General features: G+C 37.3%; 8 protein-coding genes and 1 long non-coding RNA gene across 13 annotated transcripts in view; 3 read left to right on the top strand and 6 right to left on the bottom strand.

The window, feature by feature from the left end:
• Window positions 1-15,400: 15,400 nt before the first annotated feature.
• Window positions 15,401-19,537, top strand: LOC143706235 (uncharacterized). The gene is made up of 5 exons (XM_077197923.1): window positions 15,401-15,476; window positions 15,886-16,690; window positions 16,804-16,932; window positions 17,835-17,914; window positions 18,103-19,537. Exons 2-5 carry the CDS (start codon window positions 15,895-15,897, stop codon window positions 18,436-18,438), a joined length of 1,341 nt encoding a protein of 446 aa, XP_077054038.1. The 5' UTR covers window positions 15,401-15,476; window positions 15,886-15,894; the 3' UTR covers window positions 18,439-19,537.
• A 713-nt stretch (window positions 19,538-20,250) lies between these two features.
• LOC143707180 (uncharacterized) lies at window positions 20,251-23,847 on the bottom strand. Of its 2 annotated transcripts, none has more exons than XM_077199928.1 (5): window positions 23,706-23,847; window positions 23,019-23,265; window positions 21,245-21,377; window positions 21,014-21,136; window positions 20,251-20,890 (listed from the first exon to the last, which is right to left on the bottom strand). In XM_077199928.1, the coding sequence occupies exons 2-5, from the start codon at window positions 23,218-23,220 to the stop codon at window positions 20,401-20,403; spliced, it is 948 nt and encodes a 315-aa protein (XP_077056043.1). In that variant the 5' UTR covers window positions 23,221-23,265; window positions 23,706-23,847; the 3' UTR covers window positions 20,251-20,400. The 2 variants fall into 2 exon arrangements, with proteins under 2 accessions (XP_077056043.1, XP_077056044.1); XM_077199929.1 differs by having other exon boundaries at window positions 21,245-21,356.
• A 744-nt stretch (window positions 23,848-24,591) lies between these two features.
• rplp2a (ribosomal protein, large P2a) lies at window positions 24,592-27,109 on the bottom strand. Its single transcript, XM_077197922.1, has 5 exons — window positions 27,001-27,109; window positions 26,032-26,155; window positions 25,650-25,698; window positions 25,437-25,538; window positions 24,592-24,723 (listed from the first exon to the last, which is right to left on the bottom strand). Exons 2-5 carry the CDS (start codon window positions 26,152-26,154, stop codon window positions 24,647-24,649), a joined length of 351 nt encoding a protein of 116 aa, XP_077054037.1. The 5' UTR covers window position 26,155; window positions 27,001-27,109; the 3' UTR covers window positions 24,592-24,646.
• Window positions 27,110-27,802: 693 nt separating this feature from the next.
• LOC143707179 (uncharacterized) lies at window positions 27,803-28,688 on the bottom strand. The gene is made up of 2 exons (XR_013193097.1): window positions 28,516-28,688; window positions 27,803-28,436 (listed from the first exon to the last, which is right to left on the bottom strand). It is a non-coding gene; the product is annotated as an uncharacterized LOC143707179 (long non-coding RNA).
• Window positions 28,689-30,209: 1,521 nt separating this feature from the next.
• rps26l (ribosomal protein S26, like) lies at window positions 30,210-34,657 on the bottom strand. Its single transcript, XM_077197921.1, has 4 exons — window positions 34,583-34,657; window positions 32,655-32,832; window positions 32,423-32,553; window positions 30,210-30,310 (listed from the first exon to the last, which is right to left on the bottom strand). Exons 1-4 carry the CDS (start codon window positions 34,637-34,639, stop codon window positions 30,275-30,277), a joined length of 402 nt encoding a protein of 133 aa, XP_077054036.1. The 5' UTR covers window positions 34,640-34,657; the 3' UTR covers window positions 30,210-30,274.
• A 1,221-nt stretch (window positions 34,658-35,878) lies between these two features.
• Window positions 35,879-52,972, bottom strand: ppp4r1l (protein phosphatase 4, regulatory subunit 1-like). The gene is made up of 20 exons (XM_077197920.1): window positions 52,729-52,972; window positions 51,887-51,931; window positions 50,755-50,884; window positions 49,909-50,015; window positions 49,681-49,823; window positions 49,135-49,281; window positions 48,780-48,887; window positions 47,475-47,540; window positions 47,112-47,270; window positions 46,614-46,738; window positions 44,971-45,419; window positions 44,665-44,882; window positions 43,653-43,739; window positions 43,275-43,460; window positions 41,664-41,825; window positions 41,074-41,174; window positions 40,866-40,986; window positions 40,029-40,163; window positions 39,568-39,709; window positions 35,879-38,433 (listed from the first exon to the last, which is right to left on the bottom strand). Exons 1-20 carry the CDS (start codon window positions 52,733-52,735, stop codon window positions 38,288-38,290), a joined length of 2,784 nt encoding a protein of 927 aa, XP_077054035.1. The 5' UTR covers window positions 52,736-52,972; the 3' UTR covers window positions 35,879-38,287.
• A 608-nt stretch (window positions 52,973-53,580) lies between these two features.
• Window positions 53,581-67,773, top strand: rab22a (RAB22A, member RAS oncogene family). Its single transcript, XM_077197919.1, has 7 exons — window positions 53,581-53,891; window positions 54,565-54,644; window positions 57,217-57,298; window positions 60,789-60,860; window positions 61,314-61,420; window positions 62,823-62,932; window positions 64,098-67,773. Exons 1-7 carry the CDS (start codon window positions 53,856-53,858, stop codon window positions 64,196-64,198), a joined length of 588 nt encoding a protein of 195 aa, XP_077054034.1. The 5' UTR covers window positions 53,581-53,855; the 3' UTR covers window positions 64,199-67,773.
• Window positions 67,774-68,871: 1,098 nt separating this feature from the next.
• vapb (VAMP (vesicle-associated membrane protein)-associated protein B and C) lies at window positions 68,872-95,955 on the top strand. Of its 2 annotated transcripts, none has more exons than XM_077197937.1 (6): window positions 68,872-69,189; window positions 79,284-79,436; window positions 87,185-87,288; window positions 88,397-88,477; window positions 88,674-88,850; window positions 92,773-95,955. In XM_077197937.1, exons 1-6 carry the CDS (start codon window positions 69,132-69,134, stop codon window positions 92,932-92,934), a joined length of 735 nt encoding a protein of 244 aa, XP_077054052.1. In that variant the 5' UTR covers window positions 68,872-69,131; the 3' UTR covers window positions 92,935-95,955. The 2 variants fall into 2 exon arrangements, with proteins under 2 accessions (XP_077054052.1, XP_077054053.1); XM_077197938.1 differs by having other exon boundaries at window positions 68,875-69,189; window positions 92,776-95,955.
• Window positions 95,956-112,241: 16,286 nt separating this feature from the next.
• The window catches only part of apcdd1l (adenomatosis polyposis coli down-regulated 1-like), a 13,322-nt gene continuing 8,095 nt past the window's right edge, over window positions 112,242-117,468 (bottom strand). For all 3 annotated transcript variants that reach the window (XM_077197916.1, XM_077197917.1, XM_077197918.1), the window contains 3 exons: window positions 116,993-117,176; window positions 115,585-116,113; window positions 112,242-114,738 (listed from right to left, as the gene is read on the bottom strand). In XM_077197916.1, the coding sequence (XP_077054031.1) occupies window positions 113,965-114,738; window positions 115,585-116,113; window positions 116,993-117,176 (1,487 nt within the window). In that variant the 3' untranslated portion in view covers window positions 112,242-113,964. The remainder of the gene's footprint in view (window positions 114,739-115,584; window positions 116,114-116,992; window positions 117,177-117,468) is intronic.

The following is a 117,468-nucleotide window of genomic DNA, read 5'->3' as shown; positions in this document are numbered from 1 at the left end:
AAGAGTATTTTAACCATAACCAGACAGTTGACGGTAGCTATTGACTTCCATATTAAGAAAATAATACTTTGGAAGTCAGTGGCTGCCCTCAACTCTCTGGTTACCAACATTCTTTAAACTATCTTCTTTTGTGTTCAACATAAGAAAGTAACATACAGGTTCAGAAAAACATGAGGGTGAGTAAATGATGAAAGAATTTTCATTTTTGGGTGAACTATCCCTTAAATTTCCACAAACAGTTTATGCAAATTGTCAAAATACAAAAACAAAATTAAATACTAAAGAAACGCATCCTCCTTGGTTTGCTCGTACTTTTTTTTCTTCTTTGGAATGATATGCATTGCCATTTAAATAATATATTTGAAATAATCAATAACAACACTTAAAATATATGAAAATCTCCTCAGCAGTCACACCAGTCACACCACAGGCCAGACTAGGTGCCTTAAACGATGTGTCCTTAATTTTATCTGCTTTTATCTCTAAAACCCGACACTAGACTGATAACCCCTGATAGGACCAATTAGGAGATTAAGGAAAGAAAAATCACACAAAGGCTGCAATCGCCTTAATTCCCTGGAGATACCCTCATTCTCATATATACTTAACTGGTCAGGTGCAAGGTAAGGTCAAGCAGTGTATGGAGAGAGACGTGGTTATAAACAATTAATGGCCAGCCATTTTGTTCTAGTCTTGCACTGTTAAGACCGTTCAGGTCTCTCTAGCTCTGCGGCTGGAACAAGTTACTATAGCAAGTTAAGGCTGGGTAAGACTGATTACATCTACAACAGGCAGAAAGTGAAAGAAACTGACCCCTATAACCCGAGCGTGGTTCAATTTGTACTTTCACGCAATCCTGATTACTGCGGTAACTTTAGTATACAGACCAGACGATATTTGTGGTTGTGCCCTGCAATGCCAAAAGTCATTGGTTAAATTCCCAGGGATAATATATCTATTTAGAACGCACTTTAAGTAGCTTTGGATAAAACTGCATTGCAAGTGCCTAAAATATAAAAGTCTGCAGTAACATTAACGTAATCTTAATCGTGAATTTGGCATTTCTATCCAAATGCCAACTTAAATTCCTCTAAAGGAATACATTTTAAATATGCATTTTCTGAGAATTAACCCACAAGCTTGGCATTGCAAGCATCATGCTTCACTGTTTGAACTGCAAAGAGTGCGTGAAAGGGAAGTTGTGATTGTCTTTTCTTCCCTATTGTGAAGTATATCTGAGTGAAATGGCTTTTTGAATGAGAAAGATTTAGGGCAGGACTTGATTTCGTCCTTCAGGAATTGATTGGGCTGTTGGAAGTTGGGCATTGCTAACTACATGAAGGCAGATCTGAATGGCAGTTTTCAGCCAGTTTGGCCCCACTTTCAATGAAAGTGCATCATACAAATGAGCAGTAAAAAAATGTGGCAACTAACAACGAAACTCCAAACAGTTACCCGCCGGATAGCACATTCAGCACACCAACTTGTATTATTGCCCAGTGATTTTATCACTGTTTGTGTGAATGGGGCATTAGTTACTAATGAGAATATGTGTACTTATAATTCTAGATGTCAGAGATAAGTCTACAGTGGTGTATCTGGCCAATGGTCATGTGTGTACATATGTTTAGAGGTGAGACAACCTTAAAGGGTTAGTTCACCCAAAAATGAAAATTAAGTCATTAATTACTCACCCCCATGCTGTACCAACCCCGTAAGACTTTCGTTCATCTTCGGAACACAAATGAAGATATTTTTGATTAAATCTGAGAGGTGGATCACTGCTACATAGGCTGCCTAAGGGAATAAAACTTGACGGCCCAGAAAGTCATTAAAGAACATGTTTAAATATTCCATGTGCCTACAGTGGCTCAACTATAAGTTTATCAAGCGACGAGAATACTTTTTTTCCGAAAAAAAAACACATAAATAACGACTTTATTCGACTATTCCTTTTCTTCCTTGTGGGCCTGAGACGAGAGTTCAAGAGATTTCCACGACCCATGCGCGAGAACTGAGAAGAGAACGTTCTTCTTCTAATACTTCTTGTTCAGTTCTCGCGCATGCGTCGTGGAAATCTCTTGAACTCTCGTCTCAGGCCCACATGGAAGAAAAGGAATAGTCGAATAAAGTCGTTATTTATGTTTTTTTTGGGAAAAAAGTAGTCTCGTCGCTTGATAAACTTATAGTTGAGCCACTGTAGGCACATGGAATATTTAAACATGTTCTTTAATGACTTTCTGGGCCGTCAAGTTTCATTCCCTCAGGCAGCCTATGTAGCAGTGATCCACCTCTCAGATTTAATCAAAAATATCTTCATTTGTGTTCCGAAGATGAACGAAGGTCTTACGGGGTTGGTACAGCATGGGGGTGAGTAATTAATGACTTAATTTTCATTTTTGGGTGAACTAACCCTTTCAGTGTCAAACTCTTTACAGCAGTGATCGTTACTGAGGTGATCTTTACTGCAGACAATATCCTGAATTCAGATTAATATAAAAAACGGAATTTCATTTTTAGTTTTATAAAGGTTGTATAATTGAGAAATCAAACTTCGTCTAGAGAATTTAATGTTCAATGACATGTGATATACTGTAATCAGTGTAATCAGTGAACATACAATACAAATATAAATGTTATACAGGTATATATATATATATATATATATATATATAGTGGTTGGACAATGACACTGAAACACTTGTCAATATAGTGTTGGAGGTTTCACGCCTATATATGTGTGGCCTGGTGGCCGATCTTCACTGATTTTACATACCATCAGTAAGAGCAGAGTGTGAAGGTTGAATTAGTAGAGCAATAGCACAGCTGTACATAAAATATTGCAATCCACATAACATAATGGGAGACAGGTCAGAGTTCAAAACAGGACAAGTTGTTGGTGCGCGTCTCCCTCCTCTTCAGCTACGTACCACAACGTAGGACTAACCACATACAACAGGAGGAACTGTCAATGCAAAAGGAAGCTGAAGGGAATCTCCGGATTGTATAAAAAAAAAAAACATGAAAACCACAGCTGCCCAACTCACTGCAGAATTAAATGTGCACCTCGACTCTCCTGTTTCCACCAAAACTGTTCGTCAGGAGCCTCACAGAGTCATGTTTCATTGTCCAACCCCTGTGTATATAATATTACTCATGCAAAGATGGTATTTAAGTAGAAGTCTTAAAAGCATGTGAGCAAACAGCCTGTGTAAGTGACAGTACAAAAAGTGTGTAAACCACTAATTCTTCTTAAGTAACACTATCTAACGATTTCAAAGGGGGACAAAAAATGTGATATCAGTAAGGAGGACAACAGTCTCAGCTCAATGGTAATATGCAGGCAAAAAAACTAATTCGGATGAGAGTAGGCATTGCCTCCACATTATATTGTCTGATCAGTGATCACCCAGAGTAGTTAATAGCCTATACTACCTGTCAAAATGACATATGTATGAGTGAATGTTCGCAAAAAGTTCCGTAAAAAGCGTTTAGAAAGTAAGGCTTTAAGTTAACTTTTACCAAATATGAAGACGTTAAAGTTCAGTTATAGACCTTTGGCGCATTGAGTTGAAATTAAAACGTGATATCAATATCGCATCATTACCGAATTGAGGGTTGTTTAATAGTTATCAAGCACCAGCTGATTAAAATGTTTCTTCAAGCAAAGCGACAAAAGTAATTTTCTGATCAATCATCGTACATGGATGCACTGTGTTTTGTTGTATGCCCAGATTTTGAGGGTCGCTGGTAGAAAGATGTCTTTGTATTTTTAAAAACATAGATAGATCTACATAGATGTTTTACACGAAAAAAATATTTCAGAGATCCTTGTGCGGTAGGCCTATTCTATATTCGCATAAAGGGTTAAAATATAAAATATACATTTAAGCGCTATTTAAAAATGGTATAATAAAATAATGTGGTTTAAACCATCATTTTATTAAATCAAGACAATTCATGTGAATACTGTCGTATATGAACAAAGAGAAGACCTAGAGTTCACTACAGCTAACTGTAGGAAACAGATATCCACGGGCTGAAAGTGTAAAGAAGACACCATACAAAACATTACAATCACACCTGGCAATATGATAAGTGTTGCGATAGTGTTGTTAAAAATGAAACCGTGGTAAACAATTTAAGAACACTAGCACTGTTAAACATGCGGTTCAATAACAATGTTCAATATAAACAAGAATCCAACTCTAATGCGACTGAGCGTGTTTCACACATAACTGCTGATAGTTGGATATAATTTATCTAACAATTGAAATTTACGATATGTTAAAACATTTCGTCTGCTGATGAGGCCAAAACTGCTAATCACATGTTTTCATAACTTACTGCTTACCGTCTGTTTTCTGGATCAGGCCTAAAACTCTTGTGTCAAAGTATCGGTGTAGACGGATTAAAAATGAATCATCCCAACATTCATGTAAAAATATAGCCGGTAATTCATTAGCTTAACCGTTGTTTAGCCACGTAGAAAAAAAAATAACCGACTGTGCTGTGAAATGAGCAATAGCTAGACGAGTTTGAAGTATAACTGTACGTTCAAACCGCCGCCGGCGAAAGCGGCAAAATTCGCTCTCGCCGCCCTGCCAGCGACGCCGTGGAAAGATTCGTGGACGCTCTGATGCTCTGACGTAGATCGAACGCGTGGTCTTTTTTACAACTGTATTTAAAGGGGCCACAAAGCAAACAAGCATGTCGATTGTTATTTTTGCAGAAAATTGATCGATGGATAAACTTAACAATTAAGGTGACATGTTTGCTAATGAAATAAACAAATTAAAAGCCATTTGTGTGGTGTGGCTTTTGTGTTCATGGTTAAGTGCTATTATAATTTGCATTCCCGCTGAAAAACAAGCGTTCTAGCGCGAAAATATTGCCTATAAATACTAGTGTTGCGCGCCTTATCAAATTCAAATGATCAACCTCCTCAATTTTGCTTGGGAACTAATGTGGTCGGAACCAAAGTTTACAGGACTGCGTTCTCTGGACTCCTCTCAAACGGAGCACTTCTATATTCCGATTGGTTGCCGCCGGTTGCCGCCGAACCGCGTCATTGCTTATTACCATAAAGTTGACCTGACTTCAACTCTTCTCGCCGCTCTCACCGTCCAAGACGCGCCGCGCCGCTCTCGCCGGAGCTCGCCGCCGGCTCTCATTGTCAATGAATGACTTCCGGCCACTTTGACGCTCTCGCCGGCGGCGGTGTGAACGCACAGTAATAGTTTTATAGGTAGCAGGAAAACAGCAATACTCATCTTTCATGTCGATGTTTCGTAGACATAGCAGAAAGATGTTCTAAAAGAAATATCTCATGTAGAAATATCTGTTCATGCTTTTCATAATTTCCTATATGTTTGACCACGCTCGGAGACTATAATTTTTGTACAAAACTGTACAAAAACAAAAAGAAGCAAGATGTAAACAGCCTAATTGACTAATATATAAAATGTCAATTACAAAACTGATCACAAGTGGCTTTTCTGTATGGCTCATGTTGTATTTACTTTTTAGCAAGTTGATCACTAGAATTTACTTTGTGCAATGTTATCTGCAGGTTTTACCGAACTTTGTTTAACAGCCTCGAGCTTTAATGAATATGCGTCTCTCAGTGCAATAGTCAGGTGTGATTCTGTTGTAATAGTTTAAGTGTAAAACAGCATGCGCTTACTTTTCGCGTTAATACTTAAGTAAGTAATACCATGTTAATACATTGTGTGATTCCACAACATAGATAGAGGGAAGGTTGCACTAAACAAACTATAAATTTAGTTCTCAAACAGACATAGTATCACTTAAATTATTAACGGTTATTTATTCCTATAAACACTGAATGTTGACGGCTCTCAAAGAAAAGTCTGTGCTGGATATTGAAGTGTTAGATAAAAATAAAGGTATTAATTAATAACAAATACTTTAAATCAACATGAAACCATAATATTAATAAAATATAAATGTAATATAATTACGGTTTGAAAATTACTTCCATAATATATTCCTTTAGTAAAGCTATGCCCGTATCACCCAACACAAAGTTTTGCGTTTGTGGGTGAGACCTCGCAAAGATTACACTTTCTCGAACATTGCATGTTTGTACTATGCCTGAAACTTAGTAATCGACATGCATTTCTGTAGGTTTGTCAAAAGAAAAATCATCTGGTTTAGTTGCATTTTAAAACACTACTTTTCTTAAAAAACATTGTGTCAGACGTAATTGGTAGCATGATTATCTTGTTTCATCGTGTATTAAGTACATATGTATCAGGCTGATATTTGTAGAAATAAGTAAAGTAAATTTATAAAACAAAAAGAATCAGCTAATGGCCTTGTGTCAGAACACAACACGTGTGTAGATATGCATGATTTTAACTTTTTTATTCTAACTTTAAAGCTAGATTATACTTTGAAAAGTGTAAAACAGTATTTGATTTTGGGGGGTACGCTGGAACCTTGTGTCATTTAGCTTAATCTTTGGTTTTTAATCTTTTGGTTTGAAGTTATGACTTCTGAAGATCTCTCATGCGTATATTCACTCGGTTGAAAAATTAAGTTTTCTAATTTACACATCTGAAATTAAACTTATGGTAGTTTTTTATAAAGTATTTTATTAGCTAAAATCAATGTCTTTATTCATAAATATTTTCTCATTGGTGTAAAATTACCTTTACCAACGAACTGACTTATCCTCGTAAGCAAAGAATTTCTTATCTTTATTTACATGGTACGGGTAAGTCCATGGAGGCCTCCATGTCGTTCCGCCATCTTGAAAAACTATAATAGCAGAGAGGGACAAAAAGAACTAGCCTAGCTCAACTAGCCAACCTTTTCGTTCAGAGCCGGCTGACTGAAACCATCTGAAGCGGTCAGTGAGAGGCGCTTGAAAGGTTGCACTACACAGTACTTCATAATGCAATCCTCGTAGCCGTGATAAAGCATACAAATTCATTTAAAGGGGGGACGTGTCCAGCAAATTCAAAACGAGGGTAAATATGGGGATAGCTTTTCCCAGGTGGATAGAGCTAATGAAGGAGAAGTTGTCTGCTTTCTTCTCGACAGGCAAGTCGATGTTACGGTCTAAATTACAAGCTTTTTCATTCCGTGGTTGTGTAATTCATTATATAGGCAGCATAACAGTAGAACATGTATAGTTAAACTCGATGAAGTGCTATTGGAAGACGTGTTGTCATAGCTTCTTGGCACATAACGGCTACCGTAGTTGCAACACGCATTTGAAAAAGCGAGATGCTAGAGAGCACTATGCGTTTGAATGCAAAAATACAATATCACCACTAGACGGGAGAAATTCCTACACAGCGTACCATTAAAGGACTAAGTTGTAGGGTACATGACAAAAAGCCTAGAAAATCGAGGAGGTCAAAGGGCATGCTTCCCGCTATAGTATCATCAGCTCTCTCCAAAGTCTGTTCATGTGGCCTGTCGCATCAACGAAGGCTAACATTTTAAAGTTCTACATATATATTTTGAGTAGATAACCGATATTATACTCTCAGTAAAGAGGTTCACTCTGTGCGTTTCCACAATGAATAAGGATAGTTTGGGAGATAAAACAGTGGAAAGCAGACTAACTTTGCGTATGCTGGGGCATTGTGACCCCAGAGGCTCATCTGGCCTGTCACTCCTCTCGTCTCTGTGAGGGTGTGAAGCTTCATCTTACCCTGTAGTTTATCCCTGAAGGATCTGGGAGGGTTTTCGTTTATGACATCTTAAACTATTTGTTTTTTTATTGTTATTTTCTACTACTTCTTCAATTCTAAGAAAATGTAAGGAGTTTTTATATTTTATATTTATATATATATAATTTTTATATATATTAATTTAGCTAAAACAAAGGTTAAATTGTTTGAATACATTTTGTCATTATACGTTGAGTTATATACTTTATTTGATTTTATGGAACCAACTTAGTGTGTGAGTGCAAAACAGTATGTAAAAAAAAACAATGTAAAAATGCAGTTTTCTGTGATGGTCGTGTTTAGGTGTACGGGGTAGAATATGCTGTTACAGTACAAAAATCATTATGGCTATTAACAATTATACTTTCGGTCACCGTTAAACAAAAATCATTACAGTAATCTTCTAAAAGATATGAATGTATTAAAACTGTAAAGATTTAATTTAAACAATCTTTTGATTTTTAAAAGATCATATTTAAACTTTTATGATTATGCTTTGAAATAAATTTAGTACGAACAAAACTTTGGCTCTGGAAAGGCGTGAGCAGACTAACATTACATGATTGTCAAACGCTGGTGTGAGAGAGAAATACTCTGGGGTTCTTTTCAACTTTAAATGGTCAATATGGACATCTATGTGATAGGAGCTACTTCAACCCTGGAGAAAATGTAAGATGATTTTATTTTTTATCTAAATCTAACATAATTGGTACAGTAAATTTGTAAAATATTTATTTTAAATGAACAGAATGCTTTTCAACTTCAGTAATTTAGTAAGATTTTTTAATGAACGGCATGATTTTCAACTTCAGTAATTTAGTAAGATTTTAAATGAACAACAATTAGTAAACTATTTATTTTATATATGATTATTATTTTAAATTATACACTTTTAAAGGAACACAATGCTTTTCAATGGGCTCAGGAACGTGCCACAAAAACAGATACCAGGCCAGCCACACGCTGGTGTGACAGAGAGAAAAGACTTCAGGGGAAACACTTGTGGGGTTTTTTGAACCATGGTGAAACAGTAAGATGATTTTATTTTTGTTTAATTTATATACTTTTAATTGAACAGCATGGTTTTTCAACTTTAGTCAGTGTCAAATATTTGTGAAGGACTAAATGTACATTTTATAATCATTTCATTTAAATGAACATAATGCTTTTTCAACTTCTGTGTGAGATAAACTTCCAAGGTCCTCAGCAATGCGGAGGGAGGGAAATTCCTGCTTTGACACACAAACACACACACACACGCCCGCTCTCTATGTTTTTGAGACAGTGTGATATCATTCATACATTGGATTGTTTGCAATATTTTTGTGACTTCATTTTATTTAAACTTTTTGTGTGAGGTTTTATTTTATATTCTTTTAAAGATCAGATAAACTTTCACCATTTTATTTAAACTGAAATGCTTGGTTCAGTGAATAGTTCTACATTTATTTTAAACTTTTTGTGTGAGGTTTTATTTTATATTCTTTTACAGAACAGATAAACTTCCACCATTTTTTCTTATCACTTTCACAGCTGCCCTTGATAAAGCTCAGGGATATTTAGGGGATGCGGTGACCAAAACACCAACTTCAAACAATCAAACTAACTGTCACCATCAAAGCCAATACATCTCAAACTAACTGTCACCATCAAGGCCAATACATCTCAAACTAACTGTCACATCACTTTGTAACTGTAACATCAAAGCTTATGTTGACATCAAAGCCCAATACCTCCCTTTTCTTGATCAAATGAACTTCAAACGATCAAACTAACTGTCACCATCCATCATTTTGACAGAAAGTTTAACCGGAAGGGGCGGAACTAGGTCAAAGGTAACAGGAAGGGGCGGAACTAGGTCAAAGGTAACCGGAAGGGGCGGGAGAGGAAGGGGAGGAATCGGAAGGGGCGGGGGAGATCAAATGATCGCCACGCCCACTTGTCAATCAATCCTTTTGACAGGTAGTATAGGCTATTAACTACTACCCAGTAATTTGCATAATGCCAGGCTTTCATGTTCAATGAGTAACCACAGTAAACAACTCACTCACTCTGATATCAATACTGTCACGTCTGATTCATAATCAAGCTCATAATCCAAATTACTCGACAAAAAGAGTCATCATGAAACCTAATTTTTTTTTTACAGAAGATCAATATAGCCTATTAATATATAAACTAAAAAAAGGTTACACAAAACGTTTGATATTATTGTTACTTTAATATTATATTATATTTATATTATATTATATTTTAAAAGAAAAGAAACACTAAGAGACATTGTATTCTAATATCAGATCTTAGTGAGGGAAAAAAATTTGAAATGATTTACAAGAAAGCATGTCTTTCTATTGAGCTATCCTTTCAGAGTGCACACATAAACACAACAGCAGTACGTGTTCAGAATGTGTGCAATTCATAAACAAATGATGAACCAGGGCTGTATTTTTCAAAAGCATTGTGATCTATGATTGTAGAGGCCAATAAAGAATTGATCAAAAAGAGTCATGTCTTGCGTCCGGAATCGCATACTCTCTTAAGGTACTAATTTTGAATAAGTAATTACTTAATAACCACTAAAAAAGTATGTTCTATATATAGTATGAATGTGCGTATTATGTAATCTGATCATAATACATTCGCCATGTTATCATTGTCATGTGACCAATTCACAAATTCTCTCCTGTGGCCTCATGGGATAGTAAAGTGTCCTTCCATTATGCTCACTTCAGAAGGCCTGTCCAAATACTTACACTTGCAATCTTGGCCACTTGAGAGCGTGTGCACTGCAAGCAATAGGAAGTAAGTGCGCAAGACTTTCCCATGTCTTAAAAATGCCAGAGCGCTGTACCCTGACGCACACTAAACCCACACTAAGCGTATCCCATCATCCCGAACCCTTATATTCGGGAACTCGTGTGCCCTGAAATCGCGAGATGTCGAGGAAAACATTCCACTGCAAGTTAAATTATATAGATATTACAATGTGGTAGTAATACATAAAGTGTTGCACATTTTATTGATGCAAAGATGAGTAGGCTATATATTTTGTACAACATTTGTAATTGCTCTTTATCACTTAATTAGAAGTTTTTACACAATTTTTTAACAGTGTCTATTGTTATATAGGGACTACTGAACAGACATTTAGAAGTTTATTTTAAAATGCAAAGTATTGAAAATCAAAATAAAGTTCTGTAAACACAATTTGCAACACTATAATCAAATGTGTTGATCAGGTCATGTAAGTCAAGTCTGGGTATGTTTGGGTATTTGGACATTCCCAGAATGGTAATTTTTGTCTACTTTTCGGAGTAGGCCTACAATGAATTCGGACATACTTTTTGTCACGTACTTTTTTGAACTACAGGGGAGTATGCTATTTTGGATGCAGCCATGTATTCCGTTAGCTCCGTTATACTCTGTTTAAATCTGTCTGGTGAATCCTTCACTGAATAAACTCACTGAATCAGTTAAGAGAGTTTACTGAATCAACATTTGATTCTCTTTTGGAACTGGTTCATCATTATTTCCAGTGATGTCAGTCTTAAAATTAGTGAGTTTTGTGTACAAAGGTTCGTGATGTGTGTCCAATAGAGTATAAAATGTTTCTTAACACCCCGCAAATGCGTCACTGTCAGAACATATACTGCAAAAAACTAACTTACCTCTTGCACCATTGACTGTAAAAGTCTTGCTCGCGTATAGCCTACATCTCATGTCCTCATGCGCTGCGCAACGCTTTCACACTTGAGAACCTCACTACCGCAAAGTAGCCTAAATAATTTTGAGCCACACCCACTTTTATTAGCCTACGAAATTATACATTTACAATAACTCATACACACTAGCCTAATAATTATCAAAAATAGAATGAATAATAATTTCAAAAAAAAAATTTTTAAAAATATTAGCCCACATTTCATAAGGCCAAGGCGCACCGGTTAAAATGCTTTTGACTTTAGGCCTATTCTCTTTTAAACCACTAGATGACACAAAAAACAGCTCAGCACTTTTCTTAACAACCGCTTTTTATGAAACACGTGGACATTTGGCTGCCCCTTTCTTAAAGGGTAACTAAACACTAAAACAACTTTTTTTAGATCTGTAAGAATGGAGCATCATAAATGCTGTTCATTTCATTTCATTTATTTATTTAAGGACAGTGCACATTAATTAACATCACTGTAAATGTGCCAGTGTTAGCCATCAGGCTAATTTTCAACTGTAGTCCTATGGCAAGATGTTATACTAGGCACATGATGGCTAAAATAAAAAAAAAACATTAAATCACACAGCAGTTGATACACGACAATAGAACATAATGCCATAGCACTGGCTCCATTAAAACATAACATCATAAAACATATAACATATAACCATACAACTGTTAGGGGAATTAAAAAGTTATCATCTATCAATCATACATATACCATAGGTTACAGGACAGCTAAAGTATAGAGGCAGACCTACATTAATTATTATGAGAGGTGTTCACATCTGTTGTTTGATTCGAGTACATTTCAACCGCGGACAGCAGCTCAGTTGATTCTGTGCTAATTTGATCTAATATTTGATGTTTTGTAATGCTGTAGATTTTTGAAGCAAATGAGAATCTGTCAAATTATTGTTTATATTTTGAGACAAGGGTCTTGTTAAGATTTTACAGTTTTGTTCAAGGTAATTAAAGGAACAGTTTTTCAATAATGGAATAGTGTGTAAAATGATGGTAGTATTTGGGGTAAAAGGCGCTCCTGCTGTTGGGGTGAAAGGCACAATAATTATCATGATAATAAACAGCTGGCTGACTTTTCCTTTTGTTGACATGACATAGATTCAGATGGGAAATATCATATATCAAATGGGTGTCGACCTTAGTGATAATCACCATAATGAAACCATCATATTAAAAAATATATTAGTCATAATAAAAAATATAGGCTAACTGTAAAGCTTTATCAAATTATTATGGGATTACGTTAAATGCTTTCAGAATCTTTACTTTTTTTAAATAATTTTATTTCTGTATTTTTAAAATTAACATAGACTATTTTAATGACAGTAGCCTATATCTCAAACAATATGGGTTCAAGCAGTTATGATCTGTAATGTTGTAAAAAAAAAAGGGTTAGGCTATATAACATTACTACCATGAATATCTGTTCACATGCTGAACATGCTGGTTCTCCCTTCCTCTCATCTCAATTAAGCTGTAAAATCAACTAATGAATGTTACTCATCCCATGAGGGATTTCCCCTGTTGGTTCACGTCTGTCCCTCTGACTCTATTACCCAGCTTTGTTACACCCAGTTCATTCATTATTTACGTTATGTTTTGGTCTCACTCAATAATTCAAAATAGTCACATGATGGTCTAATAACTGGAGTAGAGTTCAGTGTAATATAAAAAATTTTTTTTGATATAATATTATGAACACACTCTCATGGGTAATTAAACTGCATACATTAAAGAAATGGGAATCACAACATCTAAAATACATTTTCCCTTCATAACAATTTTAACCATGTACACTCATAATCTGCAAGCTACCCACATACACAAAGACCGCAAACAAATATGTTGAATACAGTGTTTTGTAATGTTTGCATCATTAAGGCATATCAAAGAAACAGATTCACTCCACACAGCAGTAGTAGTAGTTCTTTAGTTATGTAAATACTGAAAAACATTAGCATTTGTATTTTTAGAAGCCATATGCAGCAAACATTAATCTTATGTCTGAGAAATATGTGTGTTTGGACAGTGCACTGCCAGCTATGCATTGTTAACAAAGAAGGGAATACTTTATCTTTTGTATGTCCAAGTCCTTGCCTGGACCCTGGACACTGGAACCTCCATATCATACATTTACTCGGTTTAAAATAATGAGAATAAACGTGTATCTCTGTTGCACTCACACTCACTTGAATGCTAAATTGACAACAAAGGTCATGTTCAGCCTGGCATCAAAATCTCATCTGTCTAAATCATGAACAGATACTTCCTTAAAGTTGTCTGCATGCTTCATTTCCCACAAACCACATCATTTGACAGACAGGTCTGGCTGATTACAGACAGTGTCGCTCGCAATTACTCTTAATAAAACTGAATTATGTGTATGAGTAAGTATCATTTCCCAGACTGATAGGTTTTGCATTTGCATGCAGTAATGCAAAAGATATTGAGTGAAAACAAGGTGACAAGTCAAATGCCTTCCAGGAAACTGTCATGATTTCAGTAAATCAGCCACGGTCTGCTCACACATCCTTCAGACGACCTCTAGTGGCCTCTATTGAACTGTTCAGTGTAAGTCGACCACAAAGAAAACACACAAGAGATGCCTTCAGTTAATTCATCTTACACATATGGAAATAGATGTATGTGATATGGCGAATTATAAATCAAGACAGAATGGAACTGTATCTTTACAGGATATGGCATATAAGCCATACAGGAACTGGAAGTAGTGTATATAATGTGCTATAAAAAAGTGCATCTGTCATCATTTACTGGATACCACTGTAATGTACACCTACACTATTGGTACTGTATACAAAGTAAAAGAAATCACCTTGGTATACTTGCATTCTTGTTATCATCACTAACTCAATATAGACCTATGTTTTGAAAGCAAGGACATAAATGTAATATGCAAACTGATGTTATTGCCGTTGTGTAACCTATGCATTTATGTATTTTCCAATTCTTTAATCTGTTAATACAATAAATATTAACAATTAGTACCTGACTATATACATTTATTTATATATGGCTACATCTGTTTTAATTAAAGGATGAATTGTGAAAGTATGAAAAAGATCAAATGTCCTTTTTTGGTGAAAAGAATCCTGTAAACAAGCACACAGAAGGCAAACGGGTTTGACTCTGAATTTTCCCTCTCTTTCATTTTTTATGCAACAACAACATGTGACATAATGTATTAAGTTCAGTCAAATAAATGGTCAAATTAGCTAAGTCTTTTCCAAGGTGTGTTTCTGGTGTGTAGCCTATATCTTGTTTTAATGCTAATGGATGACTCTTAACTTTAAATTAAAATGGTAACATTAGTGCATTATTTGATATGTAGGCCTATTACTTTTCATAAAATCATAAATGCCATTCCCTGAAAAATGTCTTTATATTGCAACTCCTGAATGTTCTCATACCCACTTGTCTTTTCTTGGTTTCATTTTTATTATGTGCCAGAGTCAGATTTCCCATGTCTTATTTTAGGTCTCTAGAATAAATCATTTAGCAGACGCTTTTATCCGAAGCGACTCTACATAAGTAGGTTATGGTTCAGGAATTTCTTTACCTCATAAACAGTTTAGCTAGGATACATCTAACAAAACCTACAGTAAATGGTCTACTGACTACAGAATGATGCAATCTTTTTTGTGGTTTAGGCATTTCCATGTAAGCCAAACTTGGGGGAAAACGAATAGTTGTTTTATTGTATTAATCTGCTCTTTAAATCCACTTGGAATTATATTGGTTAGGTTTCATTTTAAACAATTTTCTAGAGGTATTTCCCGGTTGTGCGTCGTAATTAAAAAAAATAGAACGCGTCGAAACTGTAAACATCACCTGACCTGCCAGTAACACGCAGTCTACCTGAGTGATGTCACCCTGAGGCGCCTGCTGATTGGTGGTTCTTTAAAAAAAGGGCGTTTTTAAACGTTGCGTAGATGTCAAAGGTTCCTTTAAGACACAAACAACTGTCGCCACAGGAGATAGGACAGGACGAAAAAAGAGTGCGAGAAATTGTAAGTCAAAGGATCAATGGTTTATTCGAACATTTCAATGCATTCCACTAATGTTCGCATCGTAATTTGTTGTGTTTTCGTTGCTAGCTGAATATACGTGTGCCGTTACGCTATTTAAACGCATTTTTTATAGCGACAGTTCTTAAACGGGCAGTTCACTCAAAAATATACATTTTGTCTTCATTTACTCATCCTCATGTTGAGAAAATCATGTAAACCCTTAGAATTGCATGCTGTAAATCCGAGATCTAAGGAACGCTGAAAGGGGATTTAAAAAAAAGTGAAGCTGTTGTTCGGCCGATTTCATAATGCACTTTTTCTCTTTTAAGTTCTTTTCTTTATTTTGTGAATTTTGATTAGATATTTAATTAAAAAAAATGTTCATTTGTATTGTTGTTGTTTTTTATAGTATGACAGCATGGCATCCATTTCAACTGAATCCCATCACACCCCTCAACTGCTGTCAGTTGGAGAAAAGGATAAGAAACGGTTGCTAGAGGTGTATGTTAAGCGAAGTCTCAGCCTTAACGATGGATCTCAGTGTCCTCGGAGACAGGAGGACAGAGCACGCAAATGGGTCGCCATCACAGAGCAGAAGACAAGAGAACACAAACATACATCTCTTAACTTGACTTCACAAGCCTCCATCTCAGATGAGAACATTAGATATGAGTCTGTCCCTGAACCACAACTGGACAAAAAGGAGATGTCTTATGATAAGAAATCCAAAAAGTGGAGAGTCAAAGGCAGTCTGCGTCGCAACGATGGGTCTAATGTGTCTCAGAAGTCCAATGGCAAACCCAAGAAGTGGTTTCAAAATTTGGATAAGGGCAAGCAAGAAGGAGGGCAAAGCAATGATGCTCCTGCCCAAACAAGTACAGTTACTGTTGGAGAGATTCATTCAAAGACGCCAAAGTCTTCCACAGTGGAAAAGAAGGACAAAGAAGGCAAGAAGACAAAGAAACCCACTGTATGGAAGACTTTCTTGAACTGGTTCTCCAAAGGAAACATTGAAAAGGAGCAAGATCATCAGAGAACTGAAGAACAGCTCCACCTATCCCAACCCTCAACACCCCAAATGTCTTGTTTGCCTTTAGCTGATGGCAAATCAATTGGTGACATCAACCTGCGGAGCTCAAAGTCTTTGAAAAAGAAACCGTTTCACAGGAGATCGTCAAAATGGAGGAGAAGTGGAGATATGTCCACTGCAAAATGTATGCATCTCAGATTTTCTCAATGTATGTTCAGCTGTATTATACATGTTCTTTGCAGTAGTTTGAATTTCACATATTTATGGGGAGAAAATTCTAAATATTTTTTTTCACAGCTGTTAAGATGGTGGAACCCACAAGCTCGTACTATGAGAAAATGTCAGAAGAACTGGAGAAAATTGTGAATGAAGTGAAAGACAATCCAGCCGATGACAATGCCACTTTTCAGCCAACAGACCAGAGTGGTGAGTGTTATTATAATAGACTCTATTTGAATGATGCAAATGAGATGGGTTAAATATTAGGTAGAAAGGACGGCACAAACCATAATAGGGATCAGCAAGTTGTGTCAAAGTTTCCCAATTACTCAAGACAACTGAAGAAAGATGAGATTGAACAGATAGCTCACCATCATGTTGTTTCAAAATAATTTCTTTCTTTTGTGGAACACAAAAGAAGATATTTTGAGAAATGTCTCCATTACAGCACTGTTTGGTTACCAACATTCTTAAATTGTTCTTTTGGGTTCTACCAAAGTAAGAAAATCATACAGGTTTGGACAACTGAATTTAACAGAATTTTAATTTGTTAAATAAATGGCAAGTTATCACTTAAGCAATTTGAGAGTGTTTCAATAATCGTTTAAATAATTATTTGCTTATTCTTATGTTGTTCCAAAACCATTGGCTGTTATTTTTTTAGTGGAACACAAAAAAGAATTTGACATTTTCAACAATTCATAGTGACTATGAAGGACAAAAACTCTATAAAGTGCCATAAAAGGAGCCCATTAATTCTGAATCAATACTAATTATCATTTAATTAATAACTTCAAAAATATCAAATCTTATTCTCCATTCTGCAAGTTCTCACACAACGGCTCCATTTGAACTACTTCCATGGCGTTTTTGTCCTTTGGAGTTTGACCGATGTGCCACCGTAACCTGTTAATGTATGGAAAAGCTGGGTGAAAATTATTTTAAAAATTATTTTTGTGTTCAGCGAAAAAGAACCCCAGTATACAGGTTTTGAAAGACACGTGAAGAGTGAATAATGAGCGAATAGGCATTAGTCTCAGGTTGTTTTTTTCTTGACGAAGTGCACAGTATCTTTTATGAAATTTCTTACATTTTCTATCATATTTCAGCAACTATAGTATCACAAGAAGAGGTTGTCAGGAGAATCACAGAACTGTTAAAACATCATGGGGACATAATAGATAATAGGGTAAGTGTATCGCATTCATTCTGAAATTACTAAACATACTGAGATATATTTTTTTTTAGTTTCGCAGATGTTTATTTCAGTTTCAAACATATATGAAATGTTGACCTGTTCCATGCAGTGTAGTATTTAAAGAAGGTCCACATATTTCCTTTTCCCCACTAACGTTTTCTCATCTCCTGTCCCTCCAGCTGAAAGATAACGGCACCGTGAGCACTTTTCTGGACGGGATCACCTATAGATCCTTCCAGCAAATGGCTGATCAATATGTTCTGTCAGAAGTTCCAAATAAGAAAACCTGCCCGCCCGTCGTGGCACCAGAGCTGGTGAAGTTCGCCTTCTCTCTGGACTTCACGGCCCAAGTTGCTAATCTACATCGCCAGGCCACAGGCCACATCATGGGCTTTGGGAACCAGTATCTCCAAGATCGCTTCACTCACATGAGCGAGAGCCATCTGAATCTCCCTGACATTAAAGCAGAGGATCAGAACACGCACAACTCTGAGCAAGAATTCATAAGCTTGTAGAAGCTTATGGTATTAAGATACGATTTGGTCGATTCGATCATAAGTGGCCGACGCTAAATACAGGTGTAAACGGGGTCTAAAACGCTTTGAGCTCGTCCACTTTCTACCATTCAACCAGATTTCTTTTTTTACAGTCTACAGTCCGAACGAAAGCAAAGCTACAAAAGACCGCCATTATGGTAAACGCACTAGCCAGGCGGGATTTTGGTTCAGACACAAATTTGGTTTGAAGACGTAAACGTAAAAGATAAACGTACCAAACACAATGCTCTCTCACCATTCCTGATTTCTAACACTGTGTTCGGCATTGTCGGGCAGAAACTAAAGTTTTTCGCCAGGCGCATTCATATATAAATTGCATGAGCTTATTTCATCCATTAGATCGAAAAATCTGAAAAAAGCCCATACATTTACCCGCCTATAGATCCTCCCCTTTAAGAAATCAGGACAGAAGTGGTTGAAAGTGGACAAAAGAGATTTAAACACCAGGTGTAAATGGGAATGTGTCTCACTCGTCTACTGGAGATCCAAACGACCAAAGCACATCTTACTACCAGTTGTAAACAGGGCCTAGTTGTCAGAGTTTTACTGGATATAACTTTGAACTGTATCAACACAAAAAACGATGTAATGAAGGATTTAGTTTTTTGCACAATAACCCAAATAGTGTGCTAACACACCAGAAATAACTGGTTTTGTTACACCATAAAACATTATTAAATTAATGTGAAATTTAGGAGGAAACACTGTGAATATTTCTAAAGAAACCAAAACCACCAGCCTTTGAGATGAGCGGTTCGCTCTTAATATGAACATGCTAAACATTTGCATATAATGTTGCAAAGTGTACATTAAAAAACAAACCTGAAAGAGGTAAGCTAGAGAAATCTTAATTTGGATTTTTATGTATTCTGCAAATTTTTGCACAACTGCATTCATTATTTTTATAATGTATTTTTAATCTGTATTATACCTCAAATTTGTAAACTATACTCACTAAGCATGTATATATTTTAAATATGTTGTAAATGTGTATGCGGGCATATGCAGAAGGTTTACACCATTAAGATTAAATATATTAATAAATCTATTTTGTAAAGTGTTGTTCGTGGTTTCTTCTAAAATGGTATTAAAAACTAAATTTAAATTATTCAAGATAAAGAATGAGCATAATAATTTTAGTTAATGAATGACAAAAAAGTATATGTCAGTAATAGGATTACAGCCAACTACTGACTGCTGTAGTTTTATGCTTAATTTCATTTGATCCATCCGTAATTTGTGTATTTTTATATATATATATATATATATATATATATATATATATATTTTTTAAATGCAATAAGCAGTTTCAATAAATCAGGCTGTCCAAATCCAACTTGATAATGCATTTATTAGATTTGAACAATCTTGCATACATAAAACAGAATATGACTTTTGCATGTTTACTATACGTTTACTTTATTCTTACTACTAAATTGAAATGATCATTCAGTAATATTATGTATTTTTATTTCAGTTACATTAATTAACTACTTATTTTATTTCAGTTAGTTAAATCTTAAGTTTTTCACCTAATATTTATATTTTATTTCAGCTTTATATCAATTCCCGGAAGCAATATTTTAGCTCAAGTTAACAATAACAACACGAATATCTTTCCATATGCATATTTCAACTAAGTATTCTACACATACACTGAAAAAAAAAATTGTTTCAACTTAAAAAAGTAAGTGTTCAAGCTCCCTTCAAATTTTAAGTTTAGACAACTTGAAATGTAAAGTTGTATAATGACTAATAATAACTAAGTTGGATATTTGAGTTGACTAAACTTAAAATTTTAAGGTAGCATGAACATTGTTTTAAGTTGAAACAACAAATACATGTAGTGTCGTTGTTTTTAATCAGCCATTAGAGAGATTTTTCAGAGACTTTTGTCTGCAATAAATAACGCACTGTCCTTCAGTCTTCCTCTTGCACATCCATGTAGGAGATACAAGGAGAAGAGAGATTTACTCCTGCGTTCATGTGCTTGTCCAAGTCTAGTAATAAACTTCTTTCGTAATCTAGCGTGACCTTCTGAAGCTGTGGTGTTTCAGAATGGCTTACCATTTCTAACTCCAAGTTGAGCTGCAGGAGGAAGGTTGAAGATAGTAGCTTAGCATCTGTAATGATGTTATCTGTCTTTTTGCAGAAACCGCCGGATCCATTGAGCTGGAAACAGAGAAAGGATCGTTGTCTAAACCAAAAAGGCTGGGTCGGGCTCCTGCGCTCCGGGTGCTTCTTCCAGGTTGAAGTAGGAAGACGGCATGACAGAAAACGCAAAGCAATAGAAAGTAAAGGAAAAGAGGAACAGGGAAGGAAAGACAAAGAAAGAGGGGGGAGACAGGACCAGGGTGCAAGAAATAGAGCAGGCCTGGGGACCAAAGGTGGAATTTGCAAAAGCGGGAATCTGGAAAAATTCAAGAACATCTAATTATGTCCGTAATGCGACATGAAATAATGTCATATTACGGAAGTAAAATGTGTCGTTTTATGTTGATTATTAGTTCAATCATAGCGTTGCTAGTTTTACCTGTTAGGCAACAGTCCTCTCAAGTGTGCAAGGGGGAACCGCAGGTGTTCGATCACTTCCTTTTTGAATTCCCTGACTGCATTCAGAGCCTGGTGGGGAAGTTTCTTCGCCCAGCGCAAAAATCTATTCACACACATGCAAAACAACACTAGGAATGCGGTACTTAAATATTTTTCTACTGATAAGATACTGAAACAAGAATATGAACAACTGATTTAGACAAAAGATCACCTATAGATGAACGAGATGACAGTTGTAATTGGCAGAGTGTACGGCAGTAAGGCGTAGGATATGAGACGACACGGAAAGATGTTGTTGTGAAAGGTCCAGATGCCAAACTGTTCTGCTAGGTTACAAAGCAAAGCTGAACAGAGAGATTTCATTTTAGCATGTGCATATTTACATGTATAGTACAGTATACAGTACATTAGACTGGATATAGTGCATAGTTGCCTGAAAAAGGTTGTGGACACTTAAGTCACTTTAAGTTCTTGCATTAAAGAATATCAAACCAAGTGGCATCTGCAGAGAATTGCTGCTAGAGCTTTTCTCAGAAATAACTTTTCAGCTGGCACATCAAAAAGTGAAGTTCATGACATTAACTATGTCTTTTAAGTCATCATCACCAAACTTCTACTTGTGGTATGTTTTGCTTAAGGTTCTTTCAAATTCTGCCATATTTGAATATATTTTAAAATACAATTTATTCCTGTGAGGCAAAGCTGAATTTTCGACATCATTACTCCAGTCTTCAGTGTCACATGATCCTTCAGAAATCATTCTAATATGCTGATTTGCTGCTCCAGAAACATTGAATCAATGTAGAAAACTGTTGTGCTACTTAATATTGTGAAAACCATAACAGTTATTTTCAAGATTCTTTGATGAAAATAAAGTTCAAAAGAACAGCATTTATTTGAAATATCAGCCTAAATAAAATTTAGTTAAAATTATTATTTTTTTAAACTAAATAAAAAAACGTTTGAATGGTTGTGTAATGATACTGTATTCATGCATTTTAAACATGAATTAACTGTTAAGTACTTTTCGGGGCTTTATGTCACTTGAGATCCAGCTAAAAGGGAACGTTCTCAGAATGTTCTGGCAAGGTTCTCCGAAAGTTATGACATTCTTCCAGTAACATTAGTTCTGGTAGTAGTAATAGAACGTTCAAAGTTTTTTGTTCCAATATTTTATCTGGTTTTTAATAATGTTCTCAAAACGTTACCCCAAAATAATTTATATACATTCAAAGTATATACATTCAAAATAATTTATATACATTCAAAGTTGTCTCTGAAACGTTTTAGTTGGATGTTCATCTACCATTTTTAAATGTTACTTGTTTCAGAATGTTCAGACAACATTTAAAAGTAACATTCCCATAACGTTTCCAAAATGGAACGTTTGCATCTTAGAAAATATGTTTTTAAAACATTTTAAAAAACTGGACGTTTTGAACGTTTGGAGAAAACGTTTATATAACTTATTGGCAACGTTAGCATAATGTTCTTAGAGTATGTTTTTTTAGTTAGGTAGTCTCTGTCGTCTATTTTACTAAAGCCGGGAACACCCTTAACGACTGTAAGATCGATTATGAACGTAATTTGATACTTACGAATGATCCACGCTGAGTCAGAGAGAGTTGCGTTCAGTCTGTGTTTAAAATCTGCTCCAGTCGTTGGAAACAATCTGTAAGTGTGTTCAGTTCAGTCTTAGAATGTGTCAGCTAGTCGTTAAGTGTGTCCCCGACATTAGTCACAAACAACTTGTACCACAAAAGCATGTGCCTGACATTTGCCTATCGTTCTGTGGAGCAGGTGGGATGGGGCGTAATGAGGGTAAGAGTGATGGAGGGCTGCCCACTGTCCTTCATAAAGCTTTGCTCTTCAACTGCACAGCTAATGTTTTCCCAACTCCAGAATCACCAGTGACAGCAGAGAGTGTCAGTAACAAAGTTGAAAGTGCATTGAATCTAGAACTATCATGTATTGCGGCTCCTCACCTCTATGCACCCATGCTGGTAGGCTGATATAGAGTAACTGCTCCAGTGAGTTCAGGTTCCAGGGTAGATCTTCAAGACCATGATAGAACTCCTCCGGTAACTCAGTATCTGTTTTTATCTCTTCAGATTGCTCCCCTTTGCCCCACTTTTGCTCCTCTTCCTCATTTATCTCATTTTCTCTGACTTCTTTTGTTCTCTTCATGTTCACGTCCTCACATACAGATTGGCTTAGTTTATGTCACTGTTGCTAATGGATTGCAAGCATGTTGTCTTTTAAAAGATGTGGACAAACAAATTCTAATATTTAAAACCTAATGTAAAACATGTAGGCCTGGTTTCACAGACAGGGCTTAGATTAAGGCAGGATTAAGCCTTAGTTCAATTAGGACATTAAAGTAGCTTTTATACACATGCCTTAGAAAAAAACATTACGGATGTGCATCTTGAGACAAAACAGTGGCAATGACATATTTTAAGATACGCCAGTGCAAGTTGCTTTCTGTTAAAACAGCTCAAACTTGCATTTTAGTCTGGGATTATATGCTGTTTTCCCCGTAAACCCTAATTACAAATTTCATGTTTTCTAAAGAATAAATGTCTTGTAAATGCCACAGATTTCTCATATAACCCACCAGTTAATCACAGTTCACCTCTAATCTTACATGTGTCAAATGTTAGGCTACTTACATGATAGTTCATATCATCTTTAAAGTCCTGAATTGCAGAGAGCAGCAGACGCTTCTTCATTATACTGCAACCCTGATTTACTTTGAACAGAGAATTAAACTCAGGCTTATTTGAGAGAGGCAGTGGCCAGTCAGCATGACAGGGTTTTTGCCAGTTTATGCTATTCTGCCACCTGGTCCTATTTTTGTACACCAGAGACAAGTGATTGATGACTGAAATACTGCAATTGACATTTGACCAACACACGCTCAGAGCCTTTTGCCAGGCACTTGTTATTTTAGAAGTCACCTTCCTCCAAAGGGTGATTTTTATTGTTAGTATATTTCATCTGATCTCAGTTTAATGTGCAGAGACGACTGTAAATGATCATGTTTAGTTTTGAATGCTCTGACATGCCAACTATTGAGTCTGCCAATGAAATTGATTTGGAGCCAAAGAAGCCTGTTTGTTGAATAACGGAAGATGGAGAAGGTGCAGTATGAATGTTAAGGAAACAATTATTTTACAATATTACATTTATATCTAACAAATGTGGCTTATTTTAAACTTTAGCCGTGACACTTTAGAATAAGGTTCTATTAGTTAACATGAACTAACAATAAAAAAATACTTCTACGCATTTATTAATTAATATCAGTTATTTTCAGCATTTACTAGAAGACCATTATCAAAATCAGGTCATGTCTGTTATTATTTAATGGACCTGAGATAACATTAACAATGAACAGTTGTATTTTTCATTTACTGACACTTAACCAAGATTAATAAATACTGTGTATTGCTCACACAAAAAGTTGGATGCAACAAGTTTTGGCAAGTCCTATTCAACTTATATCAGTAACCACAAAAACGGTTCACCATTTCAAAGACAAATAATCAAAGCATCTTTAAACACAAATGTTTTCCTTTTTTATTGTATTTTTACAGGTACAAAAGAAAGATTAATCAAAGAGGCCAAAGCCCATGTCTTCATCAGACTCCTCAGATTCTTCTTTCTTCTCTTCCTTTTTCTCTTCCGCTGAAAGGCAAACATGCAAATGTCAAATCACACATATTGCACAAACTTTCCAGGTCATTTCTGACTTAAGACAAATTATTTTATCACTGGAGCAAATCAGCCGACTTCAGCAATTTAGTAAAAGGGAATGAGGAAGAAATGCTACAATATAATCAGATCCGTAACAAAACAATGCCTCACAGGCGACATTCAAACTGCTAATGAAAAACACCAGCAAAAGGGTTAGAAAATTGTGCAAGGGAATATTTTGCTAAAATTTAAAACATAATGCATCTGGAAAACTGTAAACAATGACGGTGAATAAAAATATCCTGAGCAGTTTTATTCAAGAGAACCTATAACATTATCTTCACTATTCAAAATACAAACTGGACTGAAATAAATTGTTGTGCCTATAGTGTCAGTATTACTGAGATAGTATTAAAGTCATTAATATTTTGCATTAGTTTTTATTTTTTTTTACATTTTCTGCTTTCATTTTAATTTGACCTATTTTTTGTTATAGTTAATTTATTTCTAATAATTTTGTTGTGCATTTATCATATTAGTTTCATTTTTTAGTACAATTTAAACTATGAAAATAGCTGAAATAAAATAAGTTTACGTTTTTTTATATTTTATTATAGTCAAGTTTAGTTTATTTCAAGTAAATTTTTTCTGTGTTTTTTTGTTTTAGTTAACTATAATATCAGCAGGTTTATTAAAGTACCCACCTGCAGGTGCTTCCCCAGCAGGAGCGGCTCCAGCGCCACTAGCGGCAGCAGCAGAAACCGCCACTGCACCACCCGCTGGAACGGAGGCTAACTTAGAGAGGCCTGTGGAAACATGCAAGTGAGACAACAAAAAAATGAGTGTTATGAGGAACTCAAATGCTTATATGATTTTAATATTGTGCAAGTCAAACGGTAAAATCAATGCAGCCTTACCGGCATTCATGACTTCATTGATGTCTTTGCCATTCAGTTCACTGATGACCTGTTGAGTAACAGCAAAAAAAAGGAAAGATTGACTCATTGGGGAATTTAGTTGCTGTACATGAGCATCCGTGTTATTGAGTAAGAACAAGGAAAGTGCACCAGAGTTTATTGTGCAAAAAACACAGAACTGTATGGAAATCCTTTTTTTTTTTTTTTTTTTACTAATAATAATAGAATATACCCAAGAGATTTATTTAAGGCAAGGAGTGGAGAATTAAAAGATAATGTTATGATGAATGTTAAGATGTTTAATTATAAAACACTTCAATTGTATTAGGATAATGATTCTGATATCCGATTTAAAAACAGGTTTATTAGATCCAGGATCCACCTTGTTAAGACGCTCATCATCGGCCTCGATTCCGACACTCCCCAGGATGTTCTTGATGTCTTTGGCGGATGGGTTGGTGTTGCCACCCAGTACAGCCAACAGGTAAGCGGCCACGTAACGCATTCTAGAAGAGAGGTTACACTTATTTACAACTGATTAATGGATTTGTGTTCATGTATCCTCTATTCATTTGATTTTAAGAAGCATTTGATCAAATATATGGATTAACAAAAAATATATTGAAATCACCATGAAATCAAAATACACAATTCCTTTTTTTGTATAATATGATTTTTATTATAAATGATGCATGGTTTATATGCATCTTTGATTCATTTGATCTTAAGAAGATTTGACCAACGATGAATATATTGACTAAAAAAAAAAAACTATATTAAATACAGCTCCTAATATATAGACAAAAATTTGAAATCTTAAAGAAATCTTTGGTCTCACGAATGGTGCTATAAGATTGGAAACATGGTTTAAATTAAATATTTCTTATATATATTTGATAAATTATGAAATTAATTACTATAATGATTAAGTATATAAGATATATAGTATAATATAGTTAAGTATATATAATATAATGCATACAGTGAAAGTCCGATGTTTATCCCTGAACTGCTAAGCAGCTGACTTGGTTTATCAAGCGTGTTAAACACGCTTGGTTTAGGGTTAATGACATATTTATATTTTACAACATAATTCAAATAACCAGAACATTTTTTCAAGCAATCACGTCTTATTAGTGTTATTAACTATAATTACATTCTGCTATATTTCAATTCTACTCTGACTAGAGCGTATTAAGAAACAAAATGGAGTATGCCTATATAACTTGATAAGCACGTGCTAACAGAATGGAAATACAGTTGAATTTTAATCATGAATACTAGCTTAAAACTTAACCTAAACACATTTTAATACTTTCAACATACAAGTGAAATGTCAATGAAAACATACTTTAAGTCTGCGAAAGACACGAAACGTCGGTCACGCTGCAATTTCCGGAATAGAGAGGACGAGTGGAGGAAAATAGCTGATGGATGTAGCAGTATGCAATGATCTGATTGGCTGCTCGATGCGCCCTGTCAAAACGGGAGACGATGATTGGATACTATTTTTTCCTCGTTCATGGCGTGCTAGCAATGATTCTAGAATGATTCTATCAAGACTTTTTAGGACCTCTATGAGGAGTTTTCCGTTAAAAATATTAATAGTTTACATTGATAGTCTTGAACTTGTTTATACTACAAATATAATACAAATAAAAATGAATTGTCTTAACAGTTGTGCTTTTTTTATGTTTTAGAATCAAAATCCCTTCCAGTTTAGCTAACAACAGCTACACATTCAACAACACCTCATATGGTGAATACAGAGGTTTTTAAATATTGTATTCCGCTAAGTCTTCTAAATCTAAAAAAGTTTCAATATGTAACTAAAAAGGTAGTAGAAGTTGTATCGGGCTTTTATCCTTTTGGTGGCATTTAAACCCGTCATCAAATGGATAGTCAAAGACTATAGGCTACTATAGTATAAAAAAATATATTATGGATTTTTTGGGTGAACTATCCCTAAAAGTTCAGACTTTGATACAAAGCTTTCTAATGTCTCATTAATTGCATCAGCTCTTCTCTACCTTAGTAGTAGAGGCCAGGATAAAAGTATCTAGACACAATATACCATTGCCAAAATATAGAATAGCACGTATTTAAAGTAAAACAAACAGCTCCAGACATAAACACATTAAAAGTGAACAAAATCGAATAGACAGAAGATTTTTATTGTCAGGAACAAAAACCTCACAATGCCAAACACATCAATCACAAACCATTTACATTATAAAACAAGTTTCACAGCTGTACTGGTAATTAACACAAGCTTTACTGAAAGAGCCCTAAAATTGGATTCAGTTCCAATTCGATCTTGATGTATAAAGCAGTGGAATTTCAGGAATGTCTACAGTTCTATAAGCTCTTCATCCTTCTCTTGTGTAAAGAGATATGACACAGTTTCCAGAATAAAGTCTAAGACATTCCTCCAGCTGGTCACATACCAGATCTTATACAGGAAATCTCCAAAGTGTACTATTAGGAAGAGTGCAAGAAAAATGAGAAAGATCCGATCAACGTGGTGGAGCACCTTCTCTTTGAATGTGCGTTGTTCCCATGGCACTGCGGCCCGAGCCTCACTATATTTGCCAAAATGGAAAAGGGCTTCCTCGTCACGGTTGACCTCTTGTGTCTCCATCTCCTGCTCCTCCACAGCTCCATCACTTTCTGCCATCGTGTTCAATGCCCTCCAAAATTCAGGCCTTTGAAAATGGCTTTTTTAATGAAATGTTCAACTTGTGGAGACAAGCCTCTTCTCAGCGCGTGCTCTTTTCTTGGTCTTCCCTGAGCACAGCCGAAGAATAAAGCCTGAAGTTATTGAATTAGTAGCAGCTTAATTAGTTTTTCAGTCTTTCTTTAATACCTGAAATTTGAGAAAATACAAAGGATGAACCAATGAACTGAATGAAACTAATTAGATGTAGCCATTTTCATTTTGTTGGTTAATTTCCAGTCCTCGTCAAGGCTGCTGTGTGTCTGACTGAACATGGCAGGCTGATTATGAACTCGCACCTCACTAAGGAGATCACTGGGACTTAGTGACACTCAGCACTTTTCAAAATCCTGCAGTAACAGATGGCAAGTGGAATAGATACAAACAAAAGCTCATCTAACATTATTTCTTTTAAGAACATTTATGTAGAAAGAAATAAAGTACATTGAGTCAAATTCTGTCATTCAGAAACTATGTGATTTATTGCAAATTACTTTTCTAAACCCATTTTAACTGTATTTAGGGACATATTAATTGATTAAACACATTACAGAAACTGGAATTTCATGACTTTCTTCTTTCTGCCTAAGAGTGGCATAACAGTTTGGATGCAACTAAGTATACTTACAAGTACACATTATAATTTTACAAATAATATAACCATTATACTATAAAGATGGGTGTTTTATTTGTAATGTGCAAAAAAAGCCAATTTTTAAGTCATTCTTCAGATCGAGACATGTTGCCTGACTGCGTCAAAGTTTGAGCAACACCGCAAAAACCTGAACTTTGTACATCTGTGTTTATAAGGTGCATAAGTATAGTTTAAATTCAAAGCATGTCTGTCCAGTACTTGTGTTAACATGACTCAAACTACCAACAATCTAGAAAGACATATGAATAGTAAAGATCATATTTTATTGAATTATCTTTAATCAACAATAGACATTTTAACAATTAAATAAGTTTTAATATTTCATTTTTACATTTTATTTAAATTGAAGGATTTATTTTTTTAAGAACTATAATGTAGGTATCACTAAATACGTTTTCTTTTATTATTCAGCTATAATAATTAGAATCACAGAGGAAATGCGAGTTATGCCTGTAAGTGCAATACTCCCACTGTTTAGTGCAATATCCTACAACTCAGGTGATACTTATATGTAGATTTATTTATTTATAATATTCAAAACACTGTAAATAGGTTCATAATCTGTAAATCTGAAAATGTCTATTCTGACTAAACCCAACTGTGATAGTTTTATTCTCATATATTTATATTTTTTATTCTTATAATTTGTAGTATTATGTTTCATGTTGTATTTGTATATGTCCACTGGAAGCCTCAGTACCAAAACAAATTCCTTGTGTGTGCAAGCACACTTGGCAATAAAGCTCTTTCTGATTCTGATTCTAAAACATTAACATTATTCCTTTGAGGTGTGCTATTCAAAAAACAATGGATTATTAATGTGTTTATAAAAATCTGTAAATTAAGGTTGTACCACTGACTGCGAATATTAATTAAATCAATATTATGACCAGATTTTCTTAGAGCAAGAGGCATCACAAATTTTGACCCTTATTATTGACATACATTTAAAACTATTTATGCTAGCCGTCTACGAACTAGTGGTTGATGTTTAAAAATTAGGTAACCAGCAATATCAATATGCTCCAATTTTTTAAATGTAAAATAATATTGGGGATATGTTAACCATGATACATAATTATATATATTAAAAGAGAATAAAAAATTAAGATTGAATATGAGAGAAAAATGACAGATTTAGAGCTCCAAACAAACTACGCAGCAACAATCAAAACAAAGAAACCCTAGGACCTGTCTCAGATATTTTTTTATTTTTCTGCAAAACAATGCACAGAATGTGACAGTTGATTTGCTTCACATGGGCTTCGGAGGAGCTCTAGGAGGAGCACCCTGCAGGAAAAAAGGACAAAAGAAGATGCTGAGATCCACATAAAAGTAACAACAATACAAGCATTGAAACTTTACTAACAAACTGCAGCTGTTACTTTAACTTAAAGCTAGGGTAGGCAATTTGTGTCTACACATCCTGATAGCAATCAACAATAAAAGTGGTCTAAATATCAAAAGATATATGTCTTCTGTGGGAGTCTCAGGACCAAAAATGTTCGTCCAATCATTGCATATGGTCCAGCGTCACCAGGTGCCACAAAGAAACAGCAGGCACCTTACATACTTAACTTAACAGTTCCTCTTGAACCAAAACAACAAACTTATGCTGCGTTCATGCCATGTCGTAATGACGTAATTTAACGCCGCCTCTCGTCTCGTGACACTTTGCAGATTCTGTTGTGTGTGTTCCAGGGTTCTACGCTAAGGTTTTTCCCAAGGAGCACATGTGCTCCTAAATGAAAAAATCTAGGAGCACACAAAGACATTTTGGAGCGCAGTGAAAAATGTTCAAGTAACAGAGTTTAACAAACTGTTTATTAAATATATAAAAACACAACGTTGGTGCTCCTTCTCTTTCTGTTTAACTATGGTGTGAAACCGTCGTTTTGATGCAGAAGTATAAATCACACTTTACAATCACTTTAGTAAAACAGAACAAGGGGAACGTGTTGCTCTCAGGAGGAGGAGCACATCGGCACACCTGTGAATCTGCATCTTTCACTGCAGAGGCTTTTTCCACAACATTGAGGAGAAACTAGTTTAAATGAGAGTATTAGTATTTACTAGTATTAGTCAACTAAAACTGGACTAAAAATAAAACAATTTAGATGACTAAAATATAATGGGTTTAGTTCAATTGTAATGCATTCATTTAGAATTTCTCTAAAATGTCCAAACCCACATACTCCCGGAGAAAACATCTATTAACCTGTTAATATGAATGATTTTAAAGTTTGAACATGCAATACATATACAGATTAAATAAAACCACTTTTCCTAAAGTAGAATAGTCTTCTTTCAATGAATGATATATGCTTTCTTTATAACTACTTGCATACATCATTCTTTATTATTTCAAGCAGCAGACATATTTATTTGTATGAATGAAATATAATTAATCCTTATTAAAGCTATTAACGAGCAGTGAATGCTTTTCTCTTTTTCTTTTGTTGCTTGATAAATATTAAGGACACAGACTGCATTAGGTTTATTACTCACTGTCACTTTAAGACATCGTATCATGTCCAATGACATGCGGATCCAATTGCACTGATGCACATCCGATACACTCAAAACTGTTTAAGACTTAACCGACACAGTTTACTGCTGCGTCCCAATTCGCATACTATCCATCCTAAATAGTATTCGAAAATAGAATACTCTCCAAAACGGACATTTCGACATAATGTTGTGTATTTGTCCATTCAGAAACGAAAGAGAGCTAAATGCAGTCCTCGCGCGTTGTGTGTGTGGCTGCACGCTTCGAGTCGAGTGTGTGCGCACAGAAAACTATGTGTCGTCGTCACTCTCATTCAGATCTATATGGCTGCTCTACTCATTCTCCCAAACGTTTACATTTTTTAATATTTCATGAGACATGCAGCGCATGTGAACCCGTGTGCCGCTGGTAGATCAGCAGCACGTCCCTAATACTACAGGACAAATATGCGCATCTACAAACGCAGGACATCAGTCCTGACTGGATCGCTTCCCAAATCGTCACTATCTAACATTTTTGTCTAGTTTTTATTCGTTGACGAAAATGTCAATAGATTTTCGTCATAGTTTTTGTCATTCAAAACTATTTTTATTTAGTTATCTTCTCGTTTTCGATTATGGCAGGTTGTAGTTACTCGCACATTGTGCTCGTAAATCATTTTTAAGGGTTCGCACGGATCGATTTTTAGGGGCATATGCGAGCAAAATGGTCGCACTGTAGAGCCCTCCGTTCATGTGTTTTGAAGGAGGTGTGGCTTTGGAGACGCACTGAAGCGAGGATGGAGTCTCATGCTTTCAAAGCTAGCTTGCTATTGCTAGCCTCTCTGGAATTGCCTACCCTACCTTGAAAGGAGTAATTAAGATTGGTCAGCTACATAATTTCAAGGCACTTACGCCAGGCCTGAAGCGGGGAGGTGGTGTTCGGTCCTTGCGGGCCTCCCGGGATCTGTTTCTCACCACCTTGCTGTGGATGGCACAGCTAACACAGTAATGCAGCTTCACGTAGAGCTTGGGCAATACATATGCTACAAAAGGAAGAGCGGAAAACAGAAAACCGCTATTTTAATCTGAAAAGGCATACTAATGAGAATTGGTCAATGTTTTGGTTGTTAAAGCAGTCACTTACAGTCAAACACACTAGCTTCTGAGATGTCCCTCACAGCAGCAGCCTCCACAATGTTCCTGATGACAAACTTCTTGATGGCCTTGTCCTTGGGAACACAGCGGGCACAGTTGGTGCAGCGGATGGGCTGGACATGGCCACGGCCCTTCTTTGCACGTCCGTTGTTCCTTCTCTTCTTAGTCTAGCATTTGAAAATGGAAATAATTGATTATTAAAATAGTATAGAACATAATTCAATTAAACATTTTCTGACTAATGAATTACCATGTATTTTAGGCTCAAGCACTTTAAAATTTATTTGATCTTTGCCCTCACTCTCTCTACACACACACACACACATATATACACACACACATATATACACACACACACGAGTAGGGTTGGGACTTGAAAACCAATTCCAATTCTGGGATCTGATACTTGTTATAAAATTTTGATTCCACTTATCGATTCCTGTGTGCGCATTTTAATGGAGCTTTAAATAATTCAAGTGAAAGATTATGCGAAATTCAGCACTGTTTTCTGTGCTGGGCACATTCAGAGCGCGTACACAGAAGCCACCTCTCATATAGCGCTCAAATACTGAATTGAGTACTCTTTCGTGTCTTCTTGTGCTTTAATACACACAATATTGTTTCAAAATATCCTCGCAGAACACAGCCAGAAGTAAATGTCAACGGATGAAGAAAGAAAATGCATTCAGTCTTAAAGTGACAGCAGCCTAATAAACCTGCTGCTGTCTGTTAACATTAATAAAAAAAAAATTCTTGACTAAATAACTATTGTAAATTGAATAAGGATTGATCTATATTTTATTTATAAAAAGAAAACTATGCAGTGTTATTTTACATTTTATTTCAATTTCTGAACTTTGTTCTTCAGTTGCATTTAGCTGTGCTATTGCTTGCGAGTTATTCTATTACTGGCCGTGTACTTGTCTTCAATAAGACATTTTGAAATTTAAATTAGTCTAGTTTATTAGTTGTTCTTTAGGCTTCTGTTTTGTTCATGGTGTTCAGTTGCAAAATAATGTTTTGCAAAAATACAGAATAAACATGTTTTGACTTTTATTTTTTTTTACCAAATTGGAATTGAAACTGGGAATCGGTAAGAATCGTAATCGATAAGCAGAATCTCTAAAATTCCAATGATAACCAACTAAAAATTTGAGATCTGTATGTGGTTCTGATAGAATTGAAAATCTTTGAAATATCAGGAAATACCCAGTTACAAATTTCCCAAAAAATTATTCTCAGTATTTCCATTACTATAGTAACCACAAACAGACCTAAAAAAATTGTTTCATATTTTACTTTTAAAATCAAATTTTGTAAAAGTGAAATTCGTGATTCCCTGATGGTTTTCCATTATGGTATATGATCTGTATATTTCCAAAGAACAGTGGTGATCTTTTTACAACAATCAAAATGAATTCTTGGAAAAGATTACTAAATTATCCAAGTGTCAATCAACTCTTTATTTTATGTTAGCCTAGGAAGCCAGTCCTGAATTCATCAGTAGATGCTGCATTAATCTCCAGTTTACACCAAAGTATTGACAGGCTGCAGCGTCTTGGTATAACTTATATAACTTACGCAACGTATCGACAATAACAGAATTAGAATCGGTACATCGAAGTCTTAATAGCAATAATGCCGTTTAAATTAAATGGCAGTATTTTGCTTTATATACATACACACAATACCAGGCCTGTCCATGCCGCGTGCTACTGAAGAGGAAGGCACATGCTAAACATCATCAGAAACTTCTTACTTAAACCGTCTAATAATCCCGATATAGTGGCCAGTATTAAATAAAATCAGATATGTTACTAACTATACTCGGTGATCACGTAGTTTTCTTGACTATATAAAGGAGATTTCATATACTAAAACATATTCGCGAATCAATCACGAACACTAAAGTCTCACCATCTTGAACGGGAGGCAGGAAAGAGGACCGGATAAGGCTAACCGGAAGTAAAACATTTCTCTGCTACACAACAAAAGTCTCTGAACGAAAATTTGATGTGATGCAAGGCTAGAAATATAAACATTTAACTGAGATATACAATTTAAATATATAATTGAAATTGAAATATATATTATACATGAATGAAAGGGGGGAATAAAAAGATTATGCATGTTATGCAATGTCCACTGTAGTGGACACCACCTGCTTAAAAAAATAAAATGGCAAGAAATTACAAAAACAATGAGATTTGTTATATTCACCAATCAGTTTTTAAGTTTTAGGATTTTTTAAACCAAATTTTAATATGGTGATTCTCTATGTTATGAAAGATATAACAGAATGAATTGATATACCATTTTACACGGCCATAAATGTCATTCCCATTCAATACAATGTATCTATACACTTTATGTAATTTGCATATTAATGTGCTCTAGGGGCAACATGTAATTAAAAAAAAAGAAGACAGTGTAATAAAGCAGGTAATAATTTTTCAACATTTTTATAATTTCATCTAATATTTCATAGGAATATTGATATGTCATTTATTTCCATATTCACTTCTGTTCATGTATCTCCCAAAATGCCTGATAAACATGATTTAAGTACTGGTGCCCACTACATGTATGAAATTAATGCCCTGTTTTCTAACAGAAAGTCATATATTGATTAGTAAACCCATATAATTTTCCTGAGATGTTGACTTATGACAAACTATTTGAAAATGAGTCTGATTTAAATAATTACAAAATATTATCATTTTCCATAAGAGTGCTAAATTTGATCACTAAATTAATGTCAGCCATTTTCAAAGACAGAGGAGAAGCTGTTGTCATGGTGAAACCCCCAAACATTTGGTGTCTGAATGTGAACTTTACAGGACATCCAGACTTAAAACTGAGAGAAAAATAAATTAAAATATAATATCTTCTACAGTGGACAAAAGTTTTCTCCTGGGTCCAAGAAGGATAAACGAGACTGACTAATCAGCTAACTAAAATAAAATACTATTATTATAATATAATCATACTAATCGGTGTATTACACAAAAGTCCAGCAGTGGTAGAGTTGTGTTATGATATTTTGCTCTATTTATTCATTTTAATTGTAATTTAATTTAAGACTTTTGTAATTGCATTGGAAATATGTTGACTTGTGCACACAGACTTCTTATTGTGAAAAGTGCTTAAGAATCAATCAACTAGGTGAGTTTTAACTGAAACGTCTTCAAAATAAAGGGTACAACTGAGAAATGATTTCAAATTTATATTATTTTAATTAACGAATACTAAAAATAACATTACATAAACTGTTTTTAAAAGAGATGCACAGAAAAATTACAAATGTTGTAACCTGAAAGGTTAGGATATAAAATCTTTGAACATGATACATTGAGAAGTATACAATGGGGGGGGGAATCAAATCAAATCTTGTATCTTAATATTGTAACAATATGAGAAAACTAGTGGATCAGTACATACAGTATTCAGACATATGAAGTGGTTTCGTTGACATATCAGTGCCTCAGTAAATCAAACAGGAGAATTTATTGGGGAAAATATAACAATCTAACAAAATAGAAATCTATCAACATGGTGCATATGAAAAAAAGAAACAAACAAACAAAGAGGACACACAGATGCATGCACACAAACACATGGGAACACGAGGAAAACAACTTCGCCCATTATACAATTCCAAACCAAGTATCGCCACAGAAAAAAAAGAAGAAAAAAAAAAAGAAGAAAGACTGGCCTCGAATCCTGTAGAAATCGTCAATAAAATCATATCAATTTAATGACAGGCTGTTTTTCAGAACTAGACTAAACTTTTTTTTTATTAAAACAATTCCATATACACAGTCCATAAACATATTCCATATACACATCTGTGAGAATAAATGCACTGGATCCGAGCACCACTTGAGTTTGGTCAAGAAAGTTGCCTTACTAAAAAAATCAGAACCACTGATACGTCATGATTCATCCAGTCCAGCAGATTTATTATTATTTATATATTAAAAAAAGCAATTTACTTTCCATTGAATCCTTAATGATTAGTAAAGTGCTCTTGGCTAAGTTTGCCCTTACGTGCTGATGTGGGTCCGGTCCCCCAATTTAAATATATAAACCATTAAAACAGGCATAGCAATAACCGATCAGCAGCCAGAAGCAAGTACGCCCATCCCAAGAGCAGCACAACCATGAAGCGGATGGCCTGTCATATCGACTTTAAGCACGTAGTAGCTTGTTTATTTTAAAGCAAATTTGGGAATTGTGGAGTGCTTTGATTAACTCGTGCAAATGCGACTAAACAGTGTGCTTGCTTCATTGTTTTCCACAGACAATCAAGCAGCGCCCTCTTCAGGTCAGCTCATAATTAACCAATAACGATCATTGATGTCTTACTATAGTTCTAAAGACTGGGCATGTCGAACAATTTTGCTTTTACAGTGTCTAAATGTCATCTAGTGGCTGTAAAGGTTGTTTGGAAAGCATTGGTTTACTCCGGACACCCCTCTAAAATACTGGCCCCTTTCATTTATAAAACGGCGAGGTATAAAACCGCTCTTCACCAATCAGGGAAGACAAATAGGTTACATACAACTGGATCTCACTCAAAACACACAGAAAAACATGTACTTTAAAATATCAGTACTGAAAGACAAAAGCAAATTTTTCTAAGCTACAAAAGGTCTGAGCAAAAAGAGGGAGGTTTTCGTCTCCCGAGCTGCAATAACTCGAGAAGACGCTTGTTTGCTGTTTCCCACAACAATGCAGGTGCTTTCTGAGGGTCAGGTAAACAGGTGGTTGGTAAATGCAGCACTATTTCACTCAGCCTCAGCTCGATACCATTTTGAGGCATTGCAGCTTTAAAAAAATCTGAATATCAGGTCTCCCTGAGTTAGTAGCACTTCACTGTCAGTCTGCTTATGTCTTCTTAGTCCTTTTTGTATTAAGAAATCCACAAAAAAAGGAAATGGAGAAAAAAACACAGAAGTCTTACAAATGTACAGTTAGCTTTGGAGGGGCAGCTGGTAGCATCTGACCGGTTTTGAGAAGAAACGACACGATCCGCCTTTAAGATGCGTCTTGTGTCTCCAAATACTTTCTGCTGCCACAAAGGTGCAAAAGAAATCTCGCACCATTCAGAGAGGTGAGATGGTTGTTCGGTGTTTGAAGGTGTGTGTGTGTGGGTGCTGGAGGAAGGGGCTTAAAGTGAGGTTGTGTAAGTGAGAGATTGCGTGGGCCTCATGTATAAAAAGTTTTGCATTCATTTTTAATTACTTGACAAGGCAATCTCCCAATTTAACCATCTAAAATGGCAAAAAAACACAGTGGAAAATATTTTTGCACGGTTGTATTACCATAAATATGCATAAACTTGCATATTTTTAAGTATCCAATTTTAAATGTAGTTACACATAAGAAGATTTTTTTATGTATAAATGAGGCCCATTTTGTGTATAAATCAGAAAATGCATAATATATGCATGTACTGTAATATGTGGGGCATTTTAGGAGAGGATAAGTATACATTGTGTGTGTGTGTGTGTGTGAAGGTCTTGGTCAGTAGTTCCTATTTGTAAACACTTGTCTGCAAATCCGTTTAGTGTTGTTCCTGCTGGTGCTTGTTCACATGTGGGGATTGAGCTAAAGGTGCTAAATGAGCGCTGCTGTGTCCATGACGTTCCTGTTGGGATCCAGTGTGGCAAAGAACCGCACGTCCCTGTCCTTGTCCATCCTCAGCTCGGACAGAGCCTCTTCCAGCTCATCCGAATAAGCGCTGCCTGGGTCCTTGAAGTATGCTGAGATCAGAGCACACACATAAATGGATGTCAGAACTCATGCCTAAACTGTAGCCAGGTTTCCATTACAGATTTGCGCAATTTTGTGAAATTTTCTAAATGTCGATAAATAACTATTGCGAAATGACGGCGTTCCCATTAACCGATGTTATGTGACTAAAACATAATTTTTTCCTCTAGCGATAAGTTATTTCAAAAATCATGGCAACGGATGTTGGTAGGTTAACATATATAACAGCCACAGTAATAGCCATTATTTTTAATCGAAGGAGACGTAGGAATGTTAATCAAGCTTTGATGGCAAGGAAAGCCCCTTATACTTGGGAGCAGCCACGTATGAGGTGTTTCTGGGTGTTTCTCCCTCCTATCTGCTTCGAGGTCTTGATAAATTGTGGCATTTCTTTGTGGTTTAGAACCCAGTATTCCCGTGATTCTTTTGTCTTTTATGAGATTAATAAAGAACTCGGTTTCGTCTTCTGTCCAAACAAACTTTTCCATTGCAGTTTTGCTAAATATTCTTTTTGTCGAATTGCCTGAAAAACTGAAATGCGAGTGTAAAAACTATTTTACGACATGTGCAAGTGTTTGCGAATCTGACGTGTTTCCATTGGGCGAATTCGCAATTTGCTCAATTTGATGGGCAATGGAAACACAGCTTGTGACACTTACACTAAACAGTTACTTAGCAAAATATTTAATCTTTTGTGCTAATAATAGGTCACTATTTTATTTAGGTCACAGTTTATTAGTTAAATGGTCACTAGCCTATAAGGTTCAAATAAATTAAAAACAAAACCAAATAAAAACCAAACCAAACCAAATACAATACAATAAAACCAAAAACCAAAGTCAATGGATTTTACATCACTGCCTGGAAAAAGTACACTTAACATCTTTTACTTTGGACATTATAATTCTAGAAGGAATCTCATTGGACAAAAATAAATACACACTTCATATAGGATATTATTTGTTAATATTTTTGTTCCATTTTCCAGGCAGACAAAAGAGAGTAACTTTGAATTTAGTCGTAACCCTTGGAGGGCTTAATAAAGGAGACATAAGTCTATGTAAACATCCTGTGATGCACGCATCTTCTAACTTGTCAATAAATGTTGTGCGTTTGTGTCTTACGTTTTTCCAACACGCTCTGCCGTAACGCCTTGGCCACCAGCACGCGTACATTGGGCACAGGATCTGATGAGAGGCTGAGCAGACTGGGAAGAAGGTGCTGTGCAAACTGGTCCATGGGCATGCAGTCCTCCTCCACTATTGCCTGAATGGAAACAAAGGAAATGTCTCAATCATTCTCCCACATTATTAGAGTTTTGTTTTTGCCTGATGCATATTATACACACACACAAAAAAGAGCAGGTTATATATATATATATATATATATATAAATAAAACAAGTCATTAGCTTTGTTCGGATTGGTTGACTAACACTTAATTGCACACTAGTCTATTATTGTGGTATCTTGATTTCAAATGTATTCATCCAACAATGCCATGAAATAACTTATTCTATGCACTGTAGGGGACTGTAAATCCTTTGGATAATACTGCATGAAACTACAATTTGATGTAAAATTTACCTGGCAAATGAATGCAAATGCCTGACGTCCGACCCATTTGGGACAGTGGCAGAATCGCATAATGAGCTCATTAATGTAATTCAGACCCAGGTCATGAGCTTTACAGGAATACAACTTCTGCAGGATCACCACCACCTAAACACATTCACAAAACAAATCTTAAAGAATACTAAAATAGCCTTTCATGCTTGAAATGTAAAACAACAAAAAAACATTATTTTTTATATATTTGAGATTGTTGCAGCATCTCTCTTCCCAGTCTGTCAGTAATGCTCTGTTTAGTTCCAGTTTCTATGAAGCCCCTCCTTCTGAAAAGGACTGTGCTCTAATTGGTAGCTGGACCAGTGGATTGTGATTGGTCAACCACCTCGCACTTGTTTCGGAAATGTCACTGCCTTTACCACAAGTTTATACTACTATCGCAACTCAACTAGGACTCTCCCCTTTTTTTGCGCATGCCTTGGGTGGGAATTATTTAAATGAGGGATATTGTGATGTGTACATTCATAGAAGGAAACGCAAGACTGCAATCAAAGTGTTTTAGGGAGTTTAGAAACAGTGCGCACTAATATAGAGAATACTGTAATTTCCAAAATACAAAAGTTGAAAACGTAAAAAATCGTAATAGGTCTTCTTTAAAACATTTTAAGCACTAAATACATGTGCAGATCACCTGAGACAGATGTTAATACCAGGTCTAAAAAGCCAATAAGCTGAGGTTTAAAACAGTCCAGTGGAGTTGCTAAAAGCAGAACACAAATTGAAACAATACAGCTAGTATAAGGCATTGTAATGTTGCACTATTTTTGGAAACCAGCTGAAGGAAACTTGACTCACCAGTTTATAGGAGATCCACCGCACTTCAGACACTTTGTCAGAGCAAAGGTTAAGTGCAATTTGTCTGAGGTAGTCATAGATGTCGTTGTGACTGTACAACTCAATGATCAAGATGAGCTGCCTAAATACACAGACAGACAAATGCCACAAGAGTGAGGTCACAATTGAGAGCTTCAAAAAACCCTTTGTGTAACAAAGCAGTACGTACTCAGCTAGCTCATAGCGGAATCTCCAATTTCGGCTGTTGTCTGTCACCATGAACTCCTGAAGCTGATACAGATACTCCCGACGCTTCTCGGCATGAAGAAGCTACAAATGAGAAAACAGAACGATCTGTTGATGCCAGTGTTGTTAGGGGCATTGACTAAAACAAAAACTATTGAATGCTGCTGAAATATAAAGCTGAAATAAATTAAATATTAATATTGGATGACAAAATGTAAACAAACGAAGATGAGAAATATTGCCTCGGCAAAAAACTAAAATGAAATAAAAATTTATTGAATCCAGATAGAAATAGAAACAAATAAAAGCCAATTGAAAATATTAATAAAAACTAACTAAACAATACTAAAATAACACTGGTTGGGACAGACATTACATGCTTGTAAAATTTAAAATTCAACTTTTTGAAATGCATTTAACAAATCAGCAAACTCTAACAAAACTTATTACTTGAAAATAACAAATTCTCTCAATTTATAATTCTCAAACAAGCATTTTTTTTCGGTATGGACAATTCAAAGCTCTTTGCATAAACTACACGTTTTCTCAGTTAATGAAATTTCATATTCTCACCTTCAAGAAATCATACAGGTGTTTGAGGACTCCTATCCGCACCTCATCAAGATCTTTGAGGAAGCCATTAAATATGGGCACCAGGTCAGCTGCGGTCAGCTGATCCCCCAGAATCACTGCCAACTCGTGGATAGAGAACGCAAGTGTCCGTCGCACCTTCCACTGTAACACATATTAAGTTAATTCATTTGACAAACGCAAAACCTCATACATTACATATTTACAAAACAAAGACAATTATAATCCATCAGAGTATGGTACAGTGAAAATATTGTTTAATTAATAAGTAAATATATAGTATATAATATAACATTATTTATTTTTTAAATATATAAGGTAGGGCTGCAACTAACGATTATTTTGATAATCGATTAATCGGACGATTATTTTTTCGATTAATCGATTAATCGGATAGAAATTAAATTAGATTTTTTTTTATTATAACTAAATAAAACCGTAAATCAGGGTATTTATGTGTAAAAGTGTACTTTAAAAAGTGCAAAAGCCACACATTGAGTTTTACTAATATCAATATTTGCATTGTTTTTAATGATAATTGCTGATGGCAAGTTGACAAACATGATTATTGTTAAAAAAATGATATCCAACATATTATGTTTTAACACAATTTTTGTTAAAACAAATTTACACAGACATGTTGTTCAGATGTGAATATCTGAACTAAAAACAAACTAAAAACATCTAAAATATATAAAATTCCTTTAATTCTTATTTAAAATTAATTATATATAAGGAATATAAGGATAAAGAATATAATATATATTATATATAATATATAAAAGAATAATATAAGGATAAATTGATTAAATAAATATAGAAAGACTGAAAACAATTGTGTGAACGTAGAGCCGCAGTAGATCGCGTTTGAAAAACAATAAAAACTTAGTAGACAAATGCTATAAAAAGAGAACGGAATGGAGGTAACGTTACCCAGCAAGCTAACAGGCTTGAGTAAAGGACAGGAGAAATGATGCATTAGTGCACAAGCATTCGCTGAAAACCACTGAGTACAGTGACTAAAAAACAATATTTTACTGCTGCTGTTATTAACTGCCTTTGTATTTAATGCTTCACTTTGTAAACACTGTTTTAATTTAACCTATTTCTGCGGTAGCGCTATTTTAATCCATCACTTACGTTGCGAGCGAACTGATTGCACAACCTGATGCTCGAGACAAAATACAGACATCCCGGAAGTCCCGGGAGTCTCCCGCATATTGATTGCGGCCCTATGATTGCGGCTCCCTGATGCCCGCGAATTAGTTCAAACTCCCGCGCATGCGAGACAGAAGAGACTGCTCCAAACCGTGTAGCGCGCGCGCTCGGCAGAGCGCCTGAGGGAGAGAGACCTTGCGTGTGTGTGCGTACCAGTAAACGCTCCCCGTGACGTAAGCAGACCAACTAATCGATAATGACATTCGTTGACAACGATTTTCATAATCGATTATAATCGATTTTATCGATTAGTTGTTGCAGCCCTAATATAAGGTTATGCACTACAGTACTGCACTAACATTTTGACTGTTTTGTTAAACCTTGATTTTCCAACAAAACCCATGACGAGTAATGCATATAAAGAGGAAGTTGTACCTGTACGTCTGTAGCGAGGGTCTCGTACGTGTCTTTGAGGCAGTGCCAGTTCTGTCTGCCCAGCGTTAGGGCGACACCTGGCAAGCTGAACGCACAGTGTTTGGCGATCTCAGTGTCTACGGTCTGAGCTCGAGCGGGGTCTGTCATGGACAGATACTGATCCAACAACTGCTGTGGAATTACATTCTGTGACGACAGAAAGAATGAGTGTCAGGAAAATTCAGAGTTCGATCAGTCAGATTTTTATTGTTTATTTACAAAAAGAGTTTCTTTGTACATTTGATGCGCTTTTCATCAATGATTGCAATTTGTACAACTAGTTGAAAATTAAGATTTTTATATGGTAAACATGCAAGTATGTACTGAGCAGTACATTACCTGGACTTTAGACTTCTCCTCTTCGCATGTTTTAACTTGTGAGTTGGTGTCTTTTTCTTCCTCCACATTTTCTATTAGGTCTGATTCCTGTATGCATGCACACACACACACACACACACACACACAAATGCATGTATAATGAACTCTCTACTGTAGTTACTGTGCTAGCACTTCCTTCTAATGACATTTGCATAAACAGATTTATATAAAACTGCAGAAGGGGATTTGTCATGCCATGTCAAACAGTGGAAGCAGAATCAAAGCATTTAAAACAACATGATTCTCCTTCGATAATTGTTATGACCTCATATTAATTGGCAGATTACATGGAATATTGGTATTTTCCTGCCTAAATGTAGATTCTTCATTTGAAGGCTTTACTCAGGAAATATTTATATAAAATGAATTGAATTAAAAATTAATCTATGGACAGTTCTAACAAAATTAATAATAAAAATAATTTTTATTCTTATTATTAAAAAAATGATAATTGTAACATTTAAAAAAATCCATTAAATTTTTAAAGTATTTAATACTCATTTATTTATTCTTAATAATATGACTGTCGGAAGATAAAATATTTGGTAACTTTATTTTAAAGTGTCCTTGTTAAATGTACATGTAGTTACTATAGTAATAACTATAAATAATCCATAATTGCACGCAACTAACTCTAAACAAAACCCTAATCCTAGCCCTAAAGTACATGTAGTTAATTAATATTACCGGTACCAATACCTAAATGTATAATTTCACTGAAACAAGAACACCTTACAATAAAGTGTAACCGAGTATTTTAATGAAATTACATGAACATGCATTATTATTATTATTAATATTATTATTACAAAATATATAAATTATAATGGAAACATAAAAGAAAGTATTATAACATGAATTAAATGTAATACCACTTTAAATGTAATAGATTTAGACTTTTTAAAATGTTATAAATGGCTAAAATTAATTGTATTTTCTTTGACATTTATTAACTATGAAGTTGTCCTCTCACCTCACTGCTGTGTTCAGAGTCATCTACCAGCACAGGTGAAGTGGAGGGAGAGTCTGAGATCTGTGTGTCTGTCAGTGAGAGTTCACTCATGGCACTGAGCTCTTCAGACGTCGGGGAGCCTGTGGAACCATTACTCTCTGACACAGACTCATCAGCATCTTCTGTTTGACTCTCTAACTGAGCAGCTTTAAGCGCAGCGGACAACACCTTCACTTGAGCTGCGAGTGGAAAAAAAACGGGGGAATGAATAACTGCAATTCCATGCTCGGAAAAGAGCAAAAGAACATGAGCTCTTTTCAAAATCACCTTGAACATCAGGATCATCTAGGTGGGGCTGAAGACAGTCCAAAACTTTCTGGATCTGGGAGCTGGTGGCTGGGCCTTGTGCATCTAAACTTGGCAAGTTTTCTTTCCCCCCTCTCAAGGTCTCTTCTTTTTCTTTCACCACATCTCTTATCTCTCCTTGAAGTAGCCGCAGGTCTTGGGTAATGTCAGGTAGTGGGGGTCTCCAGAAGTTGAATGAGTTGAACATTGTGCAGTCGTCCATCTTCTGGTGGGATGAAGGGGTGGAGCATTCAGGCTGGTTCTGGCTGGTGGTATAAGAGTGGCCTTCAGGAGGACGTGATGGTGGAACCACTGTGTCTGAGGTGGATTGTAGCTGCTCTGAACGGGGCTGAATGAGACTGTCTGAACAACCATCAATGGAGGCATTGCGGATGTTACTCGAATTGCTGTTGGTCACTTCCTGTCTGTGGCTACAAAGACAAGAGGGGTTCATTTAGAATTTATTCAATCATTTTGTTTTGTAAACATTTCAATATACAAAAAATGACTAAGATCTATACACTACTGTTCAAATGTTTGGGGTCGGTGAAATATTACAATTTAAAATAACTGTTTTCTATTTGAATATATTTTAAAGTGTGATTTATTCCTGTGATGCAAAGCTGAAAGGTCACATGATCCTTCAGAAATTATTCTAATATGCTGATTTGCTGCTCAAGAAACATTTCTGATTTTTACCAATCTTTAAATTGTTGTGCTGATTAGTATTTTTGTGGAAACCATACTTGATGATTGGAATTTTGATTTTGTTTTGGAAGACTGGAGAAACTGGAAGAACTGGAAGTTAGCGCAACTCTCTGAGAGAACAAAGCAAATTAACATTTGAATTTCTCTCGTGCAACATTCGAGACGCAAGTCTCACCTAAGCAATGCTAATCTACATCTTTTCCCTTGACCCCCCATTCTGCCCCCACTCCTTCTCCCTCATGCTGAGATCATTTGAAATTCACCCAAGAATCTATATAGTTTAGTTTGTGAATAATTATCATACAGTATCACACATGTTGAATATCATTTGAAATGTCTGCTAAACGACTGGTACAAAGGTCTCATTCTCAAAGAAGTAAACCAGAAGGTAATAAGGTATTTAAGAGTTTAGAAATAATTCACATACATAGGACGTGTGTCTGTCCAGGCATATGGCCTTGTGTTCTCAGAAGGTGTTAACTCATTGCAAATTCCCACTGTTAGCAAATTGTTCCATGTAAATCAAATTACTTTGTCACACGGGAAGACGGGAATGCGCGGAGACCTTCACCCGTTGATCGGAAAACCTTCTTTGGGCCGATCCAGCAGGGGTTTACAGTTTGTAACAATGCAAATCTTTACTGTCACTTTTGATTAATTTAATGCAACCTTGCTAAATAAAAGTATGAATTTTTCTTCAAAAATAATCACACTGACCTTTACCTTTTGAACATTATGTAACTATTTAAAGAAGTAACTAGGAAACAGTCCAATAGGGGTCAGGTGAACCAAAAACAAGCCTAATTATACAGACCTTCCAGTTAAGTGGATTGATAAACTAAAACAACTAGTTGATAACAAACCTATGTAGTTTTCCCTACAAACACAACCATAGTGAAGAAACCATGTGCGCATACCTCTCTGCTGAGAACTTCGGTATCTCACAGAGGGTTCCATCCTCACAGAAATGCAATCCTGTGATAGAAGGGTTGGCAAACGTGGAGATGAAACGACCTAAAGACTGGAATGCAGCCTGGCGTACCTGAAAAGGAAAAAAAAGAGAGTTCCCTTCCCTTTAAAAAAAAGATCCATCCATTCTCCATACCTCTGTCCAGATCTAATTTCTAAAATGTAATAAAGATTGTCTAACATAAGTGGAAAACAGAAAGTCAGAAATCTCACAGGTCCAAAGTCCTTCTCTGCATAGCTGCATACTAAAGATCAAATAACTATGTTCACTTTCAGAGAGGACAGAAATTAGATGCTGAGTCACAGCATGTTAGAAAACAGTGTGTGTGTGTGTGTGTGTGTGTGTGTGTGTGTGTGTGTGTGTGTGTGTGTGTGTGTGTGTGTGTGTGCGTGCGTGTGTGAGAGTGTGAGAGTGTGAGTGAGTGTTTGTGTATCTTTGCTCTTACCCAGCGTGACTGATCACTAATGAGGTTGATGAACAAGGGGGACAATTTAGTACGTCGCACTTCTGGAGAAGTGCAATTTGAAACAACCATGAAGCACTCCGCACAGGCTTTCCGAATACCCCACAGACTGTCCGAGCACAGGTCGAAAAACTTGGGCATCTAAAGTCAGAACAAAGAGATAGTGCTGGTTAACACATTTGCCGCGTTAACAAAGTTCAACATAAAGACCAAACAAACTTTAAGGCTTTATAAGATTAAGGATATTTTTGGGTCTAGCACTCAAATGTGATTAACATTTTGGCCCACCGCGAGTGCAATATTGTCATAAATAAAAGCACAGACGGAAAGCTGCAGAGGTCTCACCAGTAGCTTCTCTGTGGCTTCCAGGCCAACAATAGAACAGAACTCGCCAAAGTTTGCTGCACAGACCTGGTGGTGAGAAAAAAAATAGAGGGTTTAGCGTAGACATTTGCAATGAGGTCAAATTCAGTCTTCTGTTATGTTGTAAGCAGAAGCCTGCTGCAACTCAAGCAGCATTGCTTTCTGACAACCCAGCAAGAGTTTCAAAAGAAGATTAACATTTTTCACAACCTTTTCTACACAATTTAGGCCCACACTTCATAACCGCAGTTATTTGAAAGACAGAAGTCACAAACACATTCAACATTAAGCAGCATTGTTTTGATCAGCTTGTTTTTGAGTAGAACTTTATTGAGTCAAGGCTCTTTGTTCATAGAAGCCATTTCTATCCATTATGTTCTCAGGATTGTTACTTATTTGTCTCATGATACTGATATAATCATGCATGGACTTGGAATTTCCACACTTTTGTAAAAGAGAAATATACTGAAATACACTACCGTTCAAAAGATTGGGTCGGTAAAACTTTTTTAAAAGAAATTAATACTTTCATTCAGCAATGATGCATTAAATTGATAATAGAAAAAGTGAAAGTAAAGACATTTATAATGTTAAAAAAAAGATACTTATGAACTTTCTAGCCAAAGAATCCTCAAAGTAAAATGTATCATGGTTTCCACAAAAATATTAAGCAGCACAACAGATTTTAACATTGATAATAATAATAAATGTTTCTTAAGCACCAAATCAGCATATTAGAATGATTTCTGAAGGATCATGTGACACTGAAGACTGGAGTAATGATGCTGAAAATTCAGCTTTGCATCAAAATTTTATTTGTAAAAATATTGAAATAGAAAACACTTATTTAAAATTGTAATATTCCACAATTTTACTGTACTTTAGATCAAATATATGCAGCCTTGGCGAGCATAAGAGACTTCTTTAAAAAATCCTTACTGAACACAAACTTTTCATTGATAGTGTATTTTAGGAACAAAGTGGCATCTCCAAACAAATGCTGCAAAAGTGTGATTTTTTAAATATAATTTTTTAATACATTTTTGCATTTACTTTTGATCCCAAGGTTATTATTAGTGTATGTGTGACATATGAAGTTCTCACACACACACACACTATAAACCTGTTCCTCTAACAAATCACAGAATGACAAATACTTACACAGACTTAATATTGAACTGCATATCTATTGTTTATGTTTTGTTCTGTTTAATTTAACTAAATTATTGCAAAGACATCTAATAAAAGAGTTCTTTAAAGAATTATGGAACATTTTGAGAGTAATACCTTGCGGACTTGAAATAGTCTGACGTCACAGCAGAGTTCACAAAAGCGCAGCAACAAAAGGTGTTCCACCGTGTCTTTAGTCAACATGGTCACCAACTTGCACATTATCTGCAAAAAAAAGCATTATCCACCATCAAAACATGAAAGTTCATCCCAACCCCACAAAACCAGAAGCACAGTTACAGTATCATGCAGACAGTATACAGATAAGCATTCCATCACAGAAGGAATGAAGTTACGACAGGAAATATAATCTCTTCAGTCCTGTGAAAGCTCATGGTTTTCATACTTTTACGATGAGTATTATCCGCTGCCAGTAATCAGTGTGGCATTCTCTTTAACACAAAGGACTCACCGCTACAGCCTCGATCTTATAATCGTCGTCACTACTGGGTTCAGTGAGCTCGAGAAGCACAGGGCAGACCTTTCCCTCCATATCTGCCTTACTCATCAGACCCTGTTCAAGTAGCACCAGCAAGGCGGCCTGGCTCGTCTTTCGCACCTAAGGAAAAAGCAGAGACAAAACCGACTCATTGGGTTGTCTGAATGACTAATCGTTTAGTTAGTGTTAAGGAAACCCTGAATAATAAGGCTTTAGGCTTTTTTCCAATACTAATCAGATGCATTCCTTAAGGATATATAGACGCCAAACACCACCCTTTAATATGAAAATAACAGATATTTAACAAATAAATACTACACACAATTATCAAAGTCTATATTAAAAAAACTGAACCCTACAAATTAAGCATAATAATGGGAACATTGCTTACTAGCCAGTTGTTGTCAGACTAGTCGACCACCTTGACCCACTCCTACTCAAAAGCGATGACGTTTGTCAACCTTACTTCTATTCAGAAGAACAACTCAAAAAACAGGCAGTTTTTCGAGTGAAACTAACCTGGTTATTAGGGTCTGTGAGATACCGGACCACAATGGGAACAAGGTACCGTGAGAAGGCTTCTGGGAAATTGGGACGATTTTCATGGAGGAACATGGCAATGTTTGGTACCTGCTCCATCAATTCTGCTCGCACTGTCGGTTCTGTAACATCACAATATATTTATGATATTACATAAGTATTATTACCACACTAGGCAAGTCAAATACAGGTAAAAGCCATACAAACCTCCATCCTCAGACATCCTGGCAACCGTTTCCATGACACTGATGAAGTCATTTTCATTATCACTGAACTCCCGGAGCACATCCAGCAATCCACGTGCCACAATTTGCCTGAAAATAAACATCATGCTATCAAGTACACCATAATAGGCCACATGACATTAAGCACAAAACTATTTGGAAAAAAAAAATGACGGCTCAATTTTTAAGCCTAGAATAATGATTATAGCATTTCCAAGTCTAAGCCAAGTTCTTTTACAATGACATGCCTGTCTCCTTACAAGTATTTCAGGCCCAATGTCATGTCAGGTTCGCTTCTGACACTTAAAGGGATAGTTCACCCGAAAATTTAAATTCTGTCATTATTTTTTATGCTATTTTCAATTCAATTCACATTTATTTGTATAGTCATTTTCACAATATATATTGTTTCAAAGCGGCTTTACAGAAAATGCATGTCTACGTTACAATTTAGAGTGATTTGTTATCAGAGGTGACTGTGTCAAAGAAATGCATTTCAGAAATGGACATTTACAAATCACACAGTAAGCTAATAATGTATTCATTTAAGGCAGAAACAATGAGCTCATTAAAGTAATGAATACATGTTTGTTAACAAATGATGAGGATATATAGAAACATTCTATTGTGTATTGAAAATGTTATTTTCCACCATTGTAACATAAAAAGTTGTATTTTTGATATCAAATCTCACTTAAGTTCAAGTGATAGGTACAAGAGGGACATTTTATACTACTCCTAAATGAACATTTAATATGGCATGAAAAGAGAGAAAAAACAAACTGAAATCCATCTCACATAACATGCCTCATAGTTGAAGACATCTCACCTGTTGAATACGTTTTCACTGAAAGCATATTTCTCCAGCCGATCCAGAGGGGTGAGATTATCCTGGCCTGAATCCAGGAATGCTGTTATCCGAATCCCATCACACTCTGAACCATAGTCATCGAATCCAACTGCAAGACAGATTCATACAGACAGTTAATGACCAAGTATAATTTAATGTCAAGTTTGTTGGTACAGCCTCATGGTAGCATCAAATGTGAGAAGGTTTACATTCAAACCAGGAAACCCTTTAAAATACAGAGAGAAATTCAGAGTGACAGCAGATCTAATTAAAAAGGGGAATTTGTTTAATGAGAAATTATTTATTTTACAGCAAGAACCGTTAAAGGGATTTTATTACATGCAGTCTGTTTCTGCCAGCAAAGATCACACTGACTACACTTCAACTATATAGTGTACAACAACTGGAAAATCTCAAAAGCATGACCAGGTCAATTAAAATTTTTACATAGAACATTTATATTTGGTTAATTAAGATTTTTGTTGTTGATTTTTGTTTTGCTGTTGACATTTTCATGATAATTAAGCTAGTTTTTTAAATTAAAATATGAAGGTTTTATTTGTTTAAATCCTATTACTTTTAATGACAATTATCTTACTGTGCACTAAATTTTCTATTCAAATCAGAATGAAGAAAGAAAAAACATTTGATATATTTCAGTGCTGTCAAATCGATTAATCACAATTAATCGCATCTAAAAGTTGTGTATATTTGTGTGTGTGTTTACATTATACATGATGAACACATTTACACACACACACATATATACGCACAACACATATATAATATATAAATATAATAATACACACATATATTATATAAGCAAGCTTTTGTTAGATGTGATTAATTGATTTGACAGCACTAATAGGCCTATGCCATTATAATTCGATTTTGAGGGGGGAAATAGTTTAATTTTAATTGAAAATAACATCACAATTGCAAAATTGTACCGATTCTAAAATGGACTTGATTAATGGGGAAAAAAACTTATTTTGGTTGCGGGGTGACACATGACCTAGATGTGTTTTTGAGAGGTTTTCTAAGATTCACCCAGCCACATTGTTAGAGAGATGTTGATCTGTAAAGTTGCTGGCAAGTTCTGTATACTCACAGTCATCCAAATCATCATGACCGTCTTCAAAATATAAAGACAGACCTGTGGAAACACAAACAACAATAAGTTTAAAGACTGTACAGTAGATAAACTGAGTTTCTAGCCAACTGTTACACATGAAGTTGGGCTGTGCCTCACAACCTAGTCAGCTGAGCTATCTAACTAGACTTGCATTTTTGGGCTTTTCAGTCCAGAAAAGCACCCATAATACTCAAAAACGCTGTTTAGGTAAGTTAGACAGCTCACTAGGTTTTGACACACAGCCTAAGCATTTATCGTAGTGTTAGCTTATCTCACTAAAATGTCAACTCAGGTGACAACAACAAATTACCCGTTTACCAGGCGACTATGTCTGTCAAACACTTTTTATACTGTAGTCTGCAATAAAATACAAACATGTCTTATGTTATGACACATTATTAATGCATTTCAAAAGGTGAACAGCTAACTAAACGTGTTATCCGGGAAACGACCCGGTCAGTTGTTGGCTAACAAACTGACAGTCAAGATCCTCTCAGCTCAGCTATGTTATCTTCACTATTTACTTAAAAGTACAGTATATGTTCCATAATCATGTATTTAATACAACATATATTGTCTTGTTGGCCAAAAGTTCTTAATCACAGTACTTTTATATTATCCCAGTATGTCCTGCTAGCTCCACAACTCGCAACTAGTGTTAATCCACTTAAAATGTCCTTAGGCTCATGGCCTTTGTTCTAAAATACAGCAGAAATGTTGAAAAGGCATTAGCGTCATTACAGTCAACAGCGATAACAGGGCCAATTCTCTTTAAACCGCACCATAAAGCTTCAAATAAATGCACCAAAGCACGTTACCTGCCATCTTGATTTACAGCGGGGCTGTCACTCCACTTCCTCAAAAGATTTCCTGCTCTTATTTCAATCCCGGCATTTATATGAAGATCAAATACTTAAAAAACAGTGATAAACTCATCGAAACAAAACTCTTTTACGCGCGAAAATATCGTAAATATTTGTATCGCTCAACCGAACGCTCGATGAGAAAAAAATAAGACAATGTCGATCACGTGACTAGTCTAGCGACGTCCGATTCGTCAATGAACTGTTCATATGAATCGGATCTTTTTAGTGATTTCGTTGCACCGGTTCACAAAATTGGACTGGTTCGTTTATAAAACGTTGAATCAGGATTACAACATCATTTTCAACAAAATTATTCTCAGTGACAATTCTCGTTTGGCATCTTGGTTTTTAATTCAAATGATCATGAAGGCAGGGCAAGTATATGACATATATAATTAATTTAAATGTATATATACATTTTATTTAATATTAAATATAAATTATTGAGATTCACCCACCCACATTGATTTAGGTATTAATCTGTAAAGTTGCTGAAGAGTAAACGCACAGTCATCCAAATAATCATGAATTTGAAATGACATGAAATTACGATAAATTAAAACTGATATTAAAACACAACAGAACGTGTATAAGCAGCCATATGTACCTTTATATGGCCAATAGGGCTTTATTTAAGCGTTTATTTTATTTTTATTTTTATTTATTTTTTATTGGCTTTATTTAAGCGTGTAATCTATGTTTTTCCACGCTATGACGTAATTACGTTCCAAAAACAGTTTTTGAACAGTTCAATGAAACGATTTGGTCGAAAGAACCGATTCGCGGGAATGACTTCCCATTACTAGACTCGTCAACCGGAGTTCAAGATGGCGATCAGCGAGCAGCTAATAACGCAACTAATCGATCATTAATATACCATTTCATATTATAAGAAGCTTTCAATAATAAACCCACGTCGCCTTCTTATACCGTCATAAAGCAATGGATATCCGACACTAGTGTGTAGGTAGAGACTGTGTGTGTGTTTTTTTTTCTTACGTCAAATCGAAATAGTTGTTGATCAGGTTTATGAAACTATTTGGAATGATTGGGAAGTTTTCATTATTTTGGAGGTCATCATGTCGCTAAGAGAGTTGAAAGTATGCCTTCTTGGGGTAAGATTTATATTCACTTTTTACGACTCGATGTTGCTATTATGGATTGCAGTTTTGGTGCAATATTTTATGTTTTTATTACTCTTTTGATGATCGATCATAACTGTGTTATTGTATGCTATAACTTGCAATAAAGTGTGTCAGTGGTTTCACCTGTTGTGCAAGCTTTAGGGATTTCTTAAGTATTACAGTAACATTTTGGGATGATGACGTATTTAACCACCCATTCAGAAGTGGATGATGAATGTCTTGAGAGTTAATTTTTTTTTGTTCAGTAGATGCATATATAGGGTGCATTTACTGCTTAAGGATTTCATTTGACACTTTTTGCACTATTACCTATATTTACTCATATATTGATAATAAATATGTCCTTTTAGTCATGTGATTTGTAAACGGGTAGGTAACATGACATGTCAAGCAGAATCTGGCAGTGTGACATTCTACACTTCATATAAAAAAAATTTTTTTCTAATTATGGAGATTTTTTAAATTATATTCAAACCATGTCATATTATCAGAGCATTTGACAAAAAACAAATATACATTTTAATTGTATTTTTTTATCATGGAAAACTGCATCAAACGTGAATTATGTATATATATATATATATATATGTGTGTGTATGTGTGTGTGTGTGTGTGTGTGTGTGATTTTTATCTTGTGTCTTAGGATACAGGAGTTGGAAAGTCAAGTATCGTGTGGAGGTTTGTGGAGGATAGTTTTGATCCCAACATTAATCCCACAATTGGGTAAGCTTACTGCAAAACATACTAACTGGGAGGTCAAGCTAACTGTGGTGCACTGTAAAATAAGAAAAAAACTGCAAGTTTTGAAGGATTTGCAAATAGCAAACACAGCAAGCTGTGACATGCACTGAAATGGAAGATGTTTCTGGCAAAACAAATTGATACTTAGTGTGTTGACATGTCCTCTGGATTAGAGTCAGAAAGCATTGTATAAAAATAAAAAAAACTTGATGGATTATTTGCTTTAACAATGTTACGATATTAATTCAATCTCTCAAATAAGAAAACAAGAACTGTTAACCAGCATTTGGGATTTCCCTGTTGGTGCTGAGAAGCCTGAATTTAATAGATTCTCTTTCCTTTAAGGGTGCTTTCACACCTGCCTCATTGGTTGAATCGCACTAGAGTTCGTTTTCCCCCTTGGTGCGGTTCTTTTGGGCAGGTGTGAAAGCAGCAATCGCACTCGGGTGCACACCAAAAGCGGACCAAATAAGCGTACCGAGACCTCCTCGAAGAAGTGGTCTCGGTACGCTTTCAAGTAAACTTTGGAGCGGTTCGTATGTGGTGAGAACGTGATCCGACCTCGAACAGACCCAACTGCCAAACTGCGCATTTTTGGACTAAACCAGCTGCCGTAGTCAAACAAAATTATTATTTAGATTGTCAGTAGCGCTCCCTTTAAGCCATGACTGACTTACTGCATTCTGCACTAAAATCTCATCATAAACACTGAAGTTGTCCGCACTACACAGTGAATTTCTTATTTATATCGCGTCTAGTCTTTGTTGTTTATGGGGGGATTTGCGAAAGGATAAAGCTCGTGCTGATTCTGAACATACATTGTGAGCGAATTCTCCGCATGTCTGCTGGATTTTCCTCGTTGTTTAGGAGTTCTGTTGGAATTTTCCCGCACGTTAATTCTGACCATTTTAAGTGCAGTTGTGGAAATATGTTCAAGATACATCTGGCCAACGAGTGATGTGGATGTTGTCACGTGACTGCATTTTGGTTCGTTTCATCAACCGATTCAAACCAGAGCAATCAGTGTGGCGTGGAAAGGATCCAAAACGCCTGGAAATGATACAAAGTATAATTTTTCACCCTTAGTCCGGACCAAATGAACCGAAATACAGGTGTGAAAGCACCCTAAGTGATTTAATATTCAGCGTTGATTGTATAAGGCAAGTTGCATCACAGTGTGTTAAAGATTTACATGTGACTCCTTTTAATTCAGTTACATAAATCTAAATTCAATTGACACACATTTCAGGGCTTAACAATAAAGATTTCTCTGCTGTCCCAGTCAGGCCAGTCAGTTCCCTGCTAGCCCACAAACTATGGTAATATTTCTAAAAGGGAAATCATGCTTTTCCAAAGTTCCTAAATTGTAGGGTTTTTTTTATTTCAATAATAGCTGGAAATTATGCAGCTATAATTTAACTACTGTGAATCTGGTAGTCGGGTTAACTGGGTTAAAAATACTGATTTCTCCATTTTAATGCATTATCATTTTGAAGAACTGATTTTTTTTAGTCTATGTTGTTTTCAAATGATGAATGAACAAAGTTTTGTAGTGCGCTTTCCATCCAATAAATTATAATAAGCTTTGTGCTTTGTTACTTCTAATAGGAAACAAAGTTGACTACTAGTTATAGCACGAAATAAAAATGAATAAACATCATAAGGTATGTTGAAAGCTACAGTACAACTTACCGAAATCTGTATCGTGTCACATGTAGTCGCTCAATCAATTAGTGTTTCAACCGCAGAAAGACGTCAATTAAACGGCATGTAAACAATATATCACGTAATATTACATTTACCTCAGAAAGCCATAGAAAAATCCAGCTAGAAAAATAACAGCATTTTGTTAAATATGCACCATATTGCATATTCATTGTATTTTTACTTAACTTGTTCTTTAATATTTAATGTATGTTATAATGTAATATTTAATGAATGTTTTTATGACAGCCACCTTTTAAATGTGTATATTTTACTTTAATATAGTGATGCACCAACTAGGGTTCCCTGTATACTAGTTTACTACATTAGTTGAGAGATATTTTATTCTTGAGGAAATTTGTACTTGTACCTGATAGGCCCTAATTAATCAATATTAAATCTTATTGAATTTCAAGCCTGTGAATCAAAATAGAATCAAATCGTGAAATTTGTCTCAATTCACAGCCCTAAAATATATGTTTACATATTGTTATTTTAACCAATTCTAATTGATGTTTCAATGCATAACAGAAAACCTGATTTTTAAGTTGACAGGGGCATAACAACACATATAAAGAACATAAAACAATTTATGTGTATCTGCACTTGGCAAGACACTTGTAAACGTTCTAAAGATGTCTATAAGTAGGTCCATATGACACCTACACCTTTTCTTATATTGTAAAAAATATATTAAACAAAGCTTAGAGTCGTATTGGCAGCTAAACGCATTGTAAAATTTGCCAAAATATTTAATACATGAGATCTGCAGATGTCTCAGATTCCATGCAGACCTATTTGTATAGTGTGTGCTTAAAAATATTATTGATCATCTGCATTTTATTTTCAGGGCATCATTTATGACAAAGACTGTGCAGTACCAAAATGAGCTTCACAAATTTCTGATATGGGACACTGCAGGACAAGAAAGGGTAAACACAGCAACAATCACTACACACACACACACACACACTTGGGTGACAAACAAGCTGTATTACTTTTTGTTTTTGCAGTGTCTTTATAGTTCAGACAGAGGGCAGTATTGCATGCACTTCTCTTACTATTATGCAGGCATACATTTGAGGGACAGAGAGTTTAATGTGATTCGAAAGGGGTTGGTTTTCTTGGTATAGCTAGATGCACTGTTTTCCTCCAAAACGTTCTACGTTAGGAGAGACAGCTGAAGTGTACAGATGCCATCTCATATTTTGAGATGTTTATCACCACTTTCAATTTGACGGCAGTCTTGAGGCTGTTTGGAATATGATCTCCTCTCACGTTTGTCTGTGATGTTATGTGAAGCTAAATGTAGAATGCCAAGTGGCCCACACAAGCTGTTAGAGAAAATAGTATCATACCAAGGGCCAGATTTATTAACAGCTTGTACCAGTGCAAACCTTCTTTTGCTGTTAAAAAACTACTGTCAGGATTTACTAAAAAATTTGAAAAGTGGTATACAAGGTTATTTTTGCAGCTGAACTTGTTGCATATTCATTTGTTTGAGTTTGCCTTTCAGATGGGAGAAGAGTTTTTAAATGAATCATGCAAGGTTATTTAATAAGGTTTGCGCAATATATTCTGCACTACTTTATTGGTTAAAACTTAAATGTAACAAATTTGTGGGGTTTGTCACGTTCAGGTCTTTGTTCAAAATATAGACAGGGCCACATACAGTTGTGGTCAGAATTAATGGCACCCCTGGTAAATATGATCAAAAATGGTTGTAAAAAATAAATCTGCATTGTTTATCCTTTTGATCTTTCATTCAAAAAACTTGCAAAAATCTATCCCTTGAAGTAAAATAATTGAAAGTGTGTGTGTGTTTGTTGGGGGGGGGGGGGGGGGGGGGTCACAGTATGAAATAAACATTTATTTTATAATGTGATTACCGACACACACACACACACTTTCAATTCTTTTACTTTAATGAAAGGCTAGATTTTTGCACTTTTTTTGAATGAAAGATCAAAAGTATAAACAATAAAGATTTATTTTTTACAACCATTTTTGATCATATTTACCAGGGGTGCCATTAATTCTGACCACAACTGTATTTCCAATCTTCACTCATTGTTTTGCTGATATTATAACTTATAACAAAAATCAAATCTGTCTTAGATATTTGGCTCCCATTGCATATGAAGGTCTGAGCACATGGGAAAGTCTGACTTATCGAGCCTCTTTACCCTCATCTGGACCTGTTTAGCTCTTTGATGTATTCCCGCCGGTAAAGATGGTGCAAGTTCATCATCGTGGCCTATGAGTGGTTAAAGAGGTCAAGTTTTCTTTGCTTTTCTTTGTTCGGGATGCTCCAGAGCCTGATGGGATGAAATGTTAGGCCTTGTCAGAGATAAGAGTTGAGAAAAACAGCTGAAGCCAGAATCTGTCTCACTTCCTTCCTCCCTCTGGAAGGGCTCTTTCTTCTTTCTTTTCTAACTTCAAGCTCTATTGTGATTTTGTGAAGAGAAGACCGTTCTGTCCACAGTTTTCTGTACTCTGCCGGGAGCTGTGATCGGGCTTTTCACTGGCTGTCAAGCTCTTGATTAGATAATTATCCGGCACATTGCTTTTTAGAACTGCATTGTAGAAACATGGCTTTTTTTGTACTTGTATTGATTTAGTGGCTTTGGAGGTGCATTAAATTGATCAAAAGTTATCGTAAAGACTTTTACATTTTTACAAAAAATGTATTTCAAATAAATAATTATAATAAATGTTCCTTGAGCACCAAATCAAGATATTAGAATGATTTCTGAAGGATCATGTGACTGAAGACCGGTGTAAAGATGCTGAAAATTCACCTTTGCCATCACTGGAATAAATTACATTTTAAAACACATTAAAAGTACTGTAGTTTTGATTAAATAAATGCAGCCTTGGTAAGCATAAGAAACTTATTTTAAGAACATTAAAGAATCTTATCGACCCCAAACTTTGAACAGTTGATTTTAAAATGGGTGAAATGAAATTCCATATTATAGCTAATAAAGTGATTTCACAAGGTCTTTAAAACTGAATAGTCGACTTAACGGCAAGATACATTTGAAGAGGTAGTGAGTGACTGGAGGAAGTTGGATGAGAGAAAATCCTGGAGGAGAGTTGGAGAGGGACCACACAGTCTGGAATCCTGGGATATGTCTAAGGAGACATCCTGCAATTTTAGTCAAAAGCTAAACTAAAGCGTTTCCTCTTCCTTGTGCAGCAAACTTAGCCAAAAACAGCTATAAATTTGAGAAACCGTGTCACTGTCAGTCAAACTTGATTTACTAATTTTATTGGCAAAAAAGATGGATTAAGCATTGGTCAGACCTGTTGTTTTAACTAAAATCCAATTTGTATTCTGCATTTTTATAAATTAAATAATAAACTTTGTATAAATTAATTTGTAGAGTATAGTTATAAATAATTGTTAAATAATTCATCTCACTTAGCACTGATTCATTGATCAGCAAAACCAGTTGAGCACCTCAAGCTTTAGGGTCCAAGGGGTTTTAGTTCCTCTGTTCCTATCTGTTATTTACAATTTATGTACCATTATGCATTTTGCTGTATTCACTTTTATTGATGGTAAACTGTTAGCAGCTCATGCTGTTAATGAGCACAAACATGTTAATGTGCACCAATTTGCAGCTCATAAACTTTAACCAAACCTAAATATACTTTAATTTCTAAACTGTATATTTGATTTTAAGATTATTTCACAAGCTAGCTCACGCCTAAACTTTAGAAAGTATGTAAAAAACAAACCTGCCAGGGTTTCTCATCATGTCTTCTCTCTCTACCCTCTCTCTTAATCATTCATTTTATAATGCACTTTTCCCCTCTTTTAGTTATTTTTTTCAGTGGAATGGCATACTGGTTCCAGCTTGTTTTTATTAATCAGAGGCTTTTTTGTCTATTTTTGATGACCGGGGTCAAACAAACCAACTATGCTATTTTATAATGATTAAACGCTAACAACTTTTGACACGTTGCACTCATCTTTCCCTTGATGGCTCCCACATGTGTTGATATGCCTTTCCTTGCAGTTCCTCTACTCAAGCTCCCTTGGCATGTCCGTCTGAAACACAATTCTCCTTTAGGTTTAAACGGTGGCTCACTTCTAGGGTTTTTCACCATGGGTTTCCCTAACCGCAGCCTGTTTGTTCTGTTTGAAAGGAACAAGTTGTAATAACATGCGTTTTTTTTGTGTGTGTGTGTTTGAGCCATCCTTTTAATTCAGCATGAAACTCGAAGGAGACCTCCGCCAAACCGTATAAATTCTGAAAATTAGCATACGCAGGTTGAGATTGGCCGCTCGGCCCATAAGAAGGGATGTTGGGTTGTTATCAGTGATGAATAAGTCTTGCTTTTTTCCCCTTTTTTTAAAGTCTCGGCCATTATTTTTCTCTAACATCTGCATGTTATCTGTTTCGCTCTTAGTTTCGTGCCCTGGCTCCCATGTACTACAGGGGCTCTGCTGCAGCTATCATTGTGTATGACATCACTAAAGAGGTAATGAAACATTTTTTCATTATTACTACACAAATCTTTCTCCTGGTAAAGCTATTAAAGGCATAGCTCACCCAAAAATGAAAGTTCTGTCATCTACTCAACTTCATGTCACTCGAACTACGTAAGATAGTTTTTTCCATGGAACACTAAAGAAGTTATGGGCTGAGGTAAGACTTACAGTGAGTAGCAGGTTAAATGTTAGTGTGTTCCTCACACAAAGCTATCGTATGGCTTTAGAAGACTTGAAATTTAGTGCACAAGTCATATAGACTACTTTTATTGTCTTTTTGTGTTTCCATTCATGTTCAATGAATGGAAGACAGTCTGCTAGGTGACTCCTTTTGTTTTCAACTGAATAACTGTGACCACACAGGTTTCGAGCAACATGAGGGGCAGTAGATAAAAGTTTGCTTGTAATTGCTTGTCTTGAAGATCTCTTCATTTCTCACTTAGGAATCATTCCAGACGTTGAAGAACTGGGTGAAGGAGCTTCGCCAGCACGGACCACCCAACATAGTGGTGGCTATCGCTGGCAACAAATGTGATCTCTCTGATGCCAGGTGAATTCCAGCGTCCTTGCCACAAAAGACTTCACATCCTGTCATCTCTATTCAGCTTGAAGGGATGCACCCGCAATGGCTGTCAACTCAATTTGACGTCGGGAAAAGACCCACATATTTGCTGTCAACTTGTCTCGACTCATTGAAAACAAGCTCACACACGTACCGTTACCATAAGCATAACTTGTGATGAAAAAGAAATCCACTCTTCAGCGGTCTGTTATTTATCTTTCCACTTTAAATTGCTTCACTCTTCCCACAGGTCCAATGATATGTCTTGGTTCACCATTGCTTTCTTTGGCAGTGTTTGTCAGCTGTCATTGTGGTTGTATTTTACTTCTCGAAACCATAAAGACCGAGACATTGATTCTGAGGAATAGCGTTTGCACTGCAAGCCATTCAGGCAATAAATATCAGGGAAAATTCTTGCAATTGTTCTGTCTGGCACATAAAGCTAAGATATTTATATTTCTAGCACAACTGGTGCTGTTCTCAGTGATCCACAGCCGTCATTGTTTCTTTACATATTTTTTGCTTCAAGTTTAAGATGTTTTCTCCAAATGTAAAAAAAAAATCCTTTGCTGTCAAAGACTGTTATCATGGAAATGTACTTACTTATAACATTACCCCTACTTGTAGATCTTAATAGTATTTCAGATTATATTAATTAAAAGCATTACTTTTACTCATACTTGGGGTTAGATATTTTATTGCATGTGCGATTTTTCACTTGGTGGAGAAAGCGGGCACAAATCCTATAGTCTTTCACTTTCATATATATATATATATACATTTATATATATATATATAGATAGGGCCAGTATGCAACCACTCAGAACACCCTAACAACCACCCACAACCAACAAAACTCTAGTTGATCGAAATGTTTAAAGAAAACATCACTGCCTTGGCGGTTAATCTAAGAGAGCAAATTGTCAATGGAAAATTGATCCATCGTCAGTGTGACTGGCCTGATATGTGTAGCAAGGGTGCCATCTGATCAGTACCTGTGATCAGGTGACAGGTGCACGGAGAACCAGAACACAAAAGTTTACCTCCAACATGCTGCCCTGTGCTAGTTATACACCATCATCACAAAAAATAAATACAATACATAAATACAGTTTTACAAGTTTCATCGCACTCAGATAATCTCTCACTCAACCGCGGTATCTGTTTAAATCCTTTTAGTCTCAAAAATCAATAATAAGAGTAAAAACATGCCACACTTTTTGAGAGTTTTGAAAATATCAGAATTCTTCATTTATGAAACTGATTACTTATTAGTGTGGTATTAGAGTTGTAATACTGCTATTGCTACTGCTACTGTTCTATATTACTCACATTTGTTACTCCGCTCGATTTCCCTCATTTTCTGTTGCTTTTTCCTTTTGTTTTCCAGAGAGGTTTCAGAGAAAGATGCCAAGGACTATGCTGACTCCATTCATGCCATATTTGTTGAAACCAGTGCCAAAAATGCCATTAACATCAATGAAGTCTTCATTCAAATAAGTGAGTATAATATCATCATCGGTGCATTGTGTCATTAACAAGGCCAATTTAACAAGCAATCTAGAAGCACTCATTCAGAGCCCTGTGATTTTAAATTTTATCATCTTCTCTAGATTGAGCTTGATCACAGGCAGGTTTAGTTTTAATAAATGCGTTTTATTGCAACACCATTTATTATTAAAATGATAATGAATGCATGATCTATAATTGATCCTGATGGTGGTGAGAATAGTGCTTCTGTGAATACTTGTTCTCGCCATTTGGACCCAGGGCAGTCGATGGGTTACAGTGGATACAGATCTTTTACCATGGATCTTGGCAGTTGCCCCGTCAAGGAACAGGCGTGACACCATGCTTGTGAATTTTGTACAGGCACTGAAATGGCAAATCATTTTTGCTTTTTCTTCCCTCATGCATATTTTTATTGTCAATTGCTGCGTTTGCATGGACCCTAATAATCCGATTTTAATCGGACTAGTAGCACAGTCAGAATAAAAAAGTCACATGTAACCACGTCAGAATAAATTGGCCAAATCCGATTAGAATTTCATTCTAATTAAATGTGGTGGTTTAAACATTTTGTAATCCGATTGAGATGACATGTAAAAACTTAATCAGATTGAAACCTTATACTGGAAAGTATTGCACATGGTCAATTACGTAGAAATGGTGTAATGACGTATGATGCACGGAATGAGCTGTTGTTGTTGTTGAATAAAGTGTCATAATAGTGACTGTTGTGTCATTCTAAAATTCTCCTTCCACTCATCGTCTTTGAAGTGGAGCAGGACCAGGTCCAGTCCTTGTTTCAGACTCTCATCCACTGGCGCCTTGTTTTGTGTGGGGAAAGGGGCGTTTTTACTTCTTAATAAGGTTCGCGGCACAAGGGTTCATGTGCTCGCGTCTCCTAATTAGGACCCGAAATAGATAAATACAAAATCTTCTCTTTAAAACAAAGAAAAGATGCAATATAGAAGAATTGTTAGTATACCCAAATAGTGGGAAACTATATTTGTGCAGTGTGAGCATGTCAAAAAATCAATTCTGATTTAAGATCGGATTTATCAATCAGAATGAATTAATTCCGATTGAAACAAAAGGTGTCCATGTAAACATAGCTAATGTCATTATGCTCCTTTTAATTTTTATTTCATTTCCTTAATAGGTCAAAGGATTCCAGTTATAGATGCAGATGGGTCTGCAGTCAAGGGCTTCAAACTTCGTCGTCAACCATCAGAGTCGACCAGGGAACGTACTTGCTGCTGATGCAGTCGTAAACAGTTTGACCAGATCCTCTCCAGCCTCAGTTTCTTTCTATTAGTAAACAAGGAGAATAGCAAATGAAGAATGTGATGTTACAGGGGAAGTTACGTAACTTTCTATTGGAGCCAAATAAGAAGTTCTGTTAATAATGGAGTGAGATTTATTGTCTGAATCCCGATGCAATGGTCACTTCAGCCCCCGTTCAAATGTCCTTGGGGATCCATTTCTGTTCTAGATTACTGCCCAAAATCAGACAGCAAAGAAAACACCTGCTTAACAGATCAGATACTGTCCTGTCTGCGCGCTCTCTCTCTCTCTCTCTCTCTCTCTCTCTCTCTCTCTCTCTCTCTCTCTCTCTCTCTCTCTCTCTCTCCCCTCCCTCCCTCCCCCCGCCCCTCTCTCTCTCTCTCCCCCTCCCTCCCTCCCCCCGCCCCTCTCTCTCTCTCTCTCTCTCCCCCTCCCTCCCTCCCCCCGCCCCTCTCTCTCTCTCTCTCTCTCCCCCTCCCTCCCTCCCCCCGCCCCTCTCTCTCTCTCTCTCTCTCTCTCTCTCTCTCTCTCTCTCCCCCTCTCCCTCCCTCCCCCCGCCCCTCTCTCTCTCTCCCCCCGCCCCTCTCTCTCTCTCTCTCTCTCTCTCTCTCTCTCTCTCTCGCGCTCGTCTGTCCGCCCTTCTGTACATTTGAAGAGTTTCAGCACTCCAAATGCAAGCAACACAGCTTTCTTTTCTCACTGTTTTTGCACATCTTTGATATATATAATAAAAGTAAAAAAATATATAAATGGGCGAATCTCATGAAACCTGTCAAAAACATATCCGGGTCACATTTCACTCAAATCAAATGAAAAAGAAAACCTGAAATTATATTTTGCAACTCAACTTAAAGTCCTGAAAATAGACCTCATTATATTTTTCTTGTGATTTGGGGGGTAAAATGTGACATGAGATTTACTCAAACCCATATTTAATATTTACTATTATAGAAACATCAATGTTGTATTCCTGTTGCATAGGATATAAAGCTGTATGTGCTTCTCTCTTTCCTATATTTCGGATAGGAAAAAATTCAATTGAATTCCGTAGTTGTACTTAAAATACAGATAAAGATAACTCTGAGATTTTATGGTTCAATGATAATAAGCATTAACAAGAGATATCTGAGCCTTGGCCATTTTGAGATGAGTTTATGAAGTTATATTTGAAGTTATATATGAAAAATGTGCCAAATCTTTGCAATTTTGTAGTCCTGTACATTTTTTGTGACATAGTACCGATCCTGTAGTAGCAGATGGGGTCAGTGATGTTGATGCATGAGTTCAACACAACCATCTGCATATTTTATCCATTTGCAAGTCGAGATAACTATAGTAGCACGTTTTTTGCTCCAATTTGCCACATCCTCTGTTGCCAGATTTTTAGCTACAGATCCAGCCTGTTCTTGGACTAATAAGCAGTTGGAATAGACGTTTATGTTTTACAGTGTCTGACCATTGTTACTGCTTGCAGTGCATAATCAGGGCATTAGTAAAGTTCAACCCTCACGCTTTGAGAGAAAGTTGGCCAGTCTTCTAGAACTCCGACAAGAATAGCATTTTCAAAGTGTTAGATGTGATAACTATTCCAACTGTTCGCAAGTTTTCCATATCAGAACTTTAACGTTAGTGGGAAGGAGCCAAATGCAGGAATTTTGTATACAGTGCGCTTTAGGTTTTTGTCCAGGACTTTGTGAAGTGCACTAGTGCAGTATGTCCAAATAGTTTCTGAAATTGCATTTTAACCATTTGTGTTATTTGGCAATTGGTCTCTTCAGCTCCCTTGCTGTTCTTTTTCATGATTTTTTTTTTTTTTTTTGTGATTTTGAGAGGTCTTGCCAAATGCCCTAATTGTCTCGTAAAAAATTTTCATCGTTCTCATTCTTTCACTGAATAACATTTGGCCTGCACATCCAACATGCTTTTACTATCTGGACAGGGATAAAAAAAAAAGGGAGCGTATCTGGAAACTAGTCTTGTTTCAGAAAGAGCAAGACGGCTAAACTCTTCATCTTTAATAGAAAAAAAAACACAAGCAAAGGGAAGTAATTATAGCACATATTCTTCTTTGAATTGACCCCAAATTAAATAACTCTTCTTTGCTGTCACTCAATTTTTCAGCCTAAATATTTTCTCAAGAGCTCTGGCGTCAGTTTCATTGAAGAAACAAAAAGTCTTATTTCACTTAACTTACCTTTAAAAGGTTTGGATTAATGTACACACTATTCGTTCAAGAGCGTTATAACACGTTGTCATGTGGTTGAATGTCGACTGAATACCCACAATAACAAAGTTTTATGTACTTAAAATGTGATTCATCTAAACGTACACTTCTCCATAACACGTGACACCATCTTGGTTGTCTTTAGAAGTTAGTGTGTGGCTTTTGATGGTACTTTAAAAAAATTCATGGATATTATTACATGTACTTTTGACACAATATATTGGCAAATTGGAGTCATAGAATGTGTTTAGTGGATCAGAATGGATATTATGGGCAATCTTGAGTTTCAATTCCCGTCCTTTATCCTGTGATTCTATATGCAGTGCTGCCAATGCGCTATGATGTTTTCAGGAATTCACAAGTGCAATAATAATACTTTTCCCCTCCAAAATATGTGCTGTCAGTAATAATTGCAGAGAGATTTATAGACTTATTACAGTAATTGTAGTTAATCCATGAATTTTAGCACAACACTATTTTCCTTTAGAAGACTGCTTGTTAAATTTAAAAAAGGGCATATTTGGAACAATACCCAGGGTGGACTGCACTTTTTTAAAATTCCTGTGTGTCTTTCGTCCTAGTTGAAACAACTTGAAAAATGACAGTTCTAAGCATTCTATTGATGTTTACACAGGGAAAATCATTCAAATTGATGATTTTATTTTCTTTCTCTCATGTCAAACTAATTGAAGAAGGAAACAGCTCAACTAATGTCACATGTTATGAAAGTCACTGAAGGGCCACAATGTATGGAAATGCATTGCTAGCTCTAAATGTTGTAGAGCAGCTGTTTGTTTGTCTTGTACAAAGCCTGTGATCCACAGCGAGACCAAATGTCTAATTTAGTCCTCTTGAAGTTCTTGAATTCCTGGCCAATTGGAAAGAACTTCCTGAATTGCTTGTCCTCTTGCTGGGGAGCACAGGCTTTGCATTAATGCCTTTGAATGGAACTACATGCTTAAGACTGGATAAATAAGCCGTCTGGTGTGGTTTGCAGTGGTGTTTAGGTGGAAGAACAGAGCCAACAGTCTTGGGCTGGCCCTAAGAACGTTGTGAAATTCTCGTTATGTGCTTTACGTCCTTGTATATACCACACATTGGATGAATTTTGTAAATGAATTGATATAGGCATTGTTACTTTATCACTTACCATTGTAATTCAGTATTTACTAAAGTAATTTAACCTAATCATTAATTGTTTTTGCCATTTACCTTGTCTCTTTTATTGTTTTGTCATGCAAAGAAGGCTTGAAAATAACATTTATTTGTGAATGTGCTAAAGGGAAATGTTTAGCTGTTTATTAGTAATAAAATTATACAAAATCCATTTTGATTTTCATGCTTAATCAACATACACATTGGGTTTGTAGCTGATTCAGACCGGAGACAAGTTACTCCTAATTCTTAGGTTTAGTTGGGAATCTGTTCGCAGCAGTGCTAGTCTCTCCTGCACTGGCCCATGGGCTATATATATAAATGACACTTGTGGTATGTGTCTCCTTTGGCAGGGGGTCCCTGCTGATCTTTTAATTGTGCTGAGGAAAGTAAAACAGCCCTCCAAGAGCTTGTATTCAACTGCCAAACAGCATAAATTAACTCACCTAATTCAACCAGATGCAAGTACGACATATCCTAGAATCCTGGCTGAGGATAAAGTAATTCATGTTCATTATTAGATATTCAGTTGGATTACTATACTACTTTTGAAGAACAAATATAGATTTTCTCCTCTAACATTTTTTTTTCCATATATACAATTCTTACATTATGATTAACCATTTAAAAAAAAATCATTCTCAAATCTACACAGCCCAAATACTCTTCTTACAGAAATATATATCAAAAATTTGGTGGTTCACGAAAAACATGAACATTTTTAGTTACCTTTTTAATTGCTTTGCAGTGCCATTTATTATTTTTGTGTACAAATATCCCATGCCTCTTAAATATAAGGGTCATTAAAAATGTTACAAATTATATGAATTATATATTTTTTAATTATATTTGTTATATTAGGATATATATTAAATAATAAAAAGTCTAAGTATTAAACAGTTTTTAAAATAATATTATTAATTTAATATAATTCAGGTAGCTTTAGGTAGCTTACATTCCATGTCTCTTAAACATAAGGCTCATTGAATATAAAATAATTATACAAAAATATATATATATTAGGATGAATATTAAAAAGTTTTCTTTATTATATATAGGCCTAATATAACATAATAAAAAAACTTTTTAATTATAAAAATGGTAGCATTTTTTTCAGTGGTCATTGTATGTTAATATAACAAATGCATATACTGTTCATATAACACTGCAAAGTTATCGTAACATTTTCATAACATGGTTCATGACAGATGACCCATAAAGACAGCCCACCCCTCCCTCATTCTACTACACCCTTCTCCTCACATCAGTCGCCACTACTGAGTACTGCAGGGGCAGTGACGTCACGGCCAGCCTCCCTCTCTCTCTCCCACAGTCCCTTTCCTGCTGCATCACAACAGTCGCTAGTGGATCGGGTAACTGAGCTATTTCCACTGCCTTGTGGAGTTTTTATTTCAAATAAATGTAACAGAAGTCCTCATCGCCTAACAGCCTCAACCGTCAAGCCCGTCACCGTCAGTCCGAGTGGACGTCAGCGCAGCCAGTCTGAACGCGTTTCAAGCGCAGTGGGAGATGGCCAGGCCAGAGCAGGTCCTGCTTCTAGAACCACAGCACGAATTGAGATTTCGAGGTGAGTGGAGAGACTGACACAGCCGTGGACGAGCGCCTGAAACGCCCAACACAAAGAGGGAGGGTCATTCTTTAGGGGGTTCAGGGCAGAAGGAGGCGGTGAGATGGCGTTTCTGACAGGCCTTAATCCTTGTAGTAATAATGATAATATGGCGCAGCGCCGTAATGATAAATCGCGCCAAACTAATTAGAAAGACATCAATCCCGCTTCACAAGGAGTATATTAAGTGCTGACTAGGTTTAACAGAAGACTGAATATCACGTTAGCTCGAGCTAGCCTGTTTAGGCCTTAAAATACAGGCTCTACTGGTGGGCTGGTTAATTCGGTTAGTATGAAGCAGTTCAACCAGTGTTGCCATATTCGCTCATTATTAGCGACGTTACGTTTTTTTCTTTTCTTCATACAGTCGCTTAAAAATGGCATGTTGCTTTTATTTTAGTCTTATTTACAGCAGCGTATAATTGCTTGTTAACGTTTCGCCTACTTGCATAAAAAAAGTGTGTATGTCGTTATTTAGTGTTATATTTCTCTGATTGAATGACCGCTGTGAGTGAGCTGTCAAGGCGAGCGCTCATTTCTCCTCGTGTTCAGATGATCAGAATGAGAAATGGTTTCTTTCGTAAGCATGAAGAACTGGGCCGCTTATTTTGACTTGTTTCGGTCGGGCAAGTCGATTATTTTTGGCTTATTGTTTTCAGAACAGGTCGCATTTTTTTCTAGCGAAATCTGGCAACACTGACAACAACCTACCTTGATGCTGCTTCCAGTCAGGAAGTCATCGGCACCATTTAAAAGACACCTGCACTATTATTCCACCTGACATGGTTATATTGTGGATATTAATTATGTCGTAAACAAACTTAAGTATTTTTGTGAAACAAGTTGCCATTTTGTAGACTTTTAAGGTTTCGGGCTTTTAGCCTAATGTAAGTTTATAAATTTGATTTTTTCACAATTTCAGGGTTCATTTCATGGACTGGCAAAACTAATTACTGTCGACAGGAGACCATTGCTATGTTGTTGTATGTTTACATTAGCATGCTATTTATTAAAGTTTGCAAGAAATCAGCCAGTAAGAATGCTAGGGAGGCACTGACACCTCCCATGTGATCACCCTTTGTCAACAGGCTCCAATATTGTTTTGTTCTCAACATTTCCCCAAAAAAATCTTCTTTTGTGTTCCATACAAGAGTAAAAGTCATACCGGTTTTGATTGGAATGGTGTAAGGGTGAGTGAATGATGACAGAATTATCATTAGGGACTGCCCCTTTAAGGAGCTCAATGAAAGTGCAAAGAGCTCAACTTTCACATTTACATTTATGCATTTGGCTGACACTTTAATCCAAAGCAGCTGGTATTGAAATCAAGCTATATATTTTATTAGTTATTGCATTTGCTGGGAATGGGCAAAAGAGCGTTTTCCTCCCTCTGAAACTTTATTTGCTAAAAGTAATATTTCCAAATAATATCACACCGACTGTTTTCCTAAAAGATGCTCTAATTTTAAAGTTTTGGCAAATCAACTTGCAATATCAGTGAAACAGCATTCCTTCTTTAGTCACCCTACCTTGGGCATATTTACATTTTTCGTAAACTGTCAGGACACACCTTGTGAATTGTCTGGATTTTGCAAGGGACGTTTTGTAAAACTATTTAATGTTGTTACTGTTTGTGATGTCATGTCTTTAGTTACTTGTTTTGTAAGTACTTTAAAGGTGACATACTATGCCCCTTTTCACAAGTCTTATAAATCTGGTGTCCCCAGAATGTGTCTGTGAAATTTCAGCTCAAAATACCCCCCAGTTCATTTATTATAGCTCGTCAAAGTTGCCCATTTTTGGGTGTAACCAAAATTGCACTGTTTTTGTGCGTGTCCCTTTAAATACAAATGAGCTGCTGCTCCCCTCCCCCGTTCAGAAGATGGCCGATCCTTTACACGAGCTTCAGATACTCCATCAATAACAAGCGTGAATTTCAGTCAAATATAAGAAATAACCCATAGCGGAGTGCAGCCTTACAGAGAGACTCAGGAAGACATTGTAACTTTTAGACGTACATGGACATTTCTGAATGGTTAGTGGAGGATACATGTATGTAGTTGTTGTGGAGTTACATTGATCAATCTCATGGAATTGCATGTACTGTCATGTTTAACTTTAACACAAGTTGACAGTTCCCTGAGGTCTTTATGAGACAGCTGTGACATGTTTTGGTCCAATAGTGTTCAGTGCTCGTCTGTGCAGAAACGACAGAAAAGTTTGCATTGCTAGAACTTTTGCCATTGCTACACTGTTTTCGCTTGAGAACACCCACAGCGCCACCATTAGGTTGAAACGTGCAGATTAAGGGGCGGTAATATTATAATAAGAGTCCCTTCCTACGTCAGAAGGGGAGCGAAATCAGATCTGCTTAATTTTTGACATGCTTGCAGAGAAAGGCTTTTACTGGTCACTTTTCACGTTTTCAGGGTTGGTAGATGCACAGGGGACCTGATTATAGCACTTAAAGGGTAACTAAACACTAAAATAACTTTTGTTAGTCAATGATCTGTAAGAATGGAGCTTCATAAATGCTGTTCATTGATTCCAGTAATTTTTTTGACATTTGGGTTTAAAATTTTTTAATTCTACAATATATGGTTTAAAAACGTCTGAGTGCTGCCCTCTTCAGGTTGAAAGGTGGCTACTGCAGTTTAATTTTCCTATTGGTGGTTGCGGTGGTTCGTGACGTAGCGGTTGCAGGTGACGTAGGCAGGTTCCATACAAAGAGATGCATCTCAGGTGCACGCCCCCCTCCGCTGGGCTGTGCCCACTTTTCCAGCATTTTTCAAATATTGCCAGTGGGTGGAGTCAGGCTCTGACCAGGGTAACTAATCCCCTGGGGGGGGCGTGCACCTGAGACCCGCAGAGGCGGATTAATTGACAGCTGCTGTCAGACTCTAAAATGGAGAGTGACTAGAGTGACGCAAGTAGCTTTGCAACAGAGCGGTCATTTGAAGTCGAGGACTTTTCTCCCCCAGCTTCACCTGAAGTGGAGGATGTTGAATTGTCTGTGGACACAGGGCCAGAGCCATATCAATTCGAGCCACTGGCTCAAACTGCGGTCTTAACTGCATTTTATATTCAGTAATTTTGAGATAATTCTTTCCAGGATTATTATTACTATTACGTTCAGTATATTTTGCTGCTATGTGAAAAAAATATCCAGCAAAACGCGCGTTTGTCGACACCAGAGGGTTAACTTTAGCCTAAGGAACATAAATTGTGATTAAAAGTATAGGCTCACTCACATCATGACGATCGTTTTCAATACTCGTAATTCCAACTCCTGACTCCCTACAGTAGTTTTGACGGAACCAGATGCTTTTATACCAGGGGCTGCCAAGGGCGTGGTGAGCTCGCACCAAGGGCGTGACAGAGTACCGTCACAGAGGACCCTACGTCACAGAGTACCCCTACTTCAAGAGCTTTCCATTTAACCTGAAGAGGGCAGCACTCCGTTGAGGCCGTTTTTACACCATATATTTGAAAATTAAAACACTTTATACCCAAATGTCAAAAGATTTACTTGAATCAAAGAACAGCATTTATGAAGATCCATTCTTACAGATCATTAACTAAAAAAAGTTGTTTTAGTGTTTAGTTACCCTTTAAACACAGACAAAGTCAGATTTTAATGATATGTCCCCTTTAAAAATGAGGGTGGTTCTCCTACTGCTTGTTCACACCTGCAGCCTGTGAGGGGACATTATGCCAGGTTTAGACAACACAATTTTTTTGTCTGTTACGATAGTCTCTGTGTCAGAGTATAAGATTTTGTCTCCTTAATTCTTGTCGTGTCGTAGACCAGAAACAAATCAGACTATATGATTCTGACATCCAGGAAATGCACACTTTAGAACCATTTTAAACACTACATCGAGACCCATCTGCGTCTCCTCAGTTCTCGCACATGCGTCGTGGCGCTCTCATGATCTCACGTCAGAGGCCCACACAGAAGAAAATGAATAGTTGAATAAAGTTGTTATTTATTTTGTTTTTGCGCACAAAAAGTATTCTCGTCACTTGATAAACTTAAGATTGAGCCATTGTAGTCACTTCGACTATTTTAACGATGCCTTTACTAACTTTTCTGGGCCGGCAGATGCAATTACCTTGCAGCCTATGAAGGAGTGAGACAGCTCTCAGATTTCATCAAAAATATCTTAATTTGTGTTCCGAAGATGAACGAAATTACTGGTGAGTAATTACTGACAGAATTTTCTAACTAACCCTTTAATGCGCTCGCCGTTGTACTATTCTTTGAAACGACAGGGGGCGACTCACAGTCAGGAATCAGTAGTGAGAAGTAAGGTACACATGTGACAGTTCACTTCACCAAAACCACACTACAAAAGAATCATGTGAAATCCAGTTAACCTTGAGATTATTGCTTGTGACATTACAACTAAATAAATGGATATGAGAACATATCTAAAACTAAATTACAATGATCTCTTAAATATTTTCAAAATTTACCCAAAATTTTCATTTCATTTGTGATTTTTTTTTTTAATAAACATGGACCTATATTTTCATTAAAAGGGCTAATTTATGCTATATTAGGCTCATTTGTAATTGTAAGCAATTAATCTAGACACGCGCAAACTGGGTGCCGGTACAAACGTACCTGCTCGGCCAGATTCGCCTCCAGATCGTGCATCTTCGGAAGCAAAGCCACTCTGAAAGTCAGAAAAATTGCTTGCACACCGCCACACAAAATGGGGTCGCATGCACTTCCGTCAATGGTACAATGACGTCATTTTTGCCACGTGCACCCAAGAAAACTTAATCAGCCTTAATGTTAATTCCAGTTCTCCCCGGGTTGCTGAAGCGCCTCCACTATCATTCGCCAACATTTATTGTATCGTCGTGATAGTCCTTCGTCGAAACATCAGGCAGGAGTATTGTAGCTCCACGAACCTTTTCTCCATTGCATAATTCCACCTAGCAGCACCAATGACATCGTCTCTCTTTTGCTTCGCCATGATTTAAAGCTGTGTATGGAAGAGCTTCTGTGCTCCTATTGGTCAGTGTCACAGATGTGTCGGAACCTGTCGTGGAGCACCGTAAAAAATTAAACAGGCTAGTTCTGTTGGGACGTCGAAGCATTGGAGATGTGGCGACGGTTGTCATCCGCTATGACACACTGACACTATACGAGATAAAACAATAAATTCTTGCGTCCTGATGCCCATTATCATTTACGAATCAGCATGACACCCTACATCTAATGGATCGGGCTGATATTGTGTAGTCTGAACCCTGCATTAGACATGCTCTTAGTTATAGGAGTTAAATATCAATGCCAGTCTAATGCTGAATGCCATTTGGTTTCCCCAACATATTTAGTATGTTATCAATATATTTTCTTAAAACTGTTTAATCTAATGGTTCCTGTCGCGTTTTTTGTTAGTTTCATGTTAACCAGCATTTAGTTTTTTTTATTCAGTAATAAACTCTGAAATGAACTGCTCACTCACAAAGTTGTTTTTTACAACAAGCCATATCTGATCTTTGCTTATCAACAGCCAAACTTTTGATAAGCATTGAAATTCAAAGTTAATGCGTGTAACCATTGCACCTTTTTATTGCTTAGTTTTCCTTTAGTGATCTTGCTTGTTGAGCAATACTATTCTTGTCCACGATTCTTCTGGAACTACTTTTTCAATTGATGTCACCTGGGCCATAGGGCTGTCACTTTTGAGAAAAATCAAATTCAAACGGTTATCGAATATCAAGTAATGTATTCGAATATATTCGAATTTCTACGAGATACAATACGTTTAGAGCGCCTGCTCCTGGATGAGATGGCAAACAATAATAAAAAAACAAAAAACGGTCTAATCATAGACTGTAAAAAATGCGCTAAACATGGCACTTTAAAAACCGGATAGTTTATTTATAGTACGAATACGGATATTTCACGTCATGTTCGAATGCATATTCGAATATCGAATAAAAAGTGACAGCCCTACTGGGCCATAAGGGCAATTGGTTAATGCTAATGTCTTCAAAAGTGTGTGTGCTGGTATTTAAAAGGGCTGCTTAGTAATCATGTAAATGCTCATTTGTTGACATTTAATCAAGTCTATGCTGGGAATAATGTCATTCTCTTCCAGGTTTCATTTTGGTTGTTAATCAATCACTAAAATTTAGGAAGATTAGCCTCAGTTGGTCCCACTGTGTCAGTTCTAAAATGCTTCCTCAAAATTGTCCTGATTCAAAGGCAGTGCATAGTTACAGTAAAATTGTCACCTGATGTGATTGTCCAAATGTTTTTGTTTCCGACAGACTTTTAGGTATACTACTTATATATTAATTTTTAGTTTGACCTATTATTAATCGGTATATATTGGATAAGTGGCAAGAGGAGTGGAACACGTGCAAGAATAATAAGCTTTATGAAATTCATCCGGAAATTTCGAACAGACTTTTAATCACTCTTAAATCTTGATCTGATCAAGTGGTATTCACCAGATGTCGTATAGGTCATACAAGTTTGACTCATGCCTTTTGCTTAAAGGGGAAGACCCAACTCTATCCATGTTTTAGAATGCTCTTCTATGAAGTTATTTCACTTAAGGACTTATTTAGTAAGATTATGCCTAAAAAAAGTCATATTTATGTGATATTTGTATTTTTGTCATTTAATTTTTGCCATGAAAATAGCCTTAGATGCTGACATGGCATTAAATAAAACAATCTATCTATCAGACAATGAATATGCTACACTAGAATAATCAAATATATACAAAAGCCTTATGGGCTGCTTGCGTTGCAAAAATAATTTTCTTACTCAGTATTTTTGGCTTGATTTTCAGTATCCTGAAAAAAGGATAACATTTGCTTATGAAGCAAAATGACATACGACATGAAATCTTCAATGTCAGTGAACTAAATTTAGTGTGGTTTATTTACAAAACAGGGTTTAGAAACATTTTCAATAGAGAGCAAGCTTATTTATTAACATATTTTTTTCTTTCCTTTTTTCCCCATTTCTAAATAAGCTTTAATTTTAACCTCACTTAATTTTGTTAGATTTCTCTGGCAGGGGAAAACACTTAATATATAATCTTCAAATAAATAGAAGCGTCACATGGCTGTCAAGTTGAAAATGTAGTTTTTAAAAATGCATCTTTATGTTCTGTTTTTAGTATCATGCATTTTATGGGTCATGATTTAATTCGCACATATATATAGCCATAATTGAAACAAATTCAATGTAAAAGAAGTACTGCACAATTGAGGACAGTTTGACATATTTGTTTTTCAAGAGTTAATTTAGCCGACATTACATTATGAAGCTGACATTATATCAAAGCTAAAGAGATGTCAAATACACTGCAGAGTTGGTAGGTGTAGTCCAAAGCTCAGTTGCAGGCTTATGTTTTATAAGTGAGGTACAATGCATTTGTTTCTCAGCACTGGAGAAGGCTTCCCCCAGAGAAGGCTTCCTGCCTGGGTCATCATACACCATAAAGAAGCCAAAATCATCTTAGTTACACCACGCCTCCTGCCTCAGACTCCACCCCCCTACAATACACTTCATTGAAAAGTTAGTGATGCTCTCAAGTAGCAGGTGACTTCAGGTAACAATAACCCGACCGTCCAGGCATGCCACTTTATATTTAAAGCGTTTGAAGCGGAGACTCGTCTGTAGAGTTCAGGAAGTACCTCCAGCCAATAATTAAATGTAATTTTAGGAAGTATAAAGGGCAGTTTGAGATTTTGAGGTGGTCCAGGTATAGTAATGGGGCAAAGCTGTTAAAATATGGTGATGTCTGTTTGATTTATCAGGGCTGCACCTTTTTGGCCTGTTCCATCCGGTTAGAATCACTAATACCTTGAACTATTTGGTGAAATTATATAAGTGTTCATTGATTCAGACCTTGGATAACTGAATTATTATAATGATCATGAAACGGTCCTGAAATAAATATGTTTTAGGGCTATAAAGTAGGGTGTAAATGAGAGGCAGATGTTGAAATACAGAGTTGGAAAGACGAGTCACATCTGCACACGTGCGGATGCCAAGTATCTCTCCCTGTAGATGAACGCTGCATCACTGCAGACAGATGTGTTGGGTATTTCTGAGCTATACGAAATGCACGCATAATCGCTCGAGGCTTTTCCGCCGTTGTACCTTGTTTGGCAGGAAAACCTCTACTACATTAAATGATGTGTACGGTGAGTTTTTTAAGGTGCTCAGGGAATCATATTTGTGTCTGCAGAATATCCTAGAACTTTCTTGATGCTCAGTCTGACTCTAGAGGTCAAACTGAGGATCTTTTATGAAAAATATGTATGCATTAAAGTGAGACTACATGGCTATATGGTAACTATAAAGTACTATTTAGGTGACTATAAAGGTGCAGCATTACTGCAATTCTAAGCTCTAGGTGCAAGCGCTTTTCAATTTTTTTGCCTATTTTTAAATCTGATCTTAATGTCAGCTTAATTCAAAAGCTGTTATTTGTGTAGTGACGTTTGCGAATAAAACCGTAATTTTACTGTAAGTCATACTAGTTATTTTTCATTTAGATTATAATTTTAGATTAATTGATAACCCTTTTTTATGAGTACTTAATTACAAAATGACTCCAAATGCCCGGCCCTACCATTTAAAGGGCTGTTTTTTCATAAATATTTTTTTGTTCTTCTTAGGCACTTGGTATTGATCGGTGATGATGTCATTTACCTAATAAAATTAATACAGATAATGATGCCTTTCTGCATGACTCATGCTTTGCAATTACTTATGCACTAATTCTATCAGGTTCTCCGTATAGGTCTATATGAATGGAAAAGACATGGAGCGTAAGGCTTTTGGCCAGAATAGTCCATTATTAGGCCTTCTGCAATGTTTGTCTCTCTTTTAAGGTTTTAAAGGCCCAAGATGCTTAGTTTGTCTGTGTCTTTTCCTCTGTAACACAACATAAAGGCTCAAACAACATAAGGCTCTCTATGGGTTTCAAGTGTCTCAGCCTCTCAATAATTTAACTGGTTTAATAGAATTAACCTAGATGAGGTGTTGCATACTTGATGTGTGGTGCTGCCATATTACAAAGGGTGAAGGATGTTTGAGACAGAACTAACATGTATGGTTGTCAACGTGAAATCAAAATTGTCCCGATTTACTTTCTCAACACATATTTATGGTTATATTGTGCACAATTTCATTGTTTATCTATGTAATCAGTCATCAAACTGTAATAACTTGCTCTTCCTGATGGATAAAAGAGTCCTGTTTTATTTGTTTTTGCTCATGGAAATAAAAAATGTGTTGCAAATTATTCTGTTTTATGTTGACTATAATAGAAAAAAGATATCCCTGGATTTATAGTGTTTATACAAACATATTTACAGTACTACTAAATTTAGGCCTTGTTGTTTTTCTACATTTTTATTTTATTTGTTGTTACAGTGAAAAATATATCCCAGTTACTCCATATCAATGATTCAACCTTGTTTCCGGGTGAAATATTCAAAAAGGTTTTCAAAATGATTTGATTTCATCAGGAATTGGTTGGAAATAAATGTCATTAAAATGCAAGCCAAAGAGACGAAAAGCATGTATAAATCTTCTCTCTTTCACCATATAGTTTTTAAGTCTCTGTTCATCACCACAGACATTTACATTAATTGATTCTGTGATATGGACTGATTAGCATCAACCTTTGGCAGAACAAATTCTCTTTGTTCCATTTTCCTGGTTTGCCGCAGTCTAAAACAGGTGCCAGGATTGAGAACAATTCTGTGGTCTTTTGGCCTTTGATGTACCGCTAATTTTGTAATGTGCCACTAATGTGGTTTGTCTCGAATCATTATGACTTGGTGGGGTGAAATCGGTTACAAGGTTGTAAATCGATGTGGCCACTTAGAGCAGTCTTGCTGCAGATATTGTTTGAGATGTTTTTGCAGAAAGCCATCAGCCAGCACACCCTAGCAACTGCATGGCAATGCACTAACAACCACAGAGCAACAGCCGAGTTTTGAATGTAACAATTATTGAATGTCCTTAAATAATTATTGAATTGTCTTTCTCCCCTCAGGTCCATTTACAGATGTGGTGACCACCACCCTAAAGCTCGCTAATCCCACAGACAGAAATGTGTGCTTTAAAGTAAAGACAACTGCACCGCGCCGGTACTGCGTGCGGCCAAACAGCGGAGTGATTGATGCCGGGACCTCCATCAACGTCTCCGGTAAATGCACCTCATTTTTCTTAAAATTAGCATTTTGATAGCATTGATCACTATTGATTTAAACTGTCGAAGCTTCCAAATGACGACAAGAATGTTGTTGCCTTATAGTTGTTGTTGTTGTTATTAATATTATTAGGGGTGTAATGATAAACTCAGCTCACGATTTGATGCGCATCACGACACTGGGTTCATCATACGATACGCATCACAATATTTTGAACAAAATTTAAAAATGAAACTGAAATTCAAATAGCAGATTTATTTCCAAAATATTAAAGGGTAACTAAACCCTAAACCAACTTTTTTTAGTTAATGTTCTGTAAGAATGGGGCTTTATTAGTACTGTTCATTGATTCAAGTAACTTTTTTGACATTTGTGTATAAAGTGTTTTAATTCTACAATATATGGTGTAAAAACGTCTGAGTGCTGCCCTCTTTAGGTTGAACGGTGGCTACTGTAGTTGAATTTTTCTATTGGATGTTTGGGGTGGTTTGTGACGTAGGCAGGTTACATACAAAGAGATGCGTCTCAGTGCACAAATACCTCTGCCAATAATAAAAAACTATAATAGCAGAGCGGCTCAAAAAGTAATAGGCCAATGCGTTTCCACAACGCGTTTTCGTTGAGCCAGAGCCAGTGTCACGAGACTGAAAGCAGCAGAAACGGAAGAGCAGAGCAGTGAGAGGCGCTTCACTGCCCCGGCAAGTTTAAAAGGCTGCATTGCACTGTTATTATTCATACTGTAACATTCGTGTGTTCGTTTTGTCAAGTTGCAGTTGTTTGAAATAACAAACCTGTTCACCCGAAGGAAAACTCGACAAAGTGCTATTAGAAGACATCCTGTCATAGCTTTTTGGTACATAACAGCTACCGTAGATGAAACACGCATTGGAAAAAGCGAGGCGCTGGAGAGCACAATTCATTTGAATGCAAAATACAATTTCACCGCTAGATGGGAGAAATTCCTACACAATGTCCCTTTAACAATTTTCAATAACTTTGTTGTACATACAACTTAATAAAGACAATTAACAAAATTTAATTGAACCTTCTGTATGTAAATTCACAATTGACTAGGTGTGTCTGAACAATAAAACTGAATTTTAATTGGGATGGCTGAAACCTAAGAGAGAACAGGTAAAGCAGTAAAACTATTGTGACACAGAATAAAAATATTCATGATTCTGAATCTCATACAGAATTATACTTTGCATAGCCTATAAATAATGTAAGCCCTTTTTTACTGATAAAATCAGACATTTGGCATTATCAGGACCCACAAATTTTGCCACATTGCATTATTATACATTATATTAGTAGTTTAGTGTAGTACTGTTTTTCTAACGCAGTACACTTGCACTTTCAATGCAGGCATTCGTTGTATATCTTACACAGATAAGATTATCTTTTTTTAAGTTTTAGGGGAATTGGCTTTAAATGTAGGGCCCGAGATCTCTCAGATTACATAAAACGTATATCTCCATTTATGTTTGGAATATGAATGAAAATCTTTCAGGTTTGCAACAACATGAGGGTGAGTACCTGATGACAGAATTGACATTTTTGGGTAATTTATACTTTATAAATGCAGTAAGCTGAGTCTTGGATAAAACTAACTCTGTATCGTGAGTCATATAGTTTACATCTATGATACATATTGTCGCATTTTTATCTCGCATTTTAAAGCCGTTCTTTGAACGCTGCTCAGATCGAGTTATGCAGGCCATTTCACCAGCAGGGAACAGACAAGGAAAAGGTCCGTGAGATTGATTTTATGCCTCTTTGGGATGGCACCACCAAGCGCCGTTCACTTTAAGTATAAAGGTGCAGAGAGCCAGTGGTTGTTCTGTAGGCAAACAGAGCCTTGAATTTGATGCAAGTGGTTATTGGCAGCCAGTGCAAACCTGTGAGGAGAGGTGTGATGTGCGCTCTCTTCCACTCTTGCTCTGGCGTTCTGGATCAGTTGAAGAGGTTTCACAGAACATGCTGGAAGGCCTGACAAGAGAGCATTACAATAGTCCAGTCTGGATAGAACAAGAGCTTCGACAAGGAGTTGTGAAGCATGCTGCGTTAGGAAAGATCTAATCTTCCTAATGTTGTATAAAGCAAGTCTGCAGGACCGGGCCATCGTAGAAAAATGGTCTGTGAAGCTTAACTGATCAACAATCACAACTCCCAAGATTTCTGGCTATACTGGAAGGAGCTATGGTTGATGAACCAAGTTGAATGGAGAGGTTGTGATGAATTGAATTGAATTAAATTAAATATGATATTAAAGTGTTGATATTAAATAAGAATAAATATTAATTTACACATATATAAAAGTGTTATTGTTATTACTACCTCTACTTCGTAATTTTTTATGTTTATTTATTGATTATCCTTTTCTTATTTATATTAATATAATTTATTGATGTGCTTGTGTCGTAATTAATAATAATAGTTATTTAAAATTAATATGAATTTGTAATTTATTATTTATATTTGCCTAATTTATATTAATATTATTTATTGTTTTGCTTGCTTTGTTATAAACTCAATAGAAATGCTCTCCATTTACAGGAACACATGCACTGCCTTCCTTTAATAACTTTTTTTTTTTTTACACTGTTGCAGATACAGAGCCATATATAGTTTCATTACATTAAATACAGTGCTATGATTCATCTGCTCCAAGTCTGTATATTGTAGATATACAAGAGGAACCATTTTGACGAGGATGATGTCAATATTGTGTGTCATATGACAGATGTTTGTAATGAAAACGCCATTAGCGGTCTTTCAAAGAACCAAGTGCTTAAAATTGCCGTTGCTATCAAATGATCATTAACTCTGTCAGGTAATTGATCAGTATGAGCAGTTGATTATTTAGGTCAATTCTGAAAGGGATTGTTTAATAGTGAGTCATATCTGATCTTTTCTGTCGATGTGTGATAGGAAATCTGTTTGTGTGAGCTTGACAGCTTGACTTGTATTCTGCAGACACATTTTTTTCTGTACACCTCCTGGTTTCTGTATGTGTGAATTTACAGAGAATCAACTCATCAGAAACACAGACCGTTTGTTGTTTTTGAGCAAAAACTGCACACAAAAAAATCGCCCCCAAAAAAATTGGTTTACTAAAAACTATTAAAAAATAATTTTCAGTAATTAAAAAAAGATGAAATTAAAAAGTAAATATTAAATGAAAATCTTAAACAAAAAACTAGAAATGCTGCCTTTGCAACTAATAGAAATAAAGCGTATGATGAAGAACTGAAATGGCTGAAACTGAAATAAAAATAAGCCTATGTATATAAATACAATTAAAATGAAACTATAAAGGTAAATAAATAATGCTAAAATATTAGATTTGAAGGCACTTTTGCCAACAGTGATTAGTGATAAAACGACCAGAAGCTATGATGTGAATTGAACAAGAGTGACTGTTGACGGCGTGATATGGCCGTGTCCTAAGTGATGTGGTTACGTATTCTAAGATGAGAATATGTAACTTTATGCAAATGAGCCAATTAAGTCATTGGAATACACTTGACCCGTCTCCTGTGAGATACTTTGGTTGGCAAAATGAAGGAGACATTTATGTTACAGCACCCTTTGTGCATGATGGAAGCCTTTACATAACCAAGAGATAATTTTGTAACAACAGTCTTTGAGATTTCAAATGAGTTAACCTTAGGAAAACTCTCAGAGCCTCTTGGAATCTCATGGACATTCTTAAATTGCTCTCATTATTCTGTGTTGATTCCAATGTTTTGGGATTTCTCTCCATGGTGAGATGCCTGGTCCCTGTCAATATGTGCAATAGCTCTGACTGTATTTGAATCGATGACAAGCTAGTTTTTTAGTCTTCCCTGGCGTGTTTATCAGAGGGGATCTACAATGGATTTTGGTTAATGGGCTTTTGACTTTTATCCAGACCTATGAGACGAGCCTCACGTCTCCACCCGTTCTCAAACATCATTGTCTGTCTGGGTTGTGAAGTTTTTTGTTGACAGTTCAAAAGCAACAACTTCAAGCTCTGAATCCCTCATGAATCTGTTATGATTGAAGAAACTTTAACTTTGTCAAGTTCTTTATACAGTATGTCAACTTCCACATTGTCAACAGATTACACACTTATTTAACACTCACATAAATGTCACCATTATGTAACACTTCTATGCCTTTATTTGATCAGCAACAACATTTCTCTGGCTGCACTAAGTGAAGTAACTCCAATTTAAATATATATTTGTGGTTACTGATAATAGTGATTGTGACAATCTGCAGGTTAACAGGAAATAGGTTGAGTATTGTTTTTTTCTTTTTTCTTAAACATCTTCTTTAAGTCTTCATTTTTTATAATTCCATCCACCCATCAATCCAAACATTATGAAGAGATCAGCAATTGGGATTTTTTACATGCTATTTCTTTAACTGCAAGGTGGAGACACCAGTAAACTTAATGCTGAATATGGTTTATTATGGTTAATCACTTAGTGTTTATAATCCTGTCATGATAATATCAAATTACTTGTTGATTATATTTATTAATAAATACCCTGTCATGACTCAGAACCTTTGCTTTGGAACTTAGTAAGTTAAGTACGCCTCTCTAAACCATTAGTGTTGTCTGGATTTCCTCACATTTTCTCTCTCTCTCTCCATTTAGACTTCATAGTTTTTGCCGAGGGGATTCCGAGGTCGTGTTTCATAATTAATGGAGTTGCTCTGCTTTTTATCTCCAGGGATCCAGTTAATTAGGCTGAGGAACGATTGTCTGCAGTCAGGTGTTTTGTTTGAATGCACGTGGCCCAGGGCGACAGTTTTCTGCAGTTGTCCCACACCCAGACAAGCCACAGCCCTGAGGATGACCACTCAAGTTGTGACTACACAAGCTCTGTGTGATTAGAAATAGTTCTCTTAAGAATACAAGAAAGAACAGTACGTGCAGACAGCTCATAAAGACTGAGATTGCGCCAAATATGGTTGCTTTCACAACAAAAAAGGAGATCAGAAAGACCTTTCTGTACATGAACAATTCTCATCTTTCTACATTGCACATTAGAGATATCTAATCAAAAGTATGCACACCTGAGAGCGTAAATTAGTTAATATTTTGTAATATTATCGGGTCAATCACATAAATGGCTAAATATAATCAAATCAATTTTCATTATTCTGTTTCTTGTAAATTTCCAACCGTCTTCGGGCTAACATTTTCTATGTTCTGCAAATTTAAGAATCACATAAAGATTTTCTTTGTTAAAGAAATCATGCTCTTGTGCTGTATTAAATCACTGCCTTGCTCTTGTTGGATTGTGTCAGTAGTGATCTGCCAGAACGAACTGTCCATCACAGTCAGTCAGCATGGAGCTGCCCATTTTATTGTTCAAGAAGACAATAACACTTAATACTTAAAGTCTCTGGCTTTGTTTAGCAAAAAAAAATTTTTTTTAGCACATTCAACTCACATCTGTCTATTTGATTGCAGTTTGAACATTGAAAAAAATCTCAGGAAATCTATTTTTAAATTCACATTCACACAACACTGTTTACCACAAACTTTAATGCATTTTGACCGTTCATTTATACAACACAACATCACCAACTAACGGCCTGGCAGCATAATACAGCGTTTTTATTCATTTTGCGTAGATTGGTGTCAATGTGGATCGTTTGACAGTGTTGTCATCTGTATGCTAACATTTTCAAAAAAGCAAAGTAAAAACTTAGCACCCTCAGTCTAAAAATTAATTGTTTTTTTCATTTGCGATTCAATGTGTATATAACGTCATACACCGTGGGCGGTAGCTTCTATTGCTGTTTTCATTACTGTGACAATTGATAAACACTACCATTAAAAAATGCTCACCAAGGCTGCATTTATTTGATCAGAAATACAGTAAATACTTGTGAAATATTATGGTAACAATTTCAATAAGGTTTCGTTTGTTAACATTAGTTAACTACATTAGTTAACATGAACTAACAATGACCAATACTTCTACAGCATTCATTAATCTAAGTTAAAGTTAATTAAAAGATTTACTTATCAAAATATGTATCTGTTAACCTGAGTTAATGCACTGTTATCAAACATGAACAAAGGTTAATAATATTGCTCATCCTTAGGTAATGTATTAATTAATGTTTAGAAGACATGATGGTAAAGTGTTATTCAAATTTTAAATAAACGATTTCTATTGTAATATATTTTAAAATGTAATTTATTCCTGTGATGGCAAAGCTGAATGGTGTGAACTTGAACTGATACTTTGACTTCCTCCACATCTTGCGTGAAGGATAGCAACAGCTATGGGTGAGAATTCTGAATATTTGCACAGTGCACATTTCTTTTAGTAATATTACTAATGTGAACTGTACAAATAAAGTCACGTCAAGACTCATTTAGTCCTTCTTCCTCTGTTGATGCGTTTAAAAATACCCCCTTGATGCTGCTAGTGATATACCGGTCTAGTGCAGTCAGAAAGATTGGGACTGACAAAACAGGACATTCCCAATCTGTCTCAGCCGTCTGTTTTCAGTTTGCAATATCGACGGCGCTTGATTGCCATAATGGCACACAAAACCAAAGTGAGGTTTTTTTAACTCGCCGGGGAGTTGGCCTGCACCTTCTGTGAGCTCGGCAGTAGTAGCCACATCTAAGAGGGCCTTTGAAATTAAGAGATCATTTGTTTGTAATGAAACTTAGCAGCAGTTTTCCTAAATCATGCACACATTCACTCCAACGTAAAAAAAGACCCTTTTGAATTCGAATGGTGTCTTTTTAAAAAGGGTGATGGGGGGTGAAATCGTCTTTCAATACTGATTTCAACCGTGCCAGAGCCCTCGCACGCCAGGCATAAGAAAGTGATCATTGTAAATCATGGTAACAGCTCTAAATTAGCTTTTGCTCATTGGAATGACATCAAATAACATGGCCTTCTTTGGATGGTGATGATGGGGTTGTAGACGTGAACTTCCTCACACTAACACCTGGTTTGAGTTAAAGGCTGAATGTGTTATTATTAACGTGAAAAACACTGTTTAGGAGCTGTAAGAAAAATTGCCCTTCTGGGGTCACTGAAGTTTTATCAGCAACATTTGTAGTGGGATTATATGAAATGAATAGCTAAGTCTTTTTGTCATTTTGTGAAACATGGATGTTTTACACCCAAATATTTTATCACATAATAAAATAAGGGTCATTAAATCATTTAACAATGCCACGATAAAACACCAAACTGACTAGCGCAAACCTTAGAAAATCATCTCGCATGATTCATTTGGATACTCTCCTCCCATAAATTTTGCATCTGAAAAATTCCAACAAATGCATATGCAATAAGGTCAGCCGCAAAAATTACTGTCCACACCTTTTCACTGCTATTTTTTCCACTGCGTGTCTTTAGTAAATCCTGACATTAGTAAAGTTTTTTTAACGCCAAAAGAGGATTTGCACTGATGCAAGCTGTTAGTAAATCTGGCCCTTGGACTGTTGAGAAACCTATCTGCTGGAAATTTTAATATTGTAGTTTTTTTTTATTCCTTAAAAATCAAAAAAAGATGTTGGAGCCATCATGGAGCACTTGGTGCTCAAGTAGGCATCTCAGGTTCAAATCTGGCTCAGATCATTTCCGATCCGACCCCCCCCCCCACCTTGCCTGTCCTCTTATGACTATCCTTGCCCACTAAAATGAGGAAAACACTAAAGATATTGTTTAATGTGTACTGTATTCATGTTCTTGTGTTTGTCTTACAGTGATGCTGCAACCGTTCGATTATGATCCGAATGAGAAAAGCAAACACAAGTTCATGGTACAGTCTCTGCTGGCCCCACCTGACATGACCGACACTGAGGGAGTGGTGAGTACTGATCCATACCACCTGCTTTCTGAAGGTTTATACTCCCCTTATATATACATATTATTAAACCATTCTTGATGTCTTGTATGTGGGGTCCAAAATGTACTTTTATAACTGGTAATTGCAGGTGGATTGATGTTTTTACCAGCCTTGAACAGTGTTATTTGTTTTGCTTTATTTATATAGTAGTATAGTATGTATTAATAATTTTTTTAATTAGCTTTTATTTTTAGGTTTTAATTTTTAGGTTTAGAGCTGCAGTTGTGTTTGTTCCATCTGATAATTATATTGTATTTTATTTCAGCTTAATTAAATTTTTTAAAAAAAGTTTTAGTTAACAATAACAACACAAAACAGTCTTTTGCATTTTATTTAAGTTTTTCAATATACAGACTTCAACAAAAGTGTGCTGCAATAATACTGTGATACAAAGGGGTGTGAGTTTGCTGTTCAAGTAATACAAGCAATTGTCACATAACCCCAGTTTTTGACAGGGTCCGAGAAATTTCTAAAATAGATCATTCTGAACATTTGTGTGCATGAGCAGATGTAATGGCATGATGTAAATAGGTTATGAAAACGTCAGGAAGAAGCAGCGGATAGAAAATGTAGAGCAGAGATCTGGCTGCTTATTCACTATCCTGAACTATTTCCACTATTCCTTGTTGATGGCTCCAAGGCTTAACTCCAAAACCCGAGGGAGCTGCCTCACTGTCTGCTGTCTACATAGCCAGATACCTTTTTAAGATCCGAGACCTCGCAGATGACTGCTTTGAAACTCTCTTCATGGGCAACTTATTAATGCAGAGCGTCCACAATTGGCTCAGGTGGCTTGTGGCTAGGCTAATGTATCAATGCTGTTACAAGCATGAGAACTAGTACAAAGCACACAAATATTTTAGTAAATTGTGCATTTTTAATTGTTTCAGAGATTTTCTAGCGATACTTTTTATCATCTACATTTCTCTGGGGAAATCTTCCTATGATGCCTAAAAATGTTGTGTATGTAAGCCGGTCGCTAGGGTTTGTACACAGCTCATGAGGTGTTTATTTGGTGTATAATCAAATGTAGGCTCTTGTTTACACATGATGTTGTTCTTTCCTGCAGTGGAAGGACGCCAAGCCCGAGGATCTGATGGACTCCAAGCTGAGATGTGTCTTTGATATGCCCGCTGAAAATGAGAAAACAGTGAGTGGATGGTTTTCATGTTTTTCCTCATGTTAGCTCTGAGCTGTATGCAGTGTGTGAAATGGCAGCAGGAGTGACTACATTCATGATACGCTCTCCTAAAACTATTAAGCAAAACAGATTATTGGCTCTTTTTGGATGCATTTGCTTATGATTGTGTCTGTCTGTCTGTGTGTGAACCTGATTTTGGCCACAGCATGAAATGGAAAGCAATAAGATATCCGCCAGTCTCTCAAAGTCGGAATCATCCACATTGTCTATGAAGTCCATGGCCTCCAGTCTGGATGATGGAGAGGTCAAGAAGATCATGGAGGAATGTAAAAGACTGCAGACAGAGGTGCAGCGGCTACGAGAGGAGAACAAACAGATCAGGGTGAGTGTTTGCTATTTGCATTCTCATAAATATCATTGTCCGCAATAGTCATAAATATTTTAAAACATTAGATATTTTTTTGCTATTTTCTTTTAAACTCAGAATTCAAATATACAAAATTCTGCATTAAAAGTACATTATATACAATACCGTTCAGAATTTTGGCCTCTGAATGATTTTTGAAAGAAGTCTCTTATGCTCACCAAGGCTGCATTTATTTAATCAAAAATACAATGAAAACATATATTATAACAATTTAAATTGTTTTCTATTTCAATATTTTTAAATCTATAATTTTATTCCTGTCATGGCCAAGCTGAATTTTCAGCATAATTTCTACAGTCTTCAGTGTCACATGATCCTTTAGAAATCATTCTAATATACCTTTAAACATTCGCCTAACATTCATCGACCTTTAAAACATGCAAGTAGTAGCCTAACGTTTGCCACGTTACATGCCCACTCGCTCTAACGCTATCCTAGATAAATCTGCGCTATTATTAGGCACATATCCAAGTGTTTGTTCTGAGTGTGGAAGCTAAATTAGTACCGTGCTTACTGCATACTCTCTCAAAATTCACATCCACTATCCTCTTTGCAGCCGACTCAGAAATCACTAATTTATGAATAAATGGTTAAGATGTTCAGATAGTCTTTAGATTTGTTTTTTCTGATACATTCATAATCATTATTTTTGTCGGTGCGCTGCAGCAAGCTTTGTGTACGTTTGAGCGCTTAATTCATATTTTAAATGTTTATTATGGTTTATTATTTCTCTGCAATGTAGAACAATGTTATAATATTTCTCAGCCTTGAATCTGAAACCATTTTCCAATGGCACTCCCTAACCCCACGTCGGGCCTATACATTTAAAGGTGCCGTAGGTGATTCTTTGCCGAAACATTTTTTGTTATGCTGGTTGATAGTCTCCTTATGCTGATAGCAATCGCTCTGTTAAACGGTCTAAATGTATTTTTATAAATATATGTCATCTGTGGAAGGCGTAGGACCACAAAATGTTCGTTCAATCGTTGTGTTCGGTCCGGAGTACGGTCCTATATACTACGTGCACAAGCGTAGTAACGAACTTCCGCTATTGTCAGAAGTCTGCATATCAGTTTCCGGTTAACGGCTGTTCATCCGCATCTGCTAATAAACAAACCAGATGAGTGCTGCTGTTGTACGAAAAAAAGAGTTCTTAAACACATCAAAGTTTCTAAGAACTGTAGGTGGATCTATCATCTAACCCTCGTTTCACACATACTCTGTTTGCAGTGTGTTTTGCGGTCATAGACTGTAAAAAGGTTGCGGTGCAGGAGCAACGCGTGCTAGTGCTTTCACATATGATGCGTTTGCAGTGAATAACTGATCCGCGGCTGTACCACAAACACATACTTACTGTTTTTATTTAAAATCCAGAAGTTATGCTGCAACTTTTATTTTCAAAAAAAGTTTTAAGCATTGCGATTCTCTTTGTACACATATACACTCTTTAATGGACGTATGCACGTTTAAACACAATTTAAACAACGCAAGTTAGGGCTATAATGCCATGCATTACTTATACATATAATAAGTTGCTCAAGCAAGTGGTCAAATATTTGCGATGTTAAAAATTTTAAATTAAAACTTAAAATTGAAAAAAAAAAAAAACAGCCGACTCACATGCCTGAAAATGTAGTAATTTCACCATAAATTCGTTTCATTAAATAAAATGTAGTAATCTCACCATAAATGCATTTAATTATATACCGGTTTTCACAGTCATCTGAAGACTGTGAAGACCGGGGTAAATCAAGGAAAACTACAATTTACTTCAACAAGGCGAACAACACTCGTCCCATTCGTGGAGGTGGAACAACAAGTTCTTTGTGACATGCAAGATCTATTGTATTTAAATGCAAAAGAAAAGGCATGCGAGTCGGCTGTTTTTGTCAATTTTAAGTTTTAATTTGAAATATTTGCGATATTTAAATATTGAGCAACTTAATACTATAGGTAATGCATGGAATAATAGCCCTAACTTGCGTTGTTTAAATTGTGTTTAAACGAGCATACGTCCATTAAAGAGTGTATATGATTACAAAGAGAATCGCAATGCTTAACTTTTTTTGAAAATAAAAGTTGCAGCATAACTTCTGGATTTTAAATAAAAACAGTAAGTATGTGTTTGTGGTACAGCCGCGGATCAGTTACTCACTGCAAACGCATCATATGTGAAAGCACTAGCACGCGTTGCTCCTGCACCGCAACCTTTTTACAGTCTATGACCGCAAAACACACTGCAAACAGAGTATGTGTGAAACGAGGGTTAGATGATAGATCCACCTACAGTTCTTAGAAACTGTGATGTGTTTAAGAACTCTTTTTTTCGTACAACAGCAGCACTCATCTGGTTTGTTTATTAGCAGATGCGGATGAACAGCCGTTAACCGGAAACTGATATGCAGACTTCTGACAATAGCGGAAGTTCGTTACTACGCTTGTGGACTTAGTCTATAGCATGTGTTCCCTGTCGCTCAGTGTATGTTTGCACACCACTGCGCAGGTTGTCCACGCAAGTCATTAGCGCGTACACGTACGCTGTGCACACTGAGCGAGAATGGCAGGCAAGCAGCAACAACCCAACTTTCCTTCTGAACCGAGAACAGGTGGCACTGGCAAAGGATATACGATCTATATATATTCATCGGAGCCAAGCAGACTCTCATTGTGGAAACCCTGTCATGCAAGAAATATTATTACATACTGACAAGTTTTGCTTGCTAAACAAACCGAAAACTTGCTGCATCTTATTCTTTAAGAATTTGTTTATGTTTGGTATTGTCGTGTTACTAACTGTACTATAAAGTTTTCTCACAGTTGAATGACACATGATATTGGTATTGCAGTAACGTTGTCTCCGGTCTTCTTGGCTATGCGCGTTCATGCTTTCAGGAGGCTTGGCTTTGGATGGCGATTTGCAGGGAGGGTGGGACGTACGCTTTTACTGCTAGCATTTTCCCAGATGTCCTACAGGACCTTTAAGTAATTCAAATAATATCCTAAATGTCATACTAGTCGAGTAATGGCTCAAATTAAGACAAAAAAAATCTTTAGTCAGTGACATATAAATATACAATACAAATCTTTACTGTTAATACTTACCGGAAACTGTTTTCAATTTAATGTATTCTTGCTGAATAAAAGTTTCTTAAAAAATTTTTATAGTAGTGTACATAATTCAAAGTGGTAATCTCTTGAATTTAGATGAAGTATAACAACTTAATACTGTAAATTAGAGGAAATAGAAATTATATGAGGATTTCTACTCACAAATATTTTTTGATCTATTCTTGTGTGGTCACTTCATTTGATTTAGAGGCAATGAAAAAGATGCTCAAATTACCAATAGACTGAAACAAAATAAAAAGATTGAAAGTGGAATCTAAGGGTGCACTTACTCTAAATACTGTCTCAAATTGAATTACAGGAAAAAATAAAAATTTGTATTCGCTTTAAAGCATTTATATCATTAATTTATATTAATTTCTTCCCACTGATGTCCACTTAAAATGTTTTTTTTTGTGTGTGCCTATTTGACCTATTTGAGTTTTTCATGAAAAAATAATTTCAGAATAAAAATGTTCAGTGTTCGTCTGCTGTACCTTTAAGAAACACTTGAAAAAAGCAACGTTACATTTATATCCATCACTCTGCTCTCTATAGATATTGCTCAAATTTGTAACGGCCACAGGATGTTGAGCATATCAAGAGTCGGAACTGAAGATAACTTGCCCTTACTGATCAGCTGCAGCTGGGGACCATTACTGCTGCTTGTTTAATGAGACGCATGCAGGCCCAAAAGCGCTTTTCATAACTCTCGAGATTATTTCTGTCATCTAACTGTCTTTATCTTTATCTCTCTCTTCCACTTCCCCAGCAGGAAGATGATGGTCTGCGGATGAGGAAGAGCACAGCAATGACCGCTCCGCACTCCTCTTCAGCGATGAGAGTGAAGGAGGAGGGGCTGAGCACCAGGGTGATCGCTCTAATTGTGCTGTTTTTTGTTGTGGGTGTCATCGTCGGCAAGTTGGCCTTGTAAAATCCAAGAGGAGAGTGTTACAAGCATGCATTGCGGATGAAACTAAAACAAAACAGACAAGTAACCAATGCAGAATTCGTTTAATCCGAATGCCATATCATTGGGGTAGTTTTGGATTAGCAAGGTGTGTAAAATTAATAAAGAGATCAAGATATTTCATCATGTTATGTGCAAAGAAATAAATTCAGAAAAAAAATAATAGTAATCTGGCACAGCTCTTGCCTCAAAATTGTGAAATCATTCTGGCCCTCTTCCTTAATTATTTCTGATGCAAGTTCAAATATATCATAGATTTTAACCACTAAAATGTTGTAGGGATTTTCTAACACCAGATGTGCGACTGAGTTGTGCTAGAGTGAATGTTGTTTAGCACTTTTTTTTTTTCAATGGGTAAGAAGCAAATTGAATCTGTATACAAATGCTAAACATCTTTGAAAAGTGTCACATGTGCATTTAATTTGTGCATTCCCAAACATCCTGCATTAAAGCAGCAGTTCACTGAAGTTTAGCCTGTATATTTTAAATCACTCTCCAGGTAATTGATAAAAACAAGCCTTCTAGTATCTTCCCCAGTCACACTGTTGTTGAAATGACGTGTTTTATATCTTCCATCCCCTTCCGTTCAGTCCAGCAGATATGTTTGAGTACCAACAAGTACTATGATTTAACATACATTTCCTTGACAAATCAGATAACATGCATTTTTGCAAGTTTTTTTTTTGTTAAAAGACCATCACCGTTTCATGCCAATTTAATGTTCACTTGCAAACACCCGCCAATCCACTTTTAAGACAAAACCACCACAAAGTCTGACTTTTAAGTGGCTTTGTCAATACAGTTTGACTATTAGGTGATTTTTATTTTTTATTTTTTTCAGACATCTTAAATCAACAGCGAAGAAATGGACTGTTAGTGACTGATATTTCAAACTGCTGTTACTGGGGAAGTGTTGGTGAAACCCTTTTGGCCGTTCACCCATTCATTTGCTCCAAAAACCATTTGAAACAAAATTTCTCTGTATGTCGGTGAGGCGCAGAGCTGATGTCTCTGAAACCAACACTTCCGATGATGCTTTGCACAAACAAATTTCCCTGTCAGGAACAGAATAGGTTTTTCACCTTTCTTTATTATTGTTTTCTTTTGGTAAGGGATATGTGCTTGAATACATGGCTCTGTTTAGAGCAAAAAATACTTTATATTTTATTAAGCTGCTCCATAGGTGAAATCTTTTTTCAGGCCCTTTTAGCACACCTCTGTTTCCATTTCTCTGCCTGTCGACCTGAGTTAATTTATTGATCAAGTCATTATTATATACAATAATAGTGCAGCTGCTAAGCGTAATATCTGATGCACCATGTACATGCAACTGGTTGAAGGTCTCTCTCCCTATGAACTTTCTATCTGAAGATGCCATGAGGAGAGTTCAGCATCAGGTCCATTAACACTGACCCCCCTCTCACTTTACCCCTTCAAAAAAGAACAAAAAAAAGGAATAGTAAATCTAGGCTTAAACATTTTATAATCATTTACTCATGTTGTTCCAACCCCAAATTTTTTGCTTCTGTGAAACAAGATATTAGGAATTGCTGCTCTTTTCCATACATGATTTACAGTATGTTGCTGCGAAAAAGGACAAAAATAGTCATGAAACTATCATAAAACTAGTCCAAAGATCTTTCACACTATTCTGAAGCCATACGAATAGATTTGTGTTAGAGATGGACTGGATTTGTTCATGGCGTTTGGCATACAATTTGATGTTTGAGATTTTGCATATGGTGTGATATGTAAATGAGATTTGGCATATTAATTGATATTTTAATGAGTTTATGAGTGTCAAACGGTTTAGCCGGTTGGCCTGTTTTCCACTCAAAGCTATTGCCTGGGTTTAGAACATGGTACACAAATTGTATGGTGTTTTTCTTAAATTTTTGTCCTTTTTAGATCTTTTCTGGATCAATCCCCATCCACGTTTATGGGAAAGAGCAGCTCAGACAATCTGCACTTTTGGGTTTCGTAGAAGAAAGTAATTAATATGAGGTCGTAACAACATGATGAGGGAGTAAACCGTGATGAAATGTTTATTCTTGAGGGCAACTATTCTTTTAAAAACTGACACGTGTGAGTATTGTAACCTGTATTTTAGCCATGCCAAGCCTACACCTCATTTCCAGATAAATGCATGGCTTCGATATGCCTTGTCGGTGGTCTGAAATGTACACAACACTGGTTTATCTCGCAGCATAAGGCTTTAAAAAACACTCCTGACATTTCTGCACTGTTTTCCTGAGCCCTCTGTTTCTTTGCTGTCCTCTGATGTTAATTTAGTCGTTTGTTTGGATTTAAGTTATGAATAAAGCTTTTATTGCACAGAACTGTTTATATTAAAAATGCACTACATATAAAGAATGTCATCTTCCCATGCACTACGGTCTGGTCTTTGTGAAATATACGAAATGACACCCGAAAAGAGACTCTTCCTACAGGGGACCATTTTCTGACCTGATGTGTATTTGTGTCATAGTTTGGTGTTGTGGGGGTGTCTTTTTCTTTAATGTTTCTCTTCTACCCCCCTCCTTGAGAAGCTTTTGTTTCAGTTAATCATCTTATTGCTAAATATTGGATTTCTAAGAACAGAGGAGCTTACGATATTGACAAACGGCAAAACTTTGCTTTGTGAGTAACTTAAGGAGACATTCAGGGTATTGGGGTTTTTGGACTGCAGTTTATGTATAGTTCACCAAGGAGTATGATTGCCATGGAGAGGGAGGGATTTGGGGGCCTATCAGCCAATCAGCTGGCTCATAATTAAAGGAAAACCTTATTATAGTGCCCCAAACCTTCACATACAATGTAAACATGAAGGTGACCGTTTTGTATGTATATAAATAATGAGTCTAAGATGAAAATTAAGGTTGATATTCCTAGTCAAGTAGTCTATAATGGTATATAAAGAAACCCCAACTTTGTTGGACTATGTAGCATCTTAATAAATTAAATCAATAAAGCCCCAGACCAAAACTTTGTGTTGTTTGTTCTTTTGTTTGGACTTCCTGATGGAATTGTGCAGATTTTTCTATGTCGACTGCCTTTCTAAGTGACTTTTCATATGACTGAAATTGCACACTATAGTGTACTTTTTTAAAGAGTTTTAATTTTCACTTTCTCAAACATTATGGTTGAGGTGAAAAACTAGTAAACCTCTATTATAGACCTGTGGCATCATTAAACTCCACCATTGGCTCTACCGCAGTGCTTTTAATGTTAACTTTAAAATTTATTTTAGCCACAAATAGATATGTTCTCAAGTTACAGAAAATGACAAGACATCTGCACAAATGTATACATAACTTACATAATGTATTGTATACATAAAAAAAAGTTAGGAAGTCTGTTCCAGCTAGCTATACATTAATAAGCTCGTTTGGATTTTAGATGTTTGGCCGTGCAGGAATGTGGACCTTGATTTGGTCTTTGCTATATAACTGTATTATGCTATGCCCCTCTTAATGCATAGATTTGGGGGGGAAATACAGAGCAGATGTTGGTCTGCAGTCATAAACCGCGAAAAAACAACAAACATAATTGCATTACATGCATAACTAGCTTTTTTAAAAAGTATTAGGTTCAAGTATTACGTTCTTTTCTTGTAAATTTGATGCAAGTAAACCACATTTTGATATACATTAGATGCTGTTGTTTTCCGTTTGCAAATTTTTTTAAAGGAGTTTTAAACTAAATGGTGATTAACTTGTTTTGCCAAAACATGTTAAAATTGCTATATATATATATATATATATTATTAGCTTTAAAGGAGACCAATTATTCCCCTTTTTAAACGATATAAGCCTCAGGTGTCCCCAGAATGTGTCTGTGAAGTTTAAGTTCAAAATACGCCACAGATAATTTATTATAACATGTTGTTAATGCCCAATTTTGAGTGGATGGAGAAACATGCTGTTTTTGTGCATGTATCTTTAATGCAAATGAGCTGCTGCTGCTTCCCACCCTGTTTTCCAGAAGAGGGCGGAGCCTTTACAGCTCATGCCTCGGACACTACTAAAAACGATACTCGGTTACTAACGTAACCTCGGTTCTCTCTAGAGAGGGAACGAGTATTGCGTAAGTTTAGCTTATGCTACGGGAAAGATTCATCTTCTCGAGATACTGAAGCCAAAAAATTATCCTTAATTTTGTATTCCTTGTCAACGCAGTGCAGCAGCTAGCAGACCTAGAGCAGGCCATCTCGCGTGCTCATTGGCTGCCCTGCGGGCAACTGCTGCAGCCTACCAGTGAGCCCGGCGTGACGTCACGCCCAATGAAGGGCGCCCGCGCCTTCATAGCGTCACAGCCCGCCAGAATGGGCGTGGCTTAGCGTATAACACTAGGGGCTGTAGGCTGACTTCCCTGGTTTTCGTCGACTGAAGCGAAGTCGCTCGTGGCGCGAGCACGGCCGGTTACGCAATACTCGTTCCCTCTCTAGAGAGAACCGAGGTTACGTTAGTAACCGAGTATCGTTCTCTTACGAGAGGTTCTCTTGTATTGCGTAAGTTTAGCTTACGCTACGGGAACACTTTGTCAACGCCGTGCGCGCCAAGCATCCACATGAGACCCCGAGCTTTCAGGGGAACCCCATAAGTGGAAAAAATAAGGTGGCCAGCCACGCGGGCCATCACTTGTACATAAGCACACATAGGGAATACAGAGCAGCGCACCGGTCTGTATAAGCACATGGCACATACCCTACTTAGTGCAGCTCAACCGAGAGAGCTGAGTCATGTGAGAGTGATCTGAGCAGGAGATCTGGGCAGAATACACCTCTCCTTCAGACTGACAACAGTTTAGCCTGCAAGGCAGGAACTTCTAGGTTATAAAACCTGACAAAGGTAGACGGGGAGCTCCAGCCCGCCGCTACACATATGGCATGGATAGAAATTCCACTGGACCATGCCCACGAAGAGGCCACGCCTCTCGTGGAATGAGCCCTGATGCCCAGAGGGCATTGCAGACCTTTTGACGCGTAAGCGGCCGCTATAGCGTCTACTATCCATCTGGACAGGCTCTGTTTCGAGGAGGCGAGACCCTTGGTGCGCCCACCAAACGAAACAAAAAGCTGTTCCGAACGCCTGAAGGAGGCGGAGCGCGTAATGTAAAACCTCAGCGCTCTGACAGGGCAGAGGAGATTCACATCACCTTCGCTGTTAGATGCTGGGAGAGCTGACAACGAAATAACTTGCGCTCTGAATGGAGTGCCCAACACTTTAGGGACATAGCCATGTCTAGGTCTGAGGATGACTTTAGAGTCATTCGGTCCGAACTCAAGACACGACGCGCTGACAGACAGCACATGCAGGTCCCCTACACGTTTTACTGACGACAGTGCAGTCAGAAAGACGGTTTTCAGTGATAGATATTTCAACCCCACGGTGTCTGGTGGTTCAAATGGAAAAGCTTTCAGGGCCTTGAGGACCAATGAAAGATCCCACATGGGAACCGACGGGGGGCGCGGCGGATTCATCCTTCTAGCTCCTCTAAGGAAGCGGATGGCCAACTCGTGTCTTCCCAATGATTGGCCGTGCGTCGATTCTGCGAACGCTGCCACGGCCGCCACGTATACATTGAGCGTGGATGGGGACCTTCCCTTATCCAACAGCTCTTGTAGGAAGGTGAGCATATGCGCCACCCCGCATGTCCGCGGGTCCAGACCTCTGTCGGTGCACCATCCAGAGAGAACCGACCATATAGACGCGTAGAGCCTTCTCGTGGAAGGGGCTCTAGACTGCGTGATCGTGTTCATCACTCCTTCTGGCAGGGTAACGAGTACCCTTTGATCAACCATGCATGCAGAGACCAGCGCTCTGGATTGGGATGCCAGATCGTGCCGCGAGCCTGAGAGAGGAGATCTGCCCTCACCGGATTCGGCCACGGAGCTGTATGTGACAGCCCTGATAGTTCCGGGGAACCAAATCTGATTCTCCCAACGCGGGGCTATGAGGAGCACCGAGTGGCGCGTTTCCCTGATTCTCTTGATCACCTGTGGCAACAGAGAGACCGGAGGAAAAGCATATAGCGGGAGGCTGGCCCAAACCTGGGCCAGCGCGTCCTCGTCCTTCGAACAGACCGTCGGGCATTGAGCGTTGTCTTTTGACGCAAATAGGTCGACTTCCGCTCTGCCGAATAGGCGCCACAGTTTCTGGACCGTTTGGGGTGCAGGGACCATTCCCCTGGGGGAACATTGTCCCTGGACAGTTTGTCTGGGCCGTCGTTCAAATGGCCAGGCACATGCGCCGCCCACAGCGAGCGCAGGTGCATCTGAGACCAAATAAGGAGGCGTTCCGTCAGATTGCAGAGATTTCTGGATCTGACACCGCCCTGACGGTTTACATAGGATACCACAGACATGTTGTCCGAGCGGACAAGAACATGCTGGTCCTGTATGAACGGGAGGAAGCACTTCAGCGCGTTCTCGACCGCTATCAATTCCAGACAGTTTATGTGAAAACCCTTCTCCTGGTCTGACCACTGGCCAAAGGCCGGTCTGCCCTCGAACAGTGCACCCCAACCCGAGTTGGATGCGTCTGTCGAGATGACTTTACGATAAGAGATGGTTCCCATCATTACTCCCTGCTGGTACCAGTCGGCCACTAACCAGGGCTGCAGAGCTGCTATGCAGGCCTGAGTCACTCTAATTTTTGGCCGCCAGACACCCGGCGGGACACGCGAGCATTCAACCAGCGTTGGAGCGGGCGCATGCGCAGTAGGCCCAGCTGGAGCACCACTGCAGCTGATGCCATACAGCCCAACATCCTTTGAAATGTTTTCAAAGGGAGAAAGCTGCCCTTCTGGAAAGATGCGGCTAGGTGGCGAACACGGCGCGCACGCTGTGTCGATAAACGAGCCGTCATGGTCACCGAGTCCAGTGCTATTCCTAAAAAGGAAATTGACTGGCTGGGCAGTAATGAGCTCTTGGTCCAGTTGACCGTGAGACTCAAGCTTTCCAGATGACTGAGAAGCACTGTTCTGTGAGATAGCAGTTCTGTCTCTGACTGTGCCAATATCAGCCAATCGTCCAGATAGTTCATTATTCGCAGCCCCTGACTTCTCAGGGGGGCGAGCGCCGCGTCCATGCATTTTGTAAATGTACAGGGTGCCAGGGACAGGCCGAACGGCAGGACGGTGTAACGATATACCTGACCCTCGAAGGCGAATCTCAAAAATTGCCTGTGACCGGGTACTATCTGAATCTGAAAATAGGCATCCTTCAGATCTAGAGAAATAAACCAGTCCCTCGGGCGAACGTGCGCGAGGATTTTCCTGGTCGTAAGCATTTTGAACGGTCTTTTCGCAAGCACTTAGTTCAAATGTCTCAGATCTAGGATAGGTCTGAAGGCTCCGTCCTTCTTGGGTACGAGAAAATATCGGCTGTAAAAGCCTGACTCGCTCAGAGAAGGCGGTACCTTTTCTATAGCCCCTTTGCACAGCAGCTTTGCTATTTCTGCGTGAAGTAGGTGTGCTACTTCCGCATTCACTATCGTCGCGGTCCGGGCTTGAAAGCGCGGGGGACGGCGAATGAATTGAAGTGTATAGCCCTGCTTTATTGTGCTCAACACCCATTCTGAAATCCCTGGGATAGTTTCCCACGCAGCTATGTGAGCCGCTAGGGGGTGAATGGCCTCCGGGTTCAGACCGCCGCCATTTGCGGGCTTGTGAAACTGAACCGGAGCCGAAAGCGCGGTGCGCGCGCTCTCGGTTCTGGGCAATGGCTACTCGCTGAAAAGCCGAAACCGGCTGATTTATGTGAGATGTCCCAATCATAAGGGATGGGGAACAGTCTTTGTCATTTTTTGACGCGCGAGCAGCGCTCCGGGCGGGAAAGCTTCCTGTAAGCGTGAGCGCGTGTGCATGGGCACGAGACTTACAAGTGTATTTGATGCCCCGATCATAATGGATGGGGAGCGTTTTATTAATGCCCTGCGTTTTGTGATAACACTTAAACGCGCGGGCGGAGCCCGGGGGGAGGTTAGTGTTAGCAAGCGTGAACGCACTCAGGCGGGCACGAGACTTACATTCATAACCTGCTTTCTTTTGTGAAACTGACCCGGAGCCGAAAGCGTGGCGCGCGCGCTCTCGGTTCTGGGCAATGGCTGCTCGCTGAAAGCCGAGACCGGCTGATTTATGTGAGATGTCCCAATCATAAGGGATGGGGAACATTCTTTTTTCACTCTTTGACGCGCGAGCAGCGCTCCGGGCGGAAAAGCTTCCTGTAAGCGTGAGCGCGGGCACTAGACTTACAAGTGTATTTGACGCCCCGATCATAATGGATGGGGAGCGTTTTATTAATGCCTTGCGTTTTGTGATAACACTTAAACGCGCGGGCGGAGCCCGGGGGGAGGTTTGTGTTAGCAAGCGTGAACGCACTCTGGCGGGCACGAGACTTACATTCATAACCTGCTTTCTTGACCGTGTAACAGAGCGGGCAGATAGTGGGCACAGACTTGTGGACACATTTCTTACATTCAACACTCAAGCGGCTTTTCTGCGCTTCATGAGAGTGTGCTCTGCGAGGTTCGGAGTGCTTATGTGTAGTGGTGAACACTGGGGCGTGGGCACTTTCATTACACTTACAACACCGACGGCATGAGCCGGACCAGACATTAAATACTCTTTTTGAGATTTTTCTGGGTCGCCGTGAAAACGGCGTTTGTGTGCAGGCGAGAGGGTCAACAAACCGGCTCGTTGGCTGCTAATTGAACCACTGCAGTAGCCTGTTTGAAGGGGACTGACAGGGAATAAACTTAAACACGCACGTCTTTTCGGAGACGATGTGTCTGTTAGTAAGCGTGAGCGCTCGTGAGCGGGCACGTAACTTACATTCTTAATCTGACATTATACTCACTTGAGATTTCTCTGGGTCGCCGCGAGAACGGCGGATGTGTGCAGGCGAGCGGGTTGCATTACCGGCTCGTTGGCTGCCAAATACACCACTGCAGTAGCCTTATCTAAGGGGACTGACATGGCGAGACATTTCGACGGTGGCGCGCAAGCCCGTCCGGGTCATGCAGAGAGCTCGAGAGGGCTCTGCATGACGCGCGAACGGGGACGCGAGGGCGGGGTAGCTCTCTTGTAACGTAAAGAGAGCTAGCCGCGTGCTCGGTGGTCGAGCAGAACTGGAACAGTGTTTGTACGAGGGCGCGCGCACGAGTAGTGGGCACGGGACCTACATGTACACAGATGATGCCCATCCGGGTCATGCAGAGAGCTGGAGAGGGCTCTCTGCATGCCATATCTCAGTGCTTATGTGTAGTGGATGGCTATATTCACGGATGGCTGAAGGTGGCGAAGACGGCCGGCTTCCTCAGCGCTCTCCTAAGCTGGCTGTCCGCTGTTCGACGGCGGCGGTGGCTTCTCTCAGATCCAGCGATGCGAAGTGCTCGCTGAAGAGACGAAAATCAGGGAAGTCAGCCTACAGCCCCTAGTGTTAGACGCTAAGCCACGCCCATTCTGGCGGGCTGTGACGCTATGAAGGCGCGGGCACCCTTCATTGGGCGTGACGTCACGCCGGGCTCACTGGTAGGCTGCAGCAGTTGCCAGCAGGGCAGCCAATGAGCACGCGAGATGGCCTGCTCTAGGTCTGCTAGCTGCTGCACTGCGTTGACAAGGAATACAAAATTAAGGATAATTTTTTGGCTTCAGTATCTCGAGAAGATGAATCTTTCCCGTAGCGTAAGCTAAACTTACGCAATACGAGAGAATCTCTCGTAAGAGAACTAAAACACTTGTTTGGTTTTGATTATCATCTATCACGGTCACGCTCACGTGACAATGCAGTTCTTCATCATCATGAATGTTTATTATCTGCATGTGTTTTAAAGCCATATCAGTCTAAACTTCTGAGATATGGCTTTTTCTGAGTGGCACAGAGTAATAGTGGCACTGTGAGTAATAAACTTAAGTTCTCTTTTATGTCTTAATGTGCTTGAACTGTCAAATACATTCAAAGTTCACATAAACACAGTCGGTTATGTCTGCACGTAAACAGCAAGTAAAGAAATCGCATGTGTATATTAGATATGAGTATTAAAGCGGAAGCAGCGTAATATACAGTACCTCCTGCTATATATGCTGTTTATGTGAATCAAACAAAAGAAACAGAAAATCACTCACTGCTCTTGATCAGATTACTTTAGCAGCTTTAAAAAGAATACATTTCTTACTTGAATGCTGCTGTTAAATGCTTTAAACATGGTGGACTATCACTCAGGACGGGTTCTTTAGCAGTCGTGGGTGGGGCCTGTGCGATGTAACATCATATTGCATAGAAACTGCAAACAGATTATTCTGAGGGGACGTTTACATGACAACTAAGTACTAAAAATTAAAAACTTTTTTCTTTGTACTAATGGCAACATTATCAAAACTATCCCGTTCGAATTGATCGAGATGGTCCTCACTGCAGAACACGAAATCCAGGTGGAGGAGTTGGATCCAGATCCAACTCCTCCCACCTTAAATTTACCTAAACATACCCATCTCCGCCCCCGATCCCTAAACCCACCCCTAATCCTACCCATCTCCACCCCTTAGATCTGGATCCAACTCTGCCCCCTGGATCTCGTGTACTGCAATGACGTGCTACTGAATTAATCCGCGGAAAGGACTTAAAACCTGCATTATGCTGCCAGGCCAGTAGTCAGCGATGTCACTTTGTAAAAAAACACTATTCACATGCGCATTCTTTTACAGTGCCAAATGCGCATGCCTGTAAACTAAAAACGTGAAACGCGTGCATGCCGTCACCGTTTTTGTAGTTTACACAATGACGATAATGATGTCGTTTTCAAAAACTTGCAGCGGATATTTACCATTATAGGGTGGCTGTGTACACACACTGCCGACACACCTTTATGTTCAAACAGTAACAGTGAATTTTCATAATAAGTCTATCCACCTTGGTTTCTATGAAGATAAATGGCATATACTGCATCTCACAACCACTTTTTTGTTTGGTTGATATTCTGTTGCTAACATTAAAGGGTAACTAAACCCCTGGTCAGAGCCTGACTCCACCCACTGACAATATTTGAAAAATGCTGGAAAAGTGGGCAGAGCCCAGCGGAGATCGAGGGGACGAACCGAGGGCAGGGCTGAGCGGGGGGGCGTGCACCTGAGACCCGCAGTGACGGATTAATTGACAGCTGCTGTCAGACTCTGAGGGGGCTTTCGCTAAAACCGCTAATGTGAAGGCTGTCATGTGGAACCAGGTGCGCACTGGGGTACCGAACCCGAGACTACCTGGAGGAGGTGGTCTGAGTTCGGTTGCTCCCGGTTCGCGTGTATGTGAAACCAACACGAACCCCGGTGCGCACTTGTTCAGGAATAAAAGTATCCTGCGCTTGCGTTTTAGCCTGTTATGATGTATTTAGTTAAATAAAACACATGTAAGGGATGATAGTGTTGATGATTTACTTTAGATACGAGCAAGAGTGATCCTGCAGTGTATTCGTGCGTAGTGCGTGCAATCAGGGCAACAAATTAATGGAAATCCACTGTCTCCTTTTGCAAGCACCGGAAAGACAGCTTATGCGACACACACACACACACAGTAAACCTGTGTTGTTTACTCAGCTATGCATAATAGCACCAAATTAATAAAAAGCACAATTATATTGACCCGCGTAGTGTTTTCTGTCATGCGCCGTGCACGTTTGAGATGCACACAAACTTTGTTGTAGGGAGATACCCAAGGTATAGCTATGAAATATGACAGACCAGAGTGTTAAGTCCAGTTAATTCATTAATTCATCCTGATCGTTTTCAATACTCGCAATTCCAACTCCTGACTTGATCGCTACGGTGGTTTTGACGAAACAAGATGGTTTTTATATATGGTTTTAAGGGCGTGGTTGCTCGTACCAAGGGCGTGGTGAGCTGGAACCTGCTTACATCACCACCCACCGCTTACGTCACCTGCCACCCCAAACATCCAATAGGAAAATTCATCTGCAGTAGCCACCGTTCAACCTGAAGAGGGCAGCACTCAGACGTTTTTACACCATATATTGTAGAATTAAAACACTTTATACCCAAATGTCAAAAAAGTTACTCGAATCAATGAACAGCACTAATAAAGCCCCATTCTTACAGATCATTAACTAAAAAAAGTTGGTTTAGGGTTTAGTTACCCTTTAAAGGCACACTATGCAGGAATTCCGTTTTTGTCAAACAGCGCCCCCATGAGTCGCTGTAGAGTACTTGTATTTAACTTTACTGTCGTAAATAGCCTACCACTCACGCAGAGCGTCTCGATGGCTTATAACGAGCATAGAGAGAGAGAGAGCCGGTGTCGTGCGCGCGCACCGTCTTCAAACTGTCTTGCTATCGCTCCAATATTGATCCTCGATCGGCCTTTTAATTTGTCTCTCTCCCTTTTTCTTCTTTTAGTCTCCTGTAACAAAAAAACTTTGCCTTCTTCCTTTTAGTTGTTGCTTCGGCCGTGACAACAACATAAGACGGGTATCAAACGCTAGTTGGGCTCTCACGTCAGATTTTGAGGAAGTGGGGGAAGTGACGTATACCGTGAAGCAGTCGAATTTTGTAGTTCTTTTTGTGCTCGGGTTCCTACCCGAAACACGAAATTACATAGTGCCAGTAAAAGCGATACAGACACTGTCAGGCTACGGCAGACGTGTCATTCAATCTATTGTAATGGTGCGTTCACGTGCTATGGAAAATATTATATTTTCCACTTGTGAACTGATATTTACCAGTGTGTTGCGTTCAAGTGCTTTTGTTGTCGTAATGTGGTAAAAAGATGGAGACCCAGACCTGTTATTTAGCTAAAACTATTTTAGATTGCTTAAAGGGACATTGAGTAGGAATTTCTACCATCTAGCGGTGAAATTGTATTTTGCATTCAAACGAATTGTGCTCTCCAGCGCCTCGCTTTTTCCAATGCGTGTTTCATCTACGGTAGCTGTTATGTACCAAAAAGCTATGACAAACAATCCAAGAACAATCATGCTCTATTAAAATATATTCTTATCGAATTTCTAGGTTACAAAAAGTAAACTTACAAACCTTGTTTTCAGCGCCTTCACTTTATTCAATAGCTGCTATTCATCAAAGAGCCTGTTTAACTTTTAACTATAAGTTCTACTGTTTATATAATAAAGTAGCCTACACAACCAAGCAATGAAAAAAAGCATGTCATTAAGACTGTAATATTGACTTAGCCTACCTGTCGAGGAGAAAACAGGCGACTTCAGCGTCTCTTTTGAAATCTTTCTCCTGCATTAGCTCTTTCCATCTGGAAAAAGCTATCCCGACATTGACTCTTGTTTTTTGTAATCTCCGGTCACGTTTCCTTTTACGTTCAATTTTGGACTCTTTTGGTGACGAGGATTTCTTCTCCTGTGGCTCGGCCTTTAAAAATAACAGTGCAATGCAGCCTTTTAAACTTGCCGGGGCCGTGACAAGCTCATCTCACTGCTCTGCTCCTCTGTTTCTGCTGCTTTCAGTTACGTGACGCTGGCTCTGAACGAAAACGCGTCGTGGAAACGCGTTGGCCTAGTACTTTTTGACCCTCTCTGCTATTATAGTTTTTCAAGATGGCGGAACGACATGGAAGCCTCCGTGGACCTACCCGTCTCATGTATATAAAGATAATAAATTCTTCGTTTACGAGGATAAGTCAGATAATTGACAGAGGTATTTGTACACCATTGAGGACATATTTATGAAGAAAAATATTTAGATAATAAAATACCTGAAAAACTACACATAGTCCCTTTAAGTCATCTGCTACAGCAAGAAGATGATTTATCAAAACTCAAACGGTAAATAATATGCTGTATATTTTCTAGATCATGAATAGTACATATTTTTACCATTCACGACTCTCGCGTTGCTCTCCGCCATTTTGAAAAGGTCAAAGGTTATCTCATCTCGGCACCGATGCATCAAAATATTCTACGAGCTGCCCAGTGGATAATACCACATGAGGGGGTGTTCATGTGCATTTTCCACGTCGGCTTTTGGTATTTACCATAATTACCATAGCACGTGAACGCACCATAAGTCGATGTGCCATCTCAAGGGTCTTGGAAATATCGTATGAAGGTTGAAAAACTACATAGTGTGTGTCCCTTTAAAACAAGAAGCATATTGAAAACGTGAAAAGTAACAAAAGACTATGAATGAGCTCAATCTTAGAGACATTTGCCCTGGTTTTCATAAGGATTTATTTGAGCCAATACAGGACCTCACACTTACACTTTAAAAACAGATACTGTAGAAGAGACCATAACCTATAGATATGTAATGTCTTTTAATATTTCCTTTGTCAGTGGTTTAGCCAGATGGTCTTGCTGATGTTGAGATTTTATTAGACAGCTGCAGCTCATATATTCTGAACTGTACTGCATTGTAATGTATGTTTCTAATGGAGCTTATGAGTGGAGGTCGGTACAGTCGAGAATATAAAAGGGCATATATGGCCCTGACGTAACACTTTTAGCCATGTGAGTTTCCTGTTTTAGATGATGGAGTATTAATGAATTGTGCGTATTTAAGGCTGTTACTGTACTCTGGAAGACTTTTATAAAGCAACTTGATTGTACCAGCTCGGTCTCAAGAGGTAGTAGTATCATTTTGTGGGATGAAATCAGTTTAATGATGGTTTGGAAGGACTACCATCAAATAATGACTCTTATGAATAGTGCAAATGCTTACCATGTGTTAAGAATACTTTTGTAATGAGATACAATAACACTTTTTTTAAGCATCTCTGCTACATCTAAAGCAATGTCAGTTGTCTGGCCGACCGAGGGGATTTTTTTGGCCGCTGTTAAGTATGGAATGTTGTCTTTGTACTTTTGTCATTTTTGCGTTGAAGGGCTGGATTTCATCATCTGTTTAAGAAGTTGGTTCACATTGTTTCCTTACAAGGGAATTATTATGACAAACCCACAAAGATTCTGAGGTTTGGATGCATCAATTTGCTGAAGGAAAACATTTAACTTTGGCATTGTCTTGTTGTACGTCTTTTTAATTATCGTTTGCCAGCCAGGAACGTGTTCTCCTGCAGATGCATGACTGCAAAATGCAAACTTGCCTCCAAATTTGGAGCACTTCACCCCAGTAGACTGTGCATGTCTATTTGATTTGATCCTTTGGTCCATGTCCAAATTGAGCACTATTGTTTGACTTTATTTACAATGATTGTAGTCTAAATATAAGCAGGTTCTCGTGGATACATAGGCGCACTATGTTCGTTATGCCTGAAACCAAAATAATTATTCAGCATTCAAAAATTAAACATTGTTTTATGGCTGATTGCTGCTTGTGCATCATGAGGCAATTTGTAGATGTGCATATATTATTTTTTAATTTCCTGATTTTAAAGTGAACATCGAGTGTCAAATCAACAACAGAATGATCTATTGTATAAAAGTAAGCGAAAATCTCCTTAATATCAATATTAAAATGGATTACTATTAAACTGCTTAAAAATATGCAACATTTTTAACATGATGTACACTACCATTGAAACGTTTGGAGTCGGTAAGATTTTTTTTTTTTTTAAGAAAGATGTCTCTCATGTTCACCAAGGCTGCATTTTTTAATCAAATACAGTAATATTCTGAAATATTATTAAAATTTAATAGAACTGTTTTCTATTTGAATATATTTTAAAATGTAGTTTATTCTTGTGATGCAAAGCTGAATTTTTAGCATCATTACTCCAGTCTTCAGTGTCACGTGATCCTTAAGAAATCATTCTAATGCATATTTGCTGCTCAAGAAACATTTCTTATTATTATCAATGTTGAAAACAGTTTTAATATTTTTGTGGAAACTGTGATGCATTTTTCTTTTCAGGATTCTTTGGTAAATAGAAAATTCAAAAGAACAGTGTTTATTTGAAATAGGAATCTTTGTAAATTTCTAAATGCATTTTTGATACATTTAATGCATCCTTTGAATGAAAGGGTTAATTTCCTTTAAAAAAAAACTTACTGACTTCAAAAAATCTCTTGAATTGTAATCGCATTACTTTACTTGCTCTTCACCACACAGTGCACTTTCCATGTTCATCCGCTTTGCAAGTGAATTTAATGCAGTTTGGGTCATGTTTTTGTTCACCTTGTGTAGTTTTGTTCATGGTTTTTGAGGATGTCATGCTATTTAGTTAGCTTCTACTAGTGGCAAATGCGCACGGCCTTTGATGTCAACAACTTAATAAAGACATCGAAAATGTTTCTCCTCCCTTTTTAAAAGTTCTTAAGCCGGTTTATTTTGTCATCCTGACCCACTACGGCAGCTCCAGTGTGTTGTTTTTGATCACAAGAGCCAATGATCAAAGTACGCCCATCCCATAAGCAATAATAATTGGAGCAGTGGAGCATGGAGCAAAGACATTGTAACTAGGACACAGTCCCGCTGTTATGCTTCGTAACTTTTCATTGAACAGTGTAAAATAGGCCTTGTGTTAAATCTTTTTATAGATTCTTTTGACAAGCAAGAAGCGTGGTTACAAGCCAAAGGCCTTTTTGCAATATGATTTTCTGACAGTTAGCTTTTATTAGTTTAACTGTAACCACAGAGAGAATTGTCGCTTATTTTTAATCCGGTTTGCTGGACTTCTAGAGTTAGCTTGGACTCATCTGTTGTTGTTGGCAAGCTCTAACTGCTTTTGAGTGTCAGTATGGAAATGTGCCTTGTTCTCCCTCTCTCTGTTTATTATTTCCACGTTCCCAACCTTCGGAACTCTTGTTATAACCAGAAAGCATTACCTCATGGCACCCAGAGCCACCGTCACCGACAAGTTTTAATTTGAACAATCTGTTGCCTTTTGGATGTGACTCACTGACTCGCCTTGCCCTCCGCGTTCTCTTCCGTTACGTCCCTCGGCCAGCAACCATTATTTCATAACTTTTAACAGAAAAACCACAAACTCAATCATTTTATGATTCCAAAGGAGTTGTTTAACAGAAATATGCCTGCAGATGGTTTTAATGACATAGCTTGAAATAAGTAAAAAGAAATGAAGTAGCAAGCGGAAGTCGCTGGAGTATTTTGGGTAAGGGTTGGCTATGACATGCAGTTGGGTGATTGACATTGCTTGTTTAGGGGGACATTTCACCCAAAATTTTAAATTGATATTAATTACTCACCTTTATGTCGTTCCAAACCCCCTAAGACTTTCGTTCATCTTCAGAACAAAAATGAAGATCTTTTTGATGAAATCTGAGAGCTTTCTGTCCCTCCATTGACAGCTACGTAACTGACACTTTGACGCTTAAAAAAGTTCATTAAGATATTGTAAAACTAATCCAAATTTTCTGAATAGAATTGATCGCTTTATATGAACAGATTGAATTTAGGCTTTTATTCACATATACTGTAAACATTCATCAACTCATTCATCAGTTCAATCACCGCTCAATTCATATGGATTAGTTTTACGATCTCTTTATGAACTTTTTGAAGCGTCAGTGTTGCTGTCAATGGAAGGACAGAAATGTCTTACAGGTTTAGAACAACATGATGCTGAATAATTAATGAAAGTGTGAACTACGCTATCCCTTTAAGGCTTTGCAAAGATGAACGTTGCAAAATTAAGGATTATCCCAAATCCTTCATGTTTGCTATAGGTTTGAACTCTGGGTTTGGCTGTTATTTGGTAAGTGGACATGTTGAGAACATCTTTGATTATTAAGATCGTCACTGTTGCATATAAGCAGAATTTTTGGTTACTTGGAACTTAATTAGTTCTGTATTCTGCATTCTCCATAGGGATTTTGAAAGCTAATTTATAGAGTTACAAGCTATAAACCAAACCACCAATTTGATAAAAATTGCAACATTTTAATGTGACCCCAAAATTTGGAAATTGAAAAAAAAACAAAAAACTTTGTAACCCATGAAGAAATATGGTTTAAAAAGCACTAAAAACATTGTAAAATATATATATATATATATATATATATATATATAAATTATATAGTGTTTGAAAATATTTGGATACATAGTGAAAGATATGTAGTTTGAGACTGTAGAAAGACCTTGGGTGAATGTTGGAGTTCTTTTGCTGTAATTTCTTGGTATTTGCTGTGACTTCTCTGACTGGTGGTCTGTTCAGAATCATGGGTAGTGTAGTTCTTCACAAATCATTGTATATAACTTGGCTTTTACAGAAGCATATCCTATCATCAAGTCAGCACATGCTCTTGAAAGGTTCTCATTATTGCTAAAAATCAGTTTCTAAAGGAAAGAACAGATGGGATTTTTCTGTGTACAATATTTGAACATGAGCTGAGTGTCTAGAATCTTTGATTGTTTAGTAATTGACTGTGTCGTATGGTCACTGTGATTTTTGCCAAGTACCCTTAGACATGTTCCTAGATCGACATACATTGTTGATCCTGGAACAAAATTCCAATTTGAAAATTTTGCCCTAAACTTAACCCTACCCATAACTTATCCATAAAATCTGAGGGAAATTATAGGTGAATAAAACTGATGTATAAGTATCTAACCCTGGTTGTATATAAGCCTAAACTTGACATAAACAGTAAACTTAAATCTGATTGGTTGATTGGAATGTTGTTCCAGGATCAACAAATATTTTGAAATCACGTTCACCATGTTGTATATATTAACTGATGCCTTAATACTTACCTCAGGATTCTATTATAAAATGTTATAATGGTAACTGTTTACCAGTAAAAAGCATTGTAACTAAAGTTATTTTTTCTGTTGTGTAAAACCATATAAACCAATAAATAAATACAGGATCTCTTTTTGTAAGATATAATATTTATTTATTGGTTTATATGGTTCTATGGTATTTTGGAAACAATAGCTACTATAGTGCATTTTTGTCGTGTCAAAACTATTTCAAAATCAATATCATGCATGCACTTTAATGTTTGACAGTTTCAGTTCTGATTTTTTGAAGATTACCTACAGAACCAGGAATCACTCCACTCTGTAAAAACAGAAAATTGCACGCTCTGCTTAACTAAAACTGAATGAGTTGAACACTTCCTGTTCTTCCAAATAAACAGAGGGAGAGATTTGTACTTAGAGTTCTGAGAACTTACGCTTCAGATATTGGCGAGCGTGAGCATAATGTGGAAGCCATATGACAGGTCTGTTCAAATGTATTGCACATGTATTCAACATTGGATGTGAATTGAACCATTGTGCAAGAGCTCACTAAACGTGCATAGTCACACATGATACGTTTGTACTATGTGTGTAACCATAAATAACAGAAAATCAATGTTCAAAATAAAAGAAAATTGTTTTTCTTATCAAAATTACTTTAATGGTGGCAATAAATATGTTCACCCTCACCATTATTGGAAGATTAACTCTAAATAAAATGTATAAGATGCCAAAAATGAGCTACGTCGTGTTGTCTTGAAGATAAGAGCCTAATGTTGAAATAATACAGAGTAGTTAATGCCAAATTTAGTCCATATACGCACTTCAATTCAAACATATAACCAGATTTTGGGAAATCTTCTTTCTTCATTCCCAGACAAACGGGAATCTGGATATCCACCTATATCTCCAATGTCTTAAAGCTGTAGTGTGTAATTTCTGCTGCAAACAGAATAATGATTGTTTTGAAACTTTTTCATCATCTCGTGTTTCGAGATCCACCTATGGGAAGCTCTCTAAACCTGGCGCTTTTTCACTGGAATAGCTTGGCTAGGACCAGTGCTTCAGCTTTTGACCAGCTCTTTATTTCATGGGCAACCCCTCGCAAGGGGAATACCATATCTAAGCAACGCCTCTCACATTGGCTTGTGGACACTGTAATTTTGGCATATGAATCGAAGGGAGTGCAGCCCCCAGGGGACATCAGAGCTCAGTCCACGGGGGGCTTAGCCGCCTCTTGGGCTCTGTTCAGGGGAGTATAGCTGCAGGATATTTGCTCTGCTGCCAGCTGGGCTTCTCCCCATACATTTGTGCGTTACTATCGGCTGGATGTCACCAGAACCTCGGTAGCACATTCGGTTTTGGGGGTGGGGTCGTCTTAATCCTTCCTTCTCTTGTGTGTGCCACACACATGTTTCATGTCCTGCCTGTATACAGCAGTTATGTGTGTGCGTCAGTATGGCGGGTTCATAATTATGGGACGTGTCAGACACCGCCCCTTTGGGTGACCGTCTTTCTCTGGTTTACAGAACCTCGCTGTGAGTGTATTGGGCAATCGGGGAGCTTTCCATTTCTCTCGAACACGAGATGATGAAAGAGAACAATAGGTTACTGTCGTAACACCGGTTCTCTAAAGCATCGAGTGGAGAGATCCACCAGCTTTGCCCCGCTTACTGCACGAGAAGCGAAAATACTTACTGGAGAACAGCAGCACATGCAGGCTTCTTATGCCTGCAGGTAAGGGGGTGGGGCCTTACCGGGCTTTGGCTACGCACTTCTGTCTGTCTTGCCAGACTTTATGCAATTGGATGCTCTGCAGAGGTCAGGTACGGATGCCCTTCCCATAGGTGGATCTCTCCACTCAATGTTTCAGAGAACCGTGGTTACGACAGTAACCTATTGTTCCCCAAACACCCCCACCTCCTATTGGTCGGTCACACAGATAGTCCCGCCCAAAATCACACAATTGTTTGTACACTGGTAAGTATTTAAAATACTTCGCCTTTAACTGTTCATCTTTGTTGTCTTGCTGGAATGTAGGTAAATGCATTTTCTACAGAACAATCATTCTTTGAATAGATATTCATTTATCTGTAGTTCTTATCAAAATATGAAACAACACCCCAAATAACAGATATTAAAACTAATGTTGATATACTATATGATTAAAAGGTTTATATGTACATTTTTGCTTTATGAAAATCTCTTTTGATAAAAAAGTCATATTTCAGAGCATTTGCAGCTAGCATTTCGTCATAGCACCGAACTGACCGATCCTCCTTCAGTCTATTAGATTGTGCTATGCCCATTATAAATGGGTCAGAATTTGTACAGTCAACGTGAATAGCACGATGCATTTTAGAAAAGATGAATATTCCAGCACAATGCATTTAGAACGGACAGCAGAATCAATGAAGAGTGCAGTGCATTAGCAGAGCTTGTGGTCTTGGGTCCCGTTGAATGATCACTGTAGGAACTGTAGCGTGGCTCCACCCTGACCCTTGTGCTGCATTGCACCATTGGTGTCTGAAAAGATGTTGGCCTTTTTGCAGGTCGATCCGGGCTGGATCCATCCGTGGGCCTTTCCCCATTGAACAACAGGGGCCGTCCTTTATGATCCACCCCCATCTTAAACAGCTCATACTCTTTGTGCGGAAGTCGTATCCCCAATGCTTCGCAACCGTCCGTCCAGGTTATGTCTTGCTCGACACCCATCTCCCACCTGCCCGCCTGTCCACATCTTCCATTTTGCGTTGAATTCAATTCCCGCAACAATGCACGGTCAAACGCAATGGCTTTTGCCCGTGTCACCTTGAAGACGAGCTCAGTGGCCCCACGTACTTTAACCGACTGTCCTACTTTAGCATAATGACCTGATGCCAACAATGTAAAGATGGACTGGCGGCACATTGGATCAGAGTAATGTTGGTAGGTCCCCTCCCAAGTGCGTTGCTCCTCGTTGAAAACAAAAAGGCGGGTAAGGAAGAGGACGGATGGACGGGACTCGCAGCGTTGGCTCACCCAATTTCCATTTAGATCCAGAGGGACGGAGGGGGATGGGGGAAGAATGGGTGGATTCTGTTCAGAGGCTCGGTATACCAGGGCGCACACTGGGCATGGGTGGATGTGGTGCTGAGAGAGAAAACAAGGATTTTTGTTAATTTTATAATATTTATATTATTACAGGATTCAAATGTTTGGTGTCAGTGAGATATTTTTAAAAAAATTTAAGGAATTAATACATTTATTAAGCAAGAATGCATTAAATTGATCAAAAGTGACAGTAAAAACATTTATAATGTTGTGAAAGATTTTTATTTCAAATAAATGCTCTTCTTCTGAACTTTATATTCATCAAGGAGAAAATGTAGCATGGTTTCCTCAAAAGTCTTAAGCAGCACAACTATCTTCAACATTGATAATAAAAAGTTGCTTGATCCGCAAATTAGCATAAGTATGATTTCCGTAGGATCATGTGACACTGAAGACTAGTGTGATGATGCTGTAAATTCTACAATCAAAAAGAAAACAGTTTAAATTGTAACAATATTTTACAGTATTACTGTTTTTGCTGTATTCTGTCAATGCAGCCTTAGTGAGACTTCTTTCAAAGACATCAAAAAATCTTACCAACCCCTAAACATTTGTACCGGATATAAACTATGTATGTAAGCATTTGCATCTGCATTCTTGATTTTTTCTTACGTTACTTTTGCTTGCTTTACATATACGCAGTCCTGTTATATATATTTAACATGTACTCTTACCTTAGTCTGGTGGCCAAACATGATAAACTATAAGTTTGAATATGAACATCATTTGAAATATTTTAGCAGACCTAAGCAGTTTGAGCAAAAATACTCTAGTCTTAAAGTTATTGAGTTGAGTTTGGAACATCAGGAGGGTGAGTAAATGGTGGCAGAATTTGTTTCTTTTAACTCTCACCGTAGCATTCACCATAATTCAATTAAATCTCACCATAGCATTCTGTAGAGGCTCCTGGTAACCAGTCGGTCTATGGTGCACCCTTTCGTTCCAGTCTGTGTGCACGTCCCCTAGGAACAGCTCCTGAGCGGGCTTGCTGTGAGGATGGTGATGGGTCTCCACCCGCAGCAAATCCAGTTCCATCATGGAGAACCCAAGAGCACCCAGGCAGTCTTTCGCTGCTTTGGCATTAAAGAGTTCATAGAAGCGATGAGGCACCAGGTGTCCTCCAGCTCTGAGCCCCAGGCAGGACGAGGGCTGTCGGGTCGCGAGATGATGGATGGCTTTCTGGCTGTGAATAACCATCCCTACTTTATGGAGGTGGTGCTCTGCTTCAGTGGCTCCACGGGTGATCCATGAGGCCTGGCGTAGCCGCAGTTTACCCCTGATCACAAGAGAGTAGGTTGGGATGTGGCAATCACTGTCAGAGTAATAGTGCTGGAGGGCCCTGAAGAGACGTGTGGGGCTTTGGTAAAATGAGTAGGATCGAGTAAGGAATTCTGGACCGGGTCGCACTTCACATCTGAGAAGAAAATAACAAATATAGTCAGGAAGTTAGTCAATATGGCAATTGTAAACCATTTTACTCCCATAATCTGATGCATTTCCAAGTGAAACCGGATGTTTAATGAGACAAAATGTTGGATGGGACTTGAGTTTTAGTATTTATTGTAAAATTTAAAACTCTTTGTTTTGCCAGATAATTGCATTCAATACCATCTGATAGTTTCACATTTATACATATATTTTCCCCTTAAAGTGCTACACTAACATTCAAAAGTCAGAGTTTGTTAGATTTTTTTTTAATTAATACTTTTATTCATCAAAAGTGACAGTAAAGACTTTCATGTTGTTACAAAAATGTCTACTTCAAATAAAAGTGTTTATTTAACCTTTCTATTCATCAAAGAATTAAAGAAATGTATCAGAAATTGCACAAACATAAGCAGTGCAACAACATTGATGATAACAAAGTTTTTGAGGAGCAGAAAATCATCATATTAGAATGATTTCTGAAGGATCATGTGACACTGAAGACTGGAGTTATGACATCACATGAATAAATTGCATTTAAAAATATATTAAAATAGAAAACATTTATTTTTTAAATGCTGTTTTTACTGTATTTTTTATTAAATAGTAAGACTTTTTAAATCCACCAACCCCAAACTTTTGTACGGTAGTGTACAATTTGTTAAATATTTGAAATATTTAGCCATTGTTTTTAAAGATTTGCTGAACAAGTTGCTTGACTTTACTCGACTTATCAGTGGTGATATAATGCATGCACTGATAAATCATTCACAATAATGCCAGGATTCTGTATTAAGAACATCATTTGGGTGAAATTTTAATTCATGTTGACTTTAAAAGTAGAAAAGTCTTTCTAGGGGCCTCTTACCTGCTTGACACCCAGTGGCCCTCTAGTTTGGGTGGTATGGTGGTTGTGACTCTTGCTTCATTCTGTAGATGGCGTAGCTGAACCTGGCACTGTGGCTCCCAAAACAGTCTCGTGCTCAGGTTGGCATGGGGTACGAGGGGGGCGGTGGGCACTTCCCACAACTTACTTCCCATCACACACAAAACTAAGGAGACACGGAAAATATCATATTGCATTGTTATATCTCCATGCATGCAAGCTTCGTTTATATCAAAGAGTCAGGTTTGACAACTTGCTAACTGTTAGTTTTCTTATCATTATTGAAGTTGTGAATTAGCCGTCATGCAAAAAACAAAGTATATATACATTTTTAAATCCTAAAAGGTTTCTATATATTTGTTTTTAATAAAAAGATTACATAAAAATGTTTGCTGGGTCATAAGTTTTAAGTTAGTCCTAATTAACAGATTATGTGGATTGTTGTTGCATGTAAGAGC

This window comes from Siphateles boraxobius, unplaced genomic scaffold (assembly GCF_051911475.1).
Source record: "Siphateles boraxobius isolate OS27281-9 unplaced genomic scaffold, OSU_SipBor_1 41, whole genome shotgun sequence".
NCBI lineage: Eukaryota > Metazoa > Chordata > Actinopteri > Cypriniformes > Leuciscidae > Siphateles > Siphateles boraxobius.
Note: the sequence above shows the minus strand (reverse complement) of the source record. Positions and strands in the feature narration are given on the sequence as shown.

Bases quoted from the DNA above. Each gene is read 5' to 3' on its own strand.
- LOC143706235 (XM_077197923.1), top strand. From the start codon at position 15,895: ATGGCATCCATTTCAACTGAATCCCATCACACCCCTCAACTGCTGTCA. The intron at 16,691-16,803 runs GTATGCATCTCA...TTTTTTTCACAG, and splicing joins AGATATGTCCACTGCAAAAT to CTGTTAAGATGGTGGAACCC. The intron at 16,933-17,834 runs GTGAGTGTTATT...ATCATATTTCAG, and splicing joins TCAGCCAACAGACCAGAGTG to CAACTATAGTATCACAAGAA.
- LOC143707180 (XM_077199928.1), bottom strand. From the start codon at position 23,220: ATGAAGAGAACAAAAGAAGTCAGAGAAAATGAGATAAATGAGGAAGAG. The intron at 21,137-21,244 runs GTGATCTTTTGT...GTGTGTGAATAG, and splicing joins GTCATCTCGTTCATCTATAG to ATTTTTGCGCTGGGCGAAGA. The intron at 20,891-21,013 runs GTAAAACTAGCA...GAATTTTTCCAG, and splicing joins AGAGGACTGTTGCCTAACAG to ATTCCCGCTTTTGCAAATTC.
- rplp2a (XM_077197922.1), bottom strand. From the start codon at position 26,154: ATGCGTTACGTGGCCGCTTACCTGTTGGCTGTACTGGGTGGCAACACC. The intron at 25,539-25,649 runs GTAAGGCTGCAT...ATGTTTCCACAG, and splicing joins CAATGAAGTCATGAATGCCG to GCCTCTCTAAGTTAGCCTCC. The intron at 24,724-25,436 runs GTGGGTACTTTA...TTTGCCTTTCAG, and splicing joins TGCTGGGGAAGCACCTGCAG to CGGAAGAGAAAAAGGAAGAG.
- rps26l (XM_077197921.1), bottom strand. From the start codon at position 34,639: ATGTTTTACTTCCGGTTAGCCTTATCCGGTCCTCTTTCCTGCCTCCCG. The intron at 32,554-32,654 runs GTAAGTGACTGC...TTCCTTTTGTAG, and splicing joins AGAAGCTAGTGTGTTTGACT to CATATGTATTGCCCAAGCTC. The intron at 30,311-32,422 runs GTAAGTGCCTTG...TTTTTCCTGCAG, and splicing joins CTCCCCGCTTCAGGCCTGGC to GGTGCTCCTCCTAGAGCTCC.
- ppp4r1l (XM_077197920.1), bottom strand. The intron at 45,420-46,613 runs GTATGCGCACAT...TTGTCTTTGTAG, and splicing joins CCGAAGTTCTCAGCAGAGAG to CCACAGACAGGAAGTGACCA. The intron at 43,461-43,652 runs GTAATGTACTGC...CTGTCGTCACAG, and splicing joins AGGAGAAGTCTAAAGTCCAG to AATGTAATTCCACAGCAGTT.
- rab22a (XM_077197919.1), top strand. From the start codon at position 53,856: ATGTCGCTAAGAGAGTTGAAAGTATGCCTTCTTGGG. The intron at 60,861-61,313 runs GTAATGAAACAT...TTTCTCACTTAG, and splicing joins TGTATGACATCACTAAAGAG to GAATCATTCCAGACGTTGAA. The intron at 62,933-64,097 runs GTGAGTATAATA...TTTCCTTAATAG, and splicing joins TGAAGTCTTCATTCAAATAA to GTCAAAGGATTCCAGTTATA.
- vapb (XM_077197937.1), top strand. From the start codon at position 69,132: ATGGCCAGGCCAGAGCAGGTCCTGCTTCTAGAACCACAGCACGAATTG. The intron at 69,190-79,283 runs GTGAGTGGAGAG...TTCTCCCCTCAG, and splicing joins GCACGAATTGAGATTTCGAG to GTCCATTTACAGATGTGGTG. The intron at 88,478-88,673 runs GTGAGTGGATGG...TTTTGGCCACAG, and splicing joins CCGCTGAAAATGAGAAAACA to CATGAAATGGAAAGCAATAA.